This window comes from Macrosteles quadrilineatus, unplaced genomic scaffold (genome assembly GCF_028750875.1).
Source record: "Macrosteles quadrilineatus isolate MER2022 unplaced genomic scaffold, UCM_ALF_1.0 Scaffold_8__2_contigs__length_117827958, whole genome shotgun sequence".
In the NCBI taxonomy this organism is placed as follows: domain Eukaryota; kingdom Metazoa; phylum Arthropoda; class Insecta; order Hemiptera; family Cicadellidae; genus Macrosteles; species Macrosteles quadrilineatus.
The window spans coordinates 77,578,750-77,722,928 of record NW_026542601.1 but is presented as its reverse complement, the minus strand read 5'-3'; the positions used below and the strand labels follow the sequence as shown (position 1 = coordinate 77,722,928).

The 144,179-nt window shown below is 35.5% G+C and overlaps 4 protein-coding genes across 6 annotated transcripts in view; 3 read left to right on the top strand and 1 right to left on the bottom strand.

Moving 5' to 3' along the window:
• The window catches only part of LOC129000953 (dr1-associated corepressor), a 9,905-nt gene extending 180 nt beyond the window's left edge, over positions 1 to 9,725 (top strand). Inside the window, exons 1-5 of the mRNA XM_054428051.1 lie at positions 1 to 12; positions 1,263 to 1,335; positions 2,576 to 2,669; positions 8,283 to 8,432; positions 9,088 to 9,725. The exon at positions 1 to 12 is cut by the window's left edge and continues 180 nt beyond it. Of these exons, the coding sequence (XP_054284026.1) occupies positions 1 to 12; positions 1,263 to 1,335; positions 2,576 to 2,669; positions 8,283 to 8,432; positions 9,088 to 9,427 (669 nt within the window). The 3' untranslated portion in view covers positions 9,428 to 9,725. The remainder of the gene's footprint in view (positions 13 to 1,262; positions 1,336 to 2,575; positions 2,670 to 8,282; positions 8,433 to 9,087) is intronic.
• Positions 9,726 to 19,168: 9,443 nt separating this feature from the next.
• Positions 19,169 to 24,401, bottom strand: LOC129001260 (calcium load-activated calcium channel). The gene is made up of 5 exons (XM_054428493.1): positions 24,225 to 24,401; positions 21,983 to 22,060; positions 21,019 to 21,193; positions 20,594 to 20,738; positions 19,169 to 19,418 (listed from the first exon to the last, which is right to left on the bottom strand). The coding sequence occupies exons 1-5, from the start codon at positions 24,283 to 24,285 to the stop codon at positions 19,326 to 19,328; spliced, it is 552 nt and encodes a 183-aa protein (XP_054284468.1). The 5' UTR covers positions 24,286 to 24,401; the 3' UTR covers positions 19,169 to 19,325.
• Positions 24,402 to 29,515: 5,114 nt separating this feature from the next.
• On the top strand, positions 29,516 to 52,850 carry LOC128999878 (glycerophosphocholine phosphodiesterase GPCPD1-like). Of its 2 annotated transcripts, XM_054426614.1 has the most exons (16): positions 29,516 to 29,656; positions 30,601 to 30,863; positions 31,679 to 31,845; positions 32,792 to 32,955; positions 34,980 to 35,129; positions 36,394 to 36,504; positions 37,600 to 37,765; positions 39,080 to 39,221; positions 40,914 to 41,142; positions 42,175 to 42,231; positions 44,166 to 44,321; positions 50,565 to 50,695; positions 50,840 to 50,975; positions 51,381 to 51,541; positions 51,807 to 51,957; positions 52,556 to 52,850. In XM_054426614.1, the coding sequence occupies exons 2-16, from the start codon at positions 30,610 to 30,612 to the stop codon at positions 52,682 to 52,684; spliced, it is 2,304 nt and encodes a 767-aa protein (XP_054282589.1). In that variant the 5' UTR covers positions 29,516 to 29,656; positions 30,601 to 30,609; the 3' UTR covers positions 52,685 to 52,850. The 2 variants fall into 2 exon arrangements, with proteins under 2 accessions (XP_054282589.1, XP_054282590.1); XM_054426615.1 differs by lacking the exon at positions 42,175 to 42,231.
• Positions 52,851 to 55,321: 2,471 nt separating this feature from the next.
• Positions 55,322 to 107,589, top strand: LOC129001714 (RNA-binding protein 25-like). 2 transcript variants are annotated; one of them, XM_054429110.1, is made up of 18 exons: positions 55,322 to 55,421; positions 76,210 to 76,268; positions 77,668 to 77,765; positions 82,538 to 82,584; positions 83,250 to 83,478; positions 85,024 to 85,161; positions 85,624 to 85,785; positions 86,254 to 86,345; positions 86,832 to 86,918; positions 93,645 to 93,859; positions 94,251 to 94,479; positions 94,924 to 95,090; positions 95,475 to 95,628; positions 102,263 to 102,578; positions 103,550 to 103,693; positions 104,988 to 105,151; positions 105,548 to 105,694; positions 107,246 to 107,589. In XM_054429110.1, exons 1-18 carry the CDS (start codon positions 55,380 to 55,382, stop codon positions 107,336 to 107,338), a joined length of 2,583 nt encoding a protein of 860 aa, XP_054285085.1. In that variant the 5' UTR covers positions 55,322 to 55,379; the 3' UTR covers positions 107,339 to 107,589. The 2 variants fall into 2 exon arrangements, with proteins under 2 accessions (XP_054285085.1, XP_054285086.1); XM_054429111.1 differs by lacking the exon at positions 55,322 to 55,421 and adding an exon at positions 58,127 to 58,281.
• The last annotated feature ends 36,590 nt before the right edge of the window (positions 107,590 to 144,179 follow it).

The following is a 144,179-nucleotide window of genomic DNA, read 5'->3' as shown; positions in this document are numbered from 1 at the left end:
CGTTTTCCTGCGGTAAGTAGGAACTTCATATTCAAAGTTGACTGCAGATTTTAGTTAGATAAAGTTAATCTCTGCCTAGGCCTGAGATATTAGAGAATGTTTTCTGTCAGGCAAGACCACCTATTTTGCTGTTGTGTCGTGTTAGACTAAAGATTATTTAAATACTCTATCTCTGTCGGAGATATAATGTAGGCCTAGTGAAAGCCTAGCTTTTAAGTAGGATAGAGCCTATCTGAAGTAGGCTAAGCTACATGTAGGCTCTACATCACAATTGGCCTAAGCTAATGAGATTGGTTACAGTTTCTTAACTGGGCTACGCTACTAGCAATTAAAAAAATTGATTAATTTTAGTTTAAGTTAGTAGGCTATGGTAAGTTAAACCTTTACCTTACATTTTTTTACTAGGCCTAGGGTAGCCTATATCAATTATAAAATGAAACTGTTAAGTAGGGAACCTAGCCAAACTTGCTGATAATAAAAAAGCCGGATGATGATTTAAGTTACTAATCGAATTGATATTTTCAATCAATAGTAGTAAGCCCAGTTAAGAAACTACCATTTTAACTTAAGTTTATAAGCCAGGCCTAGGCTGATCTAACAACTAGGAAACAAGTTTGCTATCTTAAACTTAAGATATCTACTTAATTCAACAACTTTGGTATGTTAACTTAGCCTACGGTAGGTACCTAATTAAAAAAGTAAGTACCGATTTGATCAATAACATCATTCTACATTCATTCATCACTCATGCTGGGTTAAAACACGCAACTATGTGGCGTCCCCCGATCCCATCTCAATGATTGATTAGGCCTATCTTCAGAGTTGAATGCATAGACTACATGGCTGTGGAAAAGAGAAAGAGGAAAGATAATATAAGTTATTGATTGTAACAAGTGATAGGCCCAGTTACAATGGAGACGAATAGGCTACCTATATCAAAGTTCTGCCCAAAATCTGAACTATGCAGCAAAGTAATTTTTGGGAGTGGTAGGATACATCCTAGACAAATTTATTCTTGCTATGCAATAGGCAAGCCTATGTTTTTAAAGAGAAATATGTTTTATGTCAAGATTTTAACCTGTGTTTTACCTTACTGGTACACAAAAGACGTCAATGAGGATCTGTATTTCAACAGTTTGTGACAAATTTCTTTTAAATGGTGTTTGTTCATTGTAAGTTAAGGTTAGCCATGAGTAAGTTACCTTACCTCTCTCATTTATAAGAACCATATTGTTAATTTACACTATTTTTCTATATTTCAGGGAAGAATCAAGAAAATTATGCAGACAGATGAAGAAGTTGGTAAAGTTGCTCAAGCTGTTCCTGTAATAATCTATATCCTTTGCCACCAACATACAAAAGTCAAACTAGTCGTAGTCTGTAGTCTATACTTCTATATCCATAGTTTTATATTTTTCATCTAAAACTAGTGCTCGATTTGTAAAAAATTATGTGCCGGTACTGTAACCTATTTTTTAATTGATTTGTTGACTATCCAACTTGGGATCGGATGGGAGTCTGATTACAGAAAGTGTTGACTAAAATTAACCTATGATTCAAGAAAAACTTCTATGGCTGTTAAGTTAGGTAGTGCTGTGGTCAACAATTTTTCAATGCAGGAACGCTCACCACCGTCTCATAAAATAAAGGGGTCGCCTATTGCCAGGTGTCGCCAAGATCGCATGATTTTATGCTCTCGGTTGTTGCCAAGATTATGGGAGACGATTATCGGTGTCACCAAGACCTCAAAATATGCTCACAGGTGCTGCCTGGATCGCTGGTGACGTCTGCCGGTGTCACCAAGATCACATGATATGCTCACTGCTGTTGCCGAGATTACGGGAGACAATTATCGGTGTCGCCAACACCTCAAGATATGCTAACGGCGTTGCAATCACGACTTCCCACCTCGATATTGTTGTGTTTCTTAAGTGTTTAATTCACCATATCATAAACTATAGGCTAAGTTCTAATCAACAAATTATTGCCATTTTTGACTCATTTTGACATGGCAAATTCAATAAACTGCATAACACTGCTAGGGTTACATACATCAATAGTAACACTTACTATTGATACCCACAACTTCAGGTAATAACCCAGGCCTGGGGTAAATACCTATTAATAAACACCCTACCCAGGGTTGTCATCTGTCCTGTTTTGTGGGTGCAGTCCCAACTTAAAACCCTTTTGTCTGTGTTTATCATAAGGGGAGGAGGTTCTGATTTTTGTCTTGACCAAAAATTTCAATTCTGACCCTACCCACTGGGTATTCTCTTGAACCGCATCATTATGGTAGATATTAAATTAGGTAACTCTAACCATTGATAAACTGAATTTAAAGTTCTACTTTCAATACTCAATTTCCTTTTAGTTAAAAACCTTCAATGAAATAATTTTAGAGCAAGCTTATGTAGGCCTAGAGTTAGTATTTTAGGAAATATAGCCTATAGGCCTATTGAGTGAACATTCATTTTAATTAAACTAATTAGAAACTATTTTAGGCACTTGCTCTTTGATAATGTTGTACTGTAAATATTTATCTAGTAAATATTTTTTCTTCACTGAAACATACCTAGAACTTTGGAGCTCTTTGTGGAGTCGTTGCTGACCAAGGCTATGGAAATCACCAGTGCTAAAAATGCCAAAACTCTTACACCTTCACACATGTAAGTAATGATATTTGTATATATATAGAAATGTTAAAGGATGGTTGTAACTTGCTGATCAACTGGCTAGATTTTAAATAGAGTTGATAGTCAGGCTTCTGAAAAAGTCAGGCCTACCATCATTGTTTTTATGTTCACTTAGATAATGCCCTTTTCATTAAATATTCCTTCATAAACTAGTCAAACACCAATTCAGTGTTTCCCTCTACACTAAACTACAGGGTGCGGCAAAAAAGACCAATATATTTTCTGCAGTGCACTGTTCAGCGACAGGTTGTCTGAGGATACTGGGGGAGGCTCGTTAGAAAGTTAAACAAATGCCATTATATGCAGCCATAGAGCAGAGGTCGCCTGAGACACGTGCGTTTGTTATTTAGTCGTATTTAAAAAGTAGTGAATTAATTCATTTCATCTCAGCGGCAGTTCCGCGTATGGGTCAATCCATGTCAAGTGATCAAATACCAATTACCTCACCATTTTTTACAGGATTGATCTTTTTACATTCGATACATCTATGCAAAAGAAGCTTAAATATGGAAAAAAAAATTTTTATCTCATCTCGTTTTTTTGTTATTTTATTTTAAAGTTCCAAAAAAAGCGCGGTTTTGCGCTTTAAGGGATTTACGTTTTATTTAATATCTCAAGAAAGAATAAAGATAGAAAGGTAAAACAAAAACCATTCTTTTCAGGATTAAATTAGCTTTAATTTGATATACAACATGACAGTATTTCAAGTAATTAAAATTTCAACCCCCCAAACTCAAAATTTCAAAAGCCAATCCCAAAAAACGCATATGATTAAAAATTTTCAAAAAAATACCATGGATCCTTAATGTTATTAATAATTTATGTCCAAAAATTCAAGTTGGGATCTCAATGGGATTCATATTAAAATAATTTTTTTGTATAAGCCTGCAATGTAAATAGACAAGTCGTAGGCTACAGGGCTAATATAGTTACATTCATTAGCTACAAAAATATCTAAGTAACGTAACATACAATAAAAAGCTAACAGTCTATAGGCCTAACCAGTTGTACAATACAAGTACAGTCAAAAACAGCCAGCAGTAGTACAGCTAAGGCCGTCGACACACGGGAAGACTGTTTTCCAACTGAAATCGGCAACCAGTTGGACAAACTAGTCGCCTACGTCCCGACCAATGTAGTTAGGTGGGACAGTGCACACGGGGCGACTGCGATGCGACCAGTTGAGGACCAGTCGGCGATCAGTCGTTAAGCAACCGGACCTGCCGGTTGCTAGGTGATTTCAGTCGCCTGGTTTGAACAACTTTTCGCATATTTGTATTGCGCTTTTCAAGGATCAGGTATACCAACTGCGATAACAACTCTTCGTAAGCACTTTTTGAAATCCTGTACATAGACTGAAATTTTGCGTCTGTTTCTTGTAATGCAGCAGCAGCTACAAAGAGCCTACATTAAATATTTGTTTTAACATAAGGATGTGGATGTACCCAACACCTTCTACTCTACGCTTTCTTGATTGTTTATAAAACACCAGGGCTTCTTAATCACTATTACTCATTTCAAACACCATACACAGTACACAGTATCGTTATAACAAAATTAGAATTCATTCACTGTCTCAACTCAACTATACAGTCGCGCCCGTGTGCGGATTTAACCAACGCAACTGCAATCGTAATCGCGTCACAAAAAAGTTGGTTCAACTTTAGTTGGGTTTCAGTCTTCCCGTGTGTCGACCGCCTAAAGTGTCTAAAATTTGGTAACTTCACTTTTAAAATAAGATATCAATTGAAATAAATGGACTGCTACCGAGTCGTGAATCAAGCATTCTGATATTACTAGTGTACATGTTGCTCGAATTCGAGCAATTGCAAAGTATTACAGGAGTTATTTAAAAACTAACAGTCATATTTACAATGAGTTTAAAAGAGTCAACTCAAAGATTACCGGTGTGTAGCTCAGACCATGTTTATCTTCGTTAATGATAAATTTAAAGCATTCCGGCCGGTTTTCTCCTTCTCAAAATGCCTCGCTGTAAAGGCAACACAGGTCATCGATAGAGGGCCAATTGAAAACAAAAAGTCGTTTTGGGGTAGTTTTATAGGGCGCATTTGTAACCTTAGTTGAGATTGTCCAGGGTCAGGTGCTGACTGTGATGAGTTAAGCCTACGCGCCACTGTTCTGTAGCTGCGGTCGTTATCACAATTACGCCTCCTGTCTATGTTTCGTTGTCGTGGCGTCGGAGGCATTCAAAAGAAAAAAAACAACAAATAAACAAATTATAGCTACACAAAACAAAGATAAATGCACACATTTAAGTTACAATCACGCTAACACCATCCGTCATAGCGACACAAAACAACGATAGATACATAAATTTAAGATACAACCATACTAACACGATCCGTCCTGGGGGTTAAGTTTACATGTGCTCGATGCGTTTCATTGAATTGAGAAATAAATAACAGCAATTAAATTATACAGCTGATTAAAATGTAAACAATGTTCTTCATAAGGATAACATGGGAACTTTCAAAGCCACTGGGGCAGAGCCCAAGGGACCTTTTCAAAAATGTAAAGCCAGTTTGCAAATCTACACGACACTCTCTTTTTAATGAGACGTCAAGGGATAAAATCGGTTAAGAAATGGCGGAGGAGTTCAACCGACAAAGTTTCATGTAGCGTATTAATTATATAGATTAGCCTACAAAGCTTGTATAGGCCTACTTAATTTCTCCTTTCTCATTGTAATAAACAGAAAATGGATGCACAGTAGCTCAGAGGTTATTATTCCAGTGGAAAGACTGTGCCTCGTCTTGGACCACAAAAGAGTAGTTTTCTGAAAAGTCCAAACTTACAACTGCTTCATCCTCTTGAATGTTTTCTTTAAAATCTTTGTAGTACTTGGATTGCTGACGGGATATGAATGAATGCTTCTTTAGTTCACAAAAACTGTCCACAAATTCTTCTACAGTCTTGCAAAATGTCTCAAATGTACACCTATCCACAGAAACCCATTGTTTGTATGTGATGGTCTCTATCATCCCCTCTTCAAAGTGGTTCAGAAGTACTTCTTTTAGTTTTAATACTCCTCTGGACATTTTACACATTTGTTTAGGTAGGCTAGCAGTCAGAGGTATTTCCTTGGCACATTATTTGTGAAAAACATTGTTTGTCATCGCCAAGATCAGTAGCTTCATCAATCTTCACCTCTTTCAGCTTTCCTCCGACAATCATTCATACATTCTGGTGCGTTGTGCACACGCAAACAGAGTGAGTTCCATTTCCCCCAGCCAAGATACAGTTCTTCGGTCTTAAATCAGCAAATTTTTAGAATCCAATTTTCACAGCTGATTCTGTTTTTTTTTTTACAGTTCAAAGTATTCTTTTAAATTTAATACAACCAGTCTCTTTTGCACATTTTCTTACTATCCATTTACTTTCATCGCTACAAAATCTTTCTTGCCTGGCATAATTCGACTCACATTATCAGAGTTGTAAAAAGCTTTGACTTTATCTACAACATTCTGGTCCAAAGTTTTTCCTGGCTTTGGGTCTGGACATGACATTATTCCCTTTTCTTTAACTAACGATTTAGCTCTTCTGGCCATCCTATTACTGACACCAAACTCGATTTCAATTTTTTTACGGTCCAACTTTTAGGTAATGTTGTAAGTCTCAAGAACTTCTCACTTTTTTTCGTAGTTTTCTGAAATTTTTCTTTCAATTCCGCAATCATTTCTGAATCTGGGTTAACTTGCTCTTCATCCTCAAAGAAGCTTGTATCAAAGGAAATTGATATCTTATTTAAAAAGTGAAGTTACCAAATTTTAGACACTTTAGGCTTACTGTACTTGTATTGTACAACTGGTTAGACCTATAGACTGTTAGCTTTTTATTGTATGTTACGTTACTTAGACATTTTTGTAGCTAATGAATGTAACTATATTAGCCCTGTAGCCTACGACTTGTCTATTTACATTGCAGGCTTATACAAAACAATTATTTTAATATGGATCCCATTGAGATCCCAACTTGAAATTTTGGACATAAATTATTAATAACATTAAGGATCCATGGTATTTTTTTGAAAATTTTTAATCATATGCGTTTTTTGGGATTGGCTTTTGAAATTTTGAGTTTGGGGGGTTGAAATTTTAATTACTTGAAATACTGTCATGTTGTATATCAAATTAAAGCTAATTTAATCATGAAAAGAATGGTTTTTGTTTTACCTTTCTATCTTTATTCTTTCTTGAGATATTAAATAAAACGTAAATCCCTTAAAGCGCAAAACCGCGCTTTTTTTGGAACTTTAAAGTAAGATTACAAAAAAACCAAAGGAGATAAAAATATTTTTTTTCTAAATTTTAGATTGGTTTTATGTGTATATTAAATAAACAAAAAACTAACAAGAAAGAAAAACATAAGGGAAAATTTTATTTTTTATTTTGATCACTTGATATGGAATGACCCGTATTCTTTCAATTAAGGCGACATGGAGAATTTTGATTGTGTATCATAATCATGCGGTGGGTTACTGATTTTAGAACAACTACTTCTGTGTCCAAAAATAAGCTGAGAGGCCGTCCAAAGTCAGATCGGACACCAGACAACTAGCATACAATAGAGTTCATGCTCCTGTATGGAAAACAGTCCTCATAGACCAGCCCGAAAACAAGCGGCTGCCTTGAACATTTCTGACCGCTCAATTACACATATTTTGAGGTTAAATTTCATCCCTACAGATTAATTAGAATAGGCCTACCTAATAATCTGTTTAATTTTGCTAATTATCCATACAGATTATCACGACGGAACCTCTCCATATTGTCATGGAGGTCTACTCAATTAAATGAATGTACGGAACTGCCAATGATGAACTGAATCATTACTTTATAAAAACAACTCGATAACACACGCACGTAGCTCAGGCGATCACTGCTCTATGGCTGCATGTAATGGTATTGTGTAGGCTTTCCAACGAGCCTATCCCCACTACCCTCAGACGACCTGTCACTGAACAGTGCGCTACAGAAAATAGGCTAGATTGGGTTTTTTGCCACACCCTGTTTATTCAAAACTCTTCTCGATGTATGTAGGTTAAGTTATTTATGTACATGTGCTAAAATTAGGCAACAGCTCCAAAAATCCCAAATACGCACATATCTCTCACTCACCAACTAAAATCTATCACTAAATGCAGATCTTAAAAGATCAAGAACAAGATTTTAAAAAGCTTTGTTTGACTTTTTAGGTTCCTTATATAACAAGAAAGAGGGGCCCCGTGTGCGAATTTCATATTGTTTTAGGGTTCGATTACGTAGCAAAACGCATAATGCAATACTCTTTTTACTTCTCAACTATTTGTTTTATACAATTACTAGCTGACCCGGCGAACTTCGTATCGCCTAAGTTATAGGTTTCCCCTAAGACAGACCGATGGAAAGAAAGTACCGTTACGTTTATTTTCAAGATGATCTCGTTCGCATCACTCAATCACGTCCTGATTGAAATAAAAAGTGGTTTAACATTTAACTGAATCATCAGCTGTTCGATTACAATTCACATAAGTTTCTAAATACTCCAATTTGCTTATTCACAAGTTAAACATTCTTACTTTTTCAGGAAAAAATGTATTTTGTCAGAGCAGCGGTTTGATTTTCTGAAAGATCTTGTGAAGTCAGTTCAAGATTCTGCCACAGGAGATGATGACGTAGCGACCAACAGCTCGGGACTACTCACACCCCCTGTACGCAGGGGTGGCTCCTATCCCAGGTAGGATGTCACTTTTGTCCCTTCAGAGTGCATCTTACTCAGTTATTGTTTTCTATCGTTTTTCTTTTAATAAACATATAAACTTATTTTAAGGTTTTCTACCACGCACTGTTAATTGAAGCTTAACCAATTCTATCCATTTTTTTAATGATTGGCATCTGTAGGTGATTGTCAAAAAAAAATCTGGCCCATGACACATAACGACTTGGTTTTACTGGTGTCTGGAGTTGCAAACTAGTTTGTGTTGGGAACAAAAAGCAATGCCTTTCCACCACAGACAGGCTATTTTGTGAGTCTTGTGAGCTAGTTATAGAGGGACATGTGTCTTGTTTGCCCAAGCCATCTTTTTTTGTCTAGTTATGATTTAAACCCTTTAAGAGACAAGTTTCTGAGCAAATATTTGTACAAACCTTGAAATAATTCCTTTGTAAGATGAATATAAAACTTGTAGGCACTCTTCTTAGACGTATAATATAACATTTATTTATTTGGTGTTCAAGCAGTTTATGACTTGACAGTTTGAAATTAGATGTACATTTTGGTCACAGTTGTCTCAGCTAGTTTCTACGTTTAATATGTCTATGTAAAAAACCGTATGTAAGAAAATGTTTCCTCTACCATTTTGTATTTATTTAATTTCCTTCACTCTTTACAGGGCATTAGGGGATAATGCTTTTGTAAAGAATGAAAATGAATTCAAAGAAGAAACGATAGTAATAGAGGATAATGTTATCAAAGAAGAAGTAGAGGAAGAAGAAGATTCTATTAAAGAAGAAATAGATGAAGAGGAACCCACCGAGGTGGTAGCAAACTGTTCGACTCTTCATCTGCGGCCGAACTTCTACTCCGAGACGACGGGAGAGCCGGCGGTTAGCATACACCAGCCCCCTGTAGTCGGCGGTTACCCACCCCCATATCACCCCCACCCCTACCAGGATCCTAACAGTTTAAACAGATCCCCGAGGCTCGTCATGGATGAGGACTATGATACTTAACTCGCTCAAAGTGTCCCGTGTGGATTTCGGCTGTATTTTGCTGATAACTAGTACAAAACAAGATAAGTAGCGTTGGGAGGTGTTCCACATGGTACACATTTAAGTATAAACTGTAAATATATGTAATTTTACTCTGTTCAAACTTGTTGGCTATGAGAAACAATTCGTGCCCCGTGACTGAAGGTGTTTGGTAGATTTGAGATTGCTCGTTGACTCGTAATAAACTCATGTTTCACAAAATGTTAAGGGAAACAGGGGCCAAACACGTCACAATTACTACGGTGTGGTCCTATAGCACCGAATCCCAACTAGCCGAAAGACAAATAAGTCCTAAACTGCCGAATGCAATAGGGCCGAATTCTTTCGGCAATTTGCGACGATTTAAACTTTATTTCGGGAGTTTAGGACTCTATTGAAAATAGTTCGGCACATTAGGATTTATAAGTGTCAAATACCCGAATTGTTATTTCTGTCCTAAACTGCCGAATCTTAATCTAGCGAAAACATATTCACCATCAAAATGCCGAAAACTTCCTTCGGCGTAGTACGACTTAAGCGTCCCAAATCGCCGAAAGATCTATTTGAGTTAATTTGTCGAAAGAATGCATTAAAAGTCGTAATCTGCCGAACAATAGAACATCCCCCTTTCTTAAAGGGGAGGAGCAACAGGAGGGATCGAGGGGTAACAACATGGCGTCGGTGCCCAAAGTCTCCGCCCACAGCAGCGTTTCTCCCTACCCCACCCTAGTACATTCGGATTAACTTTCGCCAAGCTCGAAGTATTGTACTGTAGTTGTCTTGCTATTCACCGATTAACGAGTAGACGTCTACACACATGTGTCATATTCCGTTCAACTTTTCGTTTTTCGAATAGCAAATGTTCGTTCACTTTTATAAACTCGCAATCGCGAGTCTTTATATGCATGCAGTTATTTGCTCAGTACTCAGTGTCAGATGCTGTTCAACGAGTCACCTGAGACACTTACAGGCGGTTCACGAGTACGGGGTTTCGTGGCCCGCGGTTATCGTTGTTCTCGGCCAATTTTAACCGACGGCCAAAAAATGGGTTCACAACATAGAGCGTTAGCCGAGATTAAGCTTAGCCGAGACCAACGCTGACCGTCGCTCAACAGCAGGGATTTAACGGGGAACTTTCGTTATAAGGTTGGCAAAAGCCACGTGGGCTACCGGCCGAGCTGCTGCTCGTGGTCGACGAGTCCCAAAACAATAGGATGACGTGATAAATTATTATATTTACAGTATACAGAGTGTTTACTGATATTGCATAAAAAGGTTGTGAACTTAACTTGCACTTAAATTCATTTTATACTAAAGTTTTAAGTTACTGGATTACTCATTGAATTATGAAATGAATAATACACTTTTTCTGACATGTCATTGAATCGGGAAAATACAATGATGTTTTTAATAAAATTTGTTAAAACAAATCTTGGTAATGTTTGCAAACTAAATTTAGATCACCATTTATGTTCAAATTTAAGACATACTTATCAGGTTTGCAGTTTTATCCAAACATTCAAAATATTTCACAAAATGACTGTTCTTTTCAAAGATTTATGATTATCTGTTATGTATCAGTAATTTGTGAAAGAAAAAAAAAATTGAGGAACAACTGGCTATTATAGGAGTCGGGATTCCCTCATATGTAAAAAATAATAATGTAAAACATAAATGATTTTGTTTAAAAGCGATCGTAATATATGTGACGTAGATATTTTTCTTTTATTGAGAAACAAATAAATATTGAGCATTAGTAATAGCATTGACTTTATAAAGTCAATGGTAATAGGCTAAGTGATATTAGAATATTTCATTACAGTACTTACTGTGTAGAGGAGTGGAATTTCTAAATCAGATGGCAGTAGACACCCTAGTTATTATTTCGCACTTTTTTCAATACCTCAGCATGTAGCTACAAATAAATAAAAGGTTAAAATACCTGATTGTTGTCTTGTGGCCCAAAGTATTGTCCTATACGGATCCAACGATGGCGCTCGCGCTGAATTGTACATAATCCACTAGGATAATACTTTGGACCACAAAGGTGACAATCAGGTATTTTAACCTTTTATTTATTTGTCAATCAGTTGGTCCAGAAACACCACAACAAAATATGAAATGTAGCTACACCTTATTTCTCTGGGTTTACTCAGACTTAAGCATGAGAAATCTTAGGTGTAAGAAAACAGGTTATAATTTAATAAAAATTGTTGTAATACAACGTTTTGTAGTAAAATATAATTGACGTTATTATAGTAACCAACCAAAAGAATTCCAATTGAAGCAAATAACATTATGACAGACTAATAATGCAGGATATCGAGTAGTATTTGAGTAAAGTGAAAAAATTGTTATTGCTGTTTAAAAAGAATAATGAGTAAAATTTGTATTTAATTCGGTAACAATTATGGTAGGCTATATAATGTTGGCTACCTACCTTAACAATGGCGAATATACACATGGAAAACTTTAAATGCGGATATGTGTAAATCAGGAAAAAGATTGTTAATAACACTCTATAACAAGACCAGCTTCTGAAAATGGTAAAATATTTACAAGAAGTGTTTGTTATTTCAAACTGTTATTAACAGCGTGAGCATTAACCTTGAAATAGAAGTTGTAGAGGGTAAATTCGCTTCGTTCAACTTCTAAATATGAACTTTAGATAGTTAAGCATAAAATAGTGGGCATTGATTATATATCCAGTCAGCGTTACCTTCAAATACAATTTGTAGAGGGTAAATCCGCTTCTTTTAACTTATCTTAATGAAATGTAGATCTTTAAGCATAAAATAGTGGGCATTGATTATATAACCAGTGAGCTTTATCCCGAAATGGAAGTTGTAGAGGGTAAATCCGCTTCTTTGAACCTCTCTTAATGAAATGTAGATCTTTAAGCATAAAATAGTGGGCATTGATTATATATCCAGTCAGCGTTACCTTCAAATACAATTTGTAGAGGGTAAATCCGCTTCTTTGAACTTCTCTTAATGAAATGTAGATCTTTAAGCATAAAATAGTGGGCATTGATTATATAACCACTGAGCTTTATCCCGAAATAGAAGTTGTAGAGGTTAAAAATTGTTTAAACTTTTATAAATGATATAATTTGAATCCACCTTGGATAGGCTGTATTTGGTTGGCAAAAAACACAAGGTTAGTAATATGTAACAAGTAGATAAACAATAGTAATATCATAGATAAAACGTAGTAGATTTCTCATCCTAATGGAACAGCTGAAGACAATTTCTTTGTTAGTTCTGTACGGTTTATGTAGAGGTCGTGTTTTGTTTACAATTTGTTTCCCGTTAATACAGTCATTTAAAACCTCGTTTAACCAAATAATACGATATAACCATAAACAATAAATTGTCCCCTAGTTATTTAACCAAACAGTAAAGCACAAATCAAAAAATTAACCCTAAAATAATAGAAAAAAATTCGTCGACACTAGCGCCCAGTGTGGCGTACATGAACTAGACATGAAAAACGAGCTTCAAAATTTACAATGGGATGAGAAGTCTACTTGTGTTGGTTAGTCTATGGTAATATCTTCTGGGTTCAATAGTCAATCAATGGCCATATTGTGATTCGAGTGGAGATGACTTTGGTGGGTGACGTTGATCTGTTTGGCCCTGGTCTGGTCCTGGTGTCTGACTGAAGTTAGTTATTATACTGACCGCAGTTCGGAAGGGCGCTAGTGAACGGGTGAACTTCCTGGGCTGGCAGCGATGCCGGCCATGATGTACTCTTGCAGCGTATTGGTTGTAGATCAGCCAATCGGACACGTCGGTTGGATGGTGGGGCTTCTATTGTTCGGGTGGCTGGCATTTTTTTGTGTCAAATAGCCGAAAGTAAGTTTAAATCGTCTTAAATAGCCGAAAACAATAAGATTCGAGAGTTTAGGACTTATTTCACTTTCGGAGCTGTTGGAATGATTCTTAATTCGATACTTTAACACGTTTGTACTGTTTTTTTCGATGGATTAGGATTTTAAAATATATATTTCGGCAGTTTAACACAAACATCTCTTTCGGCAATTTAGAACTTTAAATTCTTATTCCGTCGAACGTGATATTCGGCGAATTGGGACTCAAAACACAATTCGGCACTATAGGATTCGGTGCTAAGGCACCTTCTCATTACTACACCTGAACGTTGTGTGACTTTTCCTTATTCTTAAATCCTTTAAGAATACATACAACTTGTTTCTCTTCTATCCCCTATTCAAAAATCTATGTTAAAATAAATTGTCCTGTGAATGCAAGGTAAGAAAGTTTATTTCTTCAGTTTATTTTTTAAGTTTATAGTTTGAAAATGAATCTCTGTATTGCCTATATAATGTATGCCGTAATGGTTTGAATAGGAGTGAATCACATAATATAGGCTCTTGTGATTCTCTTTTAGTATTGTATGATATCATTACTCGTTTTAGTCTTGCTGGCCTTTATTTAGAAAATTTTATTTATATGTATATTAATTTATGCATTTAGTTTTTTGTCTGTTTTTTTTCTTGTGGGTAAGTAAGACGTAGGATACACGAACATGAGTATTATTGATACATTTTGTGGCTGTAGGTTTTGCCATCCATATCACTTGTTTTAGATTGATTTGAAAAATTGTATTTAATTTTTTTTTTTATCACCTATTTATGACACTTCTTTTCTTATTTGACTAAGCCTGGAGCTGTTCCTTGTTCTTTGTGTTGAATGAGATTTCCTAATCAAGTTTTAGCTAAATATGTTAAGCAGGTTATAGAGGTTTTTTAGAACTAAAAACAATCCTCTATACATTCTTTCAAGGGCCAAACTTTGTTTGGACTAGACTTAATCCGTATTGTGTTGTAAATTTGTAATTCTTTTGTTTAAGAAATTGAGTAATGCAAAAACTAAAAAAGCATTTTGTTACGTACACACTTGTTTGTAATCACAAAAAGGTAACTTCATAAGGCAACAAGTAGGTAATTTTTAATTCACTTGTATATTCCTATTTTACACATTATTGTCTGATTGAATTAGTTGTAGATTGCAGCTGTAACTGGTACCCTTAACATATTCTACATTTTAATCCTCTTTGATATTATTTACTTACAGAATCGATAGAAGAGATATTTTTATAGGTTTGGATAAATTTGTTGCAACCAATAATAAACCCAAAATAAATTTATCGGGATGAATAAATACATTTAAATCCAACCGATATTTAGTGGATCTTTGTGTTGTGATTTTTTTACTTCACTTGTTGATTTGTTTTGTGTTTTCTTTTTCAGTAAGTTTTCTTGACACATTCCTAGCACATCAGCTTGTATTTTTCTTTCTATTATCTTTAGTTAATTTTGGAAAACTATCTATGTGCCATAGTCATAGTAATTATAATTAGTGATGGGAGGGTTTAAAAAATGGTTTTTGGTTTTGATTGTTTTTTTTTTCATAGTGGGAGATGAAAATAACGTGACAAAATGACAGTCCGTGGTTTGCAGAAGGTTGATGCCTATAAGAGAGACAACTGATTTAACAAAAACCGCGCTGAAACCTAACTAATAACAATTTCATGAGGCACATCACTAATTATTATTAACTAGGCACATAAAAAATATATAAAAGTCTGGTTTAAAAAACATTTTAGAAATAGAGGCTTATCAACTTTAATATAGTACATTTGACCTAGTTCGGGACCAATTTACTTTTTCGTTTTGTTGTCTTCAGAGACCAAAAAAACCATCAGTTGAAATTCATGTCCGGTAACTCGAGTAAAAATTGTCTAATTTTGATGAAATTCGGTACAAACCAACTCTTATTCAAACCAGCATAATCGGACTGTGGGAACGGGGTTGTGTGAGGTAAAATTGGTTTTCCCATTTTCGACCCTTACAACAATACAATTTTGCAAATTCTTCACCTAGCTAAGTCAAAACCTAACCTCAACCAAACAGGTAGTCTATGTGGTCTTTAATAAGTTAATGCTGAACATACACAGGGTTATTCAATAGTTGACTGAATAAATTAATTAAACATCATTTTCTTCGGCTTCGTAATTAAGTGTTGTGAAGACTTTCAATTTTACCAACCTCTCCAGGCTTTTGCAGGAAATGGCAATGATAACAGTTGTGTGATAACTATTACATTTATTTATTAATTAATAACCCAAATAAATGCCTGATAGACAAGTGTTAAAAGCTCTGTAATATGGATTTTGTTTGCTTTGAGCTTTAATGTTTAAAATTAAGTTGTGTAAAGAAAACCTTGCTCCAATGTTAAAAAAGTTAAATTTGTCATAAGAAATGTTTTCCTTGGAATTTGTTTTTAAATTGCACGGCCTCTAAATGATTTAAAGCAAGAAAGATACTGGTACTTATTAAGTTAATATCTGAATAATGTGTATACAATAATATTTAAAAAATACTCCGCTAAAATTTGTTTTTTAAGAATAGTATGTTGGATTACTTATGTGAGTTTTTAGTTAATGTGCCAGATGGAAAGTGTAATTGTTGTGTACATATCTTTGTATAGCTATTTTAATTTATTTTTTAACTGTACAAAATCAATGCCACTTTTGATGTAGATTTGCTGTGGCGACATGTACTATCTAAGCACAGAGAGGGAAAGTGCATATGGAACATTCTTATCAAAGTTTTAAAGGTTAAAAATGCTCCCTTTTCATACTTATGGATCTCCTGGAGACAATTATAATGTTAGTTCCATCCGAAGAAGGTTTACTATTTATTTCACCAAATAAAACTATTTGTAACATGTCCTCTTGTTTCACAACCAAACAGTAAAGCACAAATCATAAAATTAACCCTGAAATAAGGGGAAAAACTTGTTTAAACTAGTGCTTAGCGTTCCCAACAAAAACAATTCAGATTTTACCATAGGAGAAGTCTACTTGCACTATTTATATTTGAAGTCAAGGGTTTGGGTCACTTTTTACATTTGAACACCACCAAAATATCCTCATGCATACTATATGTAGGGGGACAGTGCTGCTATCTTATAGCAATAAAAAAAACATATCACAGCCCTACAACAAGATTTTTAGTTCATGCTTGAATAAAGAAAATAAGCAGATAGCTTAAACAATTAAGTTGTTTGTACCACAATTTCCTGAATGTTCCTATATTACTTCTACTTCTCTGCCAATCTGTCACACTCATTGTTTCCTATTTAGCAAATTCACCTCATAGGAAATAGGCTATCTTTAGGTCCAACCTCTTTATTTTAGTAAGAAGGTGTTTATGTGCTTATGTATTTATGTTCTTCAATGTTTTATTTTCTTAAATTTATATCTTTTATTTGATGAATTCCCTATTCAAATTTCACCTACTTTTCATTTATTTACTTTTAAATGTCCAGGATTTAAATATGTCTAACTTCCTTGAACTTCCTATTGATATGTTGCCCGATTTAAGTAAACTGGATCTTTTAATTTTGTATTTAGTTTCCTAAATGAATCAAACTTGTAAATAAAAAACTGAAAAAATATACACGTTTATTATTGTTGACTTACCCTTTTTCATAAGATAAAAATTAGTTTATAGTGCAAATCCTTAAAAAAGGTGAATCTACTAGGGCTATCCAGAAAGAAAATTACGTTTTTGTCTGTATCCGCTAGGGGTGGGGCTAGCGTAACCATCTTGGTGTTAGTTCGTTATGCAGCTCAGTCGGCATCTAGCCGGGCTAGTAAGAGGTTACTGCAGTACTCCGTTGAGTTACTGTGACATTTTAAAATGTCTGTGTTAATTGAAAATGCCGCAAACTGTGAAGTGTGTGCAGTTTTAAGGTTTTTAACTGCAAAATACTGTAAACCGATAGAAATCTATCGGCAACTTTGTGAAGTTTATGGGGAAAACATTACTGAAGGTGGAGTTCGTCAGTGGGTCATCAAATTTTAAAATGGCCGAACTAACGTTCACGACGAAGAGCGAACCCAGCATTGTGACTGCCGAGCTTGTCGATACGGATGTCCTTAAAACTCGAAAGTTCACAATAACGGAACTCTATGGGTTTCCACAAATTTTGCGAAGTTTGTTGCACGAGATCAACCAAAAAGCTTGGTTAACAAACTATATAATTTTTTTTTTTTTTTGCAAGCACTTCACAGTTTGTGGCATTTTCAATGAACACAGACATTTTAAACTGTCACAGTAACTCAACGGAGTAAAGCAGAAACCTCTTACTAGCACGGCTAGATGCCGACTGAGCTGCATAACAAACTAACACCAAGATGGCGCTAGCCCCGCCCCTAGCGGATACAGACAAAAAAGTAATCTATTTTCTGGATAGGCCTAGTATATTAAGAATTTGTTGGATTTTTGTGTGTGGCAAATCAACCCCTAAATATTTATTTTTTTAGTCATATTAGGTATAAATTTAAAGCTCTAATCCTCTAGATGTGCCTTTTGGGGGTTTGGATGATGTCTCATCCTAATTAAAAATGAGTTTATGAGAGGTGTCATGGTGTAGGGATTGGGCGAATAGTAATTAAAATGGTGATTAATTATTCGGAGGTTTAATGATTATTTTTCTCGACTTTTTATTAGCGAATTTCCCATATAGGGAATAAGCTATTACCGTAGTACTCATGGTAAGACCTGGGCGCGGGACCGATTTTTTTTTTCGTTTTGAGGTCCCTAGAGGCCAAAAACACCATCCGTTCAAATTCATATATATATATATACATGTGTCCGTCAGCACGATAACTCGAGCAAAAATGATCCGATTTTGATGAAATTTGGTACAAACGTGTAAACGTACGTTTATTCGAACGAGTTCGCGATCCAGCATGATCGGACCATGGGAACGGGTGTTTACGGGGGGTTTTATGGGGTAAAAATAGGTTTTTCCCATTTTTGACCCAAAAAACATAAAATTTAGCAATTTCTTTCCAAACCATTTTGTAAAGCTCAAAAAAACAAATAATTTAGTATATTGAAGCGTTATTATGCGCCTAATGGTTACGGAGAAAATTCCAAAAAATTGTAGGCCTAACTTTAAAATTCCCATGTTATTCTTATGGAGAATAAGTAAACTGTTGTAGTTTGCTTGTTTGTGAACATATTTTGATCAAATTTGGAAAATGTTTTTATTTCTTACTAACTATTCACATTTTACAAAAAAAAAAAAAAAAAAAAAAAACAGTTTACCCTCCCTGATGCAGCAAACCTAAGTACTTGTTAAACTAATTTTATTTAAATCGGAAATAAATGTTATATTTTTAAGTAGACATTTCGGTGTAAATCCAATCAGTCAAATGGAAATTCGCTTAGTCTGCAGGTTTGCTGCGGCGGGGGTATTTTATAAATTCAGAATGATTTATTCCCTCTAACACACAAATCAGCAGCATCACAACAACTCAAACTTTTAACAAATACTCCTTCTATTTTACTATGCTTTGTTGCCTAATAACTAAACCTGGATGGATATCGCACATAAATTTGACATGCCAAGTTATGTTTAGCGTCACACTCCCCACCCTCCTCCTTCCAGAATTGCTATCAGCAGTCATTTGCCATGTGACGGCTGCCTTGGTTGGGTCGTAGTGTATTTCGTGTACTTTTTTTTAGTCGGTTTCTTGGAACGAATACGTCAGACAAGTGTCAATACCCTTTGTGTTAGTAAAATGGCCGGCAGTACATCAAATTTACGTATTGATACCCTTCATGAAGATGTACCTTTCTAGGTTAAGGGGATAGCAATCAAAGATACAACAAATAACTTATATTTACACAAGATACCTTTATTATAGAACACTCCAGTCTTAATGATAACAAAAAGTACAAATATAACTTTGTAAAATATAAAATAAAAAACAATAAATTAAGGAGAAAAATTAGATAATCAAAATTATAACAAAATTCTACATACAAATTGATGAAATTCTATTTAAATTGCTGTGGTGGGGGCCCAAAAAGACCACCTCCTTGCTTGCTGGCAGTCCGAGAAGGAGCAAATCCGAGTATTTTTTGGATATTCTGGAATAATATCAAACTTTTCAACAAAATGCAAATTAAATCCAACTTTACAAACAGTAAAAAATCTATTATTGAAGATCATTACTATTCAAACATTAAAATGTATCAACAATTAACACATTACCTGCAGGAAGTGTCTGATGGTATCATACGAATATCACTGTAACACAGTGTGCTGAGATTCATATAAGGTAAAATATTTTTTTTTTAATTCTTGCAGTATGATTAAATTTTATAATTAAGAAATAGATTGAGGCACAGTTATTTCAAAGAAAATTGTATATCCTGAAAGAATTATATATTCAGATAGAACATCACCATCTAGCAAATTATCAATTTTGCAGGTCAATTAGATGATAATCTGAGCTGGAATATCTCTAAGGTACAGTTTTCCTCATATAAGAAACCCAAATATCGTTCAACTTGATATTATTATTACCAATTAAGAAGAGGGTGCAATTAGGTACAATTTACCCCACACATTTTTTTATTTTGTGTGTTTTTGTTTTTACGCCTGTAACAAAAACACACAAAATAAAAAAAATGTGTGGGGTAAATTGTACCTAATTGCACCCTCTTCTTAATTGGTAATAATAATATCAAGTTGAACGATATTTGGGTTTCTTATATGAGGAAAACTGTACCTTAAGAGATATTCCAGCGCAGATTATCATCTAATTGACCTGCAAAATTTTTTACCTTTTGAAAGGGAACGGTCCAAACCCTGGTTTTGTTACTATCTAACGTTGATCTTTTTTGTTACATAGCATCATTAATTCATAGCCCAATGACAAATGGCATCTGGGTCTGGAAACGATCTCGCTTGGATTAGAACCAGCCACCTTCAGATTTGAAGGTGAGCTGTAGCCACTCGACTACATATGAATTGTAGAATGGAGTGAGATAGATAGATTGATTATTAGCAGTATTTTAACACTGGATGGAAGTACTATGTTTAAACAACAGTCCTATCGAAAACACATCAATCTTTAAATCATTTAGACCCCAATGGCAAACTAGATTAGATATATTCCAAAAAAAAATGTCAACTTTCCCATCTTACAATATCAAGTTCAACAAAAAAGTTAAATTAGCCTTAGTATTTTCTACTGACTAAATGTTGGGAAATCAAACAAGTTTGTATAGTCTAGAAATATGAGTCAGGGTAGACTTACCTGTCTGATGGACATTGTACACAGAATGTATAGGAATATGAAGGAACATTCTGTGTAGTCGTCTCCAGGCAGGTTTCTGTGGGAAAGACCTTGCAGCCAAGATATAGGAACAAATGGGAGCCTTGCAACAATCCTCCCGTCAAAACTGGAACCACCACAAACCGATTAACATAAAAGAAAATACAGAACCATTCCAAAATGAACCATCAAGCACAATCTAATACTCTTTATGAGAAAACATCTAACAAAGTACAGACTACAATATTCTGTTATATTTTCACTAGGCCTATTTAGATTGTTACTTTTTATGTAAACATAGTAAAGCATAGTTTACATGTGAAAAAAGAAAAAGTAAAGTTCTCATTTAAAGAGAAGGGACAACAATGAACTCATAAAAAAGTTGAAATATAAAATAGACTTCTTACATGCTGTTGAACATGCTCAAAAGAGCTGTAAATGCAAAACCGATAGCGAACATGGATTTCATCTTGACGAGCGAGAGATCTCTATTATTGTTCTTCAGTTTCTCTTCTTCTCGCTCAATCTTTTTTTTCTGTTGTTTGTCAAGAGAATCGCCATGAGCTTCTTTCCGTTTCTCTACTGCAAAAAGGTAAAACGTTTTACTTCTATGTTTTTAATAAAGGTTAAATAAATCTATAGTATTTTACAATAAACACAAGTAGCCATACCACAGTCTCGCATAGGCAAGATGACGGTGAGCCAATCTCCTTGATCTGCATGTACCTATGCTATTGTCTATTTGTTTAGGTCCTACATCTGCCATTAAACACAGCCTGCTGCCAGATTTCCTTTAATTTTTTCTGCATACGAGCTTCATGTATTATGATAAGTGTGCAGACAATAATCATAAGCTCATATTGGTCGTCTAACTTCATGCAAAGATATCATTTCCAGTTCATCCCAGCCTTTTAAACACCCACTGTTTGTAAGTCTTACCAAAACCATTTCATATGCTTCTTGTGTATGGGTCCGCTACACCCAGATCACTTGGATATTCAGTACAAAACTTACTATAGATCTAGTCTATACAATACAACCCCGCTTATCCGTCACCTAAGGGACTGGGACCATGGTTGGAACCAGTGAAAAGGGCAGGCAAGATCTGCCACAGTTGCAGCAAAATTGTTAACGTCTTCCACGGTTACAGAAGACAACACCTTTCACGCTACCGGTAATATAATTTTCATCTCCTACAATGGCAGAAAAATCTTTAATGTTAAATGGAACGACTGGAAATCCAAACGAACACTGATATAGGCGATGGCACAGTCAGATTAAGCGAGGGGTCGGACTAGATGATGGTCAGATTAGCAGAGTTCTACCCTCAACTTCAAAACAGAACATCTAGAAAACAAATTGACAACTTACAGCGTTTACTCTGCCTTTCAACTTCTGCCTTTAATTTCTGGTACTTTTCTGTACGATACACCATCAGCCATGTCAATCCTGGAAAAATGAAGATGAGCAATATTACTAGAGAAAATGTCGAGGTACTATAAAATGTCTATATCGATTAATCTTAGTGTTTACTGACATTAGGCTACATAGCAAAACCTGTGGTAACTTAAAAGCTACCTGGGAGTTAAGTTTAAAACTGCTATGGCTTCATGCTGACTAGAGTTGTTTGTGCATTAGACTGATATGTCTGATCAAGTGGCTGCCTGGTGGAAAGGAAGATGGATTCTATGCCAGTAGTACTTCATATCATGCATTTGTCTTATGTTTACCTAAGAACTGTTTTGAATTTAATGTCTAATAAAAATGTATTTGAAAAAAATAACTGAAGGTAGTTTCTGTGGATAAACAATACTTTCAAAACTTTATCTCTATACTTATAAAAGGCAAAACTAGGTACTGACAGATGATCATTATCACAAATTATGAGACCTAGAATTATCAAATTTTATATATGTACCTGTATTGTGAAAATGTGCAATAAAAGAAGGTCTTACAAAATCCAAAATTTATTAGTAGGCATATTTATGTTACCAATTGACAGGGGTTTAGGGAGGAGGAAAGCTATTCTCGGAGAAATTCAACTACAGTGTTTGAGCCTGAAAATGTTAAGCCCTTAACCTCAAAAACATTGGAAATTTAGCCAAACTGTTGGAAAATAGTAACAGTTTTTGTTAAAAGTTAATACAAAGATAAAATAGCTAACCTGCGTACTCATCCCATTCTCAACCGATGTTGGCCAAGATAACAGCAGATCAGATGCTTTGTTTACCTACATTTTTTCTAATGTCAAAACAGACTGTTATATTTATTTAACTGTAATATCTTCGTAATGATGTGTTGTGTCCTTTTCTTTCAAAAACCTCTAAATTTAAGTAGGTAATAATGTAAATTAATGCAAGTGGTCATTTAAGTACATAGCGAAGTCATAGCTTGAGCAGGTTCATAGTAGTTTTTAGTAATGAAACAAAAAGCTAAGAATGTCGAGAAAAGCATAAACGGAATGAATATACCCAAAAAGCTTAGAGAAATAAGGTGGTTGGTTTTTTTTTGGCAAGATCTTGATATCCGACTTCATTGGATTATCGAACAATAAGTTAAAAGGGCTGCACTTTACTTTAGGTCCTACACTCATGCGAATGAAAATATCGATCGATTAATCGATTGTTTCATTCGATATACCGTTTGGTTAGTTAGGTAAGGTTAACCTAACCTAACTAACCAAACGATATATCGAATGAAACAATCGATATTTTTATTCGAATGTGTGTAGGACCTAAAGTAAAGTGCAGCCGTTAAAAGTACTTATACATTCAATCAATAACCAAAACTAAATAAAACCCCAACTCCCTAAGTTGTTTTTTTTTCTAAAAAAAGAGGTTGGCGGCCTCTTTTAACCTTGCATTTGCCCATCCACATAGACTAACTGCCCGTGCGTGGAACAGAACGTATCCAGCAAAGCAAGGGGTGAGTCGGTACAGTACAAAGGGGAACTGTACGTTACTGATAAAATGTTTTCGGCAGTGAACAGGATTCGAACCCACGACACAGCTGCCTTGGGCCCAAAGTCTGTGACGCCACCGACTCACCTTGTTATATCAATTGTAACAATTGATACATTGTTGTTTTTCACCTATCCTACCCTTTAATGGCAACTTAGATAAACTTCATGACAGCCTAAATCCATACTCTGCCAGAGCCCTCCCTTCCACAGTTAACTTATTTTTGCTAACTTTACTTAAATGTACAACAAGGAAATCATATGTGGTTATGATTAACCAAAGGGAATATTTTCAGTAGGCAATATGATGGCCAATATCCTAGTAGGACGACACTAATTAGAGAACCGGAATTGGAAAGAACCTTTGACTATTAATACAACTCCAATAAGTCAATGAAAGAACCTAGGCTAGGCCTAGTCCAAAAGTCAATAGGCCTAGCCTAAATGCTACAAATAAACTGATAGCAAAATCATAACTCTTGGTGAAGTAAAGCTTGAGCCCAATATGTGTTCCTTTTACATATAAATTATTTTTGAGACGATTCGGTTAGGCTATAGACTAGTATCATTAATAGGCAAATAAAATAAAGAATTTAAAAAATTAAAAACATTCTAGGCTTAACCTGAAAGTTTTGATTCAAAGCGCTCTCTTACCTTCTCCTAAAAATGCAGTACAAACTGAAATAAAGAGGATCAGGACGGTGTCAGCCCACATTATAAATCAAGTGAAATCTTTTAGGCGCTACACAAAACTGAACAATTCTATTTAGTTTGACTGGACAATTTTTGTACTACTAGCACTTACTTAGCACAGCACTAGCAGAAGCCCAAGTCCGATCAATTTTGATTTTGATGTTGTCAATTGTAATTATCAATTTGGCACTTGGCATGGCAGGCAATGACTGGCAGTGGCAGAAGAAGGTAGGCTTGATTTTCTAAGCTGTGTTATATACTGTTATTTTCTCAATACATAATCAATGTTGAGGTTCATGATTCGAATTATTATCATAGAGGGCATGGATAAAACATACCCTCTTAGCAGATTTTTTTTTTTTTTTATTTATTTATTTACTTTACAATCTGTTCTATTATATACGGAACAATAAGTAAATACTATGTAATACGAAAAATTGACTTTGGAACATTAAAAATAGCTGTTAAGCACTCTCAACAACAAATTTTTCAATAAAAACACTTTACAAAAATCTGTAGGGCAGGTCCAGAATTGATGGCCTCTTAAGCCTGTAAATTGTATCCATGTTGTTTAATAAGTTAAGAGCTAAATGATTTTGATGAGATTCCAATTTCGTAATATATCGTTCACTCATGGTCATGATTTCGTCCTTAACTGTAGGCATCTTAAGGTCTTGATGTAGTGTTCTATTGCTGACATACCATGGTGCATTTGTTATCTTCCTCAGCATTGTCGATTGGTATAGCAGAATTCTATTCCTTGTACGAAAACTAAAGTACCAGATCACTCGTCCCTATCTGCTAATGGTCTACCACTCTCTCTTCCATAGCCACATAAACTATGGACTGGCTGTGTGGGGACATAGCCCCGCTACCCAAAGTCTGCTGCTACTTCAAAAGAAGGCCGTACGTATAATAACATCGTCAAGTTCAACTGACCATTGTCGGCCTATTTTCAAGGAGCTTGGCATCCTGACCATTCACAGCCAATACGTGCTTAACATCCTAGCCCTCCTGAAAGAAAATGAACCATCCTTCATAACTAGAAGTGTACAGCATGATTATGGGACGCGCAGAGCATGTGATCTTGACCTGCCCCGCTGCCGACTCAGTCACACTCTTAACTCCTACCCATCACTTGCTATTCGGCTTTTCAATACACTGCCAATAGGAGTTCGTGCTCTTGACAAAAAGAGATTCAAGTTGACGCTACGCCAGAGTTTGCTTAGTAGACCGCTTTACTCCTGGCAAGAAATCTTTGACGAGCCTCTGGTTTTTGTAAATAATACCGCCATACCCGCCATTGTTGCTTAGTTGTATATATATGTTTTGTGTTTAAATGTTTTTAATGTAAATAAGACGCAATCTATCCAACTTTGTTGGTCAAAGATGAAGTAACCAAGTATCAAGTATCAAGTAAGTAAGTATCTTTGGAGAATTTCTATATTAGAAGTACTCGCTGAGCCCCATAGTTGAACTCCATATGTCCAGATTGGTTTCAATATAGTTTTATATAGCAACAATTTATTTTCTAGACTAAGTTTTGATTTTCTTCCGATGAGCCAATTAAACTGATTAGATTTTAAATTTAGTTGTTGCCGTTTTCTCCAAATGTGTGTTTTCCAAGTTAACTTCCTATCTAAATGGATACCTAAGTATTTAACCTCAGTTACTTCGGGAAGTTGGGTGTTGTTTATTGTGACAGGAGGACAAGAATTTTGATTTAGAGTAAAAGAAATGTGGACAGATTTAGTTTCATTAATTTTGAACCTCCATGTCTTAAACCAATCAGTAATTATGTTCAGATTTTGCTGTAAATTTAGAGAAGCTTGATTGGATCATGATGAACAGACAAAACCGCAATATCATCCGCAAATGTAGCAATTTCTACCAACTCATTTTCTGGGAGATCTGCTGTGTAGAGAATATACAAAAACGGCCCGAGGACACTTCCTTGAGGAATCCCAGATTAAATTGGACGTAGGTTAGTGAGGACGTCTTGATATTTAATTTGGAAAGTCCTGTTTTGAAGGTAGGATTTTAAAATGCTATAAATTGAATGGGATAAAAACTTTTTTACTTTATATAACAAGCCAACATGCCACACCTTATCGAATGCCTGGCTAACATCCAAGAAGGCAGCTGAACAAAACTTTTTATCTTCCATACATTGACGTATCACGTCAACAACTCGGTGAACCTGTTCTATGGTACTGTGTTTCCGTCTGAAACCAAACTGATGTGCAGGAATCACATCTTCGCTAATAAGTTCTTGTATTCTTTTCAGAAGAAGTTTTTCAAATAACTTAGACATTATTGGTAAAAGACTTATGGGTCGGTAAGAACTTACCTGGTCAAGAGGCTTCCCAGGTTTCGGAATGACTATCAATTGTGCTCTTTTGAAATTTGTCATCCTTATGAAACAGCTGAAGAAAATATTATTGTTAGTTCACTCATACGAATTGAATTCAAAGCTCGTCTTGCCTTTGTGTCTCAATTGGGTAAGGGAATATGGAATATGTTTTATATATGGGGTAGGATGAATGATCTTACACTTTGCTGGGTGCCTGACTGAACACTCAGCCATTGAAGGAAACGAACCTGGTGAGGAAAATGTGGCCGTAATTCGATGTCTGTGAGGTCATCCAAAGTGATGGTGTACATAGTTATAATATCAACTTAATATCAGCTATAATATCACTGGTGTTTGATTATCATTTAAGCATGCATTCTTTGTCAACTCTCTAATATTATAATACCTTGATACCTTACCTTGATACCTTGAAGAAAGCAGCCGTTGACCAGTAGACTGGAATGGGCCTTGTCGTTAAAAAACTCAATTATCAATTAATTATCAATTATCAATTATCAATTATTTAAGATGGGGACGCCACTATGTGCGTATTTTAACCCAAATATGAGTGAAGGATGAGTGAAGGATGAGTGTAGGATGAGTGGCGCGATCTTGTAGTCTTGTTAGTGACTAAGGCCGACATGTTCCTTAGACACAGCTGTTAATTAATAGCCCATACAGCTAATGGCAACTAAGGGACCTACAGTTTATAGTGGAATCCGAACCACTCAAAACGCACACACATGCAAAAAAAAAAATAAAAAACTTTTACTTGGCTTGGCGAAGTGGCTGGTTTTGTTTCTCACTTTCCATGAATTCGAAGAATTCCTCCACAGAGTAAAATGCCTGCTCTATAAAAAGTTGCTTAATCCTGTTTTTAAAGATTGAGAGACTGCAGTCCTTGAGGTCTTCTGGCAGACTATTGAACATCTTAAAGGAGCTGTACCTGAAGGACTTAACATTCTTTGCCAGCCTAAATCTAGGGGGGTTTAGGCAGTCTTTTTTCCTTGTGTTGTGCTCATGTACATCACTCCTTACCTCAAGCTCATGTTCACTCTCTTTGCACCACAACAGGCAAGCTGACATATACAGACAGGGGACAGTCATCACTCCTAACCGTTTAAACAGTGGCCTACAGTGTTCCTGCTGACTCCACACTCCTGAGATTGTTCTGATAGCCTCTTTTTGCCTAGCGAAAACTTCATCCCTTCTGGCTGCATGTCCCCATAGGAGGATCCCATAAGCAATTATGCTGTGGAAAAAGGCAAAATATGCATACATCACACAGTCGGGAGTTACGCTGTCTTGCAGTCGCCTTAACAAAAAAATTACTCTGCTGAGTCTTTTCAAAATTACTTCAACATGGTCCTTCCAATCTAACTTAGGGCCCAAGTGGAAACCCAATAATTTGGCCACATCTTGGTCTTCATTTTTCTTTAAAGAGAAAAACACACGTTGAGTCTTCGCCTCATCGTTAAGAGCTAACCCATTGGCCTGAAACCAGATCTTGGCTTCATTGTATGACAGCTCAGTCTGTTCCCTCGCAGAGCCAAAATCCGCTCCCTTGGACATGATGGTCGTGTCATCAGCATAGATAATGGTTCTGCCCGGGATGCAGCAATCAAGGTCATTTATCATAACCAAAAACAGCAATGGTCCCAGCATAGACCCCTGGGGGACGCCTATATTTACCCTCTCTAAACCAGACTCTCTGCCATCCGCCACTACCAGTTGCCTTCTATTCTTAAGGAAGCTTGCCACCAACCTATTAGCCTGATGAGAAACCCCCAGACTTTCCATCTTCCTCAACACAAGTTGATGGCTGACACAGTCATATGCTTTTGACAGGTCACAAAAAACCGCTTCTACAACCTCATTATTGTCCATTGCGTCCATTACAAAGGTACAGAACTGGCATACTGCATCCACGGTTGATCTTCCACTTCTGTAAGCAAACTGTTGGCTACTTAGTAACCCCCCTGATTCAAGAAAAATGGTCAGAAAAGATAACATGACATGATAAGAAGTTGAGGATTCGATAACTGTAGGAGGTCATATAGGTAATTCAAAGAGGCGGATGCACATCGCTTGCCCCTGACTTTTGAAGTTATGTGGTATCGTCGTTTCATAATACAATTATGGGTGTTATAAATAAAGAAGAGGACTGTTAGGGTACCACCATTTTTTCTTTGACGTGGTCCTCAAGATCGGTGCGAATCATCAGAACAGAATGCGTCAATGCGTGTGTTTAGTCTAGTCAAATCAAGGGAGTATGTTTTATCTTTATCCATGGTTGTAACACGGTCACCTTTAACTCCGTTGAAGCATAGATTTTCATTCTTGTGTATAATCAAATAATGGTTAGGTTGTAGTACTGTAGTTGTTGTAACCGTCTTTTTTAAGGCCTATTTTGTGTCTTGGGTACCCTTGTTCATCGTGAAGATCCCCTTGACGATTGTGGGCTTAGTTGATAATTTTTTGCAGACAATTTATTTTTAAATAATATATTCTTAAAATTAAATTAATTATGAAATCTTGATGGTAAAAATTATATCATCAACATCCAAAATTTAATCTAAGTTTAATCAGGATCAGATCAGAGGGAAATAAAGAATCAATCAGTCATCATGGTGGTGTGTTCGTTCAATTTGTTATTTATTTGTATAGTGTGTTTGAGAGTGTCGTGTGTAAATGGATTCTGAAGGCCATTTTTGTGTGCTGTGGTTTAGAGAGGAGCGGAGAAGGGAGCAGGAGATTACGAAACTTGAGATTGAGAACGGAAACACTGCATGACTGCATGTTGTTAGCGCTGCAGACGACGAGGACGAGGAAAACTCAAAAACTGAAAGCAGAAGGTCGGCTACTCGTCGACTCGGCTCGGCGCAAAGTCAAAGTCGCAAACACGCAAGCAAACCACAAAGTGCAAGGCAAGGTAAACGGAGCGAAATGTCATGCTTGGCATAGTTGAAGATAAATGATAAACAAGTCAAAAATTTCTCTGTGTTGTTGAAATTTGAGTTTGAGGGGATCAGTTACAGTAGTAAGTACTATATTTATCAAATGTCGCCTTGTGCTGAGAAAGAGAGCCGAATTTTTTTTAAACAGATAACCGAACAGTTTGAGCTTTAGCTTTAGTCTTAGTAGGCTACAGTACCGAAAAGTCTTGATTGCAATAGTCTAGTCAACCTAACCTAGACCTATTTAAAATGACCCTGTTTTTTTTAGACGTCTAGCCTTTTATGATTGTTTATAATTTTTCACTAGTTATTATTTATACCTACTACAGGCTCGAGAAAATAGGGTGTAACTTAACTTAAGGATTTTGCCTTTTTATTTAAATTTACTTAAGACTCAATATGTAGATTAATACATAACCCAATACATTTTTGCCTTGCTTAACTTAAATAATAGGCTACATAGTGCCTAGTCGGTAAAGTAAATTTGTAGGCCTAATGTTATTTAGACAGCATACAATTGTAACTGTAGGGCCTAATAAAAAAAAAATGAACGCAGAGGATACGCGTCCGGTAACAGGACGTGGATTAGGCGTCCGGCAGTTACTGTCATAACCTAACCTAACCAACCACACTTGCTGATAATGAAAAAATCAAATGAAGGTTCAATTCTCTTCATAACATAAAATTATAAATGCCAAAAATTCTAACAAAAGATGTACAGTTAAGAAGAAATTACATTCAAAGCAAAATCTGTGACAAAAAGTTAAAGAAACCGATGGGATTCGAACCAGGGACCTCTTGGATATATCAGCCGAGCACTCTATCCACTACACAACGAACAACGCTTGCCGAATATCGTATCGTTGTGGTAATGGCGTTCCGGGACCCCACAACCCAGTGACGTCACTACCGGACGCCTAATCCACGTCTGGTTACCGGACGCGTATCCTCTGTGAAAAATGAAATCTTGTCTTCAGCAGACTTAAAGTGATTTTAAACCTTAAGTACGTGTTTGAATTAATTACAGAATTTTACAATGCTTCGGTGGTGGGAGAATGATGATGATTATCGGTCTGGTGCAGCACTGAGCAAGGATAGAGAAGAGTATGTGAAGGAGTTACAGGATCAGTTACGGCAAGAGGAGTCGTTGGCTGGGGAAGGTCCACTGAGGAAATGGAGGTTCAGAGTTTCAGCAGAAACTTCTACTGGGGAAACTGTTTGCATCACAGGAGGTTCCAGAACCCTCGGCCATTGGAACAGCGAGAAGGTGTTGCCCATGAAACAAGAAGAGTATGTTCCATAACTGTGTCCTATGTTTAAGCATTGTTATTTAATAAGATTTAGCTGAACCAATTTCATGTAGGTCTACAGATGTAATTAGGCTTCTATATTGTGCATTATAGTATATTAAGTTAGAAACAGTAACTTAAATTTGCTGAGTCTATGTGATTTTTTTGTATATACCTTACTGAAGATGGATAAAAATTCAGTTTCAGAACTAGCAAGGCAGATCAAAATTGATCCATAACCTAATTTAATCATGTTGTTTTACCTATGGAGCTTTGGGAGAAGATGTTAATCCAGTACTACTGTTTTTGTGTTATCACAGCAAAAAAACAGCCAATTTCATTGCTGTAATGCAAATTTATATTAATTTGTGAGTGTGTGTGAGACAGTACATAGGCACAATAACTGCTGACAATATTTCCAGAATTTATTGGTTTGGATCAACATAAGTTAGTGAAGCAATAACCTAAGATTACTGGATAAACCAGTTTGAGTCTGATCTAAATTTCCCTATAACACATAACCTCCCTCATTTCTAAGAGATATTTGTGTACCGTATCTGAATGGTTGTAAAAAGCTTATATTGTGGTCTCGCTCCATTCTACACGCACTTTGGATTCATATTCAGTTTAAAAGAATGCCTAATAATAATGATGATCAAAGGTTGTCAGTTAAAACCTGATCCAAGCAAGAAACACTTTTTGGTGGTTGAAAACGGACCCAGCTGTCTTTGATCTACGTAGCCTCATTTTTAGTAAATCAGATATTTTTAAACTTGGTCATAATCACAACTTGAATATGATACATTCTTGTTATAGGGATCATGTTTGGACCTGCGTCACTTCAGTTCCTTTTCAGAAGGATGTGGAGTACAGATATTGTGTTTGTATAATGCTGGAGCCTGATCCTGCGCGACAGAATAGCAGGCAAGTCATCGTCCGTCGATGGGAAACGAATCGCTATCCTCGAAAAATAGAAGGCGGTGGTGAGTTATCTTACTAATATTATAAATGTGAAAATTTGTTTGTTTGTGTGTTTGAAGTTCAATTACAAAATACTGAAGTTGAATATGAAGATCAAATACTGGTTGGATTGGGTTGAAATTTGTATGATGATAGCTAACGTTTCCGATTAACGTATATAGACATCTAGGCCCATTCTTATCTCAAAAATCCTTAGTGGCTCTGAAGTTTCCCATGTTAACATTATGAGTTTATTCAATATATTCAGTCTGTCTGTGTCTCGATCTGCCCACAGTCTGAAAGTTATTATTTGGCTGGTCATACCCTACATTTTTGTGTGTACTGTATGTGTGTGTGTGTTGATTCTAATGTGTGGAATGAAAAGTGTCCAACAGAGAAGAAAAGGTAACAACTTAAACCTTAAAACTATAAGGATTATCGATAGTAAAGAGGAATGAGAAATAACCCAGTTATTTTGTAGGCCTATCAATTGTAAATAAATTTAGAACGTTTTTTTTACTGAGACACATATGGAAAAAAATCTTCAGCACTTGTAAAATGTTTCTTAGTCTTGAAAAGTAAATTTTGCAAAGAAAATTGGTTTGTTCTGCTCCATAATCTTTATAAAATTTATCATGTAGCTTCAGTATTTTATAGCTTAATTTATTGCAGCTTTGTCCATCATTGGCTCAAGCTTTGTGGCTCTTCCAAGTTTGGTGGACTTCTGCAAAGTCCACTTTTTTGTTTATGCTCTGCCTCTTGAACGGAATGGTGGCAAATTATAAGTTCTAGACATCGATTTTAGGACAAATCAACCTCTTTACGACTTCCAGTCTTCTAGGGCAATTCTTTTTTTTTCGTTGTGGTTTGGATGTTCTTGCGATGGAGGGCGTGTTGGTTTGAATAATGAGTTGTTTATTAGGATTCAGGAGATTTCTAGGATATATTTTTTATGTTGTTATGTTACAGTGGAATCAAATATCAGTAGGATGGATGCTGAACCAGAAACATTTGGCTTCTATCAAAAGTGGGAGAGGGTAGAGCGAGGATGGTTGACTTCAGAGACTGCTATACAGATCAAGCTTTTCAACCAGCCAATTGAAATGTGGAAACCAAAGTTAAAAAATAGGCCAGTAAGTTATCAGCGAAACACTAATGACAAAACTTATTGTGCAATGAGACAGCTCGCATCTGTTTACAAATGATGCCAGTAAGCAGTGAGTTGCTGTGCATAGGCGAACTATGGAGTTAAATGCACAAATTGCCTTTACTTAACCCTCCAAAGGTCCATAGTTTAGGTCTTAATGTCCACCTATTTTTGGCCCCTTTGTAAGGTTTTATTAAAACGGATCTGAGAAGCTTAAAACAATGTTAATTCTAATGTTCTATATACTATTTTGTTTGGAAAATCATGGGCTTCAATATTATATATAAAACATAAGGAACATTTTCAAAAAAAAATTATTAGGTAAAAAAAAAATATAATTTCGAAAATTTTCAAAAAAAAAATAAGTTCGCGCTCAATGAAATTGTATAAATTATAGGCCTATAAATATTTGAAAATAGCCACTTTGTTCTAAATTTAATGAGGATTACAAATATATAATCATATAGCGAGGTAAGTTATCAAATAAATAAGTTATGAGCGAAAAACGGATTTCAGTACATAGCGTTTAGCTAAGAATGCATAGCCTAACCATAGCTAGGAATCTGGCTGATAATTTACATCAATATCACTACCTACTTCTTCAGGATCATCAACCAGCACTTCAAAACCACTTAAATCTTCTTATAATGCACCACGTATATCACTACTTTTGATTTTTAACACTAAAACAATGATAAACATAATAAAACACATCAGTCATCGGTCCGAGGTTAAGTAACCTGTTTACTAATATGCACGTCAGCTGTCTGCTAACAATTACGATCGGCTCAGAGAACAAACAGCGCTTAGAGACAGACCTTTAGAAAGCTTAGAATCTAATGAAAAGAACGATACCTAACTCGATCCAGTTCAATCCGATTCAGTCAGTCATAGAGCCTTCGCCGTAAACGATGTTTGTGCGTCTTAAACTAGACGCGTGACCCTACACAAAGTGTGTTGTGCGTCTATTTTTTGACGCGTGACCCTCGGAGGGTTAAAAAACACCCCTCATATGTAACTAACATTTTTTGCGTTATTTGTTAGGTACAAACCTTAGTCTTGCTGCTATTTAATGTCAAGTTTTTGTTTAAAGAGCGTCATCAATTGATTGCCTAGTGATAAAATGCATCGAGATCCAGAATCAACCGCGGTAGGATCGAACCAGTAACCTGTGGATTCTAAAGAAAGCGCTTATGGAATAAAATTACAGACAAACCCTTCATATCCGGTAAGGACCCGAGCACCTGGCCGGATGAGATTTTGGCTGTATAAGCTAACCTATTATAAAACAATAATTAATACATCTAGTTAACAATTATGTGTAATTATCAATAAATATCCATAATAAGTTATGTTTAAGTCTATTTTGGGATATTATTTTTAGAAAATGAGAAAATTACAGTTGTTTGTAAACCAATATAAAATATATTTATAGGAAAAAGTGGTCAAATAATTAACATCAAAACATCTATTCAGAAAACTTTGAACTAATTTTAAATAAATATAAAGGTAAAAATTAATAATAATACACTGGCTTTGAAGATTATCATGCCTTAATATAGTATGTAATTTTTTGTCTATTGTTTTTTACAATATAAAACAATTACTGTAGGTACTGTAAAAACCTCACTGGAAATAAACAACCAACTGTTTAGAACTTAGAGGTTAGGCCCATTAGATCATCTAAGTTAGTGGACATGATAAAAATAAACAGATTAACTGCAAGAGCATTCCAGCTAGGGAGCTAGTGCCTGCAACTTTGTGTCTGTAAGCCAAGAGATATATGTTTCGGTTTCGATATCGGCTTCCAAGAAGTGGCCGAATAAACCAAGGACTGGTAAAATTGAGGCTGGATGTCAGGGATTGTACTATATATATTTATTTGATCACACAATGTTGAAAAAACTGTGATTACTTTAATTTAAATATGAGACATAATACATAATGTTTTATACTTTTTATAGCTGCAATTTATAGGACGAATATTATTGACACTTGGCCATTTTACAGATTTATGTTAAGTTAACACCAGTGAATTTAACCAAAGCTAACACAAACTCAAGGCCAGAAATGAGCCCGACTGCGCTTGACGAGACACTTAGCCTTGAAACGATGGATTTAGCTGATAAGCAAGTCACGTGGCCCATCGTAGAAGTTGCTGTAAGTAGCCTACTTGATTGAAGAGATTCAATAACTTGACAGTTATCTGTATGAAATATTAATCAAATCAATAGGCTATTTGAAAAAGTAGGCCTAGGCCCCTTATAACCAAATATTATATTAAAAGAAAAAAAGTTTAAAAAGAAAAAGATTCTTATTGGTAAGTCTCTCTAACAAATGAGGAATTTTACCTTGATTGAATGAATTGAACAACAAAGTAGATGGTTGTTCTAAAAATACCTACTATAAAGATTACTATAAAGATAAATATTTTCTGTGATGTCACATTATTTTTTTGTTAGTGCTGTTTAGTAATGGCCAATTGTAAATAAATGTTTAATATTGTAATTTAATTTTTGCAATGTGACATGTCTTATTTACTGGACATTGATGTTACTATGTTTATAAATAGGGTGAAAATCAAATATAAATGTCTTCTATTTTTACTTTCTCCCCTTACAATAATAATATCTCATATAGTATAATGGAGAAAGTATTGTTTTTTCACCACACTATGATGTTTTTGGCTGTATTACATACGTTAATTGGTGGCTGAAAGTTACGTTTTGCTGGCCATGCCAGCTGTCATAGAAATTTGGGGACCGAGCAGGTTTTTACAGGCCGGGGCCGCAAAATCAGCTGTCCGCTTACTTAAAACATGAATGCATTTTAAATACACAATCAAAATCCATAGCATTGCAATAGAATTGTGTTATTGTCGCCGTTGCCTAGCAACTATTTATTTTTATTTTTGCTGATTCCTCAAATTATTTCTTTACATAACCTTAATGTTGTAGTTGTGTTGACTATCAGTGTGCATTATTATAGTGGTGAATAGTGGTAATAGGGTATAGTGTGGGGAAAAATAGCGTTCGTACCACGCGCAGAAATGGTTTTGCAGCTCTCGATCGATTTAAGTTCTCGACTTCGTCTCGAACTTAAAAACTATCTCGAGCCGGCAAAACCTCATTTTCGGCCCTAGGTACGAAATATACTATTGTCCACATTTTCGTGTTTAAGTTTTGAGTGGATACATCCCATAAAATAAAATAACGGAAAAATATAATTTTATCTATGATGGCTCATTTTGATGAAAATTTAGTTTGTTATAGCTCTTTAAATTTTGAACAAAATGGTAGGACTCCCATTCCTGTAAAAATTACGGCTCAAAATTAATTGTAACTTACGTTATCTATAAGTATAAAAGATTTTCTCATAAAAAAAACCCTCAGAATATATTGTCACCAACATATTTTACTTGCAGGTGATGAATGAAGCAGAGAGAGAGTTCCATCCACAAGAACAATTTGGAAGAGTCGTCAAAGAAAATGATTTTATAATGTTCCAAATTTTAATGCACAACCCAGAGACCGTTGTAAGAATTAGTTGATACTTATTAACCAGTAATACTTTAATATACACGAAACAGGTCAATTGAATATAGAATTGGCTTAGCCTAATAAGAAAATGTTCTAAAATTCAGTGTATTCAGACTCTTACAAGCTAGACTTTTGGATACTCCATAGTCAAAGGCTACAGAACTTAAGAAAGGTATGTTAGAGCTCTCAAAAGTTTTTTTTTTACTTGGAACTTGGAAAACCTTGAGGCTGACTACAGAGTTTGTTAGGCATGGAGTTCAGCTAGCTTAGCTAATTAGATTCTGGGAGCTACAGAAAAAACAAAAGAACTCATTATAAAATCCCCATATGAAGTACAAGGTTTCTTTAGTCATTTGTCCATATTCAATAAACAAAGGAATATTAAACACATCACTATTCAATATCTAAATTCAATATCTAAAATATTTTACTTTTCGTTATCTTCATTTTTACTTTTGCAGATATCCTGTTTGGTACACACATTTCAGAGTTACAATAATTTAAATTTACTATCATAAACAGCTACCGTTCCAATTTTTAATTTTAGGTATCCCATGTGTTAATAGGGAACAGGGGATTCCTCATGTTTGTGTAGAGAGATTGTGTATTAGTTTAATGTTAAATGCCTAAAGCAAATCATTTACTTAGGCAAGTTAAAGTGGTCAAAATTGGTTTTTTTGTCCCAGGACGCTATGCACCTGCCTGGGATTGTTTTCACATTTCTTCAGGCTTGAATTATCCATTAGATAAAATCCATTGGGAATTTGGCGGGATTTGAACCTGGAATCTCAGGGACCGAAGTCCCACGCTCTGACCACTAGACCAGCTCGCTCCCTCCAAAGTTGGTCAAAGTTTGTTAGTCAGTAGCACCACGAACTTCGGTCACGAAGGTCTTGGTTTCACATCCTGATACCTGTTACTACTTTTTATCTGTACAGTCCTCGTACTGTATCGGCTCACTACTTGCTTTACTGGATATGTTTCACACACAAGAGGTCTATGTGGACTCAAAAGCAAGATTTACTTAGACTAACCTCTTAAAAAAATTGAGACTCATTTATTTGTAAGCTATTCTTTTATTGGTTATTTAGGCATACCTGATGGACTTCTATGCGTACGGGAGTAATGCAGCTGAAGGCGAACCACCGTATCACGTTGGCTTCAGCTACATTCTGCCGAGTGTTATGAAAGGCAGCGAAGGCCAAACTGTCGCTCCCATCACGAGTACTCGGCAACGACCCATCGGACAGATCACTGGTGAGTCGAACTTCTAGAGATGTGTAAGCTTGAGATTTTCTATCAAGTCGAGCTTTTGTAATGAATGTGTTGTGATGCTCTAGAATAATTTATGACACTAATTGTCTTTACAAAACTATTAAAGAGCCGTGATATGGTGTTCACAATATTTTTAAGTGCATATAATCGGGATGAAACATGAAACAGTTTCAAATAAATTTTACGTCATTAAATTTCCTTCTAAAGGCAACATTCTCTGATACTAATATGGCATTCAACCCAATGATCAACTATGAATACTTATTAATTAGGGATGCTCAAGTCTCGAAATTTCGGGAAATTTTAAATCTCGTTACACAAGACGAGTTTTCTTTTTGGCCGAGATTTTTATCGAGACGAGAATAAAGAAAAAAAAAATTAAAAACGCCTGCAGAAAGTCAATGCAATACCCGCAATACAGGAGCGTGTTGTAGTTGCGTTTCTTTTGCGAAGGCGTTCTTATTTAATTAATTCTTTAAATGTAAATATTACTTTAATTATTTTAATAATATTACTTTAATAACATTTGAGAAGTTTTGTTAAGTGTAAGCAGTGTGAGGAATGTTTTATTACTATAAAAAGTCAAAACAAGTAACTATTTTATAAAAATTAATATTGCTTTTATTTTATGATTTATTTTATTTTAGGATAAGTTGAACTCTATCCTAACTGATATCACTATATTTCCTAATCGTAGGCATTTTTAATAAGTTAGGCGTGATTAATAAAAAAATGTTATGCTGATGTTTTTTAATAAAAGATTGTAAATATTCTTGCCTATTATCATTATTTTTGTATTTAAACAGTCATCTAACAATGTTACAAAATCAGGTAAAAATTTTGAACGTGCATTTCCCGTTGTGTATGAGAAGGGAAATCCCGTCTCGAAATTTTATGAGAAATAAAAAATCTCGTCTCGTCTCGTCTCGAACTAAAAATCCAATCTCGTCCATCCCTATTATTAATATACCAATAGAAAATAACTTAACTTCTTGAAATTGAATTTAGCAATTTAAATAAACTAAATTAATTTGAAATAAATATTAAAAACCTGTCAATTGACAGAATTATAAAAAAAATTAAAAATCTGAAGGGAATTAGTTTTTTCCCTACCTACTTTTTTTAGGGGGGCCTGAAAAAAGTTTTTTTTTTTTTAATAGGGGAAATACTTGTTTTAACCTGAAATTAAAAAATATAAAGGAAAATCAAAATTTCTATCTGGCCTGTTTAAAATATTTCTGTTTAGTATTTGTTTTAAAATATTAATATGGGTCAGTGTATTCCGACTGTTTACAGTGGAGTACCTTGTTGTGAAGCCCGTAGCCAATGTTCAATGCGACATGCAGACTTCCATGCAACGAGAGTGGAAGGAAACGTGGCGGGGATTGGACGTGGGGCATCGCGGGGCTGGCTCTTCCTTCAAGTGTGAAATCAAACAGTTACGAGCATTTGGTTATTGTTGTGTACGAATAGGTTAAATTTTTTAGGCACTAAAATAATGTTACTTAAGTAAATAAGGATGCTTTATTTCTAAAAAAAATCACCACAGTGTTTTGAATCCATGTTCTAATTGCTTCTAGTTACACACTACAGTACAGATGTTGATTCTTGTTGAATATAAAATGAGTTGATAAAAAACACATATAAAACTCGGCTTGTAAAAACACATAAAACTCGGCATGTTTTACACATGTAAAACACAGCAGAAAAATTGTACACATGTCAGATTGATAGTTGGGTAGCTGAGTGGTTAGAGAGGATACCTAGAAGTTGGATTATCTACTCAATGTAAACAAATTCTTAGCCCAACAAAAATATTTTATTTTTTCACAACAAATATTTTACATACTACACTTATTCAGATATAAAATAGGCCTATATTTTACATTTGCTTCACACTGTGTACTAAGGGTTATCTTTTTGTAGTATACTGATAATGACACTAAAAACTATTGTGAAAATACACTATGGACAAAAAATTGCTTAACACAATAAATAGCCTAAAAAAACTAGAAAGGTTTATAGCCCAGTCAATGAAGATATAAGTAAGGCAGATGTCGGAAGTAATTATGGGAAAGTTGGATTTTTCAATGCTGTTAGACCATAATGAGATGTGTATTTTCCCAAAAGTCTCCGCTACTTCCCCTTGTGCTTTCTTCACATACCCCCTTTTTGGATAAATTTACAGTCTCTTTAAAAATCAGCTATCACTTAAAAAGGGGTAAATATAATACTACAATCTTTCGATAATCATTTTTTGCAATAAGATTTTCTACAAAAAATTTCCTTACCATGTCAGCCTTAATATTTATAGTTTCGTCAAAAAAGTAACACGAACATAAACATACATACACAAACACAACATATTTTATAAAAAAATCTCATTGTGAAAATGAATATCAAGAGATTATAGTTTTATCTTTACTGGTACAAATGTAGATGTAGATAGTTATCTCACTCACTCTACACTTCTCTAAGTCTATTCTAGTCCAGTTTGCGATATTTTTTTATTCGATATTTCATCAGCCTTCCATTAGAATAGATACAAAATTTCAATTTCTTGTTAAGGTCAATATTTAAATTTTCATCAAAACTAATACAATTCAGTGGGAAACATCGATGTTTCAATACTTGGCCAAAAACATCAGTAACCTACCATTGATGTAAAAAACATCAAACATCGTTGTTTCAAAAACATCGACTATCGATGCTCATCTCTATAAAAATGCCCTTATCACTTAAATTGACGATTGTAATCACAAATAATAAATCAAGTCTAGACTCTAGACTCTACCTCTGAGAATATATCACGATTATTCCTACATCTAAATTGATTATCTTTAATGTATGTGTAATAGTTGTCATGTTACGAGGATATATGTCCCAAACTTCATCAAATAATGTGACTATATGTTTAGTAGAGTGTCACAGGGGAATTCTTCAATAATGAAGACTTTCACCAATTTGAATCTAGTTGCAGTATAACAGTGCTTGGAATAATCAACACACAAAAGACAAAACAAACAATATCCATCATCATTACTTCCATGCAAAGACCGTTCTCTCTATACTATTCCAAGACTACCTTCAAAAGAACTTCAGTTATTAATCCTTCATCTGCTTGTTACAGATGTGCGGATGTGAGAGAGAACACGATTGCTTCCCTCAAGTCAGCTGCCTCGTACGGAGCTGATTTTGTTGAGTTTGATGTCCAACTGTCTAAAGATTTGGTACCTGTTTTATATCACGACTTCTACATTTGTATTTCAATGAAGAAGAAGAACAATGGAGCTGGTGACTCTGACATGCTGCAAATGCCGGTCAAAGACCTAACGTTGGAACAGCTTCACTTGTTAAAGGTAGGGAAGTTTTTTTGAAAATAGTTTAATACTGTATTCTAAAATATTTTAGAAAGTTTTGACCTTTTTCTTTAGGTGTTTCTGTTACATTTTTATCGGATTTAATATCGGTCTGACATTAATCAAAGTTGCTGTTACACCTTGGAAGTTCTTTGTGAAAGAAATTTGATTTTTTTCTAACTACTATTAAGAGTTAACACTAAGTGTTACTCGGCTATCTGTTACAATGGAGTAACACTTAAGATAGATTTTGTACCCAGTAATCTTTTTGCTCATCTGTACATCTGGATAACAGTAAATTATAGCTGGTTAAAGAACACTTAGTGGTATATATAGGGTGTCCCGGAACTCTCTACCAATATTTTAGGACATTGCTCCTGGGTAAGAAACATACCTAAATATCATATTTAAATTGTCCGGAAGTTCTTAGTTACTCACACAGCCGCCATTTTGTTTTTTTTTTTTATTAATTTTTTTCTAAAGAATGGTTAAAAATATGAAATGGAAACTTTACACAAACATTTATGACAACTAGACATAGCTACTAAAAAACTATGACGATTTTTCAAATTCATAAAACAAAATGGCGGTAATTTAAAATTTTTATAAAATTAACGGTTTTCGAGTTATTTAAGAAACAAAATTTTAAATGGTCGCCATTTTGTTTTATGAATTTGAAAAATCTTCATAATTTTTTTGTAGCTTTGTCTAGTTGTCATAAATGTTTGTGCAAAGTTTCCATTTCGTATGTTTAACCATTCTTTAGAAAAAAATTAATAACTGAAAAAAACAAAATGGCGGCTGTGTGAGTAACTAAGGACTTCCGCACAATTTAAATATGATATTTAGGTATGTTTCTTACCCAGGAGCAATGCCCTAAAATATTGGTAGAGAGTTCCGGGACACCCTGTAGATTCAGTTGGCCATTAAAATTAAGAGTTTTTAAAACTTGTAAATGGTTGTCAAAAGTGTTTAATCGCAAATTTACGTGCAATATTTCAGGGAGGTGTAATGTTCAGTTTTCATTTCTAGGATCATAGTGTGCCTCCTCAAAGTTTGTTACACTTTTGTGATTGTAACTCTAACGTGGTAAGAGCATGACAGGAAATACTGCACATGCTTGTTGAATGACTTGGCTTTTGAGAACAACTTATCTTACCTATGTTACTTTTTTCCTATGTTCACAAGTTTCACATGACAGACTATGCGTTTGCGATTGAAACGGCATTATTACATTAGGGTTTTTAACTGAACTGATGCAACCGTAACCTTAGACTAAAGATTTCACTTTGGGACTATGTTTTAAACTAGAGTGTGAAATTGACTTTGAAAGTGTGCTGGAATAATTTCAAGTCACTTCAGGCTGGTTTTCCCCACTGACTGCCATGTCAGACTACCGTCGGATTACGAAGTATCAGATAATCAAGGGGCAACTGTACTCGTCTTATATTCTTAACGTTTGTTTTTCAAAACTTCTGCTCACAATTTTAGAATACCATGGATTGACACTTAGCAATTGTAGATTCTTATAGTTGCAATTAATTTACTTATCACACGACTATTGACACTGCAATCCACTCTTTAGCTACAATTTAGTGGATACGGTAGAGATTGTTTAATGAAACTGGTGTGGACTTATGAGGTATTTCACCATATGTTTGTTGACGCAAGACATTATTCAAAATGGTTTACACAGTAAATAGTATTAAACTTTATACGTAAAAATCAGTTAGACTGGTACCACCAATGTGCAATAATTTCTGTAAGATACAAGTTCTTTACCTAAGTATATATTGAAACACTTTCCATATTGATTTAGTAAATTTGATTTCAGGTGCATTACTCTTTGAATTTGTTTGGCTGTTAGCGTGTTTATACTACATTAGACGCTCAAAATCTAACCTATACAAATAATATACAAGGAATAAATATTTGTCTTTAATCTGTTAAACGCTTCTTACTGGTTACGCACCTTCAATTTTAAATTGCAAAATACGCATGACACACATTTTATGTTGATATTTGTAGACATTTGGTTTTTGTTTTTATTGACCACAGGTTATATTGTTCAAGAGATGCAAACAAGGCAGCACTTAAATACTGCAAAATGTGCATTACAATACATTACCACATACTGTATCATAAGTTGATTGAAACTATCAGTGAGGAATTTTGCATTGTCTTTAAACTGTGCCGTGCAATCTACCCTACTCCTTGCTTGCTATAACCATAAAAAAACCACACAGGCAAATTCCAGGATTTTTAGAGTCTAATGTAGTATAAAAATTAGGTAAATTCTTGGCATGAGCACTTTCTGCATTAAATTATGATGCTTGGCCATAATGTGATGTATAGTCAATCGTGAATAGATGATAATTTTTTGTTAAAAACAGCGTCTGTTCTATAATTAAATACTATAAATGTTAAGTGTTAAAAACCTGTTTGTGTTAGGAACAAAAAACAAAACCCCAAGTAGTGTTATCATCATTTGTTTAATTTATTTAGTTCATTTTGAGTCCCTCTTATGAAGAAGAATGTACCGTATTCCATTGCCATAATAAAATAGTATGTTTAAGTTTAGGACAGTTTTTTTTTTCTTTGAGGTCTCTTAAAGGAAAATGCATTGATTCTATAAATATTTATATACATGTGTGTGTCCTTGTATCTCCAAAGCGAAATCCCTTACATTAAAATTGGTTTTACATAACATTTGTTACATCATTAAACCAAACCACTATAAAACTCTTACAATTGTTCCATAAAACCAGGCGACCGTAAAAAAAGAGTCTATCAGTGAGGTGGGGAAGAGGTGTTTCTTACATCCTGTATATAATCAGCTGTTGGATTAGTTGGTTTACGTTACTTTCCTTAACATTTTTAAAAATTTTTATAAAAATCCTAATTTTTGAAAAACACTTTTCATAAGGTTGTTGTAAAATATTGTTGAAACTCAGTGAGGAGAGTAAGTTGAACTTGTCAGCTTCAGCTGACACATTTCATTGATTTGACTTTTTTCTACTCAGGTTTATCATCTAGAAGAGGGCCGCAGCAAAAACTTGAGATTCTTTGATGACGATCAAGAAGACCACCAGCCGTTCCCTACCCTGAAGCAAGCTCTAGAGGTTCTGGAACCTACAGTTGGCTTCAACATTGAGATCAAGTGGACCATGAAACTCAAGGTTTGACATTTAAGCTTCCGTGGGTTTTTGTTATTGGTTTTCTTATATATGAAAGCATCTCTAGTTTCGACTGATGTAACAACCATTCTCTTTGCCTTGACTATTTATTCCACTATTTTTTCAGTCCCAACTATAAAATTTCCAATACTTTGACACATTCATTTTTTTAAATTCTTACTGTCCTCCTATTTGTGTCAGACATCCAAAAATATGTGATTACCACCAAAAGTGAAATAAGAGATTCCTACCCAACTAGATCCGGAGTAAACTCTTTGCATACACCCTAAAATACCTTTGCTAATTTCTTTGGGTTTTCCAGCTTTTCTCCAGGATAGTCCAGTGGGGGAGTGTTGCACGACGTCCAAGTGCCACGACGTCCAATAATATTTTTCTAGTGCCACGACGTCCAAAACATAATTTTTGAGTTGTTGCACGACGTCCAAGTGTCACGACGTCCAAAAGTACAGTAACTGCCAAAAATATAGTCTTTCTACAAGCTTTGGACGTCGTGGCACTTGGACGTCGTGAAACAGCGCACTATATAATTGTAAAGACGTATCATTTGCACCACGTCCAAAGCCTCTGCCAGTTGCACGACGTCCAAGTGCCACGACGTCCAATCAATATTTGACTGTTGCACGACGTCCAAGTGCCACGACGTCCAAAGTGCCTGCACACTGTGAACACTGTTTGCCGACCTCAGTGCATACAGTTCGCATTGCAATTATTGAAGGCAACTAGTCCTAGTCAACTGTTTGAAAGTTGTCAACCGCTTCGTCTTCGATTAATGTTTAAATTATTCAATATTCAATGGTTCTAATTGAACTAATTATTGCATTAGCTTAAATTTTTTATATGTAAAATAAATACTATGTCACCGTAAAATGTAATGATGCAGTATTTCTGTTGTTATGATTGCATAATTGATTTCTACAAAATAGAGCTATGTCATAGAAACGAAATAAATAAATGACTACCTACACTATTCACTATATTGTATGATTAATACAATAAATTAATCACTAGCCCAAAAGTAAATATGGTTGGTTTTAATGTGAGTAGTGGTAGAATTCTAAGTACTGCAGTAGAACGAATTGTCATACTATATCAATTGGTAGCAAATTTACTCGTAAGATAAAATGTATGCACAGTTTTATAACAGCTGTAAGACTTCCCATTTAAGTACCGGTATCATTGAAATTGTATAACTTCCATTGAACAGAAATGAGATAAGTAGATATTGATACACAGATATATGAATTTTCATACACTTATAATATGACGAATTCAAAAAAGTTGTATCCGTCAAATGTGCTAAATATTATGTAAACTATCAACTTTTTAAGCTATAATGATGTTACTACAATGGTTAAAAATGTTTCCTGTGAAACAGTGGGAATAATTCGTTTTAAAAGAAATCATTCATCATGGATATAGGAAATAATTAAGATTCTATAATCATTGCCCTATCAACCTAGGCCCTTTTCCTGAGTGTTATGAGGTTTATGTTTTGATTTATTTTTGTGTAAACCGTAATATAATCCCCCTGCCACAGCAAATCTGTAGACTGAATTTCCATTTGCCTGATTATATAATTTCACTAAAATATGTTAGAAAATTACCCTTTTACCATATTTATTTATATTTTCCTATTTTTCCTATTTGTCGGTATGGAACTATTGTGATAGCTTTTTGTTTACAGTGCAAACCATGGATGTATGGATGGATGGATGGACATTGTGACAAGCAAACGCGAAAAATACTAAACCGACAAGGTTGAACTTTGGTATGATGATAGATGACATCCCCGATTAACATATTCTTACCTCAAAAATTCTTTCAGTCTCCGCCCCAGTGGCTCTAGCTCTGGACTTTCTCATGTTAACCTTATGAGAATTCATATTTAAAAAAATTAAAGAATTTTGTCAGCCGTTTCAACTGTACAAGTTGGTTCTATGATATTAAACAGCATTAAAAAGTTATAAGGCTTGCCAAACAGGGTGCAGCACTATTATGTTGTTTGTTTGCATTAATGACCACAGCTAATTTGAACCAACTAGCAAAAAAAGTTGTGGTACACAATGAGAACTTTACTTTTTCCATGGTCTAGGTGCAAGAACATCAGGACTATGGTAGATGTGTGCTACACAATAGGATACCGTATAAATTAAGAGACCAGTTTTTTTTTTTTTTTAAATCGTGTCCTCTTCCATAACTGCAATAAGCATTTATACTTATATGTCAACCCCGTACGAAGGACGGGTACTCTGCTAGTAACACAATAATACAAATACAGTATACTAATACAATAATACTGTAGGTTTCCGTAGTCTGTGGCCGTAGGTTCATCTGAACTGTCAATCAATTCTGAGAAATTCACAGTTGTAAATTCTTACTAGTCTTTTTCTAAGTTCACGTCGCACTCGCAATTAGTTCGCATGTTTTATGTAGGAAAACAGGTATGCCCTAAGTCATAGCATTTGTAGGTTAAGTATAATAATAACAAACATGCTTATCGTAGGTTTGTAGGCATACTTGTTCAAGAATATGCCGTGGTAGGTTTTGTTTATAAATTTTATGTTTTAATTCTTGTCTAATGACGATATTGATTTGTATTAGTGCGAAAATGTTAATTTATTTGTCAAGGGCATGAGCGGCCCTCTAGTCTATGTATGTTACATGAAGCACAACATGAAAAAGAATAAATTAAAGGAAGGTAAAAAACGGATCAGTTGCTGAAGGTCTAAATCTCGGAAGGTCTAATCAGACCTTCGACACACATTTTGCAGTTTGTACTTGATGCTGAGGATCCCATGAATCCTGTACAAAATATAAAAAAATGTTTCATTCAAACTACAATTGTATTATTTTATTACTTTTCCGAGAACCAGCCTTTATCAGGACTTCCGCTCCCACGCTAGTTGGCAACATCAACTGTGCTATATGAAAACAATAAATCTTGAGTAAATATACTGTAATGTTGAATTTTGAGGTTGTGGTGTTCCTTCGTAAACACATTCAATTATAATCTAGGAATATGTAAATTTATTGTTTTACGTTAACTTTATTGATATTCGATTCGCTACAGTACTATTAAACCTATAACATTTTCAATTCATGTGCGTTGTATTTTAGAGTTGGGGAAACAAAAGAACCCTGTGTGCAACTTATTTATATGATACTAGCTGTGTGCCCGTTCTACGCACGGGGATCTTAAAGTAGTCAGTTGAAACCTTCTTATATTAAGAAAAGCAGTTGGTTTGCATATTTTCAGATATGCTGGCAAAACTATTATATATAAACCTTCGCAAATACAGTATCTGACAGTTTCAAGCCAAAACAAATCTATGAGGCATAGCCCTAAGGCCTATAGTTGAAAGTTACTTCCCACAATGGTTAAAGGCATTTAAAGTACTACCTCAACCTTACCATTTAACACTTTATTCGGGTTGACATTTTCATTATCAAGGTGCTCTTGTCCTTTTCGTGACACTGAGAAATAAGGACATAAATGCGTTACCAACAGACATACACACAAAAATACAGAACTTAATTAGGGAATTTGCTACGTTTTGAGCATAACAAAGTACATATAAAATTAGAATTTGAAATCTTTGTCAATGTCATCAAATTTTATCATAACAATTTATATTTGCTTGGACCGAAGATGACCCGAAATGCTGTCGAAATGACGGCTTACTTTATAAAATGAAGTACTATAGACAATTTAGATTGGTAATGGTAATTTAACCTGTAATAAAAATTACCAAAATAGGCCACGAACTATTGATACATAAACAACGTAAATCGTAAACAATTCATGATGGTTTGCTAAACAAATGTTTTACTTAAATGAGTTATCATTTTCTTAGCATAAACTAACATTTTGGAATCCAGACAGAAAAAGCAAAACTTATACAGTTAAGGCATCAATTAAATTGAATAAGGCTGTAATACCACTGTATAAATAAGGTGCAACACCAACGATAACTAATTTGTAAATTACAGTGATGTGTTGGTACGTAAAAATGATTCTTGCTGCTGCCAACGGTTCTAAGGAAAAAAACCAGTACCAAAAACCAACGTTTACAGTTAAGAATTACGTCCGACAAATTAAATGCGTTAATCAAGTCCCAAGGTTATTGATTTCTTGGTTTTGGATTTTCTCGTGAAAAGTTATCGGCAATCAAAATTATTTCCCATTGCTTTATTCGTAAACAACTTTTAATGTAAACTTATTCAGTTTGAAAAAAAAACAACCTTATAAAAAAAGTTTCCCAGCCCTATACAACACTGATTCAAGGTTATCAAAACTCAAGAACAATTTTATACACAAAGAATCTCTGGTTCCTAACCTGGATGATGTTATTAAATTTCATTTACGGTTTCACTATATTATTCCACTTGCGATTAATTAAATCCGTTATGTAAGACAACGATTTTAATCTCACTTGGATAAATGGGCTTTGCCTTCAAAACGTGATCGGAAATGGTTGTGGTATTTGTGAACATATCAGTGACAGCGAGAAAAAATAATCTTGATCCGAACAGCTGTTCGTTATTTCATAGATCATTATGTGATAAAAATTGGACGAAAACTTGACAAAAATCGCACAAAACTGCATTTTTTAAAGTCCGTAATATTATTTACTAAGTAGTGAGGCCATATTTTAATGGCTAAAGACACTATCGCCAATCCAGTGAATACATTAAAATGACTTGGATCTTGATAGGTACTCTCGTTTTCCTGGAGAAGATTGCGTAAAATGTCATCTTGAGTGTTACAGGAAGACAGACAGACAGAAATTTAGATGAGACTTGTTTCGGCTTCTTTAATGTATAAAACGTAAAAATAACCTACAAATGAATGATTCTGAGCAATGTACAGACAAAACACCAATTTTATTTATATAGATTCTCATTGGTTGCAATTTAATAAGTGGTGTAGCAAAACACAAACACAAAATTTATTGAAATGAAATTAAGTCAATGTTAAGTGAATACTATTAACAAACATATTTGCTACATAAAGACATTTAATTGAAGCCTAAAAAACAGTTCGAAAAAGGCATTCTATTCCTTATACTAGTAAAAATTAAAATGAGGGTATAAAAAATAGTTTTCAAAGATCATGTTAATCAATGTACATTCATCTAGTCTTGAAAAAATTAGTATTTAAAAGCTTACTCCAAACATAATGAAGTTGATCGGTTGTCAAGAAAATGTCATCATTTTTCAAAACATGTAAACCTTATAGTTTTCCAACTGTTGCCTTGTTTATTTTTTTATTTTTATGTTTTTTTTTTACTTTATGATGATTCAATTAATGGTTCAAATATTCATAGTATGTATATTTCTGAACAAGAACATATACCCATGTATATATAACTAATAAACGTTCCATAAGCATTTTACACGAGAGAACACTATTCGGCAAGTAGCCGGTCATCGTAACCGGTTATCATGAAGGAGCTTGGACGTCGTGCAACAGCGCTGAGCTATATTGGACGTCGTGCAACAGTCAAATATTTATTGGACGTCGTGGCACTTGGACGTCGTGCAACTGGCAGCGACTTTGGACGTCGTGCAACACTCCCGCAAATGTAACTTTTTTACAATTCTATAGTGCGCTGTTTCACGACGTCCAAGTGTCACGACGTCCAAAGCTTGTAGAAAGACTATATTTTTGGCAGTTACTGTACTTTTGGACGTCGTGGCACTTGGACGTCGTGCAACAACTCAAAAATTATGTTTTGGACGTCGTGGCACTGAATAAATATTATTGGACGTCGTGGCACTTGGACGTCGTGCAATGCATCCGTCCAGTGGTAGTGTCGGAATGTTTAGGGTGTTTTAGGTTATGTTAGAGTAAGCTATTTGCAGTTTTTTGTAGATTGTGATCAGTGTATCAACAAATTAACATCGTTCCTTGTGGCACAGTAGGGTAATTTACAATACAGTAAACACACTTTACATACGAAAAAAGTGCTTTCAAACAATACATGATCAGAGAATTTCAAAGCTTTCCTGCTAAAAATTAGTCTTTTGTCCAATTCAGATTCAGGATGCTATTTAGAACAAATGCAAAAAAATTTGGCATTCACATAGTGTCTACTAGTGTTTTGTATGTATTTCTTCTCAATCACTTTAAACTAACTGGACAAAAACAAATGGACAGTAATCATCTATCTTTAGTTACAAGTCTGATTCCAGTTCCTGTAATAGTGATGTTTTTTTTTTCAGGATGGAACTTATGAACTCTACCATCCATTCGACTTGAACCTCTATCTGGACACAGTGCTGGAGGTGGTCTTGAACCACGCTGGATCTCGGCCAATTGTCTTTTCTTGCTTCCATCCCGACATTTGCTCAATGTAAGTAGACTAATGATTTCAGTTAATCAAGGGCTCAATAGAATTGTTGTAACAAAGCTTCATCTTGAATCTGAGATACATTTAAAGTAATTTTTAGTGGTTATCCTCAGAGCAAAGTAAAATTTGCGATGTCTGTGTTGGCAGGATTCGTCTAAAGCAGAATAAGTACCCAGTAATGTTTCTGACACAAGGAATCACCAGCAAATACCCTCCGTACCATGATGAGAGGTGCCTCACGGTTCCCATGGCCGTCCACTTTGCTGTAAGCTTAGGAATATTGGTAAGTGAACGTGTAACAGCTGTTCAGCCATGTAATTTAAAATCGCTCTGACTATTTAAAGATTTTAGCTTACATCAGTTGATAATATATCAAATTATAACTAATAATTTATACCGTTATACCATTTAAAAATCTATGCTCATTAGAGCTTCATTATTTTAATAGGATGTTCGTTATTTATACAGATTTTTTAGATCTAAAAGTCCATTAAAAATTAAATTTAAAACAAGGATAAAAAAAAAACTATAACCATAGAATAAAATTAGAAGTTTAAAAAAACTTTTAATTGGCCTAACTAAAACAATACAAAAAATGATTACTCCAAGACTTGAACCTTAAGTAATTGCTAGACAACAGCATAACAATGTGCATTTCTGCCAGCCTTTTAACTGTTTATGAACACAGGGGATCAACGCTCACACCGAGGATCTGCTGAGGGACCAGTCACAAGTGTCGCTTGTCAAACAGGCCGGACTGGTGTTGTTCTGCTGGGGAGACGACAACAACGACTTGGACACCATCAAACGACTCAAGGATCTTGGTCTGCACGCCATCATCTACGACAAGTGAGTGACCCATACACGATCATTATCTTGAAATTTGCTTGGTAGTAAATACAATTTTTTAAACGTTCAGAATACTCAAGATGAATTATTTAACACACTTCTTAAACTTTGAAGTAAAGGTTAAACTTATTTCGATGACAAAAATTAATCTTTGATTATTTTAATTAATGAGATAACCACTTCTCAGTCGTGCCAAAAGATGGTTTCCATTTTAATTTTGTTAAAGCCATTGCATAGCAAATTATCAAAACCTCAAATGTTTCAGGATTGATAAATTCGGATCAAAAGTGATCAAGGAAAGCATATTTCGACTTGAAGCCAGGGAATCAGAGCGATGTGTGATCAGAGCTGTTGCTGAACAGGCTGAGAGAGATAAATCTGAGAACTCAGCAGAGCCTGGGCCGAGCTTCCGCCAGGTGAGGGAATATATCAGGATAACACTTATTTACTTCCTTCTCAAGTTTAATAGTGTAGGTAAAGGGAATTTTCCCCGTGGTAAGGGTGTTTGACCAACGGTAATTGACCAGATGACTTAGATGTCATGCTATAATAAGATAAATTTTGAGAAATAGAATTTGTGTATACAGTTGTAGATTTAGGATGACAGTAATTCAACAGTAAACACTACTGTATAGTAGATTTCTTTGAATAATAGCTTTCAAATTCCAATCATTGACTTTAACTGAAAAAGTTTTTTATCTGAAAAGGCCTCTCCCACTTTATTTTGGTGTACCAAGAAATAAAAAGAAAAAAATTAAATGGATACATCACATGTGGTTCAAACTCACAATTATTGAGACTATTATTATACTCAACTCAAACAATGATTTGACATTACATTATCATCGGTTGTATAGATGCTTTAAGGAAAAGATTTTAGCACCTACCTGCACCATGTTTTTATGTTTGTGCATCATCTCGTTCAGACTGTTAAATAAAGTAAAGATTATGGTTACTGTACCTACATTGTATATTATTACTACATCCACAGTTCAAGCGTTTTATCCTGTTCAGGTGGAGGATCCACATTATCTAAATCTTGACAAGGCTAAGCTACTCTCCTCCGCAGGATCCACTTCCTCCTGTGTTTCTCTGTGGAACTCTGACGGGAAGTCGACAATCCAGTCTTCAGATGTCAGCTAGTTTACATATGGATTAGCTGGTTATTTCAGGGTTGATATTTACAAATGTTTATGCGACAAATTTATCGCTTAGCAAAACAAGTTCAATTGTGATATTGTAGGATTACTTCTTCAATCGTTGGCCAATAATTATGTGAGAAATATAGTGATTTTTTGTTTGGTGTTTTTCTACGCTTGATTTGTTGCGTAAGGTGATATATTTGTTGCAAGTTGTTACTATGGTTAGACAAATTATCTTAAGTGCCTATTGCTACTACTTATTTATTATTACTTGGTATGTATAACATAAGGGTATGTTAAAGTTATAACATTGTGTATGGGAAGTAGTGAGATGGCTTTAGGGGGGGGGGGATGGGGGGGTTATATTACTATACACTCTATTGTGTATAGTAGCTACCAGACTACTAACACGTGAAGTGAAATCTTTATTAATGATGGTTTACTCTGATTCAAAAAATAGTTTTCCCAATGAAAGTTTCTAATTGTAAATTAAGTTATCAAAAGAAATTTAATTTCAGGCTAATTTAATTTTTAACTAAATGGTAAAGTTTGAAATTATTCCTACTGAGTTTTCTTTTATAACAAAAAAATTATTCAAAATGTATATTTGTAATCCCTATTTTTCTGAAAAAGTTGTTTACCGGTAGTCATTTTAGTTCTAGATTTACTTTTTGAGCATATCTGTTGATGTAGTTATTTGTAAACTTCTGCTTCAAAGTACAGTACAAATGTGTGATTTTAGTTGCCAACAGTTTAGAAAACTTATTATTATATTGTTTGTGTTTAACTCATTATTATAATTTCGCTTTACTTTTACTTGTATCCTTGACTATTAATACAACTTCTGTATCCAATAGTCAATGCTTGTATACAACAATACTGGCATACAATAGTTTTGGCATTACAAAATAAGAAGAGTAAATTATATTTTTGTGAACTTTTAAATAAATTATTAGTGTTTTTGGTTTAAAGCTGGTTAATTCAAATGTATCAAATTAACTTTAACTTCCTTAGCTAAGATAAAATGTTGTATCAAGTACTATCAAGCTTCCGGTGTTAAACCTTATTAGTTTTCATTAATTTAGTTGTAAACTATTGCGATACTACTTACATATTCCTTTTTAAGTCTACTAGTTATGTTTGGTATGTAATGTTAAACATTATCTACCGATTGTTTATTTTTCCCTACGAGCTTCCAAAGTCACGGAAAACTGGAAATGTTAACTTAAAAAAAAAATTCACTTGGCATATTTTTATAGCTATTTATACCATTCAGAGTGGTATTATTGTTATTTGTTTTAATCACTGTAATTCGTAGGTCTAGGATTACTAGTTGGTATACTTTAACAAGAAAATAAACACTTACAAACACTCTTAGTAAACAAAGAAGTTAATAAATAAATAAAAACAAATTATTCATTGATTTTGATTTAATCCAATATTCCTCTTCTAGATTGACACGTTAGGCCATAGAAATCCAATCACGGAAAACAATTCATTCATGGGAGAGCATTTATTTTCCGTCTCATCGTTATTGGCTACTAAGATGAGACTAATAGTTGTATAGGGGCTCAACCAGCTAGAATATTAATTGTAAAGAATACGTTGGTGTCACATATAATAGTTTTATGTTTATATGCTAGTACTCGCTTTCCGCTGATGGGGAGCTAGTTGGAGAATTGACAACCAAAAATGAGTCTGTTCTCATATTGTATCTTGGCAAGACTAAGCCTGTGAAAGTAAATTTTCTGCTATGTCTAGAGAAGTGCTAAATTAATTAAACAGGTTCAAATATTGGTCGGCGAAGCAAAAAATGTTTTGAAAGAATAATAATAATTGTATAGAAGAACGTCAGCAGAAACTTTACTAATGAAAAAACCCATCAGATGCTTCAAATTACTTTCATAAAACCTATAGTTTGTCCTTTAATTTCCTTTTCTTAACCCAAGTAATGTGGTAGAATTGTCAAGTATTACTGATACGCACTATATCAATTCAAGATAAATACTGATATCTTCAAGTACTACTGCACAATAAACTCAACATTGTTAGGTGAGTGGAATAATCTAATATTTATAGTTACAGTATTCGATAATTATTTCAGTAGTACTTAAAAATATTCACTTGTCATGTTGTATAACAAATTACAAAACCATTTAATATAAACATATAAAAGGAACTGTTGAATTTTGTTCACATAATACTATTCTTGTTTAACCATTCATTTTAGCATTGACTTTAAATACTGCAACTAGACTTCATTTTCAATTGTATTGTAAATTCCTAAGCTATTTTTTATGTGTTTGTGATCTCGTTATGTTGAGTGTGCTAATGTCGACTAGGGCAAATTTTTTAGGACAAATTTTGAAATGCACGTTGTTGTCTTTGACAGGGTTTATTTTTATACTGAACGGTTACATTTTAGATTGGTTTCAGAATAGGTGAAATTACAAATATCGAATGGTAAATATACTGTATTGTACAAAACCATAAATGAAAATTTTCTGCCAAGGGACTTTGTTAAATCAATGTTAAATTGGTATCTGAAAAATCAGTTTTTAATATAGGGTAGATATACTAGACATCTTGTCATTGTTTATTAGTTATAGGTTTAGATTAAATAATATGCAATACTGTGATTTAATCGTTTAAAAAACCTCTTGTAGGTCTTCGTTTGTCTGTGATTCACGCTGGAAATGTACCCCAAGAATGTGCTGTTTAGAGATATACTTAAACTGGTAAGATTAATTCTTTGTTGTTAGTTATGAAAACTTATTCATAAGAGTCTTTTTCTGCTGGACTTGTAAAAATCTTGTGCATTAGAACCACTCCCAATTGGGATAACTTGGGGCATTGTGGGATAACTCATTCCCGCAGTTAGCATGTGCATGGGCCACCGAGATAATTGCACCCCCCTTCCCTCGTGGGTGGGTTTTCTCTTCCTTGTGCCCCCAACAAACCTAAAACCTTACGGCCCAGGCCCATTCACTATAGCGGCCCTTGGTATAACTGATTCTTTAGAGTACCCAACTGATTACAAGTCTTTTTGAACAAAGCACTCTTATATCTGGGGTTTTCTTTTAAATTCATTTCTATGAAATTCTTTTAAATTTCATAACTTTTGTGGCCCTTTTTTGCTCCGTGATCGCACTTCTGATTCCGTTAATGAAGGGTCTAACAGGATGTGAGGATATTCAAAATGAAAAACTAACCATGATCATAAAATTGGATATCAGTACCCCACAGTGGGAAGATTTTAGTTTTGCGGTACGGTGGTAGTAACTTTGGAGTTTATAGCAACAGATTCTATCCCTACTGTAGGTGTCTAGAAATGCTTTATAAAAAAAAAAAAACTCTTGGGCTATTAAATCTGTTAACAACTTAGTTTACTTAGTACCTTGAGTACTTATGCAAAAGAAAGTTTCAAAACCATGTTTACAAGGAGACTACAAGTATATAAAGGTAAATTTAACCTTGACTTAAATTAACTTAGAGGTATAACCGTGTATAACCAAGTGGGTTTATGTGCTTATTAGCAAAATATTAAAACTTAGACCTAGTATCCATGATTAAACTCATGTTGTTAAAGGAGTAATGATCTCATGAATTAAGTCGGTTGTTAGTAGATAGTACCATAGATGAAACATACTCCTACTAGGAGAGTAGGAGTATGTTTTATCTATGATGGTACCATGGTGGAAGGAAAAAACATAGGTGTTCTATTCCCACATATTCTGACGTCACTTGGATTGCAAACAAAAGATCACCTGATTGTAACTGTCAAATTAGTATGTATTTGTTTTGATTTTATTGTTATTGTTTTTATAATAATAAAAACAATAACAACCAAATCGAAACAAATACATATACTAATTTGACAGTTACAATCAGATGATCTTTTGTTTGCAATCCGAGTGACGTCAGAATATGTGGGAATAGGACACCTATGTTTTTTCCTTCCACCATGTGATAGTACCATAGTACCGAGAAGCGAAAATGCCTTTATGCACACAGGTGGCCAGCTTTTGCTATGTGAGATTTAAGAATTGATCTGACTACACAATTTAAAAAAAAAAACCCTCAACTTTGTGGCTTTTGGCATTCAGATATTTTATGACCTAGAATGAATCCTGATCAAAGTCGAGCTTCTTAATGCGGAAAACACCTTAGACAAACTGTCACAAACAGGTCCATTTGTTTATACCCTCTGTCCATCACTGGGAAGACTGTTTTCCACTAACATCAGCCTCATACTAGGTCTACCATGAGACCTAGGGTAATAGCTACTTATTGGAAAATTTGCTAAACAGATCAAAACAAATTAAAGAAATTCCAATCAAATGTTTTATTTACAGCGTGGGTTGGAAATATAGAAGTTTGCACAATACATACTTTTTCCTACAGTTACCTAACAATGTACATGTTCTCTCACTGATTTGAGAAAGCAAAGTGGTCAATTCGCTCATCAGTGAGACAATGTTAACATTATCTCACTCTAATTACTTTGTCTCACTCCAGATTTGCAACGTGAAGGCACGAAATAGTAAGCGCGTAACATGTAGGCAACGTCGTATGCGCGCGAAATACGTTGGCAGCACTGGCTGTAAATCAGCTGGTCAGCTGTTGTACTGTTGTATTTGTTACTTCACATTAAATGTTATATTAAAAGTTCACTTCTGGGTAAAAATAGGTTATGTTTCTTCACCAATTTATTTGTTTTATGGTAACTGTAGGAAAAGTATAATGTGCAACTCGAGTTCAAAGTACAATTGCCTCACTCGAGAAACCATTCCTCACTCGCCTACGGCTCGTGAGTAAGGATTTCTCTCGAGTGAGTCAATTGCTCACTTTTCTCACTAGTTGCACAAATAACTATATTTGGTCTAGTTTTCAACCACACGGGGCGAGCTCTCGTTAATAAATAATAAGCCTTTACAACGAGTATCACTTCTAAAGACGCAATCGAGGATAACGACTAATTCTATTAGTTTCATTTCATTTTATGGAATTGACAAGCAAAAACATGTTAATTACATGTTTTGCTGAATATATCCACTAATTTGAAATCTTTAATCATACAGTACTCGTACTCGTACAAACCATCGTACAAACTGTATCGTCGTGGCCTCAGACCTAATTCGCTAGCACTTGCGACTGTTTACTTTTACATGCTTTTACCATAGATAAAACCATAAACATACTCCTTATACTCAGTAGCATTTCGTTTTTAATCTCCTATGAGGTCAACTTAATAATTATAAAATTATTCCATGTATAAACTGTGATTTTATGACGTAGCAGCATCATGCCACGAGACGGGAAGGACAAACGAAACCAAGTGAAACGAAACGACGGTTATTGGTGCAGGCGGAACACTGCGGAACCGCGGAACGGACGGAATGGAAATGGAACAAAATGAACAAATGTTATCCGCCATCTTTGTTCTCTAGTTCGTTCGTTGGCGTTGATTACGTTGTGACGACTGATGATATTTCTGTGTGCTAAAAGTGTGTATAAAAGTGGCTTTATAGTGCTGTGCTTGATCTAGTTATACCTTAGAAAAACATTATTTGGTTTAGGATGAAATAAATGCTTGAGGTAACTACAAATAGTTAAAACTTCGTTGTCTAGTCCTAGTTAGAAAATTGGCTAAGCTGGACAATCTCAATATTGACGCATGCCTCCTTGAACCATAATCGGATTTTCATGGGAGTCTTAATTATTACAGTACCGGTATCTATGGCAGGTCTATTTTTAGCTTCTAAACCTGAGCATTTTAGATTAGGTTTTATCTGAAATTAAGTTAGGCCTAGTGTTAATTTTAATAGGTTAGGCTAGGCTACCCTATGGCTAGAGCCCTAGGCCACTGCCGGTCAAGTGTGAATTAACCCTTTGAGTGCCAACGTCCGGGGAACCGGACGTTTTTAAAACGAGCCAAAAGTGCCAACGTCCGGCCGACCGGACGTTTTTAGAACGAGCCAAAAGTGCCAACGTCCGGCTGACCGGACGTTTCGTAATGATCGAACAGCTGTCATAACAACCGAATAAATACTCGGATTCTTTTAACCCATATATTAACATTGAGTCGAAAGTTGCTAGATGCGATACATCGATTTTCGTTGGTCGAAATATCGAAAATTCGATTTTTACGAAATTTTAACCTAAAAATCGCCAGATCGCGCTCGGCATTTTTAGCGCGACCTTCGGGAAAAATCATCGGCATTTTTTGAGCGTTACTTTTATTTCTCGCCTGGCACTCTAAGGGTTAAACTTAGGCTAAGTTACGCCTCGGCTATTATTATATCTTTTAAGCTTTATTTCCCTTGATGGGGATGACTGTGCCTTTTCACATAGGTTAGGCCTAAAAATGGTTTCAACACACTTTGTGTAGTGTTTTGTGTCGCTGCAGCGACTCACAAACACTGTTTACGGCGAAGGCTCTATGACTGACAAAATCGGATTGAACTGGATCGAGTTAGGCCTAGGTATCGTTTTAGGCTGCACTTTACTTGACGTCCTACACTCATTCGAATGAAAATATCGATCGATATATCGATTGCTTCATTCGATATATCGTTTGGTTAGTTAGGTAAGGTTAACCTAACCTAACTAACCAAACGATATATCGAATGAAACAATCGAATAAAAATATCGAATCGAAAAAACAATCGAATGAGTGTAGGACGTCAAGTAAAGTGCAGCCTCGTTTTATTTTACAGATTCAGAGCTTTCTCCGGAGGTCTGTCTCTAAGCGCTATTCATTTTAGTTCCAAAAATATTGCAGCAGACAGCTGACGTGCGTATTTGTAAACAGCTTGGTTAACCTCGCACCGATGACTGATGTGTTTTATTACGTTTATCATTGTTTTAGTGTTAAAAATCAAAATTAGTGATATACGTGGTGCTTTATAAGAAGATTTAGGCTAAGTGATTTTGAAGGGCTGGTTGATGATCCTGAAGAAGTAGGTAGTGATATTGATACTTGTGTGAACCTGGCAATAACTTGGCAATAAGTAGTGCGCGCGCCACAAAAAATCTATTGCTGGCCGTTTTGCGGCAAAATACGTCCGCGATGCATATTACCGATGATGCCAACAGACACTTTAACGGACACGACAGTATCAACATTATGTACCTGGGGAGTAGTATAAGTAGTGATGTAAAATACCCAGGTATTTAAAACTCGGGGTAAATACCCTGGGTATTTACCCGGGTAAATACCCAAAATCCATAAATACCCGGGTATTTTGGGTATTTATGAAATCGATTGAAATTCATTTTTATCCACCCCTAAATGAATCAGTTATTTATGAAAGGGCTGTTGTCATTGAAACCAAATTTTTGGGAAATCAAGAAAAACTGTTTGGTTGCTAAGTTACAATACTTAGTTTCAGTTTTTTTGCTATTTTAGATATATTAATCCTTTAAAATATTAGAATTTGGTTTTTGTAACTTTAATGTTATATTTAATTTTTATACAAATTTTTAAAAACTACTGACATGAGCCCTTTCATAAAAAAAGGTTTGAAAACATAAAACCCATTTTTTATTTTCAAGCGTGACTAAAATACAAATTTATTTTTGGTAAAAAAAACACACATTATTACATTTCATAATGAGTTAAAATAGAATCGAGTTAGAAAAAGTCTTATTTAACTGTCTTTCTCAATTGTTGGCCAACAAACAAGCTCATGGTAAAAGGCTAGGTGTTCTTGAGGAACGTATTGGACAAGCTTCTTGATGTCATCCATTTTCTTCTTTGGTATAGGAACTTTTTCTTTATACAGAATGTCAGTGGGAGGTGAAATTTCAACCTGTTGATTTGATTGGTTAGCAAGATTAAAGGTCTTTGAAGGAAATCCACCAATAAAATCCGAAACAACCACTTGACCTTTCTTGGAATGGTGAAAAGAAAACTCATGATAAGAAGTTATGGTAAAATACTCCCTTTTCCCCCTCTTTTCAGTTTTGGTTTCCTCTGAGAAAGTGCTTTTTTTATAAAAGTTGGGCCACCACTTTTGGAAATCCAAAATGTCATCTTTGTCTACCAAGTCCACCGTAAACTTCCCTTGTACTGAAGCACTTATTATCATTTCCGTTACCTCTTTTACGGTATAGTAGCGATCGCATCTTCTTAATTTTCTTTTTACAACGCCGAATACCCTATCACATGGCAGGTACGAGTGTCCTCTTATTGGAAGTCGATACACAATTTTTTTAAATCTTCCACTGTCTATGAGATATTGCAAAAACCTGATCATGGTGTGGTTTTTGTTTTGACCTGTGCAGTTATCACTGTATAGGTACAATTCATCAACATTTGCAGGTACATTGTCATTAATGTATTTTTGTATGAAAGAGCAAACTTCATTGCAACCTTTAGCAGCAACACCTTGATGGTATAGGTAAAAAGTTGCTGAGTCATTATTGCTATTGTGAATAGCGAATGGGTAAACTGACAACTGTCTGAGGTAATACACGTCCTGAACTGGAAGGGTTGGCAAAGATATGTTAGCACAGTAGTCAAAACATAAAAGTAAAGCGTTTTTGTGTGAGGCGCAGTAATCTTTGGTCTCACTAATTGATTTATAAAATTTGTTACTACGCTTCTTGTGAACTAATAGCTGTGCTTCAGCTACTCGTTTAGCAGTCTCATTTAGTTGAGGGTTTTTAATGCGAGTATTAAGCATTTCACACTCACAGCATGTGTCAATCTGGGGCCTTCCAAACCGATAGTTAAAATGCTCTTTAAATACTTTATAATAGTAGCTATAAACTACATCGCTTCCCTCAAATTTGTCTAAGAACAGATTGTACATTTTCTTGATATCAAGGTTGGCATCTAAGTACTTAATTTCCTTAGATGAGTAGTGACTTATTTTTAAAGGGAAGGACTCAATGTGCTTTTTTATTTGATCCGTATAATCTTTAGGAAACGTTTTCCTATTCATCTGCTGTCCTCTTAAGTCTCTAGGCGACTTACCTTTTAAAAGTAAATTTTTAAGTCTTCTAACCTTTTTATCGCCTATTCCATACAAACTCAAAAAAGCCTTTTTGCAAACTTTAGTTCTTTTTTCACCAACCAGTACATGAAAGGTAAAAGAACTTTCATGTGCAACAGAATGCTTAGGCTTAGGTTCTTCTTCAGTTTGTGTAGTAACTCTTGATCTTCTAGTTTTAACAGGATGGGCTTCTATTAATGACTGATAAAATAAATCTTGTTCATCTTTGTTTTGAAAGCTTCCTCCTCTATTTAGAATATCTAATTGATCCTCTTCAGTTATATGTTCAAAACATTTCATTCTGCACCTAAAAAAATTAGAATGTATCAGGCCTTAACGTCTTAAGGTCTTTTCGGTTTAGAGATGAATTGGTGACTACATTTTTAACAAACTTTGGTCTCTAGGCTACTATGTATTAGAGAAAATAAAAAATGTGTAGGCCTAAAGTTTTTCCAACAAAATAATCAAATAAAGACATAACCTAATTCTTAGGAAACAACATAATAAAAATTGAAAGGTGATTTGACTTTGTTTCTAAGTTAGGAATGTTGGTAACTTAGTGTAAAGCATAGATAAACATTCAACATACGTGCATGGTATTCCAGTTGTACGTGCTTCTGTAACATTTCCTTTGTAGTTGACGTATTCATCTCCTCGAATTCTGGCCTTTTTAATAACATTCACTTTATATTTTTAATATTTCGTACACCTCTTTTTCGTTTATTTGTTTCTTTACCTAGGCCTTCGTCGTCAGGACTTTCACTTTCTAACATTTTAAAAAAAGCACTTGAGTAGGCTAAACGAGTATAAAGTAGCTTGAATACCAAACAAACATAACCTCTAACCTCAACTCTCTTAGAATAGAATGGTGCAGTAGAAAAGTAAGAAAAACAAGCCCAGCAGAAGCTCAGCTGACAGGAAAAAACTTCCAATGCGCATGCGCTGCCAACCTAACTTTGTTCATGAAAGGGCTCCTGTCTCTGACATGAGCCGTTTCACAAACAATTACAGATTTCAGCTGGCTTCAATGTGCATTACAACAGGTTTGACAAGAGCCCGTTCATAAATAAATATGCAGATATGTATGTTTTATTGATTTTCGACCAAAAGCCAATTTGTAAAAAAAAATGACATGAGCCCTTTCATAAATAACTGATTCAAATATGTTATTGTTATCATTACATGATAAATTAGGATAGTCTATTTCACCTTTTACAGTAACTTGAAGCTTTGCAGAATTGCTAGTAAGTACCTTTTATTTAATGATCTAGCACTTTTTTATGAAATCAAGACAACACCTCATCAGAGAAATAGTGCACCTAAATCTACTTCTACTGTTATTAAATTATGATAGTTAAAATTTGTATTGTGTAAATGGCTTGGAAGGCTGGACAGACCCAAGGCCTGATTGATATAGGCAGAATGGCAGAATACTGAATGTACAGTAGACTCCCTCTTATCCGGACTCCTCGGGACCGAGGCTAGTCCAGATAACGGGTTTTCTGGTTAAACCGACGTCCCCAAAAACTTGTTAAAACAGAAACCGTGTACTGGTACTGTCATATTCGACTTTAATTTAGGAGAGCATTGTATTTAGATACGTGATCACTGGTCTCAAATCTTTCCCACGAGAACAGTCGTTTCAGTACCGCTCACTTCTTGCCAATCTAGTCAGGTTAAACCAATGGGCTGATACAAATTGTCCGGTTAAAAGGTGTCCGGATAAAAGGTCTTCATTAAACTTTTCTATGTTGCCGCTTAGTTGGGAACAATAATATATTTGGATAAACCTATTAAAAAATGTATCTCCTGTTTTTTGGTCTAACTTAGGGCCTATAAATATAATTTCGAAAGATTTATTGTACTATAGATTCAAATTTTTTGTATCACAAGTTTATGAAATTAGTTTTTTTTTTTTTTTTTATAAGTTTACCAACAAAAGATCTAGAACAAAAATATTATTAAATCCTGCCATCCTACAGATTGAATTTTAATTATTTTCTTAAGTTGTTCATACATAGGCCACTACTAGGTTAAATTTTCCTGGCTTTCTAAATAATAATTCTTACTTTACAAATTATTATTCATCACTTTTAATAAAATAAATTCATCTATCTATCATAGAAATTAAAAAATCATAAGTAGTCAGGACCAGTGCAACCATGCGACCAGGGTATTTATGCCGATTATGCTTTATGCTCAGACCTGGGTATTTATGGCGATTATACCGAGAAGTAAAATGCTAGTAGTGACCATATGAAATTTTGTTTAACACATTTTATTATCATTTTGCTATCCTTACAAGGTAATAATTGCAAAAAAACATCTCAATCTTCTATAACTTTAATACAAATTATAAATACCCAGTTTTTGGGTATTTACCCGAGCCCGGGTAAATACCCAGGTAAATACCCAATTTATATTTACCTACCCACTGGGTATTTACCCGGCCCACATCACTAAGTATAAGGGGGGTAAAATCGGCAAAAAGTAGTGCGCGCGCTACAAAAAATCTATTGCTGGCCGTATTGCGGCAAAATACGTCCGCGATGCATATTACCGATTATGCCAACAGATAGAGGACACTTTAACGGACACGACAGTATCAACATTATGTACCTGGGGAGTAGGATAAGGGGGGTAAAATCGGCAAAAAGTAGTGCGCGCGCTACAAAAAATCTATTGCTGGCCACTTTGCGGCAAAATACGTCCGCGATGCATATTACCGATGATGCCAACAGATAGAGGACACTTTAACGGACACGACAGTATCAACATTATGTACCTGGGGAGTAGTATAAGGGGGGTAAAATCGGCAAAAAGTAGTGCGCGCGCTACAAAAAATCTATTGCTGGCTGTATTGCGGCAAAATACGTCCGCGATGCATATTACCGATTATGCCAACAGATAACTTAGAGGACACTTTAACGGACACGACAGTATCAACATTATGTATCTGGGGAGTAGTATAAGGGGGGTAAAATCGGCAAAAAGTAGTGCGCGCGCTACAAAAAATCTATTGCTGGCCGTATTGCGGCAAAATAGGTCCGCGATGCATATTACCGATGATGCCAACAGATAGAGGACACTTTAACGGACACGACAGTATCAACATTATGTACCTGGGGAGTAGTATAAGGGGGGTAAAATCGGCAAAAAGTAGTGCGCGCGCTACAAAAAATCTATTGCTGGCCGTATTGCGGCAAAATACGTCCGCGATGCATATTGCCGATTATGCCAACTGATAGAGGACACTTTAACTTATGTATCTGGGGAGTAGTATAAGGGGGGTAAAATCGGCAAAAAGTAGTGCGCGCGCTACAAAAAATCTATTGCTGGCCGTATTGCGGCAAAATACGTCCGCGATGCATATTACCGATTATGCCAACAGATAGAGGACACTTTAACGGACACGACAGTATCAACATTATGTACCTGGGGAGTAGGATAAGGGGGGTAAAATCGGCAAAAAGTAGTGCGCGCGCTACAAAAAATCTATTGCTGGCCACTTTGCGGCAAAATACGTCCGCGATGCATATTACCGATGATGCCAACAGATAGAGGACACTTTAACGGACACGACAGTATCAACATTATGTACCTGGGGAGTAGTATAAGGGGGGTAAAATCGGCAAAAAGTAGTGCGCGCGCTACAAAAAATCTATTGCTGGCCGTATTGCAGCAAAATACGTCCGCGATGCATATTACCGATGATGCCAACAGATAGAGGACACTTTAACGGACACGACAGTATCAACATTATGTATCTGGGGAGTAGTATAAGGGGGGTAAAATCGGCAAAAAGTAGTGCGCGCGCTACAAAAAATCTATTGCTGGCCACTTTGCGGCAAAATACGTCCGCGATGCATATTACCGATGATGCCAACAGATAGAGGACACTTTAACGGACACGACAGTATCAACGTTATGTACCTGGGGAGTAGTATAAGGGGGGTAAAATCGGCAAAAAGTAGTGCGCGCGCTACAAAAAATCTATTGCTGGCCGTATTGCAGCAAAATACGTCCGCGATGCATATTACCGATGATGCCAACAGATAGAGGACACTTTAACGGACACGACAGTATCAACATTATGTACCTGGGGAGTAGTATAAGGGGGGTAAAATCGGCAAAAAGTAGTGTGCGCGCTACAAAAAATCTATTGCTGGCCGTATTGCGGCAAAATACGTCCGCGATGCATATTACCGATTATGCCAACAGATAGAGGACACGACAGTATCAACATTATGTATCTGGGGAGTAGTATAAGGGGGGTAAAATCGGCAAAAAGTAGTGCGCGCGCTACAAAAAATCTATTGCTGGCCGTATTGCGGCAAAATATACGTCCGCAATGCATATTACCGATTATGCCAACAGATAGAGGACACTTTAACGGACACGACAGTATCAACATTATGTACCTGGGGAGTAGGATAAGGGGGGTAAAATCGGCAAAAAGTAGTGCGCACGCTACAAAAAATCTATTGCTGGCCACTTTGCGGCAAAATACGTCCGCGATGCGTATTACCGATGATGCCAACAGATCTACACTACTTTTTGCCGATTTTACCCCCCTTATACTACTCCCCAGGTACATAATGTTGATACTGTCGTGTCCGTTAAAGTGTCCTCTATCTGTTGGCATAATCGGTAATATGCATCGCGGACGTATTTTGCCGTAATACGGCCAGCAATAGATTTTTTGTAGCGCGCGCACTACTTTTTGCCGATTTTACCCCCCTTATACTACTCCCCAGGTACATAATATTGATACTGTCGTGTCCGTTAAAGTGTCCTCTATCTGTTGGCATAATCGGTAATATGCATCGCGGACGTATTTTGCCGTAATACGGCCAGCAATAGATTTTTGGTGGTGCGCGCACTACTTATTGCTCATTTTACCCCCCTTAACCTACTCCCTAGGTACATAATGTTGATACTGTCGTGTCCGTTAAAGTGTCCTCTATCTGTTGGCATAATCGGTAATATGCATCGCGGACGTATTTTGCCGCAAAGCGGCCAGCAATAGATTTTTTCGGGCGCGCGCACTACTTATGGCTGGAGTTATTGCCAGGTTCACACCAATGATATTGATGTAAATTATCAGCCAGATTCCTAGCTATGGTTAGGCTATGCATTCTTAGCTAAACGCTAATTATGTACTGAAATCTGTTTTTTGCCCATAACTTATTTATTTGCAAATCTACTTCCTTATATTATTATATATTTGTAATCCTCTTAAAATTTAGAACAAAGTGGCTATTTTCAAATTGTCAAATATATATACTGTTTTGTTCTAAGTATTCTTATATTAATTTTTAATTTTAATGCACTCTAATAATATGTAACTGATTTCACCACAATCTCCATTTAAATACCATTTCAAATAGTTAAATGTTTTCCTCATAGAGTGCATCAGTATCTTCAAACCCCAATGGTTTCAAGACTAGCTCTCTGATTGGTCACTGATATGTATCACATGACCAACTCCTTCCTTCAGTAGAGTAGTGGCACACTCTTGGGCAAGTCCTGTTGCTATGAGGACTTAACATGCCTTTTCTCCTACATTTTCAAATACCATAAACCTCTATACCAACATAAATATTTACCGCTGGCTTATAGCTTATTATAAAGACAATTGAAGTGTTTTTTAACATCATATAGTGAGAAAAAGTGAACTTATCAACATTATAGCATTTCAGGATTCATCAAAGGGGGCCCCCAGTCTACGCATCAGTTTAATAACAAAAGGTTAGTGTATCCAATTCAAAATTACTATAATACAGTCCACATTGCTTTCTAATTAACATAAATTCCCCACATTTTTGGTACTTCGAGCCGGACGGATAAACTCAGTGCGTTGGAAATATTTAAAGAATTGTTAAGATTTAATTTCATTGTGAAATACATTTTTTATTTCATTACAAACACATTTTTATAATTTGTGAACATTTATTAAATAAGCCAGTGTTGTTTTATTGATTTTTTAAAATCATAGGACATTGTAGGCTACTATATATTTTCAAAATCAAACATATTTAAGTTTGATGATTTTTCATATTTCATTTCCAAACATGCACAAAAGTGAAAGTCTAGTTTCATGTACAATTTAAATATTCATGATTATATATCAGCCATTTCATGAGCCTTATCTCTAGCAGACATACCCCCCTTCCCCTCTCAGCATTCTGTTTGCATTCCAGGATATTCATTGTGTAGCCAGAAATAAATATCCTTCCTTTCCTTGTTCTGATTATCTACAAATGTTATTGATCCTCATCTATCACGAAAACAGCTGATTGCTTTGTACAGTAATATTGTTGATTGATCATTATTGTATTAATTGATACTTCTGGAACTTCTGGAAAGTAAATTAAAATGTAAATAATTTAGTGTGATTTTATATTGCAAATACTTTGCAAAATAAGTTATTGACATTTCTAGTGAAGAAATAACTTTAATTTATAAATTCCAAGGTGGAGTTTATACAGACTTTTTGAGTTTTATTGTGTGTTTGACTATTCTATTCCAAAATGAGATTTTTATCTTTTGTCAAGCAAAGTCAACTTATTGAACAAAGACTTAGTAGTATCGACAAGCAAGTTACAACATTAAGTACTGTTCAAGCCCTTGAATCTTTAAATGATCAACAAATAAATAGAATAAAGTTACTTTCAACTGCAGCTTCTCAAAAACATGCAGAATTTGAAAAAATTGTTAATAAGTTGTTCTCTACAACTCCCCTACCTGAAGACATCGTAGATGAAAAGGTAACCGAACTTCAAGATAAAATATCTGACCTGTACATAAATATTAGTAGCTTATGTAGCACATTAATACCTACACCTGCAGTATCTGAGCAATTGAATCAGTCCACCGCTAGTTCAACAGCACAAGCTGTGGCTGTACCTCCGACAATAAAATTGCCTTCATTGGATTTAGGTAAATTCTCTGGTCAACCAGACCAGTGGATGTCGTTTCATAGCATATTTGAAAATGCAGTTCATACTAATGAGTCACTCAGTAACATAGAAAAATTTACATATTTGCTATCCTGTCTTTCAGATGAGCCATTGAGTTTGGTGAAATCTTTGCCTCTTAACGCTGCGAACTATGCTATAGCATGGCAATCTCTGATAGATAGATACCACAATACAAGGTTGCTAATCACTCTTCATACTAACAATATCTTAGATTTGCCTCAACTTACTAGGCCTACTGTCAAACAATTGCGGAAATTTCTCTCAGTTTACAATGAAAACTACCAGGCCTTAAAAACTCTTGGTCATGATATTGCTAATGAAAGTTTGCTTTTGACAACGCATATTTTGCGTAAATTTGATTCTGCTCTCCGCACTAAGTTTGAACACTCACGTAATGACTCAAAAAAGGTCCCTACTATCAATGAATTAATTCATTTCTTGGAAAATAAATGTACACAAGAGGAGGCTGCGGAGTTAGCTTCTGTTTCGAACAAAACATTTTCACCAAATGAAAATAAGAGCAACCACCCAATCAAATCTAATTTTGCGAATAAGGCTAAAACTAATAGGGCTAATGTTGTATTGTTGTCGTCTAACGACAAAGATCGAATGCTTAAATGTATTTATTGCTCCGCTACTACTCACATAGTATTCAAATGTCCTAAATTTGGGGGCATTAATACTAAAGACAGGTTTGACTTCATTAAGAGTAAGGACTTATGTGTAAACTGTTTTGGTATGCACAAACCTAAAATGTGTAAATCTAAACAGACTTGTCTTACTTGCTCAAAACGACATCATACTCTCCTGCATTTTGACCAGGCTCAAACAACATTGAATGAAGCAAACACTGATCCCTGTACAAGTAATGTTAAGTCCCCTGATCATGTCAATCAATCGAATACTCTTATGGGTTTGGCTCGTACTCAGAATAATACTGTATTGCTTGCAACCGCTTTAGTGAAAGTTTCTACTCACAAAGGAAACGGTCTCGTTTTGCGTGCTGTTTTGGATAGCGCCTCACAAACCACACTTATTTCAGAAAGTTGTGCAAATATATTAAATGTAAAACGCTCTGCTGTTGGCGTCCCTGATATCAAAGGAATTTCTGTGGCTAACATAAAGCCACAGGTTTCACACATCTGAATATCTCTTCCCTCAGTGGGTCAAATTTGGCCACTTCTCATCCTGTTCTTATTCTTGATCAGATTACAAGTAACCTGCCTCGAGTTCAACTCTCACCCTTCATCAAAGCTCAACTGAAAAAATACATGCTAGCCGATCCAACCTTTGACTTGCCAGGTCCCATTGATTTATTGATAGGAGCGGATCTATTCCCTCAAACTTTACTTGAGCCGCCTGTAAGTATGGGAGAAAATTTACCCTTCATTATGAGAACAATTTTTGGCTTTGTTGTGCTTGGTGCCGCACCTATTGCTCCCTCCAATCAACCGCTTCAATTTAGTGGAATATCCACTCTTCTCTCAACTAACGACTTAGATCTTCATGCTACTCTTCAACGATTCTGGTCAATTGAAGAACCGCCTCAAACTTTGAAAATTTCGCCAACTGATGCAGAGTGTGAAAAACATTTCCTAAACTCACACTCACGTGACAATACCGGTAGATATATCTGTCGTTTACCGTTTAAGGAATCCCCTCAGAAATTGGGTCTTTCAGCACCTGTAGCTAAACGTATGTTTAACTCACTTGAAAATAAATTTGCTGCTCAACCAGACTTCAAGATGAAATATGTTGAATTCATGCAAGATTATGAGACTTCTGGTCATATGGAAATTTGTGAATCAATTCCGCCCTCAGACGAACCTCACTTCTTCCTACCTCATCATGGTGTTTTTAAAGGAGACAAGCTAAGAGTGGTTTTTAACAGTTCGGTCCCAACTTCTACTGGAATCTCGCTTAACAGCTTACAACACCAAGGCCCAAAACTGCATAACGATCCCACTGATATAATTTTTCGCTTTCGACAACATAAATATGTCTTCACATGTGACATAAAACAAATGTTTAGGCAGATATTAATTCATGAAGATGATAGAAAATTTCAATTGATTTACTGGAGAAAAGAGCCCTCTCATCCGATCAAAGTGTATCAGTTAACCACGGTTACATACGGCATGAGTTCAAGTCCATATTTAGCCAATCGTGTTATCCAACAGCTAATGGCCGATGAAGGTGATAACCATCCGCTAGCAGCCAAAGCTCTGCAAGATCAAATCTATGTTGATGACGCTTTGTTAGGTTGTGACACTTTAAATGAAGCCCTTGACTTACAGCAAGATGTTATCGATTTACTACTCAAAGGAGGATTTCAGCTACGAAAATGGTCTTCTAATAATGAAAAACTTCTTGAAAATGTTCCGCTGGATCATCGTGAAACTCCCCTCATGCTTCGAAGCACTGATCAACCTTGTCACAGTGTCCTTGGCTTAAAATGGATACCACAAACAGACAAATTTTCTTATGCTATACCCAAACCCTTAGGAGTACATACAAAGAGAGCACTTCTTTCTTTTATTGCTCAGATTTATGACCCCATGGGGCTAATTTGTCCGCTGGTTTTTTGGGCAAAGGCATTAATGCAGCACATTTGGTGTTTAGGGTTAGAATGGGATACTCAGCTTCCTGAGACACTTTCTGAGAAATGGTCTCAATTTATCAGTGAGCTCTCAGAAATTGACAATCTAAAAATACCTCGCTACCTTCCCATGGTAAACGCCAGTAATATACAATTACACGGCTTTTCAGACGCTAGTGAATCAGGCTATGCTTCATGTGTCTTTTTAAGGTTAGAAGATTCTGATCACAATGTTTCAACTCATTTGTTGATTGCAAAATCAAAGGTAGCTCCGCTTAAACGCACTACAATACCTAGGCTTGAACTATGCGGCGCTCATTTACTTGCCAAGTTGCTTCACTATTGCATCAATAAGTTTGATAAACAGTACCATATTACAGCTATCAATGCGTGGTCAGATTCTATGATTGCTCTGTCATGGATCCACACCCCATCTTACAAGCTAAAACTATTTGTAGCAAATAGAGTAGCTCAGATACAAGAGCTTACTCCTTCATGCATATGGAGACACGTTTCCTCAGCAGAGAACCCTGCTGATTGCGCCTCTCGTGGCCTAACACCATCCGCTTTAATGAATCATGAGCTCTGGTGGTCAGGACCTAAGTGGCTTAAATGGGACTCAATTACATGGCCACAAACTAAACTTTCCCCAGATCCTGAAGAATCTCTTAATGAACTGAAATCAGAGACATTCAACCTCATAACATCAACCGATGACTCTAAACTACATTTTTTAAGTAAATATTCCTCATGGTCTAAACTTGTAAACGTTATGGCTTATGTTCTTCGTTTTATTAAATGTCTAAAGCTAAAGGCAAAAATAACCACTCATTTAACCAAACAGGAATTTGAAAGTGCAACAAATCGCATATGTTGGTGTGTGCAAAAGGAATGCTTTGCAAATGAGATCAAATCGCTTCAAGCTAAGAAAACATGTTCTACCCAAATACAACGGCTTGCACCTTTCTTAGATGAAGAAGGAATCATACGAGTTGGTGGAAGACTGAAAAATTCACCACTTAAGTACAGTGCAAAACATCCCATTTTGCTTCCCAAGAACCATTTTGTAGTCCACCTGCTGATTGATTTCTTTCATAAAATATATCTACATGCAGGACCACAACTCCTTCAAGCAATGTTAATGCAAAACTACTGGATATTGTCTCAGAGAAGTGTTATACGCTCCAGAATATTTAAATGTATTCGATGTTTCAAAGCTAAGCCTAAAATGACAGCACCTTTAATGGGCGACTTACCTGCTGGACGTGTTACGGCTACTCGTTGTTTCAATGTTTCCGCTATGGATTATGCTGGACCTTTTACAGTAAAGGTTCACATCTTACGTCAACTGCAGCCAATTAAAGTCTATCTCTGTTTATTTATATGCTTTGCCACAAAGGCTGTACATTTGGAGATGGTCACAGATCTTTCAGCAGATGCATTCATTGCTTCCTTAACTAGGTTTACTGCCAGACGAGGCACTATATCAGATTTATATTCAGATTGTGCCACCAATTTCATTGGAACAGCCTCAACGCTTAAAAAATGCTTCCAAGACCTAATGATAAAACCTGAAACACAACGGTTTGCCCAGAACAACAAAATAACTTTCCATTTCATACCACCTCGAGCTCCACACCAAGGAGGCTTGTGGGAGCGGGCAATAAAAAGTGCCAAATACCACTTGAAGAGAGTCATAGGTACACAAATCCTTACCTATGAAGAGTTTCTAACACTGATTGCTCGTGTTGAGTCAATGTTAAATTCAAGGCCTATTACACCACTCTCTGCAGACCCATCTGACCTTGAAGCATTAACTCCAGGACACTTCCTGACAGGAGGACCTCTGACGTCTCTAATAGAACCTCATCTCACGGATATCTCTGTAAATCGCCTGAAACGGTGGAAACTTGTGCACGCATTTGCTCAACACATATGGAACAGATGGCATAGAGAGTATCTGCAGACCCTCCAAGAACGATCTAAGTGGATTACTCCAGAAGAAAACCTCAAGATCGGAGACTTAGTAATCATTCATGAAGACAATACTCCACCTCTTGCTTGGATGCTTGGTCGAATCATCTCAGCCTCTCCTGGTCAAGATGGCACTGTAAGAGTCGTTCAAATCAAGACATCTACAAAAACCTTAACACGACCTGTAGTTAAGGTTTCCCGCCTTCCTATAAACTAACCTAACATAACTCTGGCTACCAACCCCCTTCCTTATTTTTATTCCTCATATTTCAATCATGCATGGTTCTTGTTTTTCTGTTGAACCGGATCGGTTCAAGGGGGCCGGTATGTCAAATATATATACTGTTTTGTTCTAAGTATTCTTATATTAATTTTTAATTTTAATGCACTCTAATAATATGTAACTGATTTCACCACAATCTCCATTTAAATACCATTTCAAATAGTTAAATGTTTTCCTCATAGAGTGCATCAGTATCTTCAAACCCCAATGGTTTCAAGACTAGCTCTCTGATTGGTCACTGATATGTATCACATGACCAACTCCTTCCTTCAGTAGAGTAGTGGCACACTCTTGGGCAAGTCCTGTTGCTATGAGGACTTAACATGCCTTTTCTCCTACATTTTCAAATACCATAAACCTCTATACCAACATAAATATTTACCGCTGGCTTATAGCTTATTATAAAGACAATTGAAGTGTTTTTTAACATCATATAGTGAGAAAAAGTGAACTTATCAACATTATAGCATTTCAGGATTCATCAAAGGGGGCCCCCAGTCTACGCATCAGTTTAATAACAAAAGGTTAGTGTATCCAATTCAAAATTACTATAATACAGTCCACATTGCTTTCTAATTAACATAAATTCCCCACACAAATATTTATAGGCCTATAATTTATACAATTTCATTGAGCGCAAACTTATTTTTTTTTGAAAATTTTTCAAAATATTTTTTTTTACCTAAAAATTTTTTTTGAAACAAATGTTCCTTATGTTCTATGTATAATATTGAAGCCATGATTTTCCAAACAAAATGGTATATAGAACAGTATAATTAACATTGTTTTCAAGCTTCTCAGATCCGTTTTAATAAAACCTTGCAAATGAGCAAAAAATAGGCAGACATTAAGGCCAAAACAAGGGACACTCGGAGGGATAAAAAAATCCGTCTGTCATTTTCTATGTAAGGTAGCCTAGGCCTAGTGTCAGGCGATTTTCGGGTACAGTTTCTTAACCCTCCGAGTGTCACGCGTCGAGTTTAAGACGCACAACACACTTTGTGTAGGGTCACGCGTCGAGTTTAAGACGCACAAACATCGTTTACGGCGAAGGCTCTATGACTGACTGATTCGGATTGAACTGGATCGAGTTAGGTATCGTTCTTTCCGTAATATTCTAAGCTTTCTCCAGAGGTCTGTCTCTAAGCGCTATTCATTTTAGTTCCGAAAATATTGTAGCAGACAGCTGACGTGCGTGTATTTGTAAACAGCTAGGTTCCCCCGGACCGATGACTGATGTGTTTTATTACGTTTATCATTGTTTTAGTGTTAAAAATCAAAAGTAGTGATATACGTGGTGCATTATAAGAAGATTTAAGTGGTTTTGAAGTGCTGGTTGATGATCCTGAAGAAGTAGGTAGTGATATTGATGTAAATTATCAGCCAGATTCCTAGCTATGGTTAGGCTATGCATTCTTAGCTAAACGCTATGTACTGAAATCCGTTTTTCGCTCATAACTTATTTATTTGATAACTTACCTCGCTATATGATTATATATTTGTAATCCTCATTAAATTTAGAACAAAGTGGCTATTTTCAAATATTTATAGGCCTATAATTTATACAATTTCATTGAGCGCGAACTTATTTTTTTTTTGAAAATTTTCGAAATTATATTTTTTTTTACCTAAAAATTTTTTTTTGAAAAAATGTTCCTTATGTTTTATATATAATATTGAAGCCCATGATTTTCCAAACAAAATGGTATATAGAACATTAGAATTAACATTGTTTTAAGCTTCTCAGATCCTTTTTAATAAAACCTTGCAAAGGGGCCAAAAATAGGTGGACATTAAGGCCTAAACTATGGACACTCGGAGGGTTAACTGGGCTACACTAACATTGTTTTAACTAACTTAGGCCTATCAAATTGAAAATAGGCCTTTTGATTAAGTTAATAATCAATATTTTAACCCTCAGAGTGTTAAGCATTGCGTAATCGACGCACAACACACCCGCTGAGGTGTTGTGCGTCGCTTTTGCAACACACAAACATCGTTTATTTAGAAGGCTCTGAGACTGTCTGAATCAGATTGAACTGGATCAAGATTGGTACCTATTGTTGTTTTCGGCAGATTTTAACTTAAGCTTTCTCCTGATGTCTGTTTCTAGACGCTTTTTATTTTAGGGCTGCACTTTACTTGGCGTCCTACCCTCATTCGAATGAAAATATCGATCGATATATCGATTAATCGATTGCTTCATTCGATATATCGTTTGGTTAGTTAGGTAAGGTTAACTTAACCTAACTAACCAAACGATATAGCCTATCGAATGAAAATATCGAATTGAAAAAAACAAACAAATGAGTGTAGGACGTCAAGTAAAGTGCAGCCCATTTTAGTTCCCAAAATATTGTAGCAGACAGCAGACGTGCGTATTTGTAAGATACAACTTGGTTAATCTTGCACCGATGACTGATATGTTTTATTACGATTATCATTGTTTTAGTGTTAAAAATAAAAAGTAGGCTAGTGATAACTTATTTAGGCTACTTGGTGCATTAAGTTATAAGAAGATTTTTTAGGCAGGTAACGACAATGTTCGAAATAGCTTAGGCTAAGTTATTGCCTCACCTTAAACTAAAATTTTGGTAAATAAACTTAGTATAATTTTCGGTGTGCCAACTTAGGCCGCGGTTAAGGGGTTAAAATGAAATCCTTAAGATTTGTTTTTGTTTTCAGATGTCAGGTGATCCAAATCTAATTCCAACAACATATATTCCAACCACGTCCACTGGGAAGTAAGTTGCCCTGACTATAAGTTAACTTAGTTTTGTACTTTTTCTTTAGTCAATCATTCATAGTTTTTAGGCTAGGCTCATAGTTATTTTAACTTAAATATTTTAAGTAGAGGTCCCGGGTTCGATCCCCGCCAAGTCACCAATGGATTTTATCTTATCTAAGTGATAATGCCGCAACCCCTAGGTACTGTATAGCCTGAAGCTATGTGAAAAACAATCCCAGACTCGTGCCTAGCATCCTAACTTAGGACAAAAAAAAAGAAAAATATAGGCTATATATAACTTACCTACATCAGTACCTAATACTGAAGATAATTTGTCCCTATAAAGGAAACTAAGATTTTTCACTAAGTAGTCTAAAGAAAAAATTAAATAGGTAGGCTACCCATTTTCATTATTCAATAGGCCTAACTAGTAATTAGTAGGACTGATTGTTCGTGCAACCCCAATCTAAACTTTTAATTTGGAAAAACCTTTTGTATCCAACTCCATCGTATTTACAAATAATATCCATCTAAAAACTGGGGTCCCATCCATCCAATGGGAATTTTTTTTTTAATCATGTTCTATTAAGGTCGATTCACACACATCAGTTACGGCAAGTCACAGTAAAGTCACTTCAGGCACGACACAGTTAACAAAAATATTCTTTGATGGATTTTCTATTGCGCTATCTACACTCATCCGTTGCAGTCCCGTCAGTCACTCTGCTGGCATCCGTCAGTCAATTTCAGATTTCTTTCCAACGATACTTTTTGATTGTTCGGACGCCTGACGGAACTGTTTGAGGTAAGAAAATAGTGTTATTGTTATTTAAATGGTCGCGTTTGTATTTTGAGTACTGTTTGTAACAATCAACAAGATGGACAATGATAATTTAATAGAATATAGGTTTAAAATTTAAATTTTTTGACTATAAATTACTGTAAATATTAGAGACGGAAGACTGACTGAAACCAACTGACGGACAATTGACTGAGAAATTGCGGATGCAACTGTGACTGGACTGTAACTGGACTGCAACTGGACTGTAACGGAACTGTGACTGGACTGATGTGTGTGAATCGACCTTTAGGCTACTCCACTTTTGATTAGCCTATCTCATCCATTTAAAATTTTCACTATCAAGACATATGATAATAATTATGGTTCTGAAATGTGATTACAAAACAGATAGTTTGTAACAGTACCTTCTACCTACATTTTTTAGCGCTGTTAATAGCTTTTTAGTAGGATTATTTTTGGTTCTGTTGTTTTCAAACCTCAAGCAACAACAAAAATAGAACTAAAGTTAGGTTGCTTCACTTTGATGTATCAAGGGGTCTTTATCACCCCCCCTCCCACGCTCTGATTCTTAGTTGTACTATGATTTTTTAATGTGCTAATATGGTCTTTGCAGTGTTGGATACATGGTGATGTCCTATCCAGGCCGCCCACCCATGGTTCCAGGGATCCCTATGGGCCCTGGCATGGGGATGCCGTACATGCCATTGGGAGGTAGGTTTAACATTTGTTATGTTGTCTAATTAATATCTTGCCATATCTATTCATTCATTAATATATTATGAAGGTTTTTATCTTTTGAAAATTAAATTGCTCTTAATTTTGTTTTTTTCTTCTTATACAGGCCCTTATAGGGGCACATCAAGTGGTATGGATTCTGTTTTGGAAGATCCTATGTAGCCTAAACCCTGAAGTTTTTCAGGGTGTCCAGCCAACCGGAAAAACCGGAAATTGTACATGTGTGAATTGTACGTAGGTTTGTGAGGAACCGGAAAATTTTAATTTTTGATAATTCACCAAAAAACACCTGAAATCACAGATTTTTTTTATTTACATAATTGAAAAGAGAAGAAGAATTGGCTAACTCAGGAACTCGCTAACTCGGTCGTGTGTCGGAACTGGCTAACCGTCTCAGTCAGGAATTGGCTAACTCCGGAACCCGCTAACTCGATTTTGTCTCGCGGCGGAATTCGCTAACTCTGGAAGTCGCTAACCCAGCCGCGCCAACCTTACCCAAGCGTTGCCAACCTTGCACGACGAAATAATCGTACACTGCAGTATTTCAAAATATCAGTGTCAATGAAGATACAGTAAATGTTATTGTTTTTTGTTATCAACTCCACTTTGAACAGATAACTAGCCCAAAGTAGTTAAAAGACAATTAAAAAATCATGAAAAAGTGTTTTTTTTTTTATTGAACTGTACAATGGCCAATTAAATGTTTATGATTTTGATCTTAAACATAAATGCTATCAGTATAAAAAAATTAAAAATATGAAAAATATTGAAAATTCAGTTTAATTGGTAGGCTACTAAATAATTAAACATCTCCTACGAAATTAAGCTAAAATACACGCAAGTTCTCAAACACGGAAAACAAATTTAATCGTAATGTCGTAATCCAAACCATCAATTAATACAGTAATCAACCAATGTAACTTTCATAATTCATAGATTTAAAATTAAATGTTCGCCGTTGAATCTTCCAACTTACGTGTAAAAAATATGACGGTCTAAATTTCATATCAATTATAGAATATAGCTTTGGCCTAAATCTAGGCCTAATAGTTTAAACCAAAGCATTGTAGGTCTACTAGTAAATAGTTTTTAGATTATACACCTATGCACCTCTAGTAAATAATAGGAGAAGATATAATACATAGACTATAATAAAAAAAACGGAACAGGGTTATTTTAATTCACGATTCTTAATCAACGACTTGACAGATTTTCCTGATTTGAGTGTTGGGTTTCCTTTATATTGTTTTTATAATCAAGTGTATACCAAGCCATTGCTCGGTTCCCCGTTCCCCGGTACTGAGCTACTCAATAGACAATAGCTTTGTTTTTAGATAAGATCAGGTAATTTTAGCTATAGCCACCATTCATAAAAATGGTAACAAACAAGAACGCCTGGGTCCATCTAGAACCATAAAAACTCAAAACTTTTAAAAAGTAGGCCTACTGAAAGACGTAAAATTAATATTAATTAAACAAAATTAAGAGGATGACACGGGTTTTACACTACAGTAGGCCTAATAGCCTATGATAACAGAAATTTGCAATTTGTATTTATGCATAGACAAATTTTTAATGCAATCCATGAATACATTAGGCCTAGGTACCACTTTATAATGTATTGATCAATATTTATTTAAATTCAATAGCTCTATTTAAAAATAAATTACCACTACAATGCATTTCTGTAATGACGTTTAACGTGTAAATTTTATCATGATTTATGACTCAATTTTATGATCAAATGTTAGGAGCCCAGTATATAAAATACAAACTTAATAATTTTATTTGCAGAAGTTATCAAAATGGTATTTATTCGAATAAAAGAAACAAATGGTGGACTACGAAAATAGATATTTTATAACATGTATAATATCCTAATTAAATGTACAGTATTATCATTTTGCATCCCAATAAACTACTATTTAAGTAAGAAAACCACATATAAAACATACTCCCTTATATTAGTAGGCCCACATTTCTCATCCTTAAGGATCAGCTGAAGACAGATTTATTGTTGGTTATGTCCGGTGCACTGTCTTTAGAGGTCGTGTTTTGTTTACAATTGTTTCTTGTTTTAAGTCATTCAAAACCTCGTTTAACCAAATAAAACGTTCTAATCACAACTTATAACACGTACCCTATTTATATAACCAAACAGTAAAGAACAAATCATGAAGTTAATCCTATACGAGTAAAGTTTGAATAATTGTCAACTCGATCTGGGAATCGGCAACAAAAACGTTTATATTTACGGAATAACTAAGTTCTGTGTAAAAAATAAGTTCTAGACCAGTGGTATAGCCAGGAAAAATCTATTTTCACCATAATATGAGTACAAACTTTTGAAAATTTAACATGGGCCTTATGAGAAAACGTTCCGCCATTATTGTCATTTTGTTTACATTTTAAGACATAACATGACGTTCTGTACCCACGGGCACCTCAGCTTGCGCATGCGCAGAAGCACTTTCCGAGGTAACTGTTGTACTTCTGATGTGTATTAACTTCTGACATACAATTTTGTCAACTTGAGACAGAGAAAGAGCACGACTTGACTTTGCTCCAGTTCATTAAATCGTTTGATGTATAAGAATTTGTATTACATTATAAAACTTTCCAGAGTAATGAGTTTCTAATCCATTAAAAAACTATTCTTACATTATCCTCAGCTTTATTACTGTTTATTTAATACTTTTGACAATATAAACGAGCGATACAGTATATTTTATTTTTTATTATTTTTAATGCTTTTAATAATAGTTATCATCACTAAATTACTCTTTTCGTTGGTTGTCGAGTCGTGTCGTTGTCAAAAATGTCGTCTGATTCTGACTGATGTCAGATGGTACACTGAATCGGTCACAGGGATAATTATTAATTGTAACCTACGACTAGCTTACCTAACTAAGTTTGAGTGTTGCTATTAGCAGTGTGGGATGATTGCACTGGACCGTTTAGCTATCTATTTCAGAAAAATAAAGTTTAAAAATCAAATCCTAGAGGATCTGTTCTTAAGTTTTGGCCGTTTTGACATGGATGCTTTCAGGACTCAGTTTAGCCTAGCCTGAACAACTGGGTTAGTAGCTTGACTTAGTGGTTCATCCATTTTTAGTTTATTAACACTAATAAATGCCTAATCTAGATTATACGTGCCTAATTCTACTCCGTTTTAAAACTAATATACATAGGCATAAGCTTTAATTTTTGTATTGAATACTGGGTACATTATTAAGGTAACTCGGTTAGGTTGCTTTTTTTAAATGAATAATTTCATGAATCACTAATACCCTATATCATCTAGGTGTGTTCAGTACGTAATGACACTCTCTCAAAAAGTACTAACCCAAATAAAATATAGGTAGGTATCTTTAGGCCTACAGAGGATGAGTGTTTGTATTTGTATCACTTATATTTATATCTCTGTGGTTAGGTTTTAGTTATGTTTGCCTTAAGATGGCTATAAGTTTAGGACTAGATATCAAATAAACTCCCAATTAACTTATAGGGCAGCCTAGTCTATAATTTATCAGTGTCAATAAAATAGTGCAATTATATCGAGGACAACCAAACTTGGATATACAACCCAACCTTAAAATTGAAGTGTACTTATTAAGTGGACTTAAGTATATTAACCTAAGTTCCCTTTTTGGTACTTACCAACAAGGATCAACCGTAATTTTTTTCAGTCAGAAAGTGTCCTGAGTTTCCGGAAAATTGTAACTTATTACATTTAAAAAATTAAGGGTAAATTAAAGGTTTCGGTTCTGGTTTCGGAGCGAGTCCAAGTTCTTGCAGTGACGAAGATTTTCTTACTGTTGATAGCCTTTTTGCCTTTTTCGAATTCAGTGTGAAAAATACTGGGTGATTTCCATAGTTTGGGCCGTTTAGGGAAACCAAACAAATTTTTAAAAACTCTTCTATCACATCATTTCAGTAAACTATGATATTATTATTTTAATAGAAGTTAAATAGATGTCAAGAAAAAATATACCACAAATTACTATTTTTGGGATAGAATTACATTGACCAAAGAATACTCTCAGAGTATAGTGTAGTGACAAAGTTTCCCGAGCAAAGCTCGGTCCCCAGGTACTTATAAAATAATAGAACCACAATTTCGTCGACACTAGCGTTTAGTGTCACCGGACATGAACTAGACACGAACAACGAGCTTCAAAGTTTGCAATAGAATGTAAAGTTTACTTGTGTTGGTTAGTCTATGGTAAGACTATAATGCATTTTCTACCCTAATAACCATAAGAATAGTATTAAACATACTTCTAATCTAAATATATTTATTTTATCAGCTACGTTGCTCTTACTCCTAATTATTCGTAGGATACGACATTATGGTCACCGATACGATATAGGTACTTCACTTTCGGCAACACTGGCCAAAAATCTTCGTGCTTGGCTCCCATTGGACGGCCCGCGAGGCTTCTGATTGGGAGTTAGCGAGTTCCGCCGAGGGACCGAGTTAGCGACTTCCGTACGAGGACGGAATTCGCTAACCCGGCTCTAGAGCGGGTTAGCGGGTTCCAGAGTTAGCCAATTCCGAAACCGAACAGGTTAGTGAGTTCCTCTCATCGACCAAATTTGAAGATAGGGCGTTTAACATGAGGTTAGCGAGTTCCAGAGTTAGCCAATTCCGCGGACCCATTGAAAATCACAAATTTATTTTCCATTGTAATTAGGCTGGGGCTAGTCATAATGAGTACAAACCTTAAATCTATTTATTTTTATAGGTCCGCCTCCAATGATACCCACTGTGATGCCGATGGCTCATCCTCATGTAAGTTAAATACTAACATTCTATAAATAGGCTAGATCTATAATTATGTTAACAATTTAAAAGAAATTGTCAAGCTTCCACAAATCTGATGGATCAACTTCTGATTATTATATTCCAGCAGCATTGCTTCTATTTCAAGAATCTGACAAGCAAGAGTTCATAATTTTTAAAGCATTATGGCTGGCGAAGTGTGATCTATTCTGAAATTTATATATCTATTAAGCTACTTTCAAACAAAGGCCTATTTATTTTTGGTGTGGTTTTCATACGACGATCCTTATTTGTTGTAAACTTATTTGCATTTTAATTTTAAACAAGTGATTTTTTAGAAATGAAAACAAGCCTTTGATATCGATCAATCTATTCCAAAAACTGAATCTCAAGTAGGAGGTCTTTAAATATTGAAGCAACTTTAAATTTCTAAGTAAAGCTTTTGTAGTAAAACAACCAACTGAACATACAGTTTGTCATTCCCGCCTGTATTTTTATCTTAAGGACTAAAACGTATTGCCTATAATTACTTATGCTGTAAAATTAACTATTTTTCTTTAAGATCTGATTTTGAGCTGTATTAATTGTAAAAATATTCATCTCAATTAAAAACCTATGCCTACCATATTAAAAAGAAGCTACACTACTTATCCTGTGATTCATGTACCTTCCAGATGATGGCCGGCCCTCCGATGGCAGCTATGCCTATGAGGCCGTACCGTCCACACAATGCACAGCAGAGGCCGCAGAACCGACCTCGGCCACAAAACATGGTGCCACAGGTAGTGTCAGGCCCCACAGTCACAGTGTTTGTGGGAAACATCACAGACAAAGCTCCTGACCAGATGATACGCCACATACTGGCTGCGTGTGGCACCGTGCTGTCGTGGAAACGTGTCCAAGGTATGGTAGAAATAAATTGGTACATCTTGGTTACAGGTTAAGTTGATTGTTCCATTTCCTCCCTTGTAAGCTCTCCTTGATAACTCTTGGTGCAATGTTTGTCTGTAGTAAATCAAATATAATTTTACATTGTTTTTATTACACAAACCATAAGAAACTACCAGTAAGGTACAGGTAGTTCCAGCTAAGTTGGCACTTGACCGATCGATAGAAATTCTCTACTAACATATGTCAAAAACATTTTCTGCAGTCATGTGGGTAGCATCAACTGTCCTCTCGGCCTGCATGAAGGCGCTGGCTGGAATGGATGAAAACACAAAATGCTTTTCTTAAAATATGTGTACTGTAGATAAAAGTTAGTATGTTCACTCCTTTCACTTTTAAACATTTCCGCAACACAAATTATTAATAAATTTAAGCTTACTTTACAGACTAATGTTAAGTGGGATGAACACATTAAATCTTTGTGCAATAAGGTAGCTAAAGCAATCTTTAATTATGTACTTAATACAATAAAATTATTGCGGCTTCAAAAGAGAGCCTTAAGAATCATGTTCAGTGTTAATCGTAGGACCCATTGCAAACCACTTTTTAAGAAACTTAAAGTAATGACTGTTCCCTCTTTGTTTATATTGGATTGCTTAATGTACATTAGAACTAATTTAGAGCAGTTTCAAACTAATAGCTATGTTCATAACTACTTTACTAGGCAAAACAATTATTTAAGAACTGACCAATGTAACTATCGAAGAACAATTAATTCAACTTTTGAGCTGGGTAAAAGAATGTACAATAAGTTACCGAACCATGTAAAGCAGCTAGATTTAATTAGATATATAAGTCTTATTTGAAGCGACTCCTCCTAATCAGTTTAATGTTACCTGCTGTAACTCATAAATGTTATGTGCAAATAAATACTTTGACTTTGACTACCCATTTTTTAATTACACAACCAAAATTCTTTATACTAGAAAAGACACATATTTACACTGTGATGCTAGCAAAGCTGACGACTTACTAATAAAGCATAGTGTTTAAGTATTCCCCTGGGTTTTCATAACAATACCACACCCTATTAGTCATCTCCTATTAGTTTAGTATGATGTTAATCTTCGTTTGGAGGCACCAACCCCGTGAGTCCGCAGCGGAATGTTTCAGAAAGATCTTTGCCTAGCTTCCACGCACCCCCCGCCCACACTGCCACACAGTGGTGCGCCAGGCCCAAGTGCCAACTTAGCTGTAACTACCTGTACACCAGTTTGTTTGATGATCGCAAAACTTTTTTACCTTAAAAATTGGACTTTAATATTCTATTGGTCTCTCACATTTTTACAACTGTGTTGGGTTGGTATGGGGATGATATCATTACCTCCATTACAATAAAACCTGATACTGATGATAATTAATTATTACCACATACTATTTTGATCATAATTGTTATTTTAGTGATTTTTATACATATACTTATTTTATTCTTATGATTACAAAACAACGTGCTCTTTTCTAGAAAATTTTTTTAAATAATTAATCTTTGCTTTGTTGTAGCATTTGGTTTTTGCGAGTACGGAAATCCAGATGCAGGACTACGTGCCATCAGAATCCTTCATGAAATGGAAATTGGAAACAAGAAACTTGTTGCAAAAGTTGATGCCAAAACACAATCCGTCCTAGATGAATATAAAGGTGAGCATACTTTTCCTTTTGAACTTTTCACTCTTAGCCCATTGTCCGTTTTGTGTGTGCGCTGATAAGGTGAGGGATTACAGGTGTGTCAGTCTAGCCACCAAATCTATTATTGATTCTGTACCTCACTCCTATTATTAAAAATGTTCTTGAAAGTGATTGGATTACTAACTAATTGATCAATTATTTCAAATGAGCACCAAAGCAGAATAGTTTCTCAGCCCTCTATGATGGTATGCAAACAAATATTGTTAGTTACAGTCAAGTTTTATTTTTTGTTTAATGCGAGTGTTGCATATTGTTAAACTCCTTTAAACAAAAATTCAGTGAATAAGGTTAACTATAATGAAAAACCATATTACCTTTGTATCCACAAAGGCTTTGGCTGAAAATGATATTTTAGTGCATAAGTGTTTAATTAATTTGAATTAAAAGAAACACTTTGAACACTCTTTTTTCTAGCTGAAAAAAGGAAAAAGATCAGAGGTCGTTCACCCTTGCAAGATGAGCCTGAGGAGCCAGATGACTACATTGACGAGGAGATGAGGAAGACTGACGAAGCAGCTCAGGAGCGCATCAGGACCATCCTGGAGGACTACGCGCAGGATATGAAGAACTATTCTGGTACAAATGGATGAGAAATTAAAATTTTAAAAATCAGGGCTGTAAGTTTATCTGATCTTTGGTTTTCCGACCCTCCGTGGAGACAATCAAGTACAGTATTAACAAAATTGTGTGCTATTTCTGTGATTGTTGAAACAACTGATTTTGCCACCACTGTATGGAATCCAAACATAAACCTGTGAATGAGTAAAACACTTGTTACTACAGTTGGGGTGTTTTGTTAGATTTTTTATGACTTGAATCAATGGAAATAAAAAATTGAAGCCTTAATGGGTTCATGTCAAGATCGAGACTATCTCATTTTAGGCCTAATTACTTTAACGCTAGAATTCCTAGGATGTTACTTAGTCTACAAGGTCTTTGCGATTGGTTGTTTTTATGGTCCAAACATTCAGCTATGAAAGTTTGCCTATGATTTGTTTCTAGGCATTTTTCATAAGTTTTTGTAACAAGATTGTATTGTTACAGCCACCAATGACACTGACAAGCGGAGGACGATGTCTGACAGGCTGACGTTGCTGACTCAAGCGTCTGAGGCCAGCGTGCGGGACACTGACGGGGTGAGTGGATCGGTCACATGCTTTAACTACTCTTTTCTTGTACCTGTGTCTCAGTTTGGGTTACAGTCTTCGTTTGGTGGGCTCCTAATTCAAACAGAACTAGATAAATAATTGAAACTTGATGATTGAAAATTAAAGCTCAGTCTGTAAAGAATCTGTTAACATTTCAAAGTTTTCATACTTTTGATACTCTTGATGTTTTGAAACCAAACAGAGAGCAGGCCCCAGTAATTTGATGTTTCGTAGGCATAACACCCTATAATTCGAGGGGAGGGATTTTTTCTGGTCATAACAGGATACCATAAATTTTCTTAAAACAAGAAACAAATACATTTCCTTTAAACAGTAGTTTTGGTGTTGAGTAAGAGCAGTAATCGTCTGGTTGGCAGTGTTTGCTTGCACGATAGGTTTTGTATTTTGTTGTCCTTAAAACTAATACTACAGATTCATATAGCTATTCAACACATATGTTCATTTGATTTCCAGCCGATTGACCTCGACGATGCCAACATAGAAGAAGGTAAACGAGATCTGATTACCAGGGAGATAGGAAAATTCAGAGAAATCATGAAGGTAAGCAAAAGCATAATACACAACTGTAAACTTTCAAAATTCTTTTCAGAAAAAAATAAACTTTCATTCTGTACAAACAATAACTTTCCGATATAAAAGAGTTTACTTGCAAAGTATAAAATGAATTAAAGTGAAATGTATTGTTAGTAGTACAGTAATTATAATGGTTGGGGTAAGTGTTGATTGTTGCAACTGGCACATGATATAGGTTGACTGAGCTGCGGACTCCGGGCTGTGATTGCTCGCTTGCGTCGATGGTGAGTAATATATCTGCGATACCAGACCAGAGCTGGGTGTCCACAGAAGTCCCTAACTTACAGTAGTCAAGGTACAGGCGTTTTCCTAGCTGCTGAATTTGGCAGTGACTGTATCCCAAGACGGGGGACTGTCCAGAAGCAGCGGTTGTGATATAGACATGCTCCTGCATTATTTTTGGCTGTTTATTGTGGTGAATTATGACGGGTTTCATTTGTGATGGTGACTGTGTTAATAGTGTTAATTTATATTGTGTGTTTCAGTCATTATGTTCTGAGACACGGTTATAGCCAACTACAAACTAAACAAGTTCACTTGTAATTTTAGCAATATTAGATTGAAATTGAACTTAAACTGTTTATGGATCATGTGTATATACAGAACACCACACATCCAGATTTTAGAAACTCCTTTAAAAGTGAAAAACTATGTACACTAGACTAATAAAACTTACCTGTTAACCCAAACCGCATACAGTTAAAAATTCAGCAGTAAAAGATCCGTACAACATTCACAATCTGCAGCTAAATTCGGCAGCCAGGAAACCTACCTTAAGGCACACGTGTATATTTTCAGTTACGATTTTACGTTTTTATTTTTTCCCCTATATTGTGAAAAAAATGTTATTGTTTTATTTAACCATTCCTTCTTACTTATGATATCTTGCCTGTCTCCCTTACACTCTCTGTTAACCATGAAGACTTAGGATGTGTCTATCAGGTGGAATAAGAGAGGATGGTCATATCTTGATGATTTCCATGTAGTTCTTAGTCCCATTTTAATAACTCTGTTTTACTTTGGCTTAACTTTTTTATTCAATTATTGAAGTAAGTTTTGGTTGCAATATTTCAGATTCTATCGCAGAAACAGTTTTTTTCTAACCTTAATTTAAAGGCTCTTATTTACAGTTTTCTTCTGTTGGTACCCAACTTTGGTAAAAATAAAACTATTTACTATTAAATTAAGTATTACCATTTTAAGAGATATGTTCTAATCATCTAGCATTTGTTTATACTATGTTAGTTTTAATTCAATTGCATGCTCTACATTAGGGTCCTCTTGTAATGATTTTAACACTAACATATTTTCAATCGCCGTGTTGCACTTTTGAGTTTTAATTTAACAAAGTTATTTATTAAAATTTTAATTTAATAAATATCTCTGAGCTTCCTCAGTTCGTATGTTTGTTAGTATGCCTTTAATTAAACCATTAGTCTAGAATCGTTAAAGATACCATGCCTACTCTTACCTCTATGTTATCCATATCATTTCATGAATGTTTCCAGTAACTTAGTGCATTCCTAATTTTCTTGTAAAACACATCAGTTATTTAGGTAGCTCAGTCACTTACTTAAGTAAACAAATTTTACGCCACACTACACTGTTTTGACAAACTTCCCACGGGATTTAGTTCAGAAAACAGATGTTTGCCGTCAGCTTAATCAAATGAGGTTTCATTATGTACTACTGTACTGTAATGAGTTTTACCGGACACCAACCAGTTGATTATATACTGTATTTGGCAATGAGTGAGAGTGGCTAGTTGATAAACAAAAACATAACCTCTCTTAGAGGTTATGACTAGTGATTGTTAGTCCTTTAGTCGGTGGTAATATATAAGGATTTGTATGGATTTAGTAGTATGGTGTAAAATATCATACGTCACTCGTCCAAAATGGGTTTACCGGACTTGTATGGTAATCCCGTACTCGACTTTGTCTCGGGATCAACCACACTCGTCCGGTAAACACCTATTTTCAGGACTAGTAACGTAATATACTATTTCATGCTTTGGAGTTCTTGCACCCACCTGATCAGTTCTGATAACATTAGTTTGCAATAGTTTGTGTTTGGCAAGCTTGGCATTTCTGGGTTGCTGTGGTATGTGTTCATCTTGGTTCTTTATCTTTCGTTGTCTCCACCGTAACTGACTGTTCACTTGTTTTGGTTCCATTTTTTTGTTACAGAATATTAGTAACGTCCGTGCATTAGTATGTATTAAAGAAAACGTATACACTTTTGTCTTTGCGTATGCATGCTGTTATTTCACTAGATATTTTGGGATAGTATTAAAACAAGTTTTCAGGGGTTTACAGTGATGAAGACATTGAGTTTTGAAGGTGTAGAGAGTTAGTTTATACGTGACGGAAGATCACAAGAACGTCATCGCAGTTGTTTCTACCGACACTTAACCAGAGGTAACCTCCAGATCAGCAACAATATGTAACTGTCTCGCATGTTGGGCTTCTTTAGGCTTCATTAGACCTTACCAACTTACTTTTTAGACTCAGAGCTAGACAGGACAAACGTTAGATTTTGATGGTTGTTTTAATTAAATTGAAGTCAATACAACACTACCCCTAGGTGATACCGAGACATTAAACTAGCCCTTTGTTAACTTGCTGAAAACAGCTCATTGACAACAATTAAGTCTCACAATTTCCTATTTATGCATAATACTGTAATTTATCGTGGTTTTGTAATTAATATGCTGGAAAGTAGATTTTTTGTAGCAATTAACTAGCATCCTAAGAAGAGTATGATAATTGTGAAACTTGATTTGTTCGTAACTTAATTTTGAATTTACGTGTGATTTTTTATAAATTGCCTAAGACAAACTTAACATAAAAGCTGAACAAAATTTATCATCTAAAGTAGTGCTGTTTTTTTTATTTTGATATTGACAATGTAGTAGGTACAATGTTGGCAAACTTGTTGTAATTATTAGCTAATTTATTTTTTTATTTACTTATACTACCTTTTGAGGTTAAATAAATATTTACATAAATAATGTGAAAATATATTGACCAAAGGTTGGGTTTGTTTAGACACTTTGTGTTGTATGATAACTATGATAAGTCTTTCACATGCTAATAAATAGAGGGTCATGTCGAATGGTGACTTCCGAAGACTCAGAAGAACCCGAGAAAGAGGTCAGGTAAACACCGTTCTCTTAACAGTTCTGTTAACTTATAAGGTTTATGGAGCTTCCAACAACAAACTTAATTTTCATAGACTTACTATTTGAGTTCTGGTCTGACTGTATCACCTTTCCAAAATAATTTTAATTGCATTTGAACAAAGTTGTTTTGGCTTGCTTAGTTTTTATTGCTATAATAGATACGCATGCAATGCTTCATACCTTTCCCATGTTGACGGCCGCCTCCATGCGTAAGTATATTTTTTAACCTCAACTACATTCTATCAAATATTCTATACTTAATTTGTTGTAATCTTTTATGTTTATGATGTACGTTTAAGAGATTTAACTTTATGTTGTAATATCACTATGTTTACTTAAATATGCGTCGTGATGCGCTTGGTTTCCTTAGATTCTTTGCCACTTCTGGTTCTTCTGTTTTTGAGGGTTTTCGGTTCAGTCGTATGTAAGTATAGATTAAATCTCAAATATTGTTTAATAGCATGACACCTATCCATCTAAGTATTGCTATAATTATGTTTGTGTACTTTTCTAGTCAAATTATTTACGATTTAAAGTAGAAGTTGGGAAATATATTTTATAATTTTATTATAAACAGATGGATTAAAAAAAAATAAAATATAGCTAGAGTTGGAGGGGTAGGTTGTTATAGTGGCCGTTTACATGATTTATTTTATAGAGGTGCCATAAAACTACGCTTTAATGTGAAATTCTTATTATGTATTTAAAATTTAATGGACAACAAATTTCAGAATATTTGAATCAACCACAAGTTTAACATCGGAGAGTAAAAGGTTTAGTTTTTCCCTAATCCAGTGACTTGTAGACAATGAAAAGAAGAAGAATTTTTACTTTTACACAATTATATACATTTTATTTTTGATTTATGACAAAACATACAAAACCTGATTAGATTAATTAACCTGTGTGTTATACTAATAATGTCTTTTAAAATACAGTCATTTTAAATTTAGTGTAGAATTTCCAGTTGCGATTTATTATGCTAGGCTAATCGTATTACAGTAGAGTCCCGCGAACTCGGCGTAATGTGGACTGGAAGGGTGCCGAGTTTGTGAAATGCCGGGTTATCGGGAACTAGGGTTAAAAATAAGAACAATACAATTTTTAAGCTTTTATATTACAAGTCAGTATTAAGTCATCAGATATATTGTAGCCTAACTTACAACAAATCCTTGGTACGAGTAGTGAATGATTTGACTTGAGCTGGCTTGAGTCCATGTTTAACTCAGACTCAAAAAATCACTAACTTTCTGAGACGTTGATGGCCGAGTTATCCAGACTGCCGGGTTATCGAGTGCCGAGTTTGCGGGACTCTACTGTATTGATAAAGCTGTACAGCATAGTTTCCCAATACAGATTTTAAGCTCTCCGAGTATCTAATGGAACAAATTATTTTAATTTCCAAACGATTAGAACAAATCAAAATATAAGTTACCGGAAACGTAATTTAGGTTTTGTGAACTGATGGTTTAAGTAAGTTCAAGTTTCAATGACAAAATGTTATATTAACAATTGTAAGATTATGGTCTATCCAATAATCACAATTGCCGTAACCTTTTACCAGTCGCAGCTAACAATATTGTTTTTACCAAACAAAAATCCTTGGAAAGGATTAGGTTTAATAAATGTGTTTAAAGTTTTATCACACATTGCTTGGCGAGCACCTTAGTGTTAACAATTAATATTTAATATGGGCTTTATAGGAATTTAATTTTATGGTTGGTAGCGATAAACAGTTCATAACAAGCCAATTTTCAACATCTTCATTAAGTACTTTAATTCAAGAATATAATATCTTAAAGGAGCATTTCCTCCTTGCATTTGTCTAAACAATGATTTTTTTCTTTTAATATTCCAGCGTCTAGTAGTTTTTGTATTCCAAGTTTCACTATTTATGGCACCTGACGGATAAGAAAACCCTTACTTAGATACACACACAAACACAGCTGACCCTGCTGCCAGGTAGACGACTCACACACTGGGTTGCGTCCATGTAAGAACTGCTGTTTTAATTAAACACAAATTTTAATTTAACGCATATTTGTTAAATTCAAAAGAAAATGACACCAAACACGATATGATTATAATAATATTGTTAGAGTAACAATTAATTATGGCGAAAAAGATTTATACATAGAGAAACCCATCTATAAGGTTATACACGTATATACGAATTTGCACTCAGATTTGCTTACTGGTCACCCCAGTGGTGAGTCAAATGTCTGGCCAGGTTCGTGAGTGCACGTGTGAGAGTCGAGGGTCTCCTAATCCGTCAAGTGCGACAGACCGTGAAACGTGAAACACATTATAGATTTAACATTTGTCAGGATCGTGAATTTAGATTCCAGCTTAGTTCTTCAATAAGTTAAGATCTAGAAAATAATCTATGAACCCCATCTGGAAAATTTTTTATTCAATAGTTTACTCCATCAATAAAATATCTTCCATAAGCAACAAAATGTTACTTGATGGAAATTGGTTTAAAAACAAACAAAATTCTAAACGGTGCAACATACAAATTTAAGTATGTATTTTTTTGGACTACAAGAAATATTTAACAAATAATTTTTTTTAATAACCATATTTTCAAATTACTTAATTGATTTTAAAGGAGCTTTCAAGTTTCTAACGTAAAAATTAGAATTCACAAAAAAATTCTGTTTACATTTGTGACTAACAATCTGAAATGCTATGCTATTATATTTTCATATTCTCATCAAAGTATGGTGTTGTATATTTGATCAGTTAACAGTACACTTTTACAGGTGTCATCACTTTAATAGTATGGTTTTCTTATTTACAACCAATCCTTATTCTTGTGTGTTTGGTTTGTTTGTAATTGTACTGCATTAATGTTGTCAAACCACAGAAAATAGGTTTACATGAAGAAAGAAGACTCTTCGCCGAGACTCCACTTCTACTGCGGCTGTTGTAAGTTTTTCTTCAGAGAAGACTTTATTTGTGTTTATAGAAGCTGATGTAGTTTCTTATTCTTTTCAGTCTGTGTAAGAAAAAGTAACAAACACATATAATCTTGCATTAACGTTGTGTGCAAATGGTGAGGAAAAATGGGAAACTGTACTTGCATACTATAATTTTTTTTACTCCCATAAATATTGTGTTTTAAATACTTTGGTTATCAAATAAATATTTTGCAAGTTTGTCGGTAGATCTTCTGATGCTTTAAACTCAAGTATTCTACACATTCCACTGGAACTACCCAAATTGGTTTTTCAGTGTTTACAATTTTGTAAAAAAACGTTCCAAATGAAAAGTGCCATACACATGAGATTGCTATAAGGTTATAGGCCTACTGCACTACTTTCTAAAGAGAGACTTTGTAATGCCAAAATTATCCCAGATTTTGTTGCCACTTAATCAATTTGATCGGAACAGGAATGTTTGTTACTTTTTCCTCACGTGTAAACCTTACCTGTTCTCGGGTGGTTTTCAACCTGCCACCGTCGTGTTACCTCTTGCTTAACACAATTGGTAAACCTGTTGAGCAGAAACAGGAGGAGGAGAAAGAGGTGGAACGCCGACGGAGGGAAGAGAAGGAGAGAGAACGCAGGGAAAATGAGAGTCCGGTGAGCAACGGACGAGGTCGGTCGCGCGGTCGAAGTCACGCCAGCAGTCGAGTGTCACGCAGCTCCAGCCGTAGCGTGACTCCTGACAGGCGAAGTCACAGTCACCACAAGGCTAGCAGGCACAGGACTCGCTCTAGGTAAACTGTTATACATTGTCAAAACCAATAACAAACTAAACACCAAGAAATTTTTTATTATCACTAGCTCTTTTGAAGGCAAATCTAAAACAATTTTCTTTAATTTTCTCTGGTTTAAGTAAATGCATTTTAATGTAAATGAAACCAATCTTTATTCGCATTTGAAGAAAAAAAACAATAGGTACAACTCTATTTAGTGTTGTTAATTAAATGCCTTAGACATAAAAATGTGTAGACGAGACTCAAAACACAATATATAAAATGCTAAAAAGTTGTTACTCTAGAATTCACATAGTTTAATCATAGTCAGTAAGATTTTGATTTTTTGATATGTTTTGTTTTTTAATTTTTGTTCCTACAAGTACATTCAACGAGTTCCTTCTTGCTTCAGGTCTCGAGATAGGGAGAGGGAAAGAGAAAGAGAACGAGAGAGGGAACGTGACAGAGATCGTGATAAGGATCGTGACAGAGACAGGGACCGGGAGCCTAGAGATAGGGATAGGGATAGGGAAGAGAAGAAATCGGAAAAGGACATGCTGCGAGAAAAAGAGGAGGAAGAAGAGGCAAAAGAGAGGCGGAAACAGGAACGGAAGGCTAGAGAAAAAGAGGCTGCATATCAGGTGAGCATGTTTATAGATCGCCAATCCAATTTGGTTTAGGATGTGTTTTCAATATTCGCTCATAGAAGTAGACTCAGTGTCAGTATCCTATTGTAAAATCTTAGGTCTGTTTGTTAATTGTGATTGTGACTAATTGTTTCTGTCTTATTGGAGAGTTTAATTTATGATTTGTGCTTTTCTATTTGATTAAAATGCCAGGAAACAAGCAATAGGTTGTGAATATTGTTTCACCATAATCAGTTTTTAAGTTGGTCAAGAGACACATAGTAAACAAAAATAAAACTACAAAATTAATACATAATGAATAACATTTTTGTGTCATTCTTCCTTTTTGTGTGTGCAAACGTTTTCCTTGGTTTCGATTTAGCTGACTTATCTCCACCTATTTTAATATTTATTTTATAATGGCTGATTTCAGCTCCTAATTAAAAAACATTTTTCCAGGAACGATTAAGAACTTGGGAAAGCCGTGAAAGGCATAAAGCCAAAGAGTTGGCTAAAGAAAGAGAAAAGAAGAGATTAAAAGATGAAGAGAGGGAAAGGGAAGCCAAAAGGTTGAAAGAGTTCTTAGAGGACTATGACGATGAAAGAGACGATATTAAATATTACAAGTAAGTTAGAAATGTATAGATATATAAAAGAGTAAAAAGTGCCATGCACAAAAAAAAGAGTTTGTATCCAAAATGTTAAAAAAATCATCTTTATTGTTGTTGTTTATTGCTAATGAAAGTTCTTTGACTACAAGTCAAGCTATCTGTGAAACAGCAGACTAGGAAATACTGGTTATTGTAATGTTTAAACACTCTTTTTGTAGAACAAAAATATTCTGTTTTAAAATAAGAGTAAAGTTGACATACAATTGTTGATATAATTTGGAAGTGAAAAATATTGTTTTAGTAATGCAGTTTGTTGGCTGAAAATGCAATCAGTTCTGGTAAATTCTTCAGTATTCAACCTGAGTCGTGTTGTTAATGTATTGTTTGTTCTTTTCACAGGGGTCGGGAATTGGCTAAACGTTTGGAAGAAAGAGAAAAGGAAATGGAAATAGATGCCAGGGATAGACAAAAAGAAAAGGAAGAGTTGGAGGAATTAAGAGTGAAAATATTCTCTAACCCAGAAATTCTTGACCCCAATGTTGAATTTGCAAAGGTATTTTTGCCCCATGTCGTAGCTAGTTAACAATTACATCATTGATATTAATACTACCAAGCACTCCAAACATTGTGATCACAAATTGAATCGGGAAAAGCATTTCTAGAATATGAAAGAAATTAACCCTTTGCAGTCGATTGGCGAGTATAGGTCGCGGCCCACCATTTTCCCTACTGCTAAAAAATGGCGACCCACAATAATTTATTTTTGTTAAAAAAATACAACCGACTTCAAACGCTCTAAAAAGAATGAAATAATTTCAATAAAGTAAACTTTTGTATTAGGCAAGCTCACGTATTTTAAGTCGGCGCGGCTCTATGATGATTTTTGATACAAAATTGAAAGAGGGTGTCCATATTGCAGGTGACTCTAAAGGTGTTAATCTGCATGTCTTTTTCATAGTTATGCGTTAAGTGTTATTTTATTACCGTAATCAGAGATCGGCATTATAGTGGTATTAACGAGTATCTTTAAAAAGATTATAACGCATTTAAATGTTTCTAACTTGGAAAAGTAACGTTTTAATACTAAACTAGCTTCTTTTCCCTATCATAATATCAAACTAAATTATTTTCCTATTCATATAGAACATTTGTGTGTGTTATTTTCATAATGCATTTATTCTGAAGTAAACATAAAATAGAAGAAAATATTTCCTTTAATATATAAATAAAACAGTTCAGTATGTTTTTTTATATATTTATGTTATCCAGCTACAATTTATTGATTTTCAAAATACACACACAATATTTAATTTCAATCATATTTGCAGTTTGAGCCGCGCCGACTTGAAATACGTGAGCTTGCCTAATACAAAAGTTTACTTTATTGAAATTATTTCATTCTTTTTAGAGCGTTTGAAGTCGGTTGTATTTTTTTAACAAAAATAAATTATTTCAAGATTTTTAGTGACTGTATATTTTTTTTATATATTAATTACTTGAAGTTTTTTATTGATAAGCAAAACTGAAACAATCAAAAGTTCCACAGAACAATCATAATTTTAAAACTGCTTGAGTTCAGGTTACATAATCAATGGGTATGAAAATAAACATTTTTAGATATTCCTTAAGAAATAAAGAGTTGTCCATTACATTAGGCCTAATGAAAAACGAATTGTCTTTTCTAGATACATTGAAATGTCAGACATCATCGTTTCCTGCAATCGGTGTACTTCTACATTATAAAAAGAAATACACTAACGTCTCAAGCTTTTTGGAACAATATGAAAGTTATTCCTCAGCTACCAGCACTAAAAAATCTCTCAAAAGTGGAAAATTGGTCGTTAACACGTATAGTACCTTTTGGAAAATATTATATGAAAGATTGGTTCAGCTAAAAATGGTGCAAGTCATATAGGGGGTTTTGTTTGCTCAAGATATAGCCTAGTCAAAATTGCAAATCATCTTCATCTAGGACTTTCCGAAGCAGGCATAATAGTATTGATACGTTATAGTAACTGGGTAGAGAATATTAATAAACATTCCACATCTGCAAATTAAATATACGTATATGAAAGATTGGTTCAGCTAAAAGTGGTGCAAGCCATGTAGGTGGTTTTATTTGATCAAGATATAGCCTAGTCGAAATTGCAAATCATCTTCCTCTAGGACTTTCCGAAGCAGGCATAATAGTATTGATATGATATAGTAACTGGGTAGAGAATATCAATAAAGATTCCACATTTGCAAATGCATGTTTAGTAATTAAAATATTTAACACTTTTAAGACAATTGACGATTATGCACTGTCACACTTCTTAGGTCGTGTAAGGAATAATTGCATTTAATTTATATTTAGACCTGTTTTACGAATGCTTTGGTTTTCACAATACACCTTTATTTGTCAATATCATACAGCTATTCACTGAAACATATATGTTTTTGTAAGTCAGAATATTCAATACTAAAAACAGAATTACTGTATACACAAATCAGGTCAAACGTTAAAATACATTTTTTATAGTAACAAAAACAAAATGCATTTTTCTCAATGCTTAGGCTACATGGCAAGAAATAGTTTATTGATCAATATGAAGCAACTGTTTCATGAAGAATTGTCTTTAGCTTCATTTAAATGGTTTCAACTAACAGCTGTAGGAATGTTATTATTATTTATTGCCTTCTCTGCACAAATGTAAACAATCTGCACAAATGTAAACAAAATAAATGTTGAATATTTAAGGTTTTCAGAATTTTTCACCGAAACAAATATTATACTTAAACTTAATATATAAGGTACCAAATAGAAAATCTCCTGGTTATTTTGGTGGTGGAACCACACTGATCGGTAAAAGAATCACAGAGAAATTGGTGAACATACATAGAAAAAAAAAAAACATCGCCACAAACAAATTGAGAACCTCCTCCTTTTGTTGGTAGTGGGGAAGTCGGTTAAAAAAAATCTAAAATCAAAAAAGTTTTTCTTTGCGGTCGAATGGCGAGTATAGGTCGCCGGGCGCCAAGCCAATTTCCCGATTGCTCAAATGGCAACCTATACTCGCCGAAAATTTAAAAAAAAATTAGAGGTGTGCGGATATCCGAAAAATCGGGTCGGATTCGGTTCGGTTCGGATATCCGTATCCGAACCGAGCCCAAATTCGATATCCGACACTATCCGTTATATATCCGACTTTTTCGGATAGACAATATATTTTGACGTTTTGGACAGAAAACCTCCATAACCACCATTAGTTTCCCAGGACAAAATTACAGCAATACGTTTCCAACGACCTAACAGCAAACGGCAAAGAAGCCGTATGATGCAATACTGATAACTAGTTTAGTCGTTATCGGCTGTTTTGCTTTACTATAAGATTCGTCTGGAACGAACAGACATAAAGCAGAAAAGAACTACCATGGTCAAATGAAAGTCAACTCGTGCTTGTCTCGCTCCTGATACTAGGGGCTCTGCGTAATAGTTTTTTTACAGTACTGTTTCAAAGTAGAAAAATCTAGCCTACTACTGTGATGTTACGTAAACAATAGATTAAATGTTTCCCGAAAAAAAGTCAGAATAGAAACAATAGAAAGGCAACACAATAGAAGGGTGGGAGGGGTTGGGCAATAACCTCGAAAGGAGCGCGGGTAGTGAGTCAAGTAGGACCGGAGGGGGAAGGGGTGGGTAAGACCTTGAAGCTATATATAGACTTGCACTACTTCCCTAAACCGAAAGGACTGGCCGGCGAGTGGTATTCCAATCACAGGACAAGATACGTTGTTTTTTGGGCATTCATTGCCCGGTTTGACTTTGGATTGTCTTACTGTGTAGAAACTTTGAATAATAAAAAATAAAGTTAGAACTAACCACGATTATTTAGCATTTATTGTGTACATATTAAATGATTAAACGATAGGGACCATGGATGTATACAAACTTTTGTCGTGATTTTAATTTCAACATCAAAATACAATATTGCACAATCGTGATATTTTAGGTCATTGACCTTTATTATGCATCCGGTATTGCTGTTTCAGAAGAGAAGCACGTTGATAAATTATAAATTGATATTCCCGTAGTTAAAAAGAATTATTTTATAAACCTATAAAACAAAATCATAAAATCTTACATAAAGATAACAAAAAATAACGGAAATTGTAAAAAGGGAATAAAGATAACAACGTCATTATTCTTTCTCTTTGTTCTTCTATTTCTTGGGTTTCCCTTATCACGCATTCAACGTTATCAGCTTTTATGACATAGTGCACAGCAGGGGGTAAAACACTTGAGTGCAGCCGAGCGGCACTAATGAGGGTCGGACCTTCTTGGGGGTGAACAATAGACGGCTTATCAGACCCTCCCCTCCCCTCCCCCGTGGTCTGGAGAAAGCTTGTAAACAAACTATTGCACAAGCGCGCGTGACTTGACATTGGGCTGCTTCAATTATAATTTTGTCAAATGAACTGTGATGTTTCAAAATCAAAAACAATAATTTGGGACCATACTGCTTAACAATAATGGACTGCAATTATTGTTGAACATACAATCCATTTTTAACAAACTAAGATTATACGATTCAAATACAATTATAAAGATTATCTTGGTATTTTACTTGGGGTAATGAAGTTATGTCTAGGCTAGTGTAATTCTCGGTTCATCAAGGTTCTACTGAATTATGTTTGGCAGTGAATATGTGTAGAATGCAATTTATAAATTCAGGGATACACACCTTTTACACAGTTATAAAGTCTAATTGCCCAACATCAAATCGTGAGCTAGAGCCAATTTAGTGCATTAGTGATTCTACACTTGGCAAACCCACAAAATGCCACTTAAGCCCAATAATCCGTTCCAAAAACGTAAGGAAATACAATGTGAAAATAAACTTGAGATCGAACTCCTTGGCTTGTGAGAACCAGGAAACAAGATAAATCATAACCTCAAGTAAACAAGCCCAAACGTTTGACACCAGTCCTAAGGTGTTTGTGAAGATTTCGGCTGCTAGTGTACTTAATTCAAGCAACCAACTTTTGAAAATAAATGTTGTGAATTGTGATTTTCAAGAGAGAGAAAACTGTGGACTTGGCTAATTTGAAATTCTATAGTTCAAAATCGTCATTTAAGTTTATTTACACAGCTTTACATTGTTTTGTAGGTTAAAAATACATATGCAGCTTATTATTAACCGCGCCGAACTATCCGAATCCGAACCTCCCAATATCCGATCCGATCCGAACCGAGCCTCAACTATCCGATCCGAATCCGATCCGAAATGAAATTTCACTATCCGCACACCTCTAAAAAAAATCGACCTCAAAGGGTTAAGTTACCATGTTTTGATCTACCATCTCTTTGATTCATAATCAGGGTTTTTTTTTACTTCAAGACCAGTATTCCAATATAAACAACCAGATAATTGTTCTTAGGTTTTATTGTCAATAACTTTATTGATTGATTGATTGATACACTACAAATTTGCACATAACCTAAAAACACTCCCAGTCCCTGATCAGTGTTTATTTTATTTTATGAATCCTTCTTTGTCTGAGATCTATTGGTTAGTACCTTGCATGCTGGACATATTGATGCAGCTAGTGCAGTTGATGCAGTTATAGGTCAGCCGCTTAGAAAGCGTCCTCCTCGTAGCATTGGTGCGAGAGAGAGATACCGAGCTGTGGGAGTGAGACAGACTATGGCTCTTCCCCCACTCCGCTGCCACCCCACCCCAACCCATTATTTTATTTTACCTTTTATTTTACCAAATCATATGTTTTCTTGTAATTTCCCAAAGACTTTCAAATGGCAATCATTAGGAATCAGCTTTGAATATATAACACTATTTAGTTTTATATATCCAATATGGCGTTGTATTCAACATTGAATGAATATACTGTAGTAGTGTTATACAATATGGCAGTAGTCTAGATCATTTGATAGTAAGTACCATTTAATCGAAAAACAGTAAAGCAGTAAATACTTGATTGGCTGATTGGAGGGGTGGGGGATGTGCGTGCACACACCTTCTTTTACACGCCTTGCAGTCCCGGGTCCAGAGGTATTACCATGAATACTACGGTAATAGCTTATACCCTATATAGGAAATTCACTAAAAGGCCATCACTTAGATGTGTGATCGTTACTTGCGATGTTGGCAACGCCATTATAATTGTAGTCACGTTATTCGCGTCCTACACAATCGCGGCAACATCCGCGATAATATCCTGCGATTATCTCAGCATCCATGAATTAAAGGCCTATTTGTGATTGCGGCCATATCTTAATCGCGGCGAGATTCGTGATGATTGTCCGTATCGCGGCAACAGCCGTTGCGGTGGGTCCTGTATTCGTGATTGTTTGCTGTGGTCACGATTTTCCACTTCGCAAAACGAGGGAGGCTATTCGGTAAGCGTCTAGTAAATTTTTGAAGTTATTAAGAAAAACCATAGTCCGAGGGGTTCTCCTACGGGCTTAGTAGTTTAGTGCTTGAGTTTAGTGTGTGCCATTAAAGTGTAATAAAATCCCTACAACTTAAGCTATATGTCGTTTTGTGCTGTTTTTGTTAAATATATGTAAAAACAATCTTGTCAATTTATTTGTAACTATTTATTTTCCAATAAGGGTACTTAAATGAGATTTTCAATTATATAAAACATAAGTAGGAGCTGCAAAAAAGGTATTATATTAAAAACTATTTGTATATGGTCACCTAAAAATATATTGACTGTTAGGCAGCCACAGTTACAGTATTTACTGCTCACTGTTTTTCGATTAAAAGGTACTCACTATCAAAATGTTATATACTACCCCCATTGAATATACTGTATAACACTATGACTATATTCAATATTGAATACAACACTATAAAACGCTAAATAGTGTTATATATTCAATGCTAATTTGTAATGATTGTCATTCGAAAGTCTTTGGGAAATTACAAGAAAACATATGATTTGGTAAAATAAAACACGTTCAGCTTGCACGTGGCGTCACTATGCACACACCTTGTGAAAACGGCCATTGGTGGAGAGGGGGAACCTACCCTCCCTCATCGTTACCTCCCCTACATGCGCTAAAAATTTCGCGCAGGTCGTTTTCTAAACGGCCGACCTATAGTTCCATACTTTAGTCCTTAAAAATACACACTATTTAATTGTTGTAAAAGTCATACAATTTACTCATTTTATAATTACAGGCGCTGCAAGAGCGGGAAGAGATGTACAAGCCGAAGCTGGTGATAAACGTGAATGCGGAGCATGCAAAGCAACGAGAGAAAGAAAGAGAAAAGGAAAGAGAGAAAGAGCGGGAAAGGGAGCGGGAACGGGAGATGGAAAGAGAGAGGGAGAGAGAGGAAGCAGAGTTGGCAGAGTTGAGACGCAAAGCTCTGGCAGTGGCAGAAGCTCAACAAGAAGCGGAGAGAGCACTACTGAGGGAGGTGGAGCCACCGGCCTCCCCTCCACCTCATGTCAACTCTACACCTCCGCCACAGCCTGTGCCCGAGCCTAAACCTGGTCAGTATCTGTACAACTGTCCTCTTACTATGGGGCAAGGGGTCCCAGATATTTTCTTGTCATTTCGGGCAAAAATTGCAAGCCCAACTCAGGTCGCAGAAAGTGTCTGCGAAGATATTTGATCAAAAATTGACATCACGATTAATGTTCACAGTTCTGCTACAAACGTGGGAGACAATAATAATTTTTACCTTGACCGCGGAACACAATCATGATTTTGCTGTGACTGCATAAGTTGTTTCAAATTTTGCCATGATGGCGAAAGATCATCAAAATGTGTCCGTATCTCTGAAGCCGTTTACAGTTTCATTGTGATAACAGAATTATTCAGTATTTCGTAGATGTTCTTGATTTAACAGTGACTGCAGAAGACGTTCTCAGTTTTGCTGAGACTGCGGAAGAGGTCCTTGATTTTGCCATGACAATGGGAGAAATTCCCTCAATTACCTGTGATCAAGGAATATGTTAACTAATGATTTCAATGTGATTTTTGGTCTATTATGTACAATGTAAGATAACAACCGATTGTAGTTGAATGATTCCTGTGATTTGATTCTTTGAGCCTCACATTGGTCTAGGTGTCATATTGCGAAACCTACCTACAACTTACAACTATTCCTACAAGGATGACTAATAATAAAACATGCTTTAAAATGTACCTTAAATATGCTGCCTAGAATATATAACTTATAAAACCAATCCAAGTTTTCCTGCATCCATATCTTGAAACAAAGATCTTAAGGGTTTATCAGTAGGTTCGATACTAGTGTTGTAGACATCATACCACCATATGATGCTGACACAATATCATACAGACAGATTTTTTAATAAAACTCAATTAGGTTTTTAGGCTTTCAAAAGTAAAAACAACTGATAACTTCATCATTCTACTCAATGTGCAGACAAAACTGTTATTTTATTTATATATATATGAAAAAATTGTTTCTAATGATGTATTCTTTATCTTGCAGTTGCTAAACCGTGGAGTTCACCACCAATTCCTGAAAAGGAAAAGGACAAGAAGAAGAAGAAATTGGATGTAAAAGAGGTTTTCAACAATGATGATGAAGATGATTCCAACGCCGGCGTTAAGAAAAGAAAATTAGTTCCTTTAGGTAGGTTGGCAGTAGAGATAAGCCAATACCAAAATTTATTGATTTGCGATTCTTGATACATAAACCATTTTTATTTAATTTAAGTTTCCTGTCAAAGAATGATCGTGGCCAAAGCAAGATTGTGTGATCTTCACAGACGTGAAATAAATATCAACGATTATAACCGACTCTTGACGATTGATTCTCGATATCGATACCGATACCGATACCAATATCCTAGAAATTGTATAAAGCAAAATACCCCTGCCGCAGCAAACCAGCACACTAAGCGAATGTCCATTTGTCTGATTGGATTTACACTAAAATGTCTCCTTAAAAATGTCACATTTTTATTCCCTATTTAAATTAAATAACGTTCGTTTAACGAGTTCTTAGGTTTGCTGCAACAGGGAGGGTAAAAAGGTGTTTTTTTGCAAAATGGTAATAGTTTGGTATGAAAGTAATGCATTTTCCAAATTTGATCAAAATATATTCATAAACAAGCAATCTACAACAGTAGACTTATTCTCCATGAGCAACTAGTAATAATAAAATGGGAATTTTAAATCTACAATATTTTGGAATTTTCTCCTTAAGTGTACAATAACGATTCAGTATACAAAAATTTTTTTTTAAGCTCTACAAAATGGTTTGGAAAGAAATTGTGAAATTTTGTGATTTTAGGGTAAAATATGGGAAAAACGTATTTTTACCTCATAAAATCCCGTTCCCATAGTCCGATCATGCTGGTTTGCGAACTCGTTCGAATAAATGTAGGTTTACACGTTTATACCAAGTTTCATCAAAATCGGATCATTTTTGCTCGATGCTAACGGACACATACAATGGATACATAATGGATTCATATATATATATATGAATTTGAACGGATGGTATTTTTGGCCTCTAGGGACCTCAAAACGAAAAAGTAAATCGGTCCTGGGTCCAGGTCTTACCATGAGTACTACGGTAATAGCTTATTCCATATATGGGAAATTCGCTAAAAGGTATCAAGCATTGACTCGTCCCTAGTTAGCATTAATTTTAATCATTTTCTTATTGGTGATCAATGATCTTTAGTAAAAGTTATTTAACAAACCCAAAGTGAAATCATGCCATTGCAATCATTAAACCTTGTGGCATAAAAAAGCAAGTTTGTTCTTAAACAATTTGCTAGCCTGTTTTCAGCTCAAAGCTGTGCTTATGTTGAATTTACCGACTTCAACAACCGGTACATATTTCTTTGTATGTAGTAAGGGACCCTAGTTTTTGATTTGATTGAATATCATTTATACATTTTAATTTGTTTCTTTAGACTACGGAGATGAAAAGAAGAAAGGAAAAGATGATAAGAAAGATGAGAATAGTGGAAAGTCACAAGAAGAAAAGAGGAAACACATCAAAACTCTGATTGACAAGATTCCTACAGACAAGAATGCTTTGTTCGCTTTCCAGCTGGACTGGGCTGCTGTTGACAATGTGAGTTTTGATGTAAAATTCAATCTTATTTCCATTTTCTGTTACATATGATGAAATAAGAGTTTTAAAATTTGAGATATAACTGTAGTTGTCCTATCAAATATTGGACCTTAACGTTACTTTTAAGGACAAAACTATTGTGTGTCCTAATCTTGGAAAAGCAGATAGCTATAAAGTCCTATACTTCTGTATTCTTATAACTTTTCTCTAAAATAAATTTTCATACCCACAACGTAAGCAGAAATAATCTCCTTTACATTTTAAATAAACGACCACATTTTTCAATGAACAGCTAACTTTATAAAAGCTGGTTTTTGCAACGTCATGGATTGAAATGTGTTCTCTTAACTTTTGAAAGAGTTTACTAGTAGTTTAATATGTTTTTTAATCTCATAGCAACTGATGGAGAGGAGGATCCGACCTTGGATCAACAAGAAGATCATAGAGTACATTGGAGAGCCAGAGCCTACATTGGTAGACTTCATATGCTCCAAGGTATTGGCAGGGAGCGCACCTCAGGGTATACTGGATGATGTGCAGATGGTAAGTAGGGGAGTGTTCATTGAAAACTTATTAAACAGGATTAGTTGTAAAGAATATTTTATGCTGTAGATTCCTCTTGAGTGTTTTCATGCTCTTGTTTTTTTAGGTTGATGAGTTATTTGGGGGGCATAGTGAAACTGCCCCGACATTTTGGGTGCTTTCGAAAAATGAAACTGCCCCGCTCATTAAAGAGGATTAGGAAGGGTCGCCTCGCAAGACTAGAAATGCTGAAATTGCCCCGAGCTCCCGGCCAGGTAGTCGCTACGGGACTGGGAAAAAAGGGAATTATTTTTTACCTATAGGTCCTGTCAGTGACTGCAGTCTTCTAAAACTGCCGTGGACTGATTTTCCAGCCAAGTCACTATTGTTTCTGTACCAATACCTAACCTATCCTAACCTAGACCCGTAGCGGGCGGCTACCTGGCCTGGCGCTCGGGGCAATTTCAGCATTTCTGGTATGGGGAGGCGACCGTTATCATTATCATTATCATTTTGAGATAGGGACTACTCAAACTATGCGCGTATTTTAACCCAAATATGAGTGAAGTGCGAGTGTGTTGAGTGGAGTGTGATGCACATCATTGGGGGAAATTATGACATTACATAGCATTTTTTAGCTCGTTTTAATTATGAAGAAAGTTTACCAATACAATTATAACTGTAAAAGCCGCCTTGCTAAACACAGTTATAGCATATACAAACATTTCTGGCTTAAGTTGTCATCATGTATAACTAATTAAATTAATTTATGTATACCTGTTGTGCTTGCACAAACTCATGGAAAGATTTGTTTGTCAATCATAATCCCTGTTTTAAAGTATTCACCTGTAGGGTTCTAATTGGTTAACACTAAAAAAGTTGTTATCTGCTCCCTTTGCTAGAAAGGGATTCTTGGAAGTATTCATTCCTCCATAAATTGTTAGCAACATAATTTTTGCATCTGCACCAAAAAATAACAGTTAATTATACTATGCTTGTTTTAACAAGCAATGCACAAAATCAAAATCCCAGTTTTGTGGTATCCTGTTGCTCTATGTAAAAGATTCTATTTAATTATTCTTGTTGAAGAATTAACAGAGAACAGATTTCCTGTTGTTATTCCCCTCGTCTAGTAGACTACATTTCCAAATAACACCAACAAGTATAACAACAGATAATTGCACAAACCTGGCTTCCAACTATTCCATAAGTTCTGTGCACGGACCAGATGTGTGTGTGTTTCCAAAGATTAAATATTACAGGGTTGGTACAGTTCGGCCAAAGTTTCTGTGCGCACGACCAGAGCTGGCAAAGTACTTTTGTGAAAACATTTTGGTCTTGCTACTCACTCACCCCTACCCCCAGTGAGTATAGTACTGCCAATAACCAGTGCCTTTATGGCACCCAAGTGTTCACGTTTAGTAGCGACCCATTCCGCACGCACAGAAGTTTTGGCCGAACTGTGTATTATAATGGCCACCTACTGAGGGTTTTCTAATCATTTAAATTTGAGCTCTATTTGTAGTTTCAAATTTATTTATATTTGTTTTAATGTAAAATACTCTTTTTCAGGTTTTGGATGAAGAAGCTGAGGTTTTTGTCGTCAAGATGTGGAGATTATTAATCTATGAAATAGAAGCAAAAAAACTAGGTCTAGTTAAATGATGATAGCTGAAATCCCTGTGATCTGTTAGTTTTGTAAATTCTTGTACATATTTTTAATTTTTATATATTGTCAAACTCATTGTGGTTATCAATTGTAAACATATTGTATTATATATTGCTACAAGTGTATCTTATAGTTTTGCTTGCTGCATCATTTTAGCCAGATTACTTATTAATTGCTGAAGTTGTAACTTATTCTTTAGTGAGATGTGTGTGTGTACAGAACTAGGAATTAAATTACTTTTGTATAAGTTTTGTTTTTTCATTTCCCTTTGCCCTAATACAATGTAACAACTAATTGTTTATAGTGTAGCCTGCTATTGTCTATCCAATAAATGTGACAAGAAAGCAATTTGGATTTTATTGGATTTTTGTTTGAACTTGGTATGATAGCTACTCTGGAAAGTAACATGTATATTGTCGAGTTAAAACGTTTCTACATAAAGTATAGTTTTGGGTTTTGTTTTAAGAGTTATTGATAATTAATCCATAACCTCTCATCTCAATGAACAGGAACACTATAACTGTCTGTGGTGCGCTTACCAAAAATAGTATTAAAACACTTAAATGGGGACTCGAACTTGGATAGCTTACATCAACCTCTTTGATGCCACAATTCACTCAAATTCATCTCTCTCAAATGTGGCTAAATTTCAGTATCTACTTAGTAAGTTGTCTGGTAAAGCACTCAGTCTGGTCAAATCTCTAAAACTACACCATCACGTACAACATTTTGCGAGATCGGCGAAGGCTCTCATCTCTCCACACCAATAAAATCATTGATCTCCCTCCCTAGTGTCAGTTTTTCTTCTACTTAAGACCTCAGAAACTTGCTCAACTCTCAACTATATTAATGAAAACTCCCAAGCTCTAACAGCATTAGGATGTGATATAGTGAAAATTAACCCTCTCCTTGCTGTTACGGAAACTAGACAAAACAGTTGTTGAGTAATTTTGAATCTTCAAAAAAAGACTGAATCTCTACCCTCAGTCAATGAAGTAATAACTCTTCTGTCTAGTCATTCTGTACATGCCAAAGATGTTTCCATGAACTCACCCAGTAGTAATAAATGGGTGAAACCCCACTCAAATATCCCACCTTTGACAGACTTCAACCGCAAAAATGAAAAGACTCATGTCCGACCATTTACCATTGCATCAACACAGAGCTCTACTGATTTTCCTTGCTTCATTTGTTCTAAACCTGGTAAAAAAAAGAAAAGCCTCCTCAAGAACGGCACTAATCAAATCCAAGCAACGTTGTTTCTCTTGTTTTGGATACCATAAAATCAGTAACCGCAAATTGAAACGCCCTTTATTAAATGTCATGAAAATCACTATACCCTGTTGAATCTAGAACCATCAAAAGACCATACATCAACAAACCCAGTATCAAGCAAGCTCTCATCTCACTTCCTTGTTAACTGTCGCTGATTATGATCTTCATTCCTCCTTTCCACAGTTTTGCAAACAAGAACGAACATCTCTCATTTTCTAAACAATTTGAAGATTAAATGTTGGGCAAAAGAAATTTTGTTTTGACTCATTCTAGACAACCCTATGGTATATACCTACCTCATTAAGCTACCATTCAAGCATTGTCACCCTCCTGAAGACTCTTGTAACACCACTAAAACAAGATTTTTACCGCCAGAAGAGAAATTTAAAACTCATCTGTTGCAAAGAAGCAATCCAGAACTCTCGTCTTCTAACTCCTCTCTCACTCAGCAGATCCATCAGACATATCTGACTTAACACCTGGACACTATCTGCATATGAGCCCTCATTCTACACCTACAGTTCCTGAAGAAGAAAGCAACGAGTAGAACAAGCAAACACCTAACTTGAATGTGTGGGATCTTGTTGTGATTCAAAACTTACACCTCCAATGTGTTGGTCATTGGCTAGAACCGTTGAAACTCATCCTGGTTCGAATAACATACATTAGTTGTGACTGAGCAATGATGAAGAGTGGCTTTCCCACTAGACCAGGCCCGGCCCGTACTTGAAGACTATTCATTATTTTTCAGTCCCCAATTTTTTTATTTTACTCATTGGGGCCTGGCATATTCTATTGATTAAAACATATTTTTGGCTTTGGTCTGGCTCAAACCCATTTTTTGGGTTTTAAAATATTATCATGTGCTTTTTCGATATTGTTTTTGTTTATGTTGTGTGTTGTTGAAGACATGTAAAACTATTGTACTCAAACTCAATTGATTTGCTGTTAATTATTTTTAGTGGGTCTCTCTCATAAAAAAAATCTCTCTTTTCACTCTTAACTGTTGTTATAATAGCTCTAAATTTTTAATCTCAAGACACCTCAAGATACAAAGAAGAAAATAGTTAAAGGTAAAATCTTTTCCTAAACACGTATATATAATTTGATGTACTACTAAATTCTATTCTCACATTTCTAATTCTTTCCTCTCTGATCATTTTAGTTGTCCTTTTTACGCTACAGTGAATTGTCCTATTTTTTATATTTTCAAATCACTCTTTTAATAAAGAGATGTAGGCATACAGTAAGAAAAAGATAGGATGTTCAATAAGTGTTAACAAGCACAAATAGCAAGGCTATTTGTAAGAGTTTGAAAATAAAATAATCACAAATTACCTATCAATCATTTTGCAAACTTTTCCACAATATTCAATAACAGCCCCATATTATAGAACCACGAACCTTTAACTTTGAAACCATATCAGAATGTTGTACCTTTTTGTACTATGAAATTAATTGTGCTTTTGACTTGCAATCAAGGCCTTGGGTTCTGAGTTTAATTTAAGATCCTATGTGCCCAACTCTATCACACAGTTACAGTTGTAGGTTGTAGTTGTAGCGTGAGAAGTGTACAAGTGTTGGCGGCTCAGACATCACAGAGGCGGCGAGGTGAGAAGATAGGCAGGCGCGTGAAGTGTTTGTCAAAGCCGCGCGGCACCCAGCCTGTAATTTGGGGGGCGGGTCGACCTCGCCGCTTCACACTTCACACCGCCCGCTCTGCTCGATATTTGGAAATATCTGGCTCTCATTGCCTATCGTTTAAACCGTGTCATCAACACCGATTGTGGGATCTTTAGAATTCAACCTCGAACCCTACGAATATCTAGAAGCACCCGTGAGTTTGGAGGTGGTTGTTGTATCCGAATTGCTAAATACTGACAATGTATCCGACATGCTACTGATGTATATTATACGTAGGGCCCAACACTTAACAGTATTTCGAACTTTTAGAGTCCTAGGGCGCAATGGACTCTAGTCAGAAATTGTTTTACACATTACGTAGGTGAGGGTTGTGACATTCCATTTAGGCAATTGGCGGGGTTTTAATTTAACTCGGAACATTGGGTGCTGAAGTCCAACTACTAGAACAGCTGGCTCCCTAGATGTACTCGCATAGGGCATACTTATGGTATTAGTTGTTAAGTTACTTATTGCGTTAGTTAGTAGATACTTATTGTATCTTTTTCAGGTCGAACTTTGGTATTGACAATATGATTTTTTGTTTGCCATTTGATGAATCGTTCTCCTCACGAGGCTCTTTTGACCTTGATCCTTGGCGCCGTATCATTGTTAAGCACCATTAACCATGTTTGTGCCAAACTTAATTCGTGATGCACGTTTTGTTTTTGTTAAACACTAGTTTATGTTTCTAGTATTTGGCGACAATCGTTTGAAATAAGTCTGGGAAATCTGTTTGGTCCTTTGTCTCAAGCTATTTTTGAGGAGAGTTTGCGTAGGTACTGGTACTACTTCTGCTATTAGCGAATTTCCCTATAGGGAAGTAGCTATTACCGTAGGTCTCATGGTAAGACCTAGGCCCGGGACCGATTTACTTTTTCATTTTGATGTCCCCAGAGGCCAAAAACACCATTCGCTAAAATTTTTATATATCTATATATATATATATATATAATAAAGAAAGCATTACTAACTCAGTACCCTGAAATTATTTTTATTTTTGGGGTAATGTATTTTCAAGAGTAACATTTAACCTCCAAATTAATAGGTTAAATGTTACTCTTGAAAATGGCCTAAAGGTAGAAACATGTAGAGTTTTAAAAATAAAAATAATTTCAGGGTACTGAGTTAGTAATGCTTTCTTTATTATTTATAATAGTAGCCCTTTATCCAAACAATTGTATATATATATACAATACACAGTATATATATATACTAGTAAACACGTTGCTCGAAATCGAGCAATTGCAAAGAAGTAAAGTAGTTATTTAAAAACAAATAAAAGTCATCATAATTAAATTTTGATGAGTTTAAAAGACTTTGAAATAAAAAATAACAGCAATTAAAATATACAGCTGATCAAAATGTAAACAATAATGTTCTTCATAAGGATAACATGGGAACTTTAACAGCCACTGGGGCAGAGCCCAAGGGACTTTTTCAAAAATGTAAGGTCAGTTTGCAAATCTACGCGACACGCTCTTTCCAATGAGACGTCAATGGATAAAATCGGTTAAGAAATGGCGGAGGAGTTCAACCGACTAAAGTTTCATGTAGCCGCACGATAACTTGAGTAATTTTTGTCCGATTTTGATAAAATTTGGTTTGAAGGTGTAAGGCGGGATAAACTTGAATGAGTTCGCGAACCAGCATGATCGGACTATGGGAACAGGGGTTTATGGGGGTTTTATGGGGTAAAATTTGGTTTTTCCCATTTTTGACCCTAAAAACACAAAATTTCACAATTTCTTTTTCAACCATTTTGTAGAGCTTAAAAAAACAAATAATTTAGTATATTGAAGCGTTATTATGCGCCTAATTGTTACGGAGAAAATTCAAAAAAATGGTAATTTTAAAATTCCCATGTTATTCTTATGGAGAATAAGTCAACTGTTGTAGTTTGCTTGTTTATGAACATATTTTGATCATATTTGGAAAATACATTAATTTCTTACTAAACCACAGTCCCTTTTAACATTTTACATAAAAAAAAACTTTTGTACCCTCCCTGTTGCAGCAAACCTAAGTACCGTAGGCCTACTCATTAAACTAATTCTGTTTAAAAAGGGAATAAATGTGATATTTTTAAGGAGACATTTTAGTTTAAATCCAATCAGGCAAATGGAAATTCGCTAAGTCTGCAGGTTTGCTGCGGCGGGGGTATATTTTCTTTAGCTAGAAGTACTTGCTCACTTGAGAACGTGATAAAACTCCAGACAACCAAACATCACGGAACACCTTTTTGCCAAGTGTGAAGGATGTTGTCAGTAATCCCTCAAATACCAACCATAGTTTTAGTTTGTGATTAAATTTAAAATTATTGAGGATTAAATAGCTAGTGCATTGTTCAGTTACGTAGGTAACTGCAACAAGAGAATTACCTTCCTCGAAATTACCAAACAGTACAGTACAGTATATCAAAGAATTGTAATTTTTTTATTGGTGTATTTTCTTTGGGGGAGGTCCCTGTACACTGAGGATGTTTTTCTCATGATTTTGTTAACCTTTGCACGATTTATTATGCTGATGTACAATTTCTTCAGTATTACATTCAGCACTTTTAGGCGACTTGTATAAAACAGTAATACGCATTTTTCGTTATATCCCATATGCTTATTTGTTTCTTAAACATCTCTACCATCACAATTACGATTAAACATTCTTAAAGTAAAGTAAGCTACCATAAAATATCAAACATGGTAGTCTACTTCTGTACAAAATACCAGAGTACTCTTAATAGTATGTTGTATAAACTCAATAATTACGTTATAGTTTAGCCGTTACTAAAGTCGGTATGATGGAACCTCTCTCCTAACCCCCCCCCCCCCCCCCAGGTCTACCTAATACTATACCGGGCCAGTCTTCAGTTAAATGGAGGGTGAGGGGACAGGTTCCCTAATACAGACCATAGTGTCAATGGATTCAAACCTTATAGGCCTACCTAAGGTTTGTATTCATTGCTAGTATTTCTAAACCGCACTGAAACTATATAGCATTTTACTGTAAAGCCGCGTTTACACCGGAGTTTGAAACACGAGTTGCAAACAGAAATTGCAAACATCTCTAAAAACGCCCATTTTCAGACGAAACTTTTCGCTGTTGCAAACAGTTTTTCGGTGTTTGCAACAGAAATTATTGTTTCCACTTGAAGTCGGTAAAGATCAAAGGGAGTTGCAAACTCTTTGTTTGCAACACTAGTTTCGGTCACTATGAGCCGATGAAACACAAAACAGAAACATTTCTCAGCCATCCCCTACGCTACCACCTCCTGTCTCACTCACGTGATCACTCGCACCACCCTGTATCTCGACTCAGTACCCTGTCTGGACGGCTACCTCGTTATTGTTGTGACTTATCTCGTATCGTGCGTGTTGTGAGTGATGATCTACTGAGTGAGATGGAGTGAAGAGATTACAATATTATTAAGTTAATTAGCTTTTATAGAGAACATGAAGTGCTTTGGAATCAAACTATTTCTGACTATAAAAACAAGAACAAGAAAAACTATGCGTGGAATGACATTTCACGGGAAATTAACTTAAGCAAGGCAGAGGTCCAAAATAGGATGAGGAACCTCATAATTCAATTTAACAGAGAATCTAATCAATGATATTTCAATCAAGGTCGAAATTATTTCAAACATTTTCATGAAACATGGAAACAAAACCATGAAATAAAAATTGCAAACTTTTATTTGAAACTACTGTTTGCAACTGGTGTTTGCAATAAAAGTTTGCAACTTTTTGTTTGAAACTCCGGTGTAAACGCGGCTTAAGTAATTATTGTGATTTCTTGAGTAGAAAACTGTAAGGGCACTTTACAAATCAAATGTCACTTCATCATAAAATGATAAAGTCAAATCAAGCTCGAGTCAATTACGTAATCGTTTAGGGCGCAATCCATTGAGGTTTTGTGAAAGCAATTGCTTTAATTACACACCAAGAAGAACACAAAGCACAATTGTAAATCCAGCATTACCGTGAGCCTCGAGATTCACAAAGAGCAACACCTGTTTAGCCGACGAGAGAAAACGTTACACCCGAGGCGGTGTTCCAAAGATATAGGGGGTTTTAAAAGGTGTACTTGACCTTAATATTGGGATTAATAAATGGTCCGGCCCGCCCCTCTGCTCTCGGCGCGGCTAACTCGCCACCATTCCGCGTACAACACGTTCTAACATGCCGTGCCTCGTTATTCTGTGTGATTGCAATGTTTTCTCAATTCTCTCGTATCTTTAGTAGATGTCGGTTATTGTAGTTTACGCAACGATCGCGTAAAGACAGTGTTAAGGGCGCGAGTAGAAATTTAGTGTACGAACCTTGTCGAGTGTCTTAAATACGTCTACGATTGTCGTTAAGACTATTTACGTGTTGCGTACACTACTTTACCTACGACTACGGCAGTTTTTTAATTACTAACAATCACTACTGATAACTTCTAAGAGAGGTTATGTTTTAGATTGCTACTGATAGTGAAGTAACGAAACATTGCACCATACACTCAACAATTAACAATTAAATTGCCCTGAACAGATTTTCAATATGCAAACAGGGTTGTTCTGTACAATTAACCGTTACTGCAAGAATTAAAGATTCCCAACTAAGGTACTGTAAGGTCGTCTACTTCGAGGCATTAATTTTTAGGAAATGCTGACCATACATATTATTTGGTGTCCACTTTGTGAGGAGGATTTTCCAAAAAGTCGAAGCCTTAATTGTGAGATCACCGGCTGAAGATTTGCGGAACTTCAAAGTCAGCAAACAATCAGAAGTTCGCGATCCCTCGGTGCGCGTCATTGGCCATCAACTGACCGTGCTTTGGTCAATATTATCTCTTGATCCTTGGCTTCCGATTCTCCAAATAAGTTTACCAATTCCTGGATACTGTCGTTTCTTTATGAGCGAGCCGATATAATTTATCATTGTCCAAACTTCCGTTGAAAGTCGCCGCTAAGCACATCAGGTTCACTAATGTATTCCGATGGTCCTACACAGGTCGCTTTAATTCTCGTCGAGCAATTATGTAAATACTACCGGCCTCTTCAAAGACAACTGGCGATAGATTTAATCGAAAACGTTGTTAACATTTTAGTAATTTACGGGAACACTGAAAAATATGGCTCAATTTGGGAAGGCGGGGTGATCAGGGGAGCAATTATCTGCTGGGTCGATCGTCTGAAATTCGAAACCCCGCGAAGGGCGCCGCCCCGCCCCTCAGCTGGGTAACGCGAGCCCCAAACTTGCTAATTGTTATATAATTAAGGGCTCCCGAGCCCATTATGAGGTGTTATCGAAACGTCAGAGGAAACATATGTTTAATTACTGTTTGGACCCTTGTTTTGCCTCCATTAACTAGTTTACTAATGTTGAAATTCAGCTTTCTGTTGCCTATTAGGCTATATGCTATGCGTTTGGAGTAAGCTAATCTCTTGATATTTAATTTGAAATGTTACTCCACTACATTGAAATAGCTGCTCTGAGGTTAACCACTCTGAATTGTTATAAAGTCTCAACTAACGAACACAATCTTATACGAGTTACTAAAACCTCATCTATGGCATTTTCTAATTGTTTTTTATTCAATTCACCAATTATAAAAGTCGCATAACTTATATCTTTAGATCGAAAAAGCTAGCTTTTCCAGGAGTCCAAAAGTCCCTCAAAAGAACTAACAAGCAAAGACAATTCCAAAAGCATGCACCCACCATTAAATCCGACAAACTGCTTATTTATTGTCTAACAAGTCTTCTGGTTAATCATCACAAATCTAAAAGCAACAGCAATTCCAAAAGTCACTCCTGGTTCCCAGATTCTGAAAATCTTGCGTTTCAGAAACCTTTACAATAACTCATGATAACTAACAATCAACAGCACGTCATATAATCATATATCCTAGGTATTGAAATATTGAAGTTTAGCTACAAACATCCCTTCTTCCTGCTGATACTTCCTTATAACCAATCCCCCTAGACCCTAGGATCAGCAAACCCTAGTGTAACACTCCTATACAACTCACAAGCAACCTTTCCAAAATTACATCTCCTAGGTTCTAATTGCATCAACAACCCTTCTTCACGGCACCTCCCACAAACATCCCTTGGACCTCAACCCCAGCGTCTTGACAGCCCTTGTAAGGCTATACCTGATGCATCTGGAGAAGGAGCGCTCCAGCTAGCGCGGTTATCAGGAATCAATTGATGTGTGGCGGCGTGGCGGCACCTCCGATAATTAAAGACTAGCGCTCGCTTACTGTGATGAATTAGTTTGTTGCCCACTGCTCCGGCCACTCACAAATTATTTCCCCCCCTCCCTCCCCTCGTACAGATGACGTGTAAAACAAAACACTGGCGTAGGCGAGACAGAAGCAGGGCTGCTATTACAGCGCTCGTGGGAACCGTGCTGACGTGTTGACAGTTTCTTGCGAAGGACTTGAGCCGCTTTCTTTTGAAGTAACGGTAATTTTTTGGCTGGACGAAGAATTCTTTGGGGTGGTGATGCTTAACGTGCTGTGGAAGCTTTGGAATGCCTTCAAGAATCTTTAAAGAAGTCCAGAACTAAGTGTCTATGGTTGTGTCATCGTTTGTGAATCTTCATGGAATCTTCATACACAAGATTTATTCATTTTGCCTGTTTTCTATAATATAAAACCATGATTGGATTGTGTTTTTAACAATATAGCTCAATGCAGATAACACACGTGTATTTGTTTACTAGCTGCCTCGTAAACAATAACCGTACATTTTTGCTTGTCACCCTTGTCAATATGATCACCATGCTTGTAGAAAAACATTACATTTCGTTACTTAAGCACTGTAAATCCAAGTAACAGCAGGGATGACTAGATAAGTACTTCACCCATAAGCCAATTTTTATTAGAGTTATGCTATGGTCAGCGCAGCTCTAGATCCAACAAAAATTCCAAAAGTCACATCACCGACCTCAGCAGTGCGGCGATTCACATCAACGTTGTAATTGCACCTCTGTTCTCCCAACGTTTATTTAGCAAACATAAATTTTCAGTCAATGATTTATGATTTATCAAGGGACAGTCAAGTTTGTACAAACACAGAAATATGACTTAAGGATTGGGCGACTCGGCACTACCCTTCTATTAGCTAAGATTGCTCCTGTGCTTTGTTCAGGCAAAGTTTCTAAAAAAATGCAGCAAAGCCACTTCACATTCTGAACTACTCTGTATGACCCTCACATTGGCCAAATACTATACTCTGTCATCGGATCGTCTCTGTATGGTCCTCCCATTAGCCAACTTCTTTGCTTTGTCATCGGATCGTCTCTACATGACCCTCCTATTAACCAACTTCTATGCTTTGTCATTGGAACGTCTCTGCATGGCCCTCATAGCCAACTTCTTTGCTTTGTCATCGGATCGACTCTGCATGGTCCTCCCATTAACCAACTTCTATGCTTTGTCATCGGATCGTCTCTGCATGGCCCTCCTATTAGCCAACTTCTATGCTTTGTCATCGGATCGTCTCTGCATTGCCCTCCTATTAGCCATCTTCTATGATTGGTCATCGGATTGCTCTGCATGGCCCTCCTATTAACCAACTTCTATGCTTTGTCATCGGATCGTCTCTGCATGGCCAAGTTTCTACAAATGCAGCAAAGCCACGATACCGTCAGAACGACTCTGCCCTCCCATTAGCCAACTTCAATGCTTTGTAGAGGGAATGTAGCCAAGTTTCTACAAATGCAGCAAAGCCACTATACCGTCAGAACGACTCTGCCCTCCCATTAGCCAACTTCTATGCTTTGTCGTCGGATCGTCTCTGCATTGCCCTCATAGCCAACTGCTATGCTTTGTAGAGGGACGCTCAGCCAAGTTTCTACAAATGCAGCAAAGTCACGATACCGTCAGAACGACTCTGCCCTCCCATTAGCCAACTTCTATGCTTTGTAGAGGGAATGTAGCCAAGTTTCTACAAATGCAGCAAAGCCACGATACCGTCAGAACGACTCTGCCCTCCCATTAGCCAACTTCAATGCTTTGTAGAGGGAATGTAGCCAAGTTTCTACAAATGCAGCAAAGCCACGATACCGTCAGAACGACTCTGCCCTCCCATTAGCCAACTTCTATGCTTTGTCGTCGGATCGTCTCTGCATTGCCCTCATAGCCAACTGCTATGCTTTGTAGAGGGACGCTCAGCCAAGTTTCTAGAAATGCAGCAAAGCCACGATACCGTCAGAACGACTCTGCCCTCCCATTAGCCAACTCATATATTCAGTTCCAGTTCTGCAATCGTTTCCAATCGCAATCACGAGTCATCGAGCGATGGTGCCAGATCCTGCGATCAGTAGGCGGAGTGAGAACCAGCCGCGCCGACTAACAAATGCGCACTTAATAGTCCCCAAAGTGACGCAATAAATAACAAATTAGTTGCCGGCGCGGGGCGGGCCCCATGCCTCATCCTGATGTACAGTTTCGATTACACAGATTAGAATTAATAAATCATTACTATATTATGACAATAAAATATAATACAATCGCGTAAAATAAAGTGTAATTTGCGCGGGCTTTTAATATGATTAATCCGGTCGTCTGATGAGTTCGGTATCGACGCCCGAGGCGCTGGCGGCGTCTTTGAGGGGGCGTGGTCTCTTCGCATCTGTCAAAATCAGCTGATCGTCCCGCCAGAATCGCCGCCGACCGCGCCGTTACCCGCTGAAACGTTGATTGAAACTAAGATCCGTCACCTCGGGCGTACACCGAGGTGAATTTGCGATGTTTAAAAGGAATTGATGAGTTTTATGATGGTTTGAGTTTAACAGTTTACTAGCTTGACCATCGGCAAAATGTTGTATAAGCGCTGGAAATGAAGTACGTAGCTAGATGTATATACTAACGTGTAAGATTTTTTTAGTTTTTACTAAAAAAAATAGTTAAGGCTATAAGAAAAAGTGCCATCACCTAATAGTTAGAACCCATGGAGCAGAAAACAATGTTTTCCTACAGTCGCCTGATAAAATGGGCTGCATTGCACTAATTTTAGCTAATTGCTGCATTTACTTACTTTTGCCGCACCCATTTTTGCCACACTGCAGTATTCCAACAACAGTGTGCTTTTATTAGGATACGTGTACGCTTGAAAATAAGCTGGCAACACTACAACTACGATCAGCTGGTGCAGCGTTTCCCATTTCGTTCATCGGTTCAAAGCTTGGATTTAACCTAACCTAAAAACGTGTTGAATAGTGATTGAATGACTATTTACAATATATGCTTCTGTAGGAAAAATGTCCACTAGTTACACAAATAACTATTGTACACTTACATTCATTGTAGGTATATGTTTTGTTCATATGCGTTTAAAAATCAAAAACCCTCAAGCCGACAATGTTTCAAATCAATTTCTCAAGTAATTTATTTTACCGAGTAGTGTGATACTTCCACGCTAGCCAGAGGGGTGGGCAGCACCGACATTGCAGTTAATGGTTAGATCTCACACGTCGTCGGAAGTTATGTACAACGTCAAAACTAATGAATGTTCTAAATGTCAAGGTCTGTGGAAGATCTTTTAACCAACTAATTGATGGCGCTAATCGTCAAAGTAAACTACGTGGCGCTGTGGGCTCCGTGCTGGGTGTAGAATAAATACCCCTGCCGCAACAAACCTGCAGACTAAGCGAATTTACTTTTCCTGACTGGATTCATACTAAAATATTCCCTTTAAACTGTAAGATTCATTTTCTATTTAAATAGCATTAATTAAATGAGTACTTAGGTTTGCTGCTGCAGGGCAGGTGCTGGGGTGTGGTGTTTTAAAATCTTGTTCAAATGTGTCTATAAACAAGCAAAGTAGGGCCTACAACAGTTATATTCTCCATAAGAATAACATCATGGTGCGTAGAGTATTTTACTCTTTGGCGCGGTGGCGTTGTGGGCTCCATGCTGGGTGTGGAATACATAAAACCATATATATATATATTTATATTTATATTTAATTATATTTAATTATAATCATAATCATATAATCATCAATTATATCATATATAAAATCATACTCCTAGAACTCTTCAGGACGTGAAATGTACGAAGGTCAATCTATTTATACGTTATTTTCATAAGGTTCTTGACATTATCTGCATTTGAATTATTAAAAATTATACTCAATGGAAAGGTTTTCAAGTACTGTATTACAAAAAATAAGTAAGGTACCTTACTCATATTTGGCATTACTTTTTAGTCTGCCTCATGAAAAAAGTTATTCCAAAAATTTTTCGTAAAATGTTTTATTAAGTATCCTATTCATAAAGATTGTGTGGCATTTAATTTGGGCAAAACGTCTTAATAATTTTGAATTACGTACACGATTGATTTAGTTAGTTATGTTAATTTTTATTTATGTTTGTTATTAGATTTTCTTTATTATCAGGCCTACTGTATTAGTGCATTTGTAATTAGTTTTTTTTTAATTTCTGTTACTGTAATTTTATATTGTAATTGTAAATACTTTCGTAAATGAGGTAAACCGTAATAAAGCACCATGTGGTCCTAAATTCGCCAAAATAAACTAGTATTTTCATTCATTTATTTACCATAGGATTTGTATCCTGCAAGCACGATAGTTGATACGATAGTTTACTGTACATATAAATCTCATATGTAAACTATTGTATGTGAATCCTGCTTTGATTTTAATCAGGCCTAAGTAGTAGTGCGTTGTTGTGTTTTTACTGTAATTTAACGTACCCTGTACCTTTTGGTTCTAATACCACAGGATAATCAATAGTTTATTGATATTTCGCGAAATATCAATACAATAATGTAATACATCAAAACTTTATCTCTTTATGCCATACTAAACACACCTTAAAATTGTGTTTGTTTAGCTTCATGTAATGAAAACAACGCTAGGTTTTGAGTCTAAGATATTACTTGAATATCGCTTTTATCATTTATATAGTTTGCACAATAGTTTATGCTTAGCTTCCTTATTAAAAAAAAACCTAAAGTATGTATTCAAATTGGTTCATAAATAACTAAAAAATTTAATTATGAGACCGTGTGTATAAATTTTATGTATTATTTTTATCCATTTTGCACCGCAAAGTTACGCCGGGATGGGCGATGACAGTTTCACATAAAAAAAAAACTAAAATATCCCAGCTATTCATCAATTGATTTGTATGGTTTAAGAACAATTAAATTAGCCATAAGATTTTATAAAATAATTTATCCCTAAGTTATCAATTACATTCGCTCGTTTTAAAGGTATTTAAGGTATACAATTTTAAATGGCCGTCATTTTGAATTTATACAAATTATACATTTTATCTTTTTACAGATATTGAATATATTTTTCACCCCTTATGTACTAAGTTTGAGGTCAGATCCTTGAGTGGTTCAAAAGTTATAGACAAATGTTTACTTATACACAGACAGACAGAAAACCAGGCATTTTAGATCCATGTTTTGGTGATTATTTTTTAAATTGTTTTGACCTAAGGAACATATACACGAAAATGTCCCAGGGAATTTGCACAACCCTGTAAAGCATCTTAAATTACCTATATTAAAACCATACAATATAGTGAGGAATATTTAAAAGAAAAAAATCAATATCACAAAAACAATTATAATAATTTACACACAGTCTTTTACACAAAGAGTACACAAAGTTTAGTTGCGAATCGTGGAGACATATTTTAGCTTCAAAAACATCCCTTTAAGCTCCAGGTAGAACATTTTTCTGGAATATAAACTGACAAGTTTAGAGTTTCGCAGGTGGCAGACCTGGGAGATAAGTGCGGACCCAGCTGTACGGACAAGACGCAAATCCACAAAAAATTGGCCCCATCGTCTTACGCTGTCGCAGAAGCGAGAATGTGAATGAAATATTCCAGAACACGTCTCCAGTAAGCCGACTTGAATTATTTTCAATTTATTTTTACAAGCGTCGTCTTAGCGGAGAACTTTCTAATTGCGATGGCTCTACGCGCTGCAAAGTTTAGAGTTATGTAGTTTTTAATGCGGCAAGTGTAATACTGGGCGAAATTTAATGGTAATGTGGATTTAAACTGTTAAAATATGTGAGGTGAAAATGTATTTATGTTGGTGTGCATGGAATAGATACGTTAATATTTACTACCGGGTTCTGGAAACATTTCGATAGTAACTTCATACAAACTATGAGTTACGAGTACAGTACAGTTTCAATAATCGAGAAAGCAAATCATAGTTACAACATGCGTTTATTACAATCAATTTATTCAAGTATGTTTAATACATAACAAAATGAAAGAACAATCGGATTAATACCGTTGAGCATAATATGCTACAATATGAATAACCAATTAGATCCTATGCACCATTGATTTTAAATACTGCAAAACGACACTACATTTAAGTGCACATGAACCACTGACTTTGGATGATGCAAGTAGAAATCTCATTTTCGTGAACCAGATTTTAGCATTGACTTTGTACACTGCAAGTGGACTTCTCGACTTCTCATTTATGTGAACCAGATTTTATCATTGTCTTTGGACACGGAAAGTGGACTTCTCATTTATGTGAACCAGATTTTATCATTGTCTTTGGACACGGAAAGTGGACTTTTCATTTATGTGAACCAGATTTTATCATTGACTTTGGACACGGAAAGTAGACTTCTCATTTATGTGATCCAGATTTTATCATTGACTTTGGACACTGCAAGTGGACTTTTCATTTATGTGAACCAGATTTTATCATTGACTTTGGACACGGAAAGTAGACTTCTCATTTATGTGAACCAGATTTTATCATTGACTTTGGATAGTGCAAGTAGACATCTCATTTCGTGAACCAGAACCAGATGTACCATTGACTCCAAGTCCGCTATTTAAAGTTTCTCCACATTTAACATTACCTCTACATCTAAAAGTTTCTGAAATACTAAAGGAGGAACATTTAAGTTGTTCAGCTGTACACTATGTGTTGACTAGTTCCTAATACTTGTTAATGCTTGTTTTAGAAGCAGGTTTTACATATATTTGGGGACCGATAAGGTACTGGGCATGTTTATTTATTTATTTAAATGTGTATTTATTTAGTCTGGATCGCTTCACCTAAAAGCGTTTATGATGCTTTCATTTTCAAACTCCACTTTCGTAGACTAAAAAGGACAATAATTTTAAGATGTGATTTTGTTCTAAATTGTATTCATATATCGATTCCCTCCACAACACTGTACCAAAGACTGTCCCCACCCAGCTGTGCTGTGAGTAGCAAGTCCCACATTTGCATGTCTCCTGGAACACTGTTGCACGGACGTGTTCGGCCACAGGACTAGCCCCTTAGACTGGATGCGCACTTCTGATTATGTTGTACGCCACAAAGGGGCCGCCGGTTTCTCATTAAACCGAAACATTATTTATTGACCAGTTAGATCGAAAGCGGAGATTTTGTTGTCGGGCGGTGTCGAAAACATTACTGAGGTGTAAAGATGATGCATGAGGCCTGTAATTGTGCGCCGGCCACTATTTCTTCTTCCTCTCACTCCCCCCTCCAACGCCTTATACGTTTTCAATCTCTGCCGCAAATTAATTAGCTATCGGTCCACCGATAAAGTAGACTTAATACTATCCTTTTCCTGTGCCGCCAACGGAGGCGGTTTATGGCTTGACTGCTTTCTAATGGGCTTATGTGATCGAGTTTAATGCTTTGCACTTTCTTGGGCAGTAACAGTTGTCTGCTTAATAGAATTTCGGATTCTTAGGTAACTCTATGGGTTATTTATGTAACATATAAGTTTTACGATTATTACAGACATTCGAAAGCTTGTTACGCGTAAAATATGATTACCTTTCAAAGTTTACAGAGCAAAGCACGAGAACAAAACATATGACTATTCACAATAAAAACCATTACCCTTCATCATTAAAAACTCCAACACCGTAGGATGATCTTTTTTTGCTCACAATAAATTGATTCTCGTACCACCTAGACAGTAACACAATAAAACTGTTTCAAGATTCCTGTGAGGAGAATAACTTGTTGCAAAAATATAACTTCCAATTAACTACCGGATGGTCGAGACTCGGAAGGCTATTCGCCCATTCATGGCCTGGTTGAATGGAGTTTTAATTGGGTGAGGCGAAGCTGGTGATGTCAGGCGTGTGATATACACTGGTGTCAAGCCACGGTGAAATATGTAGTGACAATAAGACTGGCCATAAATAAACAAGTTTACAAATTGTCCCGTATTTATAGGTACGGGGGCCCCCCGGAGTGGACCCCCGCAAACAATAATCCTGGGACCGAACGACACTGGGGCTCATGTATCTCAAGCTTCTGTTCAAATTTAAAACTGCAATGGCTCACGATTAAGTTTATATTTTTACCTACGGCCTTTTTTTAAACTAGCTATTTCAATTCAGTTCTTCGATTTGAAAAGATTCACTTCACCTCATCTGAACTTATTTTACCGATTTTCTTACTTTAGCACTTGTAACGGACCAGTGAGGTTCAATGTTTGAAAGAAAATAATTAAAATTGAAATTTAACTAATTAGGTATACAATGAATCGTTGCATCACGATCAGCGGCAATGTGAGGTTATAAACGAAATATTCTTTACGGAGAGTTTCGGGTGAACAAACACAACATATAACATAACACAACCGAAATATTCTTTACGGAGAGTTTCGGGTGAACAAACACAACATATAACATAACACAACGTCTTCAGGAAACCGGCCACATACAGATTGGCCAATGGTTTAAGGGTTGTTTCTAACATACAGATTGACCAAAGGTCCTAATGAGCAGGGGCAAAAAATGGGGGTGGAGCTTACAGCAGCGATGTCCCGTGGGGGAGGAGCTTGTCTATTCAATCAAGTGTTTGTTAACTTTTTCTAATCTTACCAGTCACAGAGGTGGCCAAACTCAAGAGACGAATTTTACTTTTTAAAACACTAAGTTTTATGTAAACTGTTAATCAGAATTAATTGTCCTACTTCTGGATATTGCTTTAACCTGAAGGCAAGTGAGCGCAGCGAACGAGCTCCAATCTAAAGGTGAGTGAGCGTAGCGAACGAATTTCAACCAGGACGTGATTGAGCCATGCGAACGAGCTCATCTTGAAAATGAACGAGCATTTGACACAAAACCACATTAGGACAGGACGACGTCTGTCGGGCCAGCTAGTAGGCTATAAAATCTAACTAATTGCTAATAAACTCACTATTAATTTTCTTTTTAAGTACACAAAGTACATTTTTTGGGAGGTCGAGTTGGCTACGAAATTGTTAGTTTGTTTGACCTAGTTATAGCAATAAGGATAATGTTACCATTTAAAAGTCCTGAAGTGTTCTTTCAAGATCCAAGTATAAGCATTCTCGTTTTTATGTGTATACACATTGTTTGAAAATTACCTTGAATATCCACCCATCTTAGTATTTCGCACACGATGTTCATTTTTAAGTTCACAAAACCAATCAAGCAATATTCATTATAGGAGTAGTATTTTAACAAAAGTTAAAAAAAGGAAAAATATATTCCATTGGAAGTGAAATAACCCGAATATAATGTTCTACCACAGAATATAAAAATCTACTCACTTATTCAACATTTACGAAAACCAAAAATTAAAATTCTAAACTTCAAATAATTCTTAACATTTTGCCTTAAAATCCTGAAATAAATAATAATTTGTTATTAATATTCAGTCAGCTACATTTTCAGTTGCCGCTAAAAGAAAATAATAACTCCAAATTGGAGGTATTATTCCGTTTGTATGATATCCCGTGAAAGCATATAACCAGTGTGGCCTTGATATAACCTCGTCATATTAGCTTTTAAAATTGCATAGTTTGTGCTGAATTCTGTTGTCAATAATCTGAACTTTTTCAAGTTTACAAATAATTTTTGTTTACATCAAAACATATGTCCATGGTACAATTTTGTTTACATCCATACGAAAATTGGGTTATCTGTAAGTCGGTGATGTTTAAGTTAAATAAAGAAAATGTTGTATTTTTTGTATAAAATGTAAAGAAGAAAATGGTTTACGTTAGATTTTGTGTTTTCATAGTATGTGTCATTAGTATTATTAATCTTTCTAAGTTCCTTGAAGAGATCGCGCACGCAATGAAAATAATAGAGATATGATGAGACATCATGTTATCACCCTTAAAAACTACAATATATCGTAGTACTAATATTGTGAAATTTTGTGAATTTGTTCATTTGTTTGATATCCAATCACGCATTAACTACTGGTCGGATCGGGTTGAAATTTGGTATGAAGATAGCTCACATTCCCGATTAACATATCTAGACATATTCTTATCCCAAAAATCATTTCGGGCTCTGCCCCAATGGCTCCATAGTTTCCCATGTTAACCTTATGAGTATTCATATTTAAAATTAATTAAAAAATGTTGTCAGCTTTTTCAACTACACAAGTTGGTTCTACGATATTCAATAGCATTAAAGAGACCACCTCTGTATCTGGTAAGATTAGAAAACGTCAACAAACAGTTTACTTGAATAGACTATCTCCTCCCCCAGACACATCACTGCTGTAAGCTCCTCCCCCATTTTTTGCCCCTGCTCATTAGGACCTTTGGTCAATCTGTATGTTAGAAAAGACCCTCGAACCGTTGGCCAATCTGTACGCGCGCCAGGAAACCATATCCTCCGTCATGTTTTGGATTTTACTTACTTTTTGTACAACCTACAAATTTGAAGATTGCCGGATTGAACCTAAGAAAATGTCTGTAACAATAATTATTCGTAATAAAAGGTATTGGAATACTCATCCTCTATTCATATTTGACATTCATTGTGTCTTCTTTCGTAATTCCTTCGGTATAGTGGATTAACGATAAAATCTAATAAGTTAATAAGAAATAGAATAAATAAATACGAGGTGTTAGCCCGTCCTACGTACGGGAGTAGTCAGTTAAAACTGTGTATAAATCAGAACAGCTAGCTTACACGTATGAAGACAAATTTTATAGCATCCTACAGTAGAAAGAGTAATTATCAATTGAGAAAGTGTACAGTCCTAGTCATCGATATTACCTTTCAATTCCATCGCATACCTGCCTCTAATCAATATCAACACAATAAAATTACTCATACACAACACTTACTTACAACAACACAACTTATACACAATTACTTATACACAATTTCCAGTAGGTCTGAATAGAAACTCCCTCAAATTAAACGAAAAAATTCCAATAAAATTCACAGAACACATAATTACTTTTTGGTGTCCTGACATCATTAAACGAATCGTCCACACATATCCTTTATATCAATTTCACTGCATCAATTGGTAAATAAATAAGTGTAAACAAAGAAAAGTAAAAACAACAACATATAGTTTGTTTTGGTAAACAGCTGAGTCAAAAATAAAATAATATTCATTTGTACAAAAGAACTGGTCACATGTTGAAGGAATTTAAAACGTAAAACACGCTAGTAAAGCTAGTGACGTAATTAATTGTCTATGTTTATTATCCATTCCGTTATCAGTTCTAATATCCTTAATAATAAAACCACCCTCAATGAATAAATGTACACCGTAATTCTCCATATTCATTTATTTAAACAATAAAATATTCAGCGCCTCCAAACGTAACCACAACTAAACACACGCCAAACAACTTTTTAGATTTCATAAAAGGATGGTTAGTCTAATTGCAGTATCCTAGGTCAATAATGACGTTGTGCTCAATCTATGTCATTCAAATCTGTATATCTTTGGATAAACCCCGTATGGGTTGTGGTGGTAATTTAAAATTGTATTTCTGAGGATTCTTGATCCTTCTTTATGACATCAATATTTCCGGGCCTAATCCAAACAAAGTTTAATCATTCAAAAACATTGATTGTAAACAAACCAAGATGAATTAAAACGTGTACAAAATGGATTTTCCTACCATTTCCTAAAAAATTTGAGCAGTATAATAATTTGCATATCCTGTATAGTTTTACTTCTATTAGTTCTTGATTTTCATGATTGCCAAGCAGGCGTTATCCGAATGAGTAGGAATAAAACTTCTTTTAGTACTATAAGATCCTACAACAAAATTATAAGATAAATAATTTTTGGCGTGTTCGGAGCAAACTATGTTTTATTTACAAAACACTTTCAGTAACTCCTAAAAACTGCAAGGTTGAAAATATGTGAAACTATTTTCAGGGTAAATAATTAGATTTATTAAAATATAAATAAAAGAATGTCTATGACGGACTCCTTAGGTTTGTCCAAATTAGGTTGGAGACCTGGCTAATAATAAAATATTGGAAGCATTCTTCACAAAATTACAAGCGTAAACATATCTAAGTCTTCTGATAAGTTAAACAATTTACAAAACAGCAAATCATAGTCTTATCCTACCTACTGTAGAGTTCTAAAATAAGCAAAATTATTTTTGGTGCATTTTGATAAATAATCCCACCAGTAGTAGGAAAAATCGTTAATTTTAACTACAAACTCAGTTTTAATGCATTTTTAAAATTGATGTAAATGCATATTTGTATTATTAAAATTTATTAAAATGGACTAATGCCTTTCTACCCCCCATTCGTTAAAGAAATATTAAAAAGCATTAACTTGGTGTAGTGTGTTTTTGCTCATGGAGTCCTTGTGGTGAGTAGTTTAATAATGTAATTTACTTAATCATACCGTATTTTCATAAAGTTGAGAATTTATTTAATTACACACTTTTAAAACTTCTATTAAAAAACCAATAATTTAGATTCTTGCAGGGATAACCTATCGGAATATACCTATTCGGCTATTCCAATGTGGTGTAGATCTAAATGTGCTATTTTCATCGTGAACATGCTTCTTAAACATCCAATAAAATAACTGATAAAATGATCAAATGCAATGCTTAAACGCTCAAATGCTTACACTTAAAACGTATTACAATAGTGATTCCACTTCAGCTATGTGTGTACAGTAGGATGGAAATCTTGAGACTCTGACTTGAAAAGATTAAAAAGGTAAAAGGTAAAATTTAGGTTTTTTCTTAAAGAAAAAAGATTGTATTAACTCCATAATATTTTCACGAAATCACGAAGCTTACCACAACATATAGCACTTTTATAAAAACAAGACAGTGGGTACTACTGTTTTACCAATTTTAGTCTAGATACATATTTGAACTTTCATGTTCTCTTATGGAATTTAGGATTTGGCAATTTTTAAATGTAGTTTATATCAAGATGGTACAAAAAATAGCCTCATAAATTTGCGTCTTCGTCTAGGTGCTAGAGGTCCAAAAGACCCTCGACTTAATGTAATGCAATTTGCTATAGAATAAAATCATAAACCAAACTGAGATAAGTTCCAAGTCGCTAAACTGTTGAAGTTGGGCATCGATTATACTACAATGCAACATATCTAAAAATGGTCAAAACTCGACATTGCCTAACACTCTTGAGCGGGCGAATCGTTTTCAAACCCCAACACTGCATAGTTTCTGATCATGAACTTGACTTCTGAAAAGCACAAGTAGATCATATCACACAAGCGTACCGTGTGACATGGATACGACAATATGAGCACCCAGGGCTAGAGGTATATCTGATGAGCACCTCCGCGACAGTCATCCTCCGCGACAGTCATATCTCCTCTGTAGGGCGCGGGCGGCTCGTCTCAAAGCCCAGTGTCACGGGCGCATCACCGCCCAGGGCGGCACTTGGGCGCAATTGCTGCCGAACGTGCCGCTAGCAAATTGATTCGGAGTCCAAAGAATCACCGCCGGACCACCGCCGCCGCTTCCCAATTTATTATCCGCGGCACGGCACATGTCATCAGACGGTAATTGTTTACGTGGCTCAGGCCACCCTCGGACAAAATTACTTTATTTCTCCACGTGTTTCCGTGTTGGCATTGCTCGTGACGGAGCTGATGGGGAAGGTTCGTGGGTGTGTGGTGGAAATTTCTTTTGTAAGTAGATTTGGTGGATAATGGATGAATAACTGGGATGCTATGAAAAAATCACCTAAATTTGTGAAATACCTGTCCAAAAACAAAAGTTTTAATATTCTCTCGTTTACATGTTTTGTAACCACAAGAGTTGGGAGGTTTTAGCGCAAAGATATCTTCTTAATGAACTAGCGTAGGCGTTACACCCCCGAATACAAAAGCTGGTACAAGCATTTCTTTGCAATATATTGTCTAGTGTTTTAGTGATTGTTCATCCATCTATGAAACATTAGGGTGCCCTTTACAATCTCCAGCTACACGGACACTCGGTTGCTACAAAATGCTACATAATCCAAGTCTACAATGGAGTACAATTTGGAGTAAGGGAGTTAATTTGCTTTAAAAGATATTACAATATAGGTATTGTTCAAAGACCTATATTCCACAAACCTATCTATCCCAAGGTTTAGATGGCTTTGTATTCCAACAACCCCAATGGGCTCTCTACCATCTAAACTGTCACTATCACGTTCAATCAGGTTAGGTTTAGATACCAACCTAGCTTTTCAACTAGGAAAATATAGTATTCATAACCTATTTCCTCATGGATAATCCCCCAAATTCTACTATCAAACTGCCATAGCAGTTCCCCGTAACTCACAGAGGCGCCAGACCCAACAACAAGCGGAGGTCAAACATTATCGAACACTCGCGCCGCCGATAACGGGAATAAACCAGCGTAAAACTTGTTAATTACTTGGGAATCAAAGAGCGCGCGGATCAAAGACCGCCGAACCGGCGTAAAAATGTTGGAGTCGCTCCCCATAACTAACACGTAATGAGCGGGATTTGACATAAATATGACGCCGATAGTGTAACAAATAAGCAAAAAGCAATAAAAAGCGGTAATATAGTTATATAAGGTCAGATAAACCTAATGAAACAAGATAGCGGCCCGGCGAGCTATAAAGTACGACATCTCGCCGTGGATCTGTGCCGTGCGCCGTGGCCGGCAAAACAAAGAGATCCGATTATCGAAAATTATCTCCGTCTCTATCGTTAGACGATCGCAGCAATGATACTTGTGTGCGGTACCGCGGTCCGAGGTACCACGGTACCGAGGTGCCACGACCGATGAGGGTACGCCCCATTGTGGGAGTTTTGCCGGATCGGCGCTCTACTTCGCCACTGATTTAGGAAGCCTGCGAGCTACTCTACATAAATCGACCGAAATGCCGAATCGTTTGGTATTTCGGCTCCAAATACCAAAGCGAGGCTACGCTTGAGTAAGCAAACAGACGTGGCTGAGTAATGCAAGGAGGTGTACGAGTTGATACTGTATCTTTGGTAAGGAGTGTGAATGCTAGGACATGTAACTTTAAATGCCACTTTCCAGATACTGTACTTGCAAGATCGATTTACATCGAAGCATAAAAAATTATGCTGTAGTGTTGTTTTGGCAACTAATTACTAACTGCAAATGACAAAATTTCACTCTTATGTATGTAATTCACGTAAACAAATTGAAGTATCATTTTAGTCTATGTTGTTTCCTGAGTGTTTAAAATCGAACGTGGATGTACAACTTATTCCAATAACAGGCTTTTGAAATTTACTGTGCCTGATTTCCAGAATTTGAGACACCTAAAGTAAGGTCCATGGGTCCTCTTCCCCGTCGTCTAACCTTCTATGACTCCCGCCTCCATAGAAATCGTGTTATACTAAAACCATGTACAAGAAGAATTAAAACATTTTCACAATCAGTACTTTAGGCGATTTTGTAAGCAGTTTTAAACATACAACATTTTATTTGTAAAGCCCAGTTATTTGTCAACTTAGTCTCTTTCAAAATGAAATCTGAGGTTTAAATAATGAGTAAGACGAACAAAAAATACAAGTCCAAAATTCGTGTATAACTCACTCCCCCACATTATATAATTCTAGAACAAATTTTTCTTGTATTTTTTCATAAGGATTCATTCACCTAAATTACAATATTACACAAGTATCAACCCTAGATCAACATAACCGTGCCAGCCATCACGTGTTACAAAACTAATCTATTGAGCTAGTTTTAAATTGTGTCGGGAAATACAACAAATTGTTATAATAACTCGCTCATAATATTTGTCACGTTAAAGCTCATAGTTGTATGACACGTGATGTATGTGTGTATGTGTGTTCGTGTGGTGTATAAACTTGCTAATGTGTGAGTGAGGGATTGTTTGGTTTATGGATTATCAGCTATTGGCGATCCTCATTTTAATTAAACGTCCGATATTTCGTTGGTGCTAAAATCCCCTTCATTTCAGCAATATTACGTAAACACTCCTACTAAAGCGAGTTGACATGACAGTTTTATTTGCTTTTTGCCATCGTAATTTGTTGAATTACAAGAATAATTTTCAGTAATATTTTAAGTTATTACAAAATTTACAATTATTTTTTAATTGGTACAGTTAGTTGTTAGGTTTGGAATGGGTGGGCGTTAATTGCGCCAACTACTCCAGGGAGCCACCCGTTACGTTCCTTAACGAAGCCAAGTGGCGGCTCTGTTTGTAAAATTGAGTAGGTTAAGGTTAGGTTGGGTTAGGATTGATTATGTAAGGTTAGGTTAGGATGACACCTAAACAAGGACATTCCTTCTGCCGGCAACTACTCCTATCTGGCTTGGGCTTGGCGCAACTAAGGAACATCTTTGGGACCCTTTGAGGGCTTGGCGCAATCAAGGAACTCTTTGGTACAATTAATGCACGAAACCCTTGGTTTGGAAATTACTATGAAAATCCACCCCACCTTGAAAACTGTGTCATATCTCCAGAAACGTCGCGAAACTTGTGTCTTACTAATCCAAATGTCCGTAACAACCCTTTTATGCAAATAGTTATTATTTTAAATTAAAATCTACGCTAAATCCTTTTTCAAATGATCAATCAATCAACCACGCTATAATTCAACTTTCAACCACCCACTACCGCTTACTTATCACCACTAAAACGCTACCCCCTGGTAATCGTGGTAATTACAAAATCACGTCGATACGTCGCCGCCCCTTTCTACCCGTTGTCCCGTAAAATGGTCAAATTAGTCATTGAAGGGGTGGATGTCGATTATGTCTAGTTTCACGGGACATAACTCAGCAGGGGTGAAGTCCCAGGGGCTTCTCTGCATTGTTTTTCAATCCCCGGGCGATACGACACGCTGGCTTTACTCATACGATTTTAATCTTGTAATTGATAACAGAGGGTGTGCGGATATCTTCCCCCGCTAATCTTCCCCATTAGCCGTTCCGTTACGGCGATCGCGATTTTAAAATAAAATCACGATGAAATTGTTATCTCTGGGAAGCTTTTCTTTTCGGTGCTGAAGGGATAAAAGTACCTTAACCGGATTGAGGTTTTGATAATTTTTAATTTTTTTCTGGGAATATCCTTTGATTGATTTAGTATTTCTAAACGAAAAGGAATTGATTTGTTATTCGTGGGCGATGTTGAAATCTGTAGATTTTTTCATCGTAAGTTCCGTTAGAATAAGTTTACATTAAGTCCTCATTTAAAGAAGGTTAACCATATTTTTAAACGCTTTTGATTTTTCAACGTCTTTATTCTTTTAAACTCGAATTCACAGTTTAAATTATGAGGGATACAGCAAACACTTTCCAACATTGTGTAGATATATTTACGTCATGAACCAATTGCGAGTACTTTTGTTCTAAAGAAAGCTTCTGTTTGGATTTTGAGTTCTCAAATCCTTAATTTGTTACTGATAAATAATTTTAGTGCAATCGTTTTTATTAGTGTTTTCAATAAAAAAGATGGATTTTAGCAGTATTTAGGCCTAAATAATTTTATTATCGCTGTGACCTCCCTTTTAAAAAAATTACGAATCTTTCCTTATAATAGGTTGTGCATTAATTGTTCCAAAAAGTAATAAAATAATCGTTTTAATTAGTGTTTTCAATAGAAAAGATGGATTTTAGCAGCATTTAAGCCTAAATAATTTTATTACCGCTGTAACCTCCCTTTAAAATCAAATTACGACCTTTCCTTCAAATGGGTCGTCCATTAATTGAGCAAAAGAGTTCCTCAATTACACCAATCCCTCAAAGGGCCCCAAAAATGTTTCTTAGTTGCGCCAAGCCTAAGCGAAGGTAGGGGTGAGTTGCCGGCGGAAGGAATGTCCTCATTTACGTGTCATCCTAACCTAACCTAACCTAACTTAACCAAACCTACTCAATTATACAGTGAAAAAGGTTCGCCACTGAACGTATCGGCTGGCTTTCTGTAGTAGTTGGCGCAATTCAGGAATACCCGACTGCCTGACTCAGGTCAGTTGGCGCAATTAATACCCACCCCTAAATGTGGACGCCCCGAATCAGGAGTTAAAAATGTACTCCACGCATATTTATGACACAAAGAAGCCAACAGTGTCAGCGTCTCACACACGTATGGGAACATAACTCGCCAAAGTGTCATGTTATGTAAAGTTATTCACCGCCATAAATAACAAATCCGCCTCGAAGGACCATCAAAGGCGATCTCTGTAACGAGTCAGACTTCCGTGCGTTAATCGCACCATAGACTAATGGTAATTACTCGGCCACACCATGGAACACCATCGTCCGAGCTAATTATCAATTATTTTATGCCTAACATACTCGAATTTGCATCGCCCGTCGATAAATTAACATGTATATTTTAATGGCGCTGGACACTGCGCTCACGGACACTGAGGACTTAATTGATAATTATAATTCATAAAATGTATTGCGGAAAGTAGTTAATGTAATGGGCGTTAGTTGTTGGACTAATGAGTTAGTAAGGGTAATTGTGCGTTGTAATTATCAGGTATAAATTAGGTTAGTGAATTTACCTGCGTAATTTCGGGTTATAATTTTGTTTGGTTTGAGTGAGAGTGAAAATTATTTAGGTAACATTTTTGGATGTAATTTAAAATTTATTCAGGTAGATACAAACACTTGAATCAATAGTAATTTGGGATAGTCTGAATCAAAGGCTTTCGCTTTAATTTGAGAGCGACAACGGTCGTTCAATTGTGTTAGTCATGATTAGAAAAATAAAATATTTAATAGTTGATATAAATAATTGAATAGCTGAAATACAATATTTAGTATAATTAGTACACTGGAGTAAAATAATGACTAGTTAAAAACCTATTGTTAAATGGGTCATTCAGTTCATGTAATTAAATTTATGTTTCGATTTGTATATTAGCCTAATATTAATGCCGTTAAACTCTAATTTAAGATACATATATTATGAGACAACAAACGAAATCTCTTACGTTAATGGCTTACTTTAAAACCCACTCCGTGGTCTTCTAATAATAAATAAATTAATAAATAATAAATTCTTAAATAGTAAGCTGTGTTTAAGGAACATGTCGACCTTAGTCACTAACAAGACAAGATCGAACCACTCATCCTTCACTCATATTTGGATTAAAATACGCACCTAGTTGCGTCCCCATCTTAAATAATTAATTGATACTGTATTGATAATTACCGTTGGCTTTTAAAATCTTAATATTAATGAAAAAGGAGCTCAACTAAATTGAGCTGTAGTTCAACTGTATATATAACTTATGTAAACGATTCCACATTAAAATACAAACTTTACCATTATTTTTGATTTTTTTTTTATGAGGCCTTTTGCCAGCTCTGGCATCATCCAACACGTCACAAAAACTGAAGGTTATGTTTATGTTTACAATATGAAGGAATTTAATGTCTAAACCTAATAAGACTTTTTTTTCTTTAAGTTTCAACATTTTCGGTGCATAAATGTAATATCAGATCAAACGTCTAAACCTTCACGAGAAACACTAAAGGCTCATGTAAAATTTATATGTACGTTAGTGTTTAATTTAATTGTATATGAAAACAAAACATAACTGATACCAATTTTTGGGTTACAGTCATTTTAGGCACAAGCGCAGATTAAAACGTATATATAATCTATGATACTAGACACAAAAGTTATTTTAATTTGAAATATCTAATTGCAATTTTACACGTAAAAATGACATAATATATAGGGGCAGCATTTTTGAACATATTTCGAGAAAGTTTATTAAATAAAATGGACGTAAAGAGAGTTTAGGGAAACTTAAATGTGTTTATAATCGACATTGCTTGTTATTCTATTGACCAAACAAACGTAATTATCATTTCAAGAATGTACTGCACATATATTTGTTTGGCAATTAGAAACAATCATTAACACTATCCTAGGTGCATCTACATATCACGAATACAGAATTATTTTATTCGATTGCAATAATGCATGTGCTAAAATGACTTTCAAAAGTTTTTCCTAAATGTTTTAAATATTGTCAATACAAACCCGTCCCTACTTTATGCTAATACTTAGCATTATTCAAATACACTGACATACGACAGTCGCAACTGTGATATGACATCTGAGGGCTTAAAACGTCAAACTTCTCGCCACAAACGATTAGAAAATTAAAACCCAAAATAAACAAATCACAATAATCGATTACAATATGAATCGCAGCGAAGGGTTGTGTTGTCTAGGCCATTACCATAGGCGAGGGAGAGACAATGGTATTTACATATGGGGTTGGACTGGTAAACACTGGCCGCTGTATCGTGTTCGCTGTGTTTTTCTCTCAGAATTATTATAATGTCACAGCTTGGAAGCTCGGGCTGGGTTTTATTAGTTTTCGTATTCTCGCAAATATGTTGGGAAAACACCAGTCTTCTATTAGTCCAGTACAATTAGACAAAATATGACCTTGACCCGGACAAAATTGATAACAGGCTGAATATTTGTGGAAACGTTCAGAACAATGTCCTGAGTGGCCCACACAAAGTCCCAAGAAATCCCAGTTGGGGAACGGCCGCCATCTTGAAAAAACTGACGCCATCTTGGAAATTTAGATTTATTGCTGTATCTTTTGAAGTAATTGTCCGAAAGGCGTTATTTACGTCTCAAATTAAACGTGTTGGACTCATGTATGAGGGTAATATATAATTAAAGAGTTTATTATGTTCTAAGCATACATTTTATTTATATTAACATAAAAAATATCTATAATAATGAAATAGATACGGTTATGTCCGCTCTTTTATACAAATTGTGGATATTTAGGCATGCACGGTGGATGCGATGCTCTCTGGTGTGGATTAACGTAATATATAATTAAAGAGTTTAATAGGTTCTAAGCATACATAGGCCTATTATTTATATTAGCCTAAATATATATATATATATATATATATATATATATATAATAATTATATAAATTTACAAAATATTTACAAAATGAAGCTTTTTCTCTTTTGTTCTTAATGGACTTGTTAAAGCCATTAACCATTTTGACATTTCTTGCAACCCACTATGCTTAGTCTTTGGAATTGGTTAAATACAGGAAAGTCAAGACCCTCTCCTCTAATATTTTTCTAAGTAAATATACAGAAATATCCTTTTGGTGGTTTTGCAATCTTAGTAGGAAGTTTAATTTAATGATTTTTGAAATTTTTGAGTGTCCCCCAAAAAAGGGGGATTTTGGGGGCAACTCAAAATTTAAAATGTAATCCCCCTTCAAATGACACCTCATTTTGAAGTGTTTGCAAAAACTTAAAAGGATGGTGAAAACCAGAGTTCGCTATCTCTCCTCTGTCCAAAATGGTATCCAATATTAAAATTACAAACCATTATTAATATTGATTTTCCATAACGTTTGACCGGCTACCATTTTGGATAGAGATGGTAAAGCAAACTCTGGTTTTTGTTTTCATCGTTCATAAGGTTATTGTTAACACTCTAAAATGAGATGTCACTTGATAGGGGTTTACGTTTAAAATTTTTGAGTTGCCTCCAAAATCCCCCCCCCCCTTATTTTGGGAACATTTAAACATTTCTAAATCATAAAATGAAACTTTCTGCTAAGACGACCACCAAAAGGACATCTCTTAGAAAATATCATAATTTACTTAGAAACTATTAGAGAGGGGGGTGTTGACTTTTTATTCACCTAAATGCTGTAATTTGCTATTTATTTATTCCAACGGCAAGATCACCAATTTACAAGGTGGATTCAAGAAGCCTGTGGTAACAACATGCATTTTAACGAAAACTTAACTTAAATCTATGGTAGGAGCAGAGCAACATCGGTAACAGAAAATATAATCTTGACTAGGAAAGCAACGATTTAACAATGAAGTACAAAATAAATTATGAAAAAGCAATTCATAACTTTGTTCGTTCCGATATTAAAAATAGAATCATCTACATATCGTTGCTATAATTGATTACCATTATATTTTTATAATGCATATAAACTTACAATATAACTACTTGCCGTAAATGTTAAATGTTATTGTCGGCAATGTAATCTTCGTTGTAACCAACGTGGCTGGCAAATCCGTGTCCAGTGCAGTATCCATGCATCGTGGTGTAATTAAGACCATAAGGATCGTTGTACTTTACCCATGAATCCAATCCAACCTGGACTTGGTTTGTCACTCAGTAGGTAGTTAATGTGCCATAGGGTGTCAGCAAGACAAGCATCTACAACTATTTTTGGTTCGGAAAGGGCTGTACTGACATCTCCCAACACTACTAATGCTGTCCTAGGCTTATGCGGACGTTGGTAAGGTGTCACTGGCTGAAAGCCATGAGATAGAAGGACACTTTTTGCTTTTTGGATTGTAGATCGTGGCACAGGAGCACCTGCATTGACACATTTCGGCTGGTGTTATGCACTTAATGCCATCCATGGCGTGAAGAGTTCCATGTCCATCAAGTGTTTTAACGTTGTAATCCGCGTTGTCGAAAACATACTGAATGTAAGCTCCGCATCTATTGAAGGCGAGACATTATCAGCTATCGAAGTCTCATAATTGACGACCTTCTTGTATGTCGAGCAAACTCCGAGCTACAATAGAATGTCTAACAGCAACTTCGAGCCAAACCATCTGTGAAGGTCGAGCAGCAGGGGCGATATGAAAGATCGTGGTCGAGCTGTAGTAATAATTGCATGAGCTATAGTCATTATTATTTTAAGTTCCACGATTTTGATTAAAACCGCCTACACAAAATTAAGGCCAGTACAAGTAAGTTTGATTCTACAATATAAAACATTAAAAACCTTATCATAAAAGGTTTCAAGGTACAATAATATTTGTTGTTTACCACATTAAAGTATGATCAATTTCTATTAGTTGTCTCCTCTTTAAGCTTTATCATAGTTAAATGGATATTATATTTATATTTAACCAATTACAAAGACTAAGCATTGTGGGTGCAAGAAATTTCAATAGGGTTAATGGCTTAAACAAGTCCATTACGAAAAAAAAAGAGAAAAAGCTTATTTTGTAAATACTGTATTTTGTATTTTTATATCAATTATTTAAGATGGGGCATGGCCCCCACAAGGGTGGGGCTGGCGCAACTCTAGTCACAGGGCCCGGGCCCTCAGGGGGCCCGGGCCTACCCATTTGTTTTTTATTTTTTTCCCCATTGAAGATCACTTTACAGCTCATAAATTGAAGATAAAAAAATAATATTTAAATATTTTACAAAAAACAAAGTTAAATAATTAAAAATGTATTAATTCTTGATTCTAAGGAAGTTTATATTTAAATTCTATAGGTGCGTAGGTGCGTATGTACTATACAACAGCAGAACAGCCAGCTCGGGCCCCAGTGGCCGGCTCCACAAACTCCCTCTACCCCTTCCTCCCGCCAGGCGCCTAGCCACTCCTACCTCATTCCCCCCATAATAAACAAAGTTTGGTTTTATAATTGAACTGATAGTTTCAAGAATGAATCCTTATAGTTATAAGTTAAAATAAAATTTGTAAAGCATTGAAAAATTGACATGTACTATGTACCATAGCTAAGGTGACCAGACGTCCCGTTTTAGGGGGACTGGTCCGTCCCGACAAATCCTCTCGGGACGCTTATTTGTCCTGTTTTATCAACATTTGGTCCCGGTTGCACTTTTATGTATGGAATATTTCAATTAATAATTATTGCAATCTAGGTTATTTGACACAAACTTAAAAATTCTTTACTTTTGGAGTTTTAAAAATATGAAAGATTGTAGGCCTAATAATTTTGACCTAAGTTTTCTTCCCAATTTGCTCGGTATAATACTGTACTAAAGCATGGATTGGATAGCATCGGTCATTCTCGGCATTACTCGTGCACATTTGTTTTTCTCCGTGACTACTCGGCGCAAGTTCGGCAGCTCAGGCATCCACTCCCAAAAAATGTAGTATTGTTAAAATTCTTGATGAAAATTGTCACTGAATAAAATATGATTTCATTGGTGTAAGCTGTTAAACTCAATTTACGTAAGTTTTTTCCTACTCCATATTACAAAGTACAATTATAGCAGTTAAGATAGCCAAACCCTCTTACAGGGAAATAAAAAGGACAAAATATTAATAGGCATGGAGCTTTTGTGTATTGATATAATAGTTTTAATTGCTGAATTCCTGTAATTTTAAGTCTTATAACACTCATTGAAGAACTCTTTTCTTCCTTAAAAAAGGCTGCAAAAGTGCCATTTACCACTCACAAATTTAATACCTAGATTGCCTTAAAAACTCACTAAAATACATGACATTTTCAAAATTTTCCCGGGGGGGGGACCCCCGGACCCCCCCCTCTACGCTGGGGGGTATTCCATACCCCCCGACCCCCCGGTTGGTAGGGGGGCCCGAGCCAGATCCTGGTAACAGGGCCCACAATTAAATGTGGGGGCCATGAGATGGGGACGCCACTATGTGCGTATTTTATCCAAATATGAGTGAAGGATGAGTGTAGGATGAGTGGCGCGATCTTGTAGTCTTGTAAATGACTAAGGCCTACATGTTCCTTAGACACAGGATGTTAATTAATAGCCCACACAGCTAATGGCAACTAAGGGACCTACAGTTTATAGTGGAATCTGAACCACATTTTTCCTTGTAATTAACGAATTGGTCTAATTATCAGGATAGTACTGCGGATAGTCGTAGTACTCACTAGTGCGGACGTTAATCCACACCAGGGAGCATTGCATCCACCGTGCATGCCCATAAATATTCACATTTTGTATAAAAGGGGGTACATAACCGTATCTATTTCATTATTATAGATATTTTTTATGTTAATATAAATAAAATGTATGCTTAGAACATAATAAACTCTTTAATTATATATTACCCTCATACATGAGTCCAACACGTTTAATTTGAGACGTAAATAACGCCTTTCGGACAATTACTTCAAAAGATACAGCAAGAAATCTAAATTTCCAAGATGGCGGCAGTTTTTTCAAGATGGCGGCCGTTCCCCAACTGGGATTTCTTGGGACTTTGTGTGGGCCACTTAGGACATTGTTTTGAACATTTCCACCAATTTTCAGCCTGTTATCAATTTTGTCCGGGTCATAACCTAATTGCACTGGACTATATCTCTGTTTTTGGATTTCAGTTGCTTACAAAGCAGGTGAAGGTTTATTTATTGTGTTTCAACTAACAGAAGAATAATACGTTTAGGTTTGTATGGTTAGTTGTATCGTATAATCTAAACGAATAAATTAAAATATAATGACTAATATAAAAATACATTTTTATACATACAAATCGAATGTACAAAAATGTAAAGCTGCCACTTTTTTGGGTTTTTTCCCTTTTTACAATTTTCTGCCACTAAAATCTCTCTACGTTAGCCTAAATATCCATTAAAAAACTTCAAATTTGTAGAACAAACGACTAGCAGCTTTGGCATCCAAACACACTCTCTAATGTTGCCATAATAGTTTTTAGTTTGTTACAGTATGGCGTAGTTTTTTGGCTTTCGGGATTTTATGAATCTAAAGTAAAAACAAAGTTTAAAGTGTGTTGGTAGCTTGAAAAAATTAAGCTTTTAGTCTGAATTGCTTGTTAACATAATTTTCATGCCAATGTAAATACCAATTTATAATACTGTAACTCCAAAATTGAGACTGAGCTGATCCATTACACTTACATAAAACAATTTTGTTGTTCTCTCAAGAACAATTTTGGTAAATTCTGTGTAAGTAATTTCTTTCATTTAACATTTAAAATTCAGGTTATTCATATATTAATTTGAAACTGTTTTTCTTTTTGAGAGAACGGCTGGGCGTAGAAACTCGGTAGGGGTGTCTAAAGAAAGGTCTTGGTCTGTAGATGAGCCATCAAAAAAGAAACGTGGTAAATTCCCTAGGGGCTCTGCCCCAGTGGCCTTTAAAGTCCCATCCCATGTTATTCTTATGAAGGAAAACGGGGTTTTTGTCACAGCTAATTTGAGAGAACGGCTGGGTGTAGAAACTTGGTAGGGGTGTCTAAAGAAAGGTCTTGGTCTGTAGGTGAGCCCTCAAAAGAGAAACAAGGTAAATTTCCTTGGGACTCTGCCCTATAGGCCTTTAAAGTTCACTCAGCAATTTTGTTTACATTACGACCATATGGATAATTTTACACTACTTTTAATGAACCAGCTGTTAATATTAAAATTGTATTCAAAGGTCTACTGAAACTGTCAAAATTAAATGTTTAAATTATTATTTATGATTTTAAATTGATTCTCCACTGCATGGCAAGTTTTTTATAGTTTCAACAAAATGATGAATTTATGATACGTTTTAAATGTTGTGATCAAAAATATATGCTTTATTGCTCTTAGAAAATTTTAAATTATGAAATAAGTGTGACATATCAATTTTAAAGGAACATAATTATCCCTTATCGGGTTAGCTTATATATATTGTAAGGTTGGCACTTGCCTTTTTTTGCCTACTTTCAATTACCATTTATTTTTGAATTCAAGAAAGAACACCAGAAATTCATTTATTCGTATAAAAGTTTTTGACAATCGGGTTAAAAATTGTGTCATAGAGTACGTTGAGGATGAGAGCTGTGTTCAAGTTTTAGAATAGACTAACTACGGAGTATGTTTCATCTATGGTTTTGGTGAAGTAGGTGAACTAATGTCAATTCAGGTATTTAAAAAAAATTTGTACAGGGTTTTTACTTTGCTGTACACATGTAACGACGCATCTAAACCTCACTACATACAAAGCATTCGGAAACACAACAGTGTCATCACATCTAATCGCATTTGCATAATTTGTTACAAAGGCTGGACTAGGTTATGGATTTGGTGTCGCAAATGTTGAAGATTTGTGATCAAATTTCCTACAATTATGGTTCATTCCATCCACGAAATGCATGCACAGCTTTATGTTATCGATCTGGCCAAGGCGAAACTATCCCGAACTATAAGTTAATGAATTATCAAGTAAGAACAGGATGATTGAATACATGGGTCGATGTGGCAAGAGAAGGAATTAAAATTGCTTTACGTTTTCTGTGCTTAGATCGAAGTAAGAATCTTACTGCTTTCTAGAGAATCAGATATTTTTATCAAATACAAAAAAAAACTGATTTAATATGCTGATAAAGTTCTGTATTTTTATGACCAAAGATGAAGATTTACTTATAAATCCGGATACAATCTGAATGATTTTCCTAAAGCAGATTGAATTAGTTGTTAGTAATAAATATTCACTCTTTCCGTAACATGATAGACTAATTATATGAACTCATTCTCCGATATAGTGAAAGTGGCTTTGACATGAAACAAACAAGACTCCTAAAAAACCTTTTGGGCAACCTAAAGCCGATAAAAAGGTAGGAAATATTGTGTTAAACGAATTCATCAATCACGTTTTTTAGGGAACACAATCGTCATACTTATTATTATGTTCATCCTCCCTTCATTTAACTAAGGACTTCACTCTATCTATCGCAGTTAGCTGAATTTACATAAAACCTCAAGATTAACCGTCGATTTCGACGGGGTTCTACTAGTACGCTATTAAACAACAGCAATGCAATGGAAAACTCCGATGTATTGAAACATATCAAAGTTTTAAGGAGGTTACAGTAAAAAGCATCGGAGTTGTAAACAATAAATTTAATCCC

What these genes read in the sequence shown, in the direction of transcription:
- LOC129001260 (XM_054428493.1), bottom strand. Translation starts at nt 24,285, where the DNA reads ATGTGGGCTGACACCGTCCTGATCCTCTTTATTTCAGTTTGTACTGCA. An exon ending in TACTGCATTTTTAGGAGAAG is followed by an intron (nt 22,061 to 24,224) that starts GTAAGAGAGCGC and finishes TCATTTTTCCAG; the next exon opens with GATTGACATGGCTGATGGTG. An exon ending in TGAAAGGCAGAGTAAACGCT is followed by an intron (nt 21,194 to 21,982) that starts GTAAGTTGTCAA and finishes ACCTTTTTGCAG; the next exon opens with TAGAGAAACGGAAAGAAGCT.
- LOC129001714 (XM_054429110.1), top strand. Translation starts at nt 55,380, where the DNA reads ATGTACCCCAAGAATGTGCTGTTTAGAGATATACTTAAACTG. An exon ending in TGCCGATGGCTCATCCTCAT is followed by an intron (nt 82,585 to 83,249) that starts GTAAGTTAAATA and finishes TGTACCTTCCAG; the next exon opens with ATGATGGCCGGCCCTCCGAT. An exon ending in AAAAAGAGGCTGCATATCAG is followed by an intron (nt 94,480 to 94,923) that starts GTGAGCATGTTT and finishes ACATTTTTCCAG; the next exon opens with GAACGATTAAGAACTTGGGA.
- LOC128999878 (XM_054426614.1), top strand. Translation starts at nt 30,610, where the DNA reads ATGCTTCGGTGGTGGGAGAATGATGATGATTATCGGTCTGGTGCAGCA. An exon ending in TGCACAACCCAGAGACCGTT is followed by an intron (nt 36,505 to 37,599) that starts GTAAGAATTAGT and finishes TTGGTTATTTAG; the next exon opens with GCATACCTGATGGACTTCTA. An exon ending in TTCAAGTGTGAAATCAAACA is followed by an intron (nt 39,222 to 40,913) that starts GTTACGAGCATT and finishes TGCTTGTTACAG; the next exon opens with ATGTGCGGATGTGAGAGAGA.